The 122,758-nt window shown below is 57.8% G+C and overlaps 7 protein-coding genes and 1 long non-coding RNA gene across 29 annotated transcripts in view; 2 read left to right on the plus strand and 6 right to left on the minus strand.

The window, feature by feature from the left end:
- The window catches only part of ECH1 (enoyl-CoA hydratase 1), a 12,145-nt gene extending 11,007 nt beyond the window's left edge, over nt 1-1,138 (minus strand). The window contains exon 1 of one of the 2 annotated variants that reach the window (XM_037884538.1): nt 1,001-1,138. In XM_037884538.1, the coding sequence (XP_037740466.1) occupies nt 1,001-1,052 (52 nt within the window). In that variant the 5' untranslated portion in view covers nt 1,053-1,138. Of the gene's footprint in view, nt 1-876 lie in introns of both variants that reach the window. The other variant, XM_037884539.1, reaches the window with a different exon arrangement.
- A 2,455-nt stretch (nt 1,139-3,593) lies between these two features.
- On the minus strand, nt 3,594-16,713 carry HNRNPL (heterogeneous nuclear ribonucleoprotein L). Of its 2 annotated transcripts, none has more exons than XM_037884381.2 (13): nt 16,483-16,713; nt 14,653-14,771; nt 14,217-14,454; nt 13,360-13,445; nt 12,635-12,731; nt 11,989-12,061; nt 8,398-8,469; nt 8,022-8,302; nt 7,076-7,197; nt 6,756-6,957; nt 5,779-5,836; nt 4,570-4,677; nt 3,594-3,916 (listed from the first exon to the last, which is right to left on the minus strand). In XM_037884381.2, the coding sequence occupies exons 1-13, from the start codon at nt 16,522-16,524 to the stop codon at nt 3,858-3,860; spliced, it is 1,557 nt and encodes a 518-aa protein (XP_037740309.1). In that variant the 5' UTR covers nt 16,525-16,713; the 3' UTR covers nt 3,594-3,857. The 2 variants fall into 2 exon arrangements, with proteins under 2 accessions (XP_037740309.1, XP_037740310.1); XM_037884382.2 differs by having other exon boundaries at nt 4,570-4,665; nt 16,483-16,709.
- Nucleotides 16,714-29,637: 12,924 nt separating this feature from the next.
- On the minus strand, nt 29,638-38,071 carry LOC102947926 (ADP-ribosylation factor 6). 2 transcript variants are annotated; one of them, XM_037884485.2, is made up of 3 exons: nt 37,736-38,071; nt 33,595-34,072; nt 29,638-30,145 (listed from the first exon to the last, which is right to left on the minus strand). In XM_037884485.2, coding segments are annotated over exons 2-3 (447 nt in total). In that variant the 5' UTR covers nt 34,041-34,072; nt 37,736-38,071; the 3' UTR covers nt 29,638-30,144. The 2 variants fall into 2 exon arrangements, with proteins under 2 accessions (XP_037740413.1, XP_037740412.1); XM_037884484.2 differs by having other exon boundaries at nt 29,638-34,072.
- Nucleotides 38,072-43,173: 5,102 nt separating this feature from the next.
- LOC122463679 lies at nt 43,174-46,325 on the plus strand. Its single transcript, XR_006287262.1, has 3 exons — nt 43,174-43,244; nt 44,921-45,176; nt 46,198-46,325. It is a non-coding gene; the product is annotated as an uncharacterized LOC122463679 (long non-coding RNA).
- On the minus strand, nt 45,144-75,204 carry LOC114021380 (SPARC-related modular calcium-binding protein 1). The gene is made up of 12 exons (XM_043534812.1): nt 75,074-75,204; nt 56,542-56,734; nt 56,202-56,308; nt 55,501-55,600; nt 54,473-54,523; nt 53,700-53,753; nt 52,971-53,048; nt 52,138-52,330; nt 50,693-50,775; nt 49,508-49,607; nt 48,047-48,281; nt 45,144-46,488 (listed from the first exon to the last, which is right to left on the minus strand). The coding sequence occupies exons 1-11, from the start codon at nt 75,152-75,154 to the stop codon at nt 48,053-48,055; spliced, it is 1,269 nt and encodes a 422-aa protein (XP_043390747.1). The 5' UTR covers nt 75,155-75,204; the 3' UTR covers nt 45,144-46,488; nt 48,047-48,052.
- Nucleotides 75,205-78,113: 2,909 nt separating this feature from the next.
- RINL (Ras and Rab interactor like) lies at nt 78,114-100,136 on the minus strand. 14 transcript variants are annotated; one of them, XM_037884684.2, is made up of 13 exons: nt 99,093-100,136; nt 96,787-96,918; nt 94,986-95,139; nt 92,973-93,138; nt 91,304-91,421; nt 87,939-88,011; nt 87,211-87,299; nt 86,425-86,784; nt 85,346-85,972; nt 83,682-83,996; nt 82,927-83,055; nt 82,298-82,461; nt 78,114-79,392 (listed from the first exon to the last, which is right to left on the minus strand). In XM_037884684.2, the coding sequence occupies exons 3-13, from the start codon at nt 95,045-95,047 to the stop codon at nt 79,075-79,077; spliced, it is 2,421 nt and encodes an 806-aa protein (XP_037740612.1). In that variant the 5' UTR covers nt 95,048-95,139; nt 96,787-96,918; nt 99,093-100,136; the 3' UTR covers nt 78,114-79,074. The 14 variants fall into 14 exon arrangements, with proteins under 14 accessions (XP_037740612.1, XP_043390756.1, XP_043390758.1 ...); XM_043534821.1 differs by having other exon boundaries at nt 85,346-85,969; nt 99,093-99,259; XM_043534823.1 differs by lacking the exon at nt 99,093-100,136 and adding an exon at nt 95,969-96,107 and having other exon boundaries at nt 85,346-85,969; nt 96,787-97,253.
- On the minus strand, nt 89,927-113,174 carry SIRT2 (sirtuin 2). Of its 5 annotated transcripts, XM_037884689.2 has the most exons (17): nt 112,764-112,923; nt 112,273-112,319; nt 111,507-111,555; nt 111,070-111,154; nt 110,189-110,305; nt 109,308-109,349; nt 108,074-108,180; nt 107,296-107,352; nt 106,399-106,467; nt 105,835-105,964; nt 104,969-105,028; nt 103,503-103,558; nt 103,013-103,089; nt 102,878-102,929; nt 102,419-102,486; nt 101,669-101,735; nt 100,267-101,015 (listed from the first exon to the last, which is right to left on the minus strand). In XM_037884689.2, the coding sequence occupies exons 2-17, from the start codon at nt 112,299-112,301 to the stop codon at nt 100,830-100,832; spliced, it is 1,251 nt and encodes a 416-aa protein (XP_037740617.1). In that variant the 5' UTR covers nt 112,302-112,319; nt 112,764-112,923; the 3' UTR covers nt 100,267-100,829. The 5 variants fall into 5 exon arrangements, with proteins under 5 accessions (XP_043390764.1, XP_037740617.1, XP_037740619.2 ...); XM_043534829.1 differs by lacking the exons at nt 100,267-101,015; nt 101,669-101,735 and adding an exon at nt 89,927-89,937 and having other exon boundaries at nt 102,363-102,486; XM_037884691.2 differs by lacking the exon at nt 111,070-111,154 and having other exon boundaries at nt 112,764-113,174.
- A 285-nt stretch (nt 113,175-113,459) lies between these two features.
- NFKBIB (NFKB inhibitor beta) lies at nt 113,460-121,592 on the plus strand. Of its 2 annotated transcripts, XR_005223167.2 has the most exons (7): nt 113,460-114,030; nt 114,791-114,896; nt 115,811-116,039; nt 116,676-116,764; nt 116,879-117,112; nt 118,247-118,713; nt 121,130-121,592. XR_005223167.2 is itself a non-coding variant. In XM_037884696.2 (6 exons), exons 1-6 carry the CDS (start codon nt 113,609-113,611, stop codon nt 118,292-118,294), a joined length of 1,128 nt encoding a protein of 375 aa, XP_037740624.1. In that variant the 5' UTR covers nt 113,460-113,608; the 3' UTR covers nt 118,295-121,592. The 2 variants fall into 2 exon arrangements, 1 of the variants encoding a protein (XP_037740624.1); XM_037884696.2 differs by having other exon boundaries at nt 118,247-121,592.
- Nucleotides 121,593-122,758: the final 1,166 nt, after the last annotated feature.

The following is a 122,758-nucleotide window of genomic DNA, read 5'->3' on the forward strand; positions in this document are numbered from 1 at the left end:
TACAACTGGGAAAACCGAGGGCTTGTCGACTCTTGAAACGCTTCGGGGCACAGCCGCAGCGCTTCGGCGTAGACACGACCGACGGCAGAGGTTCTCCCGTAGGCAGCCCACCTTCCCGAGAGGTGGCAGCTAGGTCAGCTGGCGAATTATCTACATATGGGGAGTGGGGGGGTTAGGATGGTGTAACTGCATGGCTCGGGGAGTGGGGATTTTTCACACCGCTGCGCAACACAGCTGGGGGTCAACCTAAGTTTTTAGCGTCAGGCCAGGCCCGAGAAACGGTGCGAATAAGGGACTTGCCCCAGATCACACAGGGGGACCGGAGCGGGGTGGGAGGGGAGACCCTGAGCCGAGGGTCAAGGCCCGGCCCAGCACCTTAACCGCTGGTTCGTCCTTCCTCTCGAGGGCCCAGACCCGCCCGCCGATCCACGCAGACACCCGCCGACTTATTTCGAAGCGAGTCCGCCCGGGCCGCTTACAGCTCCCGCTGCCGGGCGCGGGTAGAACGGCGCCCAGCTCGCCGCCTCCGCAGGCCGCAAGAAGCAGGCCGAGGGCCTCGTGCCCGCTTTACAGGCGGGGAAACCGAGGCAGGGAGCGGGGTTGCCCAGGCCTGGGCTCCACCCCACCGGCTCCCCACTGCCTCGGTCAGACGCACCTACCTGTTCACCGGGGGGAGTGGGGGGGGCACATACACCCCCAGGGCGCCTCGAGCCCCCGGGGACCGGCAGCTGGGGGGGGGGCTACATGAAATCGGGGGGGGGGGGCAGCAGGAGAGAACAAGATGCCCAGGAGGGGGGGCAGGCCCCATGCCACGCCCAGGAGGGGGGCGACCCTGGGCCCCCCCCAGGCTGAGAAGTGTGTGGGGGGGCTCCTAACCTGGGGGGGGCTGGACATGAGGGGGATTCGCCCCCCATGACTGACACGCCGAGGGGGGGTCAGAGGTCAGGGTGCGAGGGGGGGTCAGAGGTCAGGGAGGGGTCAGAGCGTCCCGGTCCCTCACGTCTCCTCAGCAGCCCCCTCAGGACGGAGCCAGCAACCGCCGCCGCCGCCATCGAAGGCTCCGGCGCTCCGGCCTCGCGCTGCGACCGCTACCAGCCGCGTCAGGGGCAGCGCAGCAGCCGAGCCCCGCCCCCGCCCTGCGTCAGCTGACGCGAAGCCCCGCCCCCGCCGCCATTTTAACTAATGGCACACCGAAGGAAAGATGGCGGCCCGTTCTCAGCCCCTCCCCCTTCTGCCCTGATACCCAGCGAGGCGGAAGTGCCCAGTCCGCCATGACACCTACAGAGGCGGAAGGGCGCCAGTCCGCCATGACACCCAGCGAGGCGGAAGTGGCACCCAACAACTGCTGCAGAGGCCCATGGGGGAGCTGCAGGAGGCTCCCCAGGGGAGGGGAAGGGAGGTGGCGGTGCCATACAGCCCCTGCAGCATGGGAGGCCCAGGCCTCACCTCTCCCATTCCCCCCCCCGCACCCCAGAGGGGGCCCAGCCACTGCTCCAGGTCGACCCCCCCCCCCCCCCCCCCCCGTGCCGCATCCCACTCAGCCCAAAAGAACCCAGCCTTTGGCAGCCCCCCATAAACCTCCCCGCTCGTCCGGGCGGGAGGGACGGGGCCTCTGTCCCCCTCCCAGCCCCTTTCTGGCAAGGGCGGGGGACAGCTTGTTTAATTAAAGGGCACAATATTAGACAGGTGTTATTGGGCCCAGACAGTTGGGGCAGTTTAATTTAAACCTGTTCCTAATGGTCTTAAATTAAACATCCCCAGCAGACATTTAAAGTTAAAGGTGCAACTCTTGTTAAAAAGCATTTAATGAGGCAGAATTTTCTTGCATTGGCAAAGCTTTTACAGTGCCTGATAAAGCATCTCGATTCATGGTTCTGTTCTAAAATGGCAATAATGCACATTGGAAAACATAATCCCAACCACACATACACAATGATGGGATCTAAACTAGCTGTTCCCACTCAAGAAAGGTCTTGGAATCATTGTGGATAGTTCTCTGCAAACATCCACTCAACATGCAGGCGTCCGTCAAAAAAGCTCACAGTGTTATGAACAATTAGGAAAAGAATAGAAAAGACAAAAATCTATTACTACGGTATAAATCTCGCACCTTGAATATTGCATGCAGTTCTGGTCACTCCATCTCAAAAAAAAGAAAAAAGAAAAGATGATAGAATTGGAAAAAAGTACAGAGAAGAGTAACAAAAAATGATTTAGGGAGAGGGGTAGCTCAGTGGTTTGAGCATTGGCCTGCTAAACCCAGGGTTGCGAGTTCAATCCTTGAGGGGGCCATTTAGGGATCTGGGGCAAAAACTGGAGATCGAAGTTGGACTAGATGACCTCCTGAGGTCCCTTCCAACCCTGATAGTCTATGATTAAGGGGGATGAATCAGCTTCCATCTGAGGAGAGATTAAAAAGGCCGGGACTGAGGGGGGATACGGCAGGAGTCTATAAAACCATGAATGGTATCACAAAAATGAATTATTTATCCTGTCACATATTCCAAGAACCAGGACTCATCTAATAAAAATAAGAGAAGGAAGTGTTTTCCCCACACAACACACAGTCAATCTGTAGAACCTGTTGCCAGGGGATGCTGTGAAGGGCCAAAAGGATAAATGGGTTAAAAAAAAAAAATCAGAGAAGTTAATGGAGGATACATCCATCAATGGCTGTTAGCCAAGATGTTCAGGGACACAACCACTGTTCCCTCTAATTTTTCCCACCCATCTGCGGAATGAATTGTGTTATGTGCACCAACATGGAGGTGGTGTGTGACACATCACCTCCACATTGGTGCACATAAAATTCATGCAGTCGGCGTGGGGCAGAGGGGTTTGGAGTGTGGAAGGGGGCTCAGGGCTGGGGCAGCGGGTTGGGGTGCAGGCTCTGTTTAACACCAGATCTGTTTAAGTTGTTGTCTGTAAAATCCCGAAAAATAATCATCCCAACCTCCTCAATGAATTAACATTTCAAAGCGTTCATTATGCACTCTAAATCTGTCTCAGGAATTCTTTTAGAAGACAGATTCCAGTTTTCTTTTAATTGGCAAGCATGTGGCTGCGGTTTGTAGTCTGTGTTACTCTATCATACAGGCTCAGAAAGGGACATTGTCTTACCATTAGTATGCATCGTGCTTTTAGATGTTATACAAATTAAAAGGTAAGGTTTCCACCTAAAGCACCATGCATAGTTATGGCATAAGGTTTCCATCTAATGGCAAACAAATCTCCATTTCCCACTCACGGTGAATTCTCTTTGAAAACGAGCTTTATTTAGCAGTACAGTTCTCAGTAATAGCACTTCAAAAATTGAAAAAACAAAGTGAGGAACAACAAGAACATGCAAGTGGTGCTCTGGATATTAACACCTTACCTCGGGAGAAGGTTTGGGCTAGTTTCAAACTAACAAAGTCTCACGTCAAACCTACACGGATGAGTGATGTCACAAATTGAAGCTCTCAGTTATGACTTGCTTTGTTCCCTACAATGAACGGCAAAGCCGCAGACCATTCTCGGTTTACTAACCGCAAGAGCCTAAGGGAACATACTCTTGATGCCACTCTGATATTTAGGATCAAACACCGGTAACATTTATTTTCCAAACTGTTTTATTGAAATGTGCCAGTAACACAGGCAGCACAAAATAGGAACGGGAAAACAAATCACATGTACAATAATTTTAAAAACTGAAGGTATCTGGGAGACAGACCACTTCACTTCTCCCACTTGACAGGTCTTCGCTATGGGTAGCCTCTACTAAACTGGAGCATTAAAAAAAGGAATACAAGAACTTTTTGAAAGGCAGCAGAAAGAACGGAAGGAATCCCCTGCTCCTGGCCCAACCTGGGCAGCGCTTATGAGGCATGCTGAGCAGTTGAGAAGCAGAGTTTCAGCGTGTATGGGTACGGCCCATCTAAGACAGAACAAAACAGGATAAAGGTTTATTTTTTTGCCCCAGAGATTTACGTTTTCATGTCTAGCACCTTTTGGTAAGAAGGCTCTAAAAGCTCTTTATATGCATTAAGGCCCATCCCGCCCTCAGGGAGGTTAGAAGTATTATCTCCTTTTTGCAGATGGGTGGACAGATTAAGCACGTTGTTCAAGGACACTTAGCAAGTCAATGACAGTGCAGAGAATAAAACCCTTGAGAGTCCCAGCTCCCTCCTAGGCAGCAGGACCATGCACCCTCCCACTCACACTGTCTGTTAAGTGCAGCATGCTGAATTTCAGTTCAAACAGAGGCGTGAAGTGGGGAAGATGGGAACTCCCTCTGACAGAAGCCATGGCAATTTCAGATGACAACGAACCACAGTATTTATTGGACCAGGCTTCTGACCACATCCTGTTAAGACTCTCGGCTGATGCTTACAGTTGTTCGTATGGGAAGCTGCGATAAGCATCAGCAATCGTAACTCTAGTTTAACCAAGTCTGGCGGTGGACAGAATTACAGATGACTGTCAAAGAGAACAGGAAAGCATATGCTCCATCACTGTCCCCTGTTCCTGAACCCAGACTCACAGATTAAGACAAGAGGCCCCCAAAGCTTGAGTGCATGCACAGCTTACTTGGATTTTTCATCTGGTAATGGTTCAGGAATGACAGGGTCTCTAGCGCATCGCTTTTTGAATCCCATTCCAACAAACCAGAGGAGCTTCTTTCACCTGGACGGAACACTGGAGGTTACAAGTGTGCGTACATCACTATACAAGCAGGACAAGGTAGAACAGCACATGCTAATGCTCCACATTGCTATACAAGAGCTCTGGGCCCCATTCTCATCGGCCTCTGACACCTGGACCGGGAACACTGCAGAGGACGCTTCATGCAATGCAACAGCAGCTCAGAGGGAGCAGTTACACCCCCATTAAATGCATATTATTGCATTTACTCCTAAGGAGGGAGGCGTTAATTGTCAGAGTTTAAGGCCAGAAGGGATCACCAGATCATCTAAACAGCCATACTGGGTCAGACCAAAGGTCCATCTAGCCCAGTCTCCTGTCTTCCGACCGTGGCCAATGCCAGGTGCCCCAGAGGGAATGAACAGAACAGGGCATCACCAAGTGATCCATCCCCTGTCGCCCATTCCCAGCTTCTGGCAAACAGAGGCTAGGGATACCATCTAGTCTGACCTCCTATCACAGACCACCAACACCACCCAGCCACCCACACACCAAACCCAGTAAAAATCTGTTGGGTTGAATCTAGCAGTCTAACGGGATTGGTTCCACTCAAGCCATTTCCTGACCCACCCCCCATTTTTATATGCTCAGGTCCAAATCATGCACACAGGGGTCCGTTCACAGGTACTCATTCGTCTTCCCATCCCCTAATCCAGTCCTCTGATGGAAAGGCAGTGTAATACGGGGAAATCATGGGGAGCCACGCTTGCTCAGCAGAATAATTCAACTTCTGCTAATGCATGTTCATTCTCATCTCCCTGTATCTGTGGACAGCTTGCTAAATAAAGGATTGCTGGCTAAGGCTCTAAACCGCAGTTCAAGACTGCAACTCTTAATGACTAAAGCTGGGTGTGCCACTCAAACACAGCAGTACCACGCTATTTATCACCTGTGCCCCAACCTTACTGGCAGGAGGAGTAAGAGTGCACTGAAACCTGCATTCTGGACCTGACCGTCAAACAGCCACTCTCAAGCATCCCCAAGGGTTCCCAATACAATTTTGTTGCCCCCTTAGTTAGAAGCTCACCTCTGACTAAGCAACCATTTTTCCCTAGCCCCTAAGGGAAGTTTCACCATGTTTAAAGGCTTACTTACTTTTTCCTGAAAACACCTTGACAGAAGCTGGCCTCTTCGCTCCCAGCTCATCACAGATCTAATGGGAAGACAGACAAGTATTCAGAGATAGCAACACAACAGCTTTGAGAATCAAAGCGTAAATACAGCTCAATCATCTATAAGCCAAACTTCATCAAGGCCAATAGATTACAAATTTATCACTCGCTTAGCACAATGGGATCCAGATCCATGAGCAGGCTCCTCAGTGCTATGCTAATACAAATAATTAACACCCTTCCATGTACTCCAACTAATTAGACACTTTGGTTGCTCATTACAGTACCTATATCAGAATGCTCCAGTTAAAAAGTTGCAAGAGTTTTTCCAGTTCAGAAAGATACCACTGAATAGTTTGGGCATCATATCAAAACAGCTATTGTATGAGAATTTTACCTTTGCTTTTTTTTCAAACCACACACGCTATGGGTCACTGGAAACGTTCACAATTTACAGCATAACCCCGCATGCTGTGCCTTATGAAAGAACACCACTTACACAGAGCAAAACTCACTAAGACACAACATGGAAGGCTTCTGCTTTGTGCGTACACGTGCTCGTTGAGTGACAATCCCCTCAAGTTCTCAAAGTAGTTCATCAAATTAAGCCTCGACCACCATTTGAGGTCAAAATTCTTGTTTGGCAAGACAAGAGATGGGAAGTGACCCTGAGCAAGTCATAATGATTCAGTGGAAAAGGGTTACCCAGGAAAACTGGGTCCCATCTCATGTTCTAGCCACACAGGAACAATATCTACATCTAAGCTCATTATTACTGAATGTATCCTTTCCACTAGAACCCAGGAGAGTCCATCAGGATGGAGCTCCACACCAAACTAGGAACTGTACGCAAAAACAAGGTATGAGACTTAAATCTGAGACTGTACCATGAAGAAGAGGGAAGAATGTTAATCAGACAGTGAAGAGCTGAGGGCAACTGTACAGTCTAATAAAGTTTACCTCATAAAAGTTGTCTTCTGTCACCTCCAGAGGAGCATTGAAGAAGTGAAGCACGTTGCTGGGATGTTGGATCCTGTTCTTTGCTGCCTGCTCTGGGGTCGAAAACCTGTTATTTCGAGAGCCACTGAAGTCCTTGTAGCTGCACGAGCCATCCTCAAGCCCGTACGACTGACCAGGCATGATGGCTTGCTGCTTGGATACACTACAAGCAGAGAAAGGCACAGCTTGTCACTATATGCATAGCTTTCTGCTCGGGATCAAGCTCCCCACTAAGATCTCACCAGACATCAAGACCACAAAGCATCTGGAAAGAGACCCACCACACGTTCAGCTTCTGTCCAAACATGAAGTTGTTGTTGAGGTGGGTGATTGCTCGATCCACAGCATAGCCATCTGCCATCTCCACCATGGCTGCGCCTGGCTTGCTCTTCATGAACTTCACCTAAGATACAACACACTCTTGATGTGAGCACAGGATGTTTACATTCATTAGAGGGGAAATTTAGAAAGATCACATGGGTTTGAGAGAAAAGGTGGGTGAGGCAATATCTTTAATTGAACCAACTTCTGTTGGTGAAAGACAAGCTTTTGAACTTACACAGTTCTTCAGGTCTGTGTAACCTCAAAAGCTTGTCTCTTTCACCAACAGAAGTTCGTCCAGTAAAAGATATGTCACCCACTTTGTCTCTGCAATATCCTGCGATCAACACGGCTACAACGCTGCAAACAACCTGGGTTCTACACATTTAAACTAAACTGCTTCAGACTGATCCATTTCAGAGCCAGCTTTCAAGCTCTGCTTCTTAATTCACTTGAGTTTAGTGGATTGCTCCACCCATTCCTTAACCCCCATGTCCCACCACTTTGAAGACACAAACTCTTCCATGATCACTGCACTCTTCCAGTCAACCTTATGTCTCCAGAGACCGGGGATATTTTCAATTAGCCCGCTAGAGACTGTTTGCGAACAAGGAGCTATCCCATAGCCCCAGCATAACAGATTTATGCTTCTGGCTTATTTGAGCCCTGTTTGCTCAAACAGAGATCACAGGACACTGTAAAGGAGTTTGGTTTCACAGCCAAACTGCACAACACCAATTTCAAAGCCAAGCCCAACAGAATTGGTGGGAAGCAAGTAAGGCTACCTAGAAACAGAAATCACAAGCCCGAGCACAGGAACCAAAACTCTGCCAGACACGTGTAAAGGATCAAAGATATCAGTCTACACAAGGCCACGAGAACAAGCCATTAATTTCCCCCTCTCACCTTTTCTACATTCCCATAGAGGCAGAAGACATTGAAGACCCTATCACAGTTCATCTTGGACTGGTCTAAGCCGTACACCATTAGCACAGGGCTGTCAGCATGAGGGCCGTACTCTGGGGGCGGAGGAGGGGGAGGAGGATGTCCATACTGAGGGCCATAGCGGCTTGGTCCCCTGCGGTGGCCACCAACAGGAGGGCCCATCCTTCTCCCTTCATAGTGAGGTGGCGGAGGACCGTAACCCTCATCGTGATAATGACTGTGGTATCCACCATGAGGTCCTCCTGTGGAGACACCGGGAGTAGAGGCAACACGTGAGAGCCATTAACATTAGAGCAAGACACTCCCACTGAAGCTGGCTTGCACACCAGATCCATACCATATTCTGCAGGGTGGTCCCCAAGGAGAGGGGGCTGTCTCTGACGCTTGTTAGGGTTACCACCAGGATCCCCTAGAGAAAGAAGGATGGGTTAAAAATGTAACCAGAGAGGAACAATACTTCACTCGGTTGTACACCTGGGGTTTACCTGTATGCTACCAGAGTCATTTAAGTCCCTAGCTTCTTTTAAATCACAGTGTGACCCCTGCTGCCCAGGAGGTTTAAACCATTTTCTAGCCAACAACTCCCTCCAACATTTTAAGGGTCGTCTGGTAGGGGGAGATTAAACTCCTCTCTCCCACAGGGCCTCCACTTCACCTAAGGCCTGGTATTATGAGGCTTGACTCTCCTCAAAAGCCAAGGAGGGTTGGATCCAGTTCCCTCCAGTTTTCCAACCCTGCTCCAAGCACAGACTACAGACCCCTCTGGCTGGGGCAGCGCCGTCTCTGCTGAGATCCCAGCCACGGATCTACAACATGACACTGCCCTAGGCTAATGGGCCAGACTGGCCTATTTTAACAAGAGATTAGTTTGTAGGACACACATTTGCAGTTTCATTTGTTAGAACTACCGCCACACAGTCATGACTACAACTCCTATTTCTGAACCTACACAGACAAGTTACAGCATCTTGTAACGCAATCTGTGTCTGAGTTAAATGCTTAGAACAAATTCAGGACTTCCCAGCTTCACCTGACTAGAGAGCTGGGCGCGTTTCAAAGCGGATTACAAGTAAGGATGACTGACAAGGGAAAAAAAACAAAAGGAAGAGTGTCCCAGTTGATTTCGTGATTGAAACAATACTGAAGTACACCGGCCTCCAGGACACTGCTAGTTCTTTATAGCAATGGAAAAAAAAATAAGGCAAAATATCTCCCCACCCAAACACAGGAAGGGGGAGTAAGTGAGAGACTTATACAAGCATGGTAGCAAAGCAACAGTAGTAATAAGTTAAAATGAGCCATCATATACAATGCGTAACATTCATGTAACCGTACAGTTTCTTTGTTTTTTTAAAACACAACTGAGTTTCATACAGGTTTATTCCAACAATCAGTCATTACAAAGATTGAAAAGGGCTACTTACAGCAGGAGTACACAGTACAATGTCCATTGTCACATAAAAATTCTGTATTTCTCTTACCATTGGACGCTTCAACAGTGAGTTAGCACAGTTCTGAAAGATGGCGTCCCATCAAACATACACTGCGACCCTGCATCACATGGTTTCAGAGTCATAAATACAAGTCAAAGGCACAAAACTGCTACAAATTTTTTTTTAAAGTAAAATCTTTAAAAGGTCTCACAGATGTTTTGTCCTCAGAAGATATCAAGAAAGAGGACATAAAGGTGTATAAATGAGAGTGTTCCTTCCATGTTTCATCTCCTGAATTTGTGTGGTGCTGTAACAAAATGGTGCTTCTGGCTCTGTGTAGTTCTCCAGTGTGCGTGTCTCCTCTGTAATGGAATGTGCCTTGGGTCAAATGCCCCCGTTATGCACGCATGCACCAGACTGCACACCCCAGCTACAGCCTCTTAGGTATCTGTGTGCCTTTGGTTTGTTTTTGGTTTTTTTGTCTCCACTTGGCGCTGATATGTTGGCAGCTGAGGACTGCAGGAAAGCAGTATAACAAAAAAACTGCCCTCCCAAACCAAACCATGTTGATATGGAGAGCATCCTATGTCTTGGATGGCCACTGAGATCTATTCCATTCTCCGAAATGCGCTGGTGGACTTGTTTTGAGAACCCTCTGTTCTGTGTTTCCTAGTTCTGTGTACATTCTTGGGTTCAGAGTTTTGTTTGGTTTTGATTAGTAAGAATAATGTCTGCTGTGGCATGGTGCGCCTCTTTCTCTCTCTCTCTCTCTGTGCTTGTAGATGTTTCTTGGACCACGGTGTTGTGTTCTTGATGTAATGAGCTCAATCTGCTGCTGTTTCTGGTACGTAAGGATGATGCATGTTTTCTCCAAGAAGAGCTAGTGAGATTTCTACACTGTGTGGTGTGAGGAATGTGCAGAGGCAGGCCACAGCCAATTCGGGACGTCCACTGTAGTACGGTCCCCCAGGGTTATATGTAATAACTGCTCAGAGCTGGGAAAGGCCAGGATAATACACCACCCTCGTTTCCCAGCCTCATGTCAAGAAAGCCAAGATGCATCTAAATAAATGCACAGCCCTGCAACTAGCCCCTGCGGCTCTGCACATCTTCTAGTTATGTACCTTGGAGGAGAAATTTGTTTATGTTTTTGTTAAGTCATGTAATGCCATTGCTTGCTTCAGTATCTTAGTAAGTTTTCATCTTTTAAAAACAGGGGTGTCCACCACGTGGGAGTTACTCCAGCCTGCCAGGCACTTACTCAGCACCTTGGGCCACACTGCGCAGGGGCCCTTGGAGGCTGCACGTCTCATCATGAAATGAGTAGGAAGAACTGCCTTTTGAGGCAATAATACAGCATGGTAGGGACTGGCAGGAGTCCTAAGTAGCCTTCCCAAGATTCCTTAGAGGGGACAAAAGCAACCTCTCTGAAGGGAAAACACCCAATTTTGGAGGGACCCTCTCAACTCGTATCAGCTGGGACCACAAATAGCTCCACACCCTGGTTTTAAAACACGAAGCAAGACAATACTGCCAAGCAGATTGTACCATTTTTAAAAAAAAAAAAAAAATACAGGGAAACATAAAAGATGCAACCACTTCAACTGATGCGAGAGCTGCTCAAACAGTAACTCAACACCAGCTGCTTATTTCACACTCCTCCACACAGTATGCATAAGTTTCAAAAACCCAAGCAAGGGGTTTCTAGATAAGCTTTGACCATAATTGTAACAGTATGAAGTAGAGATCTATGGCTGCAATCTGAATAATACATATCACTTTCGGCATCACACAGATTCTGTGTAACTAATTTGCAGCACTCAGTTTGGAAAGGAAAGGGATCTGTTCCTCAATGCTTCCAAAGATGGGAGCAGACAGTCTTTTACAGATTTTTGCATTTCCCTCCATGTTCAAGTTACATTTGTATAAAATGTTCACCCACCCACCTGTGAATTATAACCCAGCCCCACATTCCACTATCCTTTAGCTGTGTGATAACTATCCAACAGCTCAAGGAGAATTTTCTTGTTACTTTCCAGCATAATGAAAAGACTAGCAATAGTAACAGAGCTCAGTTTTGAAAGTGAGGCACAAACAGCCTGTAGCTGCATCAGCTGACAAGCTGTAAATCTCCCATGTAAGAAAGCAGTGGCACTAAGCCCTTGCTTGCCCCTGAAGACTACCCTTGCCCAGAAACTCCTTAAGCCACTTATGCATAGGGTTCCTTAATTCCTAACATTTAACTGATGAAGTTAGGCAGCAAATACATAGCATAAGCCACCTGTGAGACTCCCTGGTGACAAATGTTTGATTTTAAGATAAACTGAACAAGCACTCTTCCCCGTTTTGCATTGGCTTACATCATGTTTGAATTTAGGTACCTGAAGTTAGGAGGCAGGCCAATGGCATTACATAACATGAGTCAGATATGAAGTGCGCGAGTCAACTGACAAGCAAAGTTTGTGTATAGTTACAAAGCAGTCCATCAAGGTTACCTTGTCCACTGAGATTAGGGTTTGTGTAATCCCAGGTGTCCTGGTCATTCTTGAACACATTCAAACGTGTGGGCTGCAAAAACAACCACCCCTACCATTACTCAATTTTGCATGGTGAGAGTTCTAGGCAGGACAGAACAATTTAAAAAGCTACAGGAGATGGCCATGCTACTGCATCTTTCACTCAAGGATCTCAAAGCAATCTTCACACTAAATAAGCCTTACAGCTTCCTCAAAAGTTAGATAATTATTCCCATTTTTTTTTTTAAAAAAAAAGAGAAGTGACTTGCTCAAGCTCACATGGGAAGTTAGTGGTAGAACCACGTACAGAACCCACGAGTCCTGGATCCCATTCTCTTGATCTAACCACTAGAAGAAAACTCTTCCTCCCAAGGATGTAAGGAGAAAGCAGGAGTCCAAAGTTTCCTGCTCTAACGTCGTCTCCCTGTTTATTTTTACATCCACACAGAGGTACAGGTCTGTATTTTCGATGAGGACAAAATTGTGAAAAAAGTTGGAGCTCGAGAGAGTTAAGCTAGCTTTTCCACAACTCTGCTATATAATTGTGCACATGCTCTGCATTCAATCCAACATACTGACAGGTGCAACTCATCAAGTACCTATCCATGTTTTCAGTTACACTTACCTTGGCATATTCAATCTTTAGAGTGCAACACCCAGAGTAAATATCAGCACCATTCAGAGATGCCTTGGCTCTCTGCGCACTCTGCACAGAGTCAAACGTTTAGTACATTAAGGAAATCTTTAGAATACTTAGCATATTTAGTACAGACATGCGTAGCAATTCTTTAGGAGCAGGATAATTGATCCAATCATGAGGAGATCCTCACATATGCAGGTTGCTAATGTCTGCTGCCTGCTTTTTTCTGCTGTTAAAAGGGCTCCATACACCATTTTGTGCTTGCATAACACTTTACAAACCATACACCCCCCCCGAGTATAATCATCATCTCTCTTTTGTTGCTGGAGATTTAAAGGCAGAGGGATCAAAGTACTCTTGTCCAGAGTAAATAGTCAATAGTAGAAGCGAGTACAGAACATTGTTGCTCTCAGCTGCTTGCTGTAGTCACTAAGGGACACCCACAATAAGAGTAGTGAATTTTCATATTATTTCTAAATTAAGCATCTTTTGTTAAGGACATACAAGATGCAAGTCCCCTGTGCCTACATTCAAAATAACTTCTCACTTGAAGTATAAGCATCCTGACAAGAAAGCACTGGAGTGAGAGGGTTTCTAATCTGCTAGAATCTGCACACTTCAACAGTTCAGTCTGAACTCAACACTAAGTTAGGATCAACTTTAGTCGGGAAAATATGGACAAACATTGAAGAGCACGTGAAAAAGGATATTCCACCATGGCCTGGACCCCATTCTTCCTGAAGATAACAATCCTTTGCACAGGACCACATGGGTTGCAGATGGTATACAGCACGTCCTGTGGAAGGGAAAGAGACAAGATAATATAGGAAACACTTTAAGAAGAAAAGGAGTACTTGTGGCACCTTAGAGACTAACGAGTTTATTTGAGCATGAGCTTTCGTGAGCTACAGCTCACTTCATCGGATGCACGAAAGCTCATGCTCAAATAAACTGGTTAGTCTCTAAGGTGCCACAAGTACTCCTTTTCTTTTTACGAATACAGACTAACACGGCTGTTACTCTGAAACCTGACTTTAAGAAGAGTTTAAGAAATGACATTGCAACAACAGCCTAGCTTTTCAGCTCTAGAAAGCAGACTGCAGCAGACCTTTCCTGCAGCATCATCACAAGATGTGGCTACAACTGACAGTCTGCATTCAAAAGCACTGGGATAGCAAGATCACTGCAACTGAGGATTGAGGTTTTATAGCTACAAAATTTGCACAGCATGCATAGATATTCTACATGGCTAGCTAGTAATTTTTCTTCATCCAAATCTGCAATATACACTCTCATTTTGATTCAGTGTAATCATTATTCCCTTGCATTTACCTTAGAATATCCCATTTCTAAGTTAGGCGGGCTTGCACAAACTAATTCAGATACTTAAAGCAAGACCACAAACAGATGTGGGTTAATTCTCCAACATGTCTCAAACTTCCTCTTGCATTGGTATATGCAATCAAGTACTTGGGCTATGATGCATTCTGCAAGGATGGACTCAGATTGCCCAGGGTTAGAGAGGTCTGTCACGCTAAGGGAACCTGGAATTAGAACCACCACGCACCGTTGTAATCGAATAGATGGGGTTTAGGATAGTGAAGAGCAGCACATTGTTGACTCCTCTTGAATCATCTGTGTCTCCAGGGCGGGATATTTTCTGACTGGTGGAATAGTTGACAAATGCGGGGTGCCCTGCTATGTAGATCTGGTTGTCTGCTGCGTAGTTCACAGCATTGCAAGCACCGAGAATATCCTCAAATTCCACCAGGGCCTGTCTCTTCTTAGGCATCACCACCACATAACTAGGGAGGAGAGAACTTAAGTTAGCTTTCAAACATACAGCAAATGGAGAGCTGGCTAATTAACATTTAACTGTACTAACTACTATTGTTTTCAGTGTCCAGCTAAAATTAATGCAAGAAGAAATGTGAAGGCTGAAATTAGTACAGAATCATACATGGATCCAAATTTCCCGCTTGATGAATATGTGTTTTCCTTACCTGATGGGCCCAAACTCCTGCAGGGCCTCCACAAGATCAGCTTCCACAACACCATCAATCAGCCCCCTGATGTGGACAACTGGAGAAGCAGGAGTTTTGTGGGGATCATCATAGTTTTCCTAAAGGCACAAGGCAAATAAGTATTTTAAAAGATGTTTTATGCTGTCTGACTCAAGCTCACATTTTATAGCCTTAATATGTAAGCACCTGCATTAGTCTGCACCTTAAGCACGAAGAGGGGTTTTTGAGAACTTTAAGCTAACGTGACTGAAACAAGAAAACACACACATATCCTTTTTGACTGCCAAGAGAGACCTTGAGGATTCAGGGATGATAACCCTGCAGAGACCAGACTGCTGGAGGCGTGTAGACTGAGACACTCTCCATCTGCCAGCTCCACTTGAGGCCCTGCTTTAGGGTCAGTGAAGATACTCCAGAATGCGGAGGGACAGCCCCGTGAATCCCTACGTGGCAGGGAAGCGTCATGCCTTCACCCTAGAGATGATGCCAGGCACTGAGCCCCCAATGCATTGGACAAACGATCTTTTTATTTCCCTCTACCTAACGCTACAGAAAGACCTGCAAAGTGTATATGGGGGGGGGGGGGGGAGGAGCCTGTGTGCTGCCAGACACCACCATCCCCACAAGCTTCCCCTGCAGGCCTTGGCCTATGGGCAGGTCTCGTCTTTGGCCTATGGGCGGGTCTGGTCTCTGGCCTATGGGCACTGCCAAGAACAGCAGGTACCAAGATGCCCAGATCCTCCCCCCACCCCTCCATTTCTCCCTTGGGTTTGGATGGTGACAAAGTCCCCCTCTGGGCCCTGAACTCGCCCCATACCCCACTGTCCCCCATCTGCCCACCTACCATCTCCCTGCCCACCTTCCCCCCCACTGGCCCCACCACCTCTCCACCATCACCCCCCCCCATTCTCCTCTTATCCAGCCCTCTCCCACTTCCCTGCCCTTCTGCCCCCCCCCCGGCCCAGGACCCATCTGGGTCCCATTCCCAGCAGCCCCACCCTTTGGCTGCTCAGCCCCCCTTCCTTCCCCCTCAGAGCCCCCCCCCTTGGCTGCTCAGCCCCCCTTCCTTCCCCCTCAGAGCCCCCCCCTTGGCTGCTCAGCCCCCCTTCCCCCCCCTCAGAGCCCCCCCCCCTTGGCTGCTCAGCCCCCCTCAGAGCCCCCCCCCTTGGCTGCTCAGCCCCCCTCAGAGCCCCCCCCCCCTTGGCTGCTCAGCCCCCCTCAGAGCCCCCCCCCCCTTGGCTGCTCAGCCCCCCTCAGAGCCCCCCCCCCCTTGGCTGCTCAGCCCCCCTCAGAGCCCCCCCCCCCCTTGGCTGCTCAGCCCCCCTCAGAGCCCCCCCCCCCCTTGGCTGCTCAGCCCCCCTCAGAGCCCCCCCCCCCCCTTGGCTGCTCAGCCCCCCTCAGAGCCCCCCCCCCCCCTTGGCTGCTCAGCCCCCCTCAGAGCCCCCCCCCCCCCGTGGCTGCTCAGCCCCCCTCAGAGCCCCCCCCCCCCTTGGCTGCTCAGCCCCCCTCAGAGCCCCCCCCTTGGCTGCTCAGTCCCCCTCAGAGCCCCCCCCTTGGCTGCTCAGCCCCCCTCAGAGCCCCCCCCTTGGCTGCTCAGCCCCCCTCAGAGCCCCCCCCTTGGCTGCTCAGCCCCCCTCAGAGCCCCCCCCTTGGCTGCTCAGTCCCCCTTCCCCCTCAGAGCCCCCCCCATTCTCGGGCCCCCGCCCCTCCCCCATCCATGAAGCCCCGCCCCTCAGGGGCCTCCCCACTCACCCCCCAGTCCCCGCCCCGGGGACTTATCCCCCTGGCCAGCCCCCTCGCTGCCCTCACCCCTCCGGCCGCTCCGGGGCCGCCGCCCCCCCCCCGGGCCATGCTGCTGCTGCTGCTGCTCCGCGTTCTCCGTCTTCTGGCGCTTCGGGGCCCGGCCGCCCTCGGCGCCCCCGCCGCCGCCGTAATACCGGCCCGAGCCGCCGCCCCCGGCCGCCGCCATCTTCACCATCTCCCCACCCCGGCCGCTGCCCTCCGCGCTCTGCGGACCCCGCCACCGCCGCCGCGACATGGCGCCTGAATCGGAGCCTGTGCCCGGACACGCCCCTATTGGGCCGGCCCCACGCCACTCAGAGCCCCCTCGACGCTCATTGGCCAGTCCTTTCGCTTGGCCAACTGCCACCCCGCCCTCCGTCGCCATTGGCTCAGCCATCTCCTGCCCGCCGCGCTGTTTCGGCCGCTCTCCTGCCTATCATAGCCCTCACCACGCTCCATTGGCTGCAAATCTCGTCTGTCCTCCCGCCCACCGAGCTGATTGGCTAAGCTTGCTGTCTATCTAAGCGGCTTCCCGCCCATCTTCACTGTCTTTCACAGACTCCGCCTTCTTCTACAGAAAGCCATTGGCTCGCTTCAGCCGCTTCCGACACTCCATTGGTTAATCAGAACGTCACTCAAAACACCCTTGATCCTGATTGGTTTATCTGCTCAACGCTTATGCCGCTTCAGACACTTGATTGGTTAGTCTGCACGTCAGTCAATAAACTCTGGGCGTTGATTGGCCTGACCGTGTAGCTCTTCTGCTGCTTCCGACACTCCATTGGTTAAGATCAACGTCATTCAACAAATTCTTCACTACGATTGGCTCGTATTCCTGCCTGTTAATCCTATTAGCTATTCGCTCACCAGCGAATCCGTGCCCTGGCCATGCTCACTGGCTCATCCGACTGCCTGTCAACTCCTTGGCGCGCCGTCCTGCTCCAACCTGTCTGCTTCTGGGCTCTGATTGGAGGTCAGCCTCGACCCCTGCGTTTCATTGGTGTCTCCTGCTGGCTTGGGGCGGGCTGACCAAGAGCGGGGCCGTTTCGCTCGAGGCCTTGGCGGAGCCCTCATTGGTGGGAGGAGTTAGGGGGAGGGGCTCAGTCAGGAGGGGGGATTGAGGGGGAGGGGCTCACGGGGGGGGGGGGGGGGCTGGCTTGAGGGGGAGGGGCTTAGCCAGGAGGGGGGATTGAGGGGGAGGGGCTCACGGGGGGGGGCTGGCTTGAGGGGGAGGGGCTTAGCCAGGAGGGGGGATTGATGGGGAGGGGCTCAGTCAGGGGGGAGGGAGGTTTTAGCCAGGAGGGGGGATTGAGGGGGAGGGGCTCAGTCAGGGGGGAGGGAGGTTTTAGCCAGGAGGGGGGATTGAGGGGGAGGGGCTCAGTCGGGGGGGGGGGGGGCTGGCTTGAGGGGGAGGGGCTTAGCTAGGAGAGGGGGTTGAGGGGGAGGGGCTTAGTCAGGGGGGAGGGAGGTTTTAGCCAGGAGGGGGGATTGAGGGGGAGGGGCTCACTCAGGCGGGGAGGGAGGTTTTATCCTGGAGGGGGGATTGAGGGGGAGGGGCTCAGCCAAGAGGTTGGAGCCTTGTGAGACCCCAGGGCCAACGGGGGCCTGGGGTTGCATCAAGCCCTGGGGAGGCATGGACTCTGGGCCGCCCCAAGGCCATCACGGCCATGGGCTCCAGACAGGGGCGAGGGTTGCCTCAGGCCCCAGGAAGCCAGAGCTGGGGGGGGGTCACCTCAAGCCCCAGGGGCCCATGGGCTTCGGCCTAGGGGTCTCCTCAAGGCCCAGCCTGGTTACGGTGACCAGATGTCCCATTTTTAAAGGGACAGTCCTGTTTTTTGGGACTTTTTCTTACATAGGCGCCTATTACCCCCCGTCCCGTTTTTTCACAGTTGCCATCTGGTAACCCTAAGCATGGTGAGGTTTTGGCGTTGTGGCGACATTTCACCTCTCATCAGCTTATCCCCGAGAAGCTCAGCTCATTCATGGTTCAGGCTCCCTCTCTCCTTCCATAGGATCTTTGAGGCCATGAGGCAGATCTGAGCCTGGATCCCTTACCACGGCAAGAGCTGTTCTACTGCGATGTTTAGCAAACCCGGCAGGATCGTTTTGGTTTGGTGCTTTTCCTTTTACAAATCAAAAACCTCGAAAATTTGATACAAAAACCTGTGTGAAAACCACTTCATGGAACCTCAGCTCTGCCCATTTTGATCTATACACTGAGACCGTCTTTAATTGCATCAGTACATTCCATTTTTTTTCTCAAGCCTCCTGCCTCACTCAGTGCACATGCTGGACAATGAGAAGGGGATGTCTCCATCTGATGTCTTGAGCTTAAATTGTAAACTCTTTGGGGCATGCACGGCAGTCGCCTCACTGCATGATGGGAGTCCCTGGCCCTGGTACACCATGGGCGATGTTGTCTTACTGGGGAGGCCAGCCCCTAGCAGAGAATAATGACATGAGGCACCCGGGCTACAAAACCCATGAAGGACTGCAGCGGTATTTCCGAATCAAAATATTTCCTGGGTTGGCTGAAAAACTTTCTGGTTTGGGGGCATTTGTTTTATGTTTTAAAAAACTGAAATTTACCAAGGGAAGGAGACACTGTTCATGAAAAAAATCATTTAATCAAAAACCCAATTTTCCACCAAAATAACCTGTCAGCAGCAAACTTTTGACCTGCCCTAATCACGCAATGCACAAGTACTCCTTTTCTTTTTGCGAATACAGACTAACACGGCTGTTACTCTGAAACCATAGATATGGACAGAGTTTTACAGGCAACCTTCTCTTTGGCATTTCCTGACTTTCAAGAGCTTGACTTTGCAACTTTAACATTATTTTAATGTAGTTTTTGGTATGGAATTTGCAAAACAAAGAAATGGCAGCTTGGGGCACCATTTTCCAGACAGCCACAGAACACTGTCTCAAAGGGGCCAAGGCAGAGTTAAGGAGATACAGGCAATCTTTGGCATTCATTGATTTGTAAATTTTAAAACTCTTTTTAATGTAGCTTTTTCAGGCTGGGAATTTATTAGTGTAATGCCAAGGTCCTGCTGGGTGGGAAGGTTTAAAGACAAGGATCCCGCTCTAATTAATTTACAACTATGCTGATGAGATTCATTTTCCAATCCTGTAAGCCAGTCATCACTTTTACAAAATAACTTCTAGTTGGAGAGCAAGGTCCCTGTACAGTTCTTGCCTATTTCTCCTCTGCTTTCCACAAACCCCACATTATTATATCTCTGCAGCTGGTGGTTTCTTTCATATGCCAAGAGAACATCTTTACCCAATTAAGGAGGTTAAAAAAAAAATGCTTTCTTGTGGGAAGCATTTTTTCCCCAACAGAAAGGGACATATTTAAAACAGCTCATCCCAGCTGACGCATCCTGCCTACAGCGCTTCAGAGATGGCGAGGTTTCTACAGAGGGGTAAGACACGAGCAATTATGCTGATGCGGGAACAATAAAAGCCATTTGTAGGGAGTTATGGGGTTGGGAAGGGTTCTTGCTGAGAGGCGACAGGCTGCTTCCCTGCTGCAGATAAGGAGGAAATGTATTGCAGGGATGATCAAAAGGAGGATTAAACCTAGCAAGGCCCTTTAAATGTCAAATTCTCCTTTATGCTTTTAAGTGCTGGGTTAATGACCCTGGATTACCGTATTTATCCTCAGGATAGAGACAGCATGTGTGTTATTTGTGGCATCTATTGTGGTAAGTGCTGGACATACAGTTTTTAGGCCACGTCTACACTACACAGCTGACGCTGGCATAGTGTAGATACAGCATGTGCTGACAGAAGGAGTTCTGCTAGCTTAGCAATGCCAGCTCCCTAAACGACATCAGCTGAGCCAACAGACGCTCTGGTCTGTCAGCACAGTTGTGTCTACACTGGAGACTTTGCTGGCATAGCTAAATCAGCTGGCGGGGGCAGGGGGGTGTGATTTAGGTCTAGCCTACCCTAAAAAAGGTTTAGTGGTACCCTCAAGCCATCCTAGAGCAGACGCAGCGTCTACAAACAGCAGTGCGCTTTTGCCGGTATAGTTTATACCAGTTCCTTGAAACAAAATTAGCTACCCTAGTAAAAGGACTTTTTCTCAGTATAACTTTGTCCATACTAGGGCTTTTGCGGATATAAAATGGTCCTTAAAAACAAATCACACCCCAGCCGACATTATCATACCAGCCAAAGTAGACCTGGTCTAAGAGACAGTCCCTGCGCCAGCGAGCTTCCAGTCTAAATAGACAAGACTGCGAGGGGGTGGGGGGCATGGAGAGGGAAAGTGATTGGCTCAAGGTCAGAGATTTCATAGATTTTGGCCAGAAGGGACCCTTAGATCATCGAGTCTGACCTCCTGAACCACACAGGCCGGAGAATTTCACCTAGTTATCCCTGTATCAAGCCCCACAACTAGTGGTTGGTTAAAGCGTCTCGGCCAGAAAGGCAGCCAGTGTTGATCTGAAGCCATCAAAAGACAGAGACTCCATGACCTACCTTCCCTAGGGAGTTGGTTCCCCATGGTTGATTACCCGCACTGTTAAATCAAATCGGTGCTGTATTTCTCAGCTGAATTTGTCCGGCTTGGACTTCCATTCTGCCTTTCTCCAGGAGACGAAAGGTCTTCCAGCAATAGGCCGGCCATTTGTCCCGTGGTAAGCTGGGCGGCCCTATTTGTCTCTGGCTTGTCCCGTGTCCAGTCGTGAGACAAAAACCAGGTGTGGCTTTGTCCGGTCTCACCTGCGCCACTTGAGATCATACCTGGATGGATGGGATCACACAGGTGCGGGTGGGCCCCGGCGGTTCCCAGAAGTACCAGAATGTCCAGTATGCCGGGGCTGCATCAGCAGCTGAGGCAGGATTCTCCTGACTCTAAGCCTAGTGCCTTATCCAAGAGATCACTGCCTAAAAGCTTGAGAGGGGAGTCATGTGTCCACGATCCAGTCCAGCCTTGGCCTCTCTGCTGAGGCTGCCAGGGAAGTGGTCTAGTGTCAGCTTTGAGGGTGGGGGTTGTAAAGCAGACACAGTCCTGTTAGGAAATGCATTGAGACACCCCGCACTGGCCCAGTCACTCACTAGGATTCAGGCTGGTGCTTTAGAGGTTAAAGGCTCTGTGGGAGGCGTTGGGTTTTAAACCTGTGGGAGCTGCAGGAAGTGGTCAGCTCTGCTGCTGTCTGGATGGAGAGATGCTGGACTGGAGTCATGGGGATCATTCAGCAAAATGAGGCAGCGGGACACAACCTCCCGCTATGGGTATTTCCAGTGTCCTCACCAACCCAGCCCACCTGGGAATGGCTGGGGGGGACGGACAGCTGCTCCCTCCCGCTTTTCTTCTTGACTGGAGGGGATCAGTAGCTGCAGCTGGCATGGGAGGAGCCCGGGGCTGGCAGCAGCATTGTGGGGAGCTGAGGATGGAAACAGCAGGGGACTGTGGGTCTGGGCTAAGGTGCTTTCATAGTACCTGACTCTAGCAAGCTCTCTAAACTGCCTGGGGTTTAAATCCAACCCACAATTCAAGCAGGAACACAAGTGAGAGGAGATCGGGTGACAGTTGCCTCTCCTCCCTGCCCGCCTGTGTGAGCCCCTCACAGCTGCGGCGCGGCTCTCCCGGACCCTCCCTTCTGAGCAAGTTCTCCCTGGGGTGCAGCTAATCCCTCCCAGATGCTCTGCTCACGGATGGGCTGAGCTCCCTGCTGGTCCACATGCAGCCCTCAAAACTGACAGCATGCGTCAGGCTCCTGGAAAATGCCCACCCTCACCCCCCACCCTCAGGTGGATGTGCAGCAATCCCCAGGGATGGGCCCATGCTCCCATCCCCTTCCCCTGCTCCCAGAGGCACAGTCAAGAGGCTGATGGCTAGAAGCAGCTCCTTGAAGCTGGAAGGGGGAGAGGGGGAGGGGAAGGCGCCTGTGGGCTCCCCTGGCTTGCCAGGTTCATGTTCAGGCATGTGGCCAGGCAGCAAGTGCTGAATCACTTGTGGCTGACGCGCCCGTGAATCTGACCCGGCAGCTGCAGTTGTACTAACTACACAAACCATTGCCATGGCACTGAAAAGGGCAGCAAATCAGTGACATTCCCACCCCCACCACTTTCTAGTCTCCGGATGTGCTGGGGGCACGGGGGATCTGGCACGGGCAGGGTACAGAATCCCTGGGGCAAGGAGTCCTCTGGCCCCACGCCCCCTTCTGAGAAGATCAGCCACACATGCCTCTTTCTGTGGGCAGGGGTGTGCCCCCTTTGCAATAGGCCCAGAGCCCTGGCATGCCAAGCTGAAACAGAGCTGGGATGTACCGAGAGCACCCAGAGCATCTCCAATACCCCCTGTTTCTGCGGTACCACGCCAGACCTTGGGTGCTCATCCCTCAGGCCTGATTCTCCATCACCAGGGCCCAGGGTTACCCATCCAACTGGGAAGCGTTTCATCTCCACTTGGCCCAGGTGAGTGGCCATCCCAGGAGCAGATCAGCCTTCGCCCAGCCAGCCCACTGCTCTGGGTAACCCCGCTGCTCCATCGAATGGCATATCCCGCCTCTAGCTTATGCTTCTAAAGGGGTGTTAGCTCAATTGTTCCCAGGGGGGTTTTGCCATCCCCACCAGGGGACGGGGGGGGGGGGGGGGGGGGGAGCTACAGGACATCTGAGAACCAGCATGGGTTTAACGAGATCAGAACCTTTTCCTGTTCTTTTCGAAAGACTCCCGGCTGCTCCCCTCCCCGCAACCACCCAGCTCGTCCACCACCGATTTCTGGCACAAGACTGGCTAGGTTCGAAGACTGCCCGGGCAGGCGTGTTCCTGGAAAACAGGGCCGGTTCACGGGCAGGGGCTTGGATTGCTGGGTTTAAACCGTCACTGCAGAGGTAGGCTAGCAGGTCATCTCCCTGATCAGCGGTGCTAGGCCAAGCGATTCCAACCAAGTGCTGGCCTTTTATTCTGCAGGTGGCTCTTTCCTAAATGACGGGCTCCGTTACAAAACATTGCGAATGACTTTGAATCCCCCTCCTCCCCACCCACCCCTCAAACCTCCATCCAGAGCGATGAGGTGCAGTCTACAGTTTGGCTTATCCCCTCATGCCCGGGTCTTTCCAGTCTTGCATTATCTCCACTCAAGTCCCCAGCAAAATACAACCGCCCCGCAACTCCAAGAGCTTTACAAACATTAAAGGAATAGACTGCAAGCAGGGATGGTGGGGCAGGGTGCGTGGGGAGCGCTGGGGGTGTGTGTCGAGAGCATCAGCAGGGAGGGGTGTAAAGGGAACCCAGGCAGGGCTGTGGGGCGGGCTGGTGGCACATCTGCAGAGCTGGCTGGGGTGGGGAATCCTGGGCTGGAAGAACACAGGGAGTTGCAAGTCAGGAGCGAGAGGCCGCAGGGGCCCCGAATGGGAACAGCAGGACACACAGGGGCGTCGTTGCCCTCAGAGATCAGTGCCTTTCCGTCACTGGATTCAGCACCCTACAGCTGAGATCAGCATCTCCCATGACTGATCCCCCTCTCCTCCAGCCCCCGCCCCCACCCCCCTTGCTGCCTCCCCTCAGAGATTTCATCTGCCTTTTGCAAACGCTGCTCTGACCTTTCACTTCACCCTAGCCTTGCTGAACAAGTGGAATCAGCTGTTCTGTAGGACAAAGGACAGTTCAGGGACTGAGATTTCCCCACCCCCCGCCACACACACCTAATATTTGAGTTGGATCCACCCCAGCGGGACCAGAGCACACAGCTGGCCGAGCAAACACCTTTCACATGGCTGCCAGCCCTGCTCCGGGGCCCTGCAATCTCAGAGCTCTTCAGCCAGCTGTCAGGCTACTGCTGCCCGGCTAGGGACTAGCAACTCTGCAGGGGGACACAGGGTCACCCCGACCAGCTGAAACGATTGTATCTCGCAAGCCAAAGAACCGATTCAATAGGGCTTGTCCAGAAAGGCAGAACAGACACTTAAACACCCGCCAGGATCTGGTCCTAAGCACCTAACTCCATTGATTTCAGCAGATTGCAGGATCTGTGCCTTAGCACTCTACTCCTGTTGCCAACGCATTACCGTTGGCTCACGTGTGAGATGAGTGGGGCCGGTTTCAGCTCACACCCTGGCACAAGTGCCCCCCCCGATTCCCTCCCCTCCCCGTTGGTGCTCGGCAGCCCCTTGACTGGCAACTTCGGCACGATGGCCAAGAAGCAAACGAGCCTGCCTCCTGGGTAGGAGCTGCCCATTCTGCATCTGGCCGTACAGCTTTCCACCTGCTGGGATCATCTATACTGCAACATAAGCCCCAGGTTCAAACTCGGGCTCAAGCTTCACCCCACTTCTGCCTACACACAAATTGCACTGGTCCCAGGACCCCATGGGGCCAGAGCGTCTGAGCCGGAGTCAAGCCCGAACCCAGGGCTCAAGCCCTATTGCTTTGCAGTGTAGACGCAGCCCCCCTCCCCGGACTCTGGTAGGCCCTCTGGCTAGTCAAGGTTTCCCACCCTGCACCACGAACACAGGAGGTTTGGGATTCAGCTGGTTGGACTCAGGCTGGCGTAATGCAGTGTGGACGCTGGCACCTCAGGGTTCAACACTTCCTAACCTAGTCACAAACACGGGCAAGACGCTCAAGCCCTAGGTTAACACATCCAGAAGTTGCTAACTTGAATTCGACTAACCCTGGGCTTAATTTGCAGGGGAGATGTTTCTAACGCGGGGCCAGAAAAGCAGGCTAGGGGAGCGTGGCGGGTAGGCCAGCGGGAAGCTTCGAGCACTCGGTCCTACAAAGCCCAGGGTCCCACGGCGAGGAAGGACGCCCCCGCGCTGCTTCCCAAACCCGCCCTGCTTGGTGGCGTGCGGCGAGAGGACTTTCCAAGCCTTGCCCAGCATCTGAAAAGGCAGCGGTGGGGGTGCGGGCGGGGGGCAGGCAAACCCAGCGGAGACGATTCTGCTAATGGGGGGTGCGAACTCACGCTTCCCCTGCAGAAGCCGGCTCCGGGGCATGGGGCACTGGCGGGTTTAAACGAGCATAAATGGCAGATTCTCGGTCACTCGAGGACGTCCGAAACTCAGCCAGAGGTCAGGGCTCTGTTACAGGAGTGGGTGGGGGAGGTTCTGTGGCCTGCAAGGGGCAGGAGGTCAGACCAGATGATCACAATGGCCCCTTCTGACCAAGAGGGCCTGAGGGACCAGAGCCATTCCCCAAACTGAGCCTACGTAATCGGTCGCCCCCTCAGCCCTAGATCTTCTGGGAATAGAAGCTGGGGCCAGAGCGAACGTGATAACCGCACGAGTGGCCGTGGGGAAGGGTGGCCCCTATTCACCTGTCGGTCCTGGAGCAGCCTCCACTTGGGAGGGCGTCCTGCAGACACGGCAAAGAGCGTCGGCCCTCGCGGCAGGCGGCCGCAAGCTGGCTCCTCCGCAATCCGAGAATGCTTGAAAGACAAAAGGGGGAAGGAGGATCGCTGGAGGGGGCCTGCCAGGCTGTCGTTTAAACTGGAGCAAAACAAAAACAAAAAGGGGGGAGGGCTGTTACAAATAGGGAACAAAAGGGGGACTGGGGGTCAAGGAATGGGATATGGGGCCTTTCCCCTTTAGGGGGCACTGGTTCGAATCCCGCCCCAGATCAGGGGGGACTGGTGAGCTCAGGAAGGTCAAGGAATGGGGTACAAGGCTTTTCCCCTCTAGGGGGTGCCACCTCCAATCCAGGCCCAGGTAGGGGGGACTGGCAGGCTTGGGGGACTAGGAAACAGGATAGGGGGCCTTCCCCCCAAGGGACTGGCTCTAATCTAACCTATATTAGCAAAGTCGATGACTATCCAACATCCAGTGATCCGTGTGGAGCAGGCTGCTAGGTCTGAGTCTCGTTCCCGGTGGAGCAGCCCCCCCAGCACCCCACACATCCCAGCAGGGAGGGCCAGGAGTAACCAGGACCCCGAGACCGAGCCTGCTGGGTAACTGGCTGGGGGTAATGACTTGGGGGGGCAGACCTGTGCTGTACCTATGTGGGGGGGTATACAGAGCCCCTCGTTCTCCAGGGCTGTTCGTGCAGCAGAACCCAAGTGCGTGAAGAACGGGAGGCACAAGTGAAACGAGTTGTCCGGTCTCAGTTCAGCGACTGCAGCTTGGCGGCTTTAACAGACCACAGTCCCTGCCCCCAGATGTGCCGTTTGGATCCAAAGACGCGAACACAATAGACAGAGGGCTCCTCCGGGGAGAGCGCCCCGGCTGGCTAACCGCAGAGACAGGAAGCGGATGAGCGCAGAGGTACCGGCTGGCTCAGCCCAGGAAACGCAGCAGCTCGCTCAGCCCAGGCTGCTGCAACTCACTTCCAGCGAGCGGGGGCCTTGGCTTACCCCTCCCACCTGCCAGCTTTCCCCTTTCCACCGTCTCCCAGTGGGGCACCCTGCCCACAGCCCCCTGTGCAGCTCCGAGCTGCACCCATCCCAGGCATGCAAAGCACACAGTGCCCGCCTTGGCGCCTGTAGAGAGGATCGCGGTCAAGTGGCAAGGGGATGGCAGGCGGGAGGCTGAGAGGTGGGGCAGCGGGTTACAGAACCTTCTCCGGTTCAAATCCCACTCCGGGCTAGGAGGGACCAAACATTCTTACCTGAGGCCGTTTGGTCTCCCACATGGAGTGAGTTGGAAGGTCTCAGCCTTGGTCCTGGTGGAGGAACGTCTCCCTCCCAAAAGCCGCCCCCTTTGCTGACTGCCTCAGAGCGGTCACTGGGCAGCAGCTTCAGAGATGTTAAGGGCAGACCCGCTGTGGGCATGAGGCATCCCCTCCTGCAGCACCCAGGCCAGAATTCGAGAGGGGAGGAAGGACAGTCGAAAGCCCCCAAGACGGGGAGTGGGAACAGCTGGGTTCCCAATTCCCAGCTCAGCCCCAAACTTCCTGTGTGAACCTGGGCCCCTTGCTGATCCCTGGGGCCTCCCTTCTCCGGCCTTAAGAGGGATGATGGAGCAGGGACTCAAGTACCTTCCCAGGGGGAACGCAGCAGCTACTAAAGACCTCCTTAATCTAGCAGAGAAAGACCCAAAGCCAGACCCAACAAGGCACTGGTTTTGAAGAGCGCGGGCAATTAACCCCGGGAACCAACCCCCAAAGGGAGAGCCGGATGCTCTGTCTCTTGACATCTTCAGATCCAGAGTGGTGTGTCTGGAAGAGCATGGGCCTGGCCCAGAGAAACCAGGGTGAAATTCTCCAGTTGCACATAGGCTGAAGATGCCCTTATGCTGCCTTCTGGCCTTAGACATGCCCGTAGACTTCTACGCTGCCATAAAAAAACCCCATGGCTCCCAATCCCAGCGCCTGGGCCAGCCATGGGTCTTTGATTGCAGACATTCCCTACTTCCGGGGGACATCTGTCCATTGTGAGGCACTCCCTACCTTGGGCAGCTCAGACTCAGACTGCCTCCAATGGAGGGAAGCGGGGGGGAGGGGGGGGTGTCCAATGCAGGGCTCTGCTCCCCGGCACTGGCAAAGCCTGTCCCGTCAGCAAGCTGAAGGCTTTTGCCAATGCTGAGACCTGCCTCTCTCCTTCATGGACCTGTGTGGTGGGGTGCAGGGTGGAAGGGGGCAGGGGAGTTTGGGTCTAAAAGGTTTGATCTCTCATTGGCCAGGAACAGCATGGCCTCAAGCGGCTCCCCTGCACTGGCCTTCCCCCATTCAGCCCAGGATAACGCTCCCTACTGCTGCATAACCCCACGCATGGAGATATGAGGGGTGCGGATGAGAGGCATTCAAGAAACAACCTAAATATTTATACTCAGGTTGGGCCCAAAACCAGGGCAGGGTTACAATGCTAAAAAATGGGGGAAATGGAGTCTAATGGATAGAGCAGGGGGCTGATAGCCAGGACTCCTGGGTTCTATTCCCAGCTTTGGGAAGGCAGTGGGGTCTAGTGGTTAGAGGAGGGGGCTGGGAGCTAGGACTCCTGGGTTGTTCCCAGCCCTTCCATGGACTCTCTCACTTTAGGCAAGTCACTTGACCTCAGTTTCCCCATTTTCAAAACAACCCCCAAGGATTGGCTTAGATTTCTGTCCCACTCCTTATGCACAGAGGGAGCAGTTCCCCTCTTCCCCCACCCCCTCTAGAGCACAGAGGAGCCCACCTAGCAAAGAGGGAAAGTATAGCTTGGTTTTCAAAAGGGCCCAAGCCTGCTTTTGAGAATTTCTTGAGCCCCTCCCCCAGGTTGGGTTGGCAGCGAGAGGGGCTGCAAACTCCAAGATCAAACCCGCACTCGAGAGCTGAGCCTGGAACCCAGGAGTCCTGACTGCTAGGTCCCTGCTCAGTAGTTCTGCAGGAAACAAGCGAGGCGGTGAAAAGCAGAAGGACCCGCTGTACAGAGAGGAGGTGGTTGGCTTAGTGGGTTAGGTGCTGGGGGGGGAGGGGTGTCATATGCGTGCCCAGACGTTGGAGGCAGCTGATCTCATTGCCGGCTCGCTGCACCAAGACCTCCTGCGCCTGCTTCCACTCCCAAGTCACAGCCAAGCTTCGCCTCTCAAAAGAGGAACCGAAATGCTCAGTAAGACACCACCCACTCAGTGCTTCCTACTGGCCCCCCACAGCACATTGTGAGAACCTCAGCCCAGGCTCAGCAAACCGAGCCAGAGAAGGGGGAGCCATGCAGGGACAGAACTGCGACCAGAGCCTACCTTTCGGGGGCCTGCTTGACCCCACAGCCCCTGTAGGTAGCCAGGGGTCCCGTCATCTTAAAAATAAGGGATGCTTAACCAACCATGCTTGCACTGAAACCTTGGGCCCGGTTCACTGATGCTTTGCACCAGCTGCACCCTTGCAAAATCACCCCCATTCTGAGGCCGTCATTTTGTACCCCCAACTCCACCCAGGTGCCAGCCTCTCCGCAAGGCATAGGACATTGGGCTCAGGCCTTCGTTTGAGAACCACCGAGCGCTGCTAGGGCAGCGTTGGGCTTAGCTGTGACACGGCCCTTTTCAGCCCCCGGATCCCACCGTGCTTTGCAAGAGACGGGTCACAGCCCCCTTTTAAACAGGTGAAGAAACTGGCGGCAAGCGGGGAAAGTGGTCAAAGTGACAGAGCCGGAAATAGAACCTGAACTGCCGTGGCCCTGTCCAGAGCTCTAACCACTGTCCCATGCTGCCTTGCTAGAGACACTTGTGGGGAGGGAATAAAAAACCAGGCCCTTTTATAGAGGGAAATCTCTGCATGAAAGTGAGAAATAAAGCACAGGACGGCAGCCAATACGATTTTTAAAAAAAGATTTTCATTTGCATAAAGATTAGAAAGAAAAAAAAACACCTTAAAAAAAAACCCTCACACAGTTTGAATGTCATGAGCCCTTTGAAACAGACTGCACTTGCAGCCTCTCCGGCTGCAGGGAGAAATTTACCAACGAAAAATGGGAGATGCTAAATCTTCCCAGGTTACAGGTACAGTAGAGAATACTTCCCCGGTGTAGCATCTCCCCAAGCAGATTACAGCCCCCAGGGGTTTCCAGCACATCTTACAGCTGGCTCTTAAAGTACCTTCGTTTTCCTTTTCACAACAGTGGCACTCCAGTAAAGGCACAAGAGTCTCCAATTCTCTCCCCTTCAGGAGGAAGGTTTTGGACAGCCCCACTTCACACAGGGAAGGTAAACGCTCCACCAGCTCTGGATCAGAACCAAACCCGACGCAGGATTACGGAGGCAGCCACCCACCGCACAGCAGGATCAGCTTCCACACCAGCGTACGCTCTTGAGATGAACATCTGTGTAACGAGGAGACGCTTATTTCACAGCCCCAGCTCAGCCCGCTCCAGGGAGCGGAAACAGCCCTACGACGCCCCCTTGCAGCGGCAGCTTCTGCTAAAGCCGTATGGCCGGTGCGGCCCCCCCGGTGCAGCGAGGGTTGCGTCTCGGGAATGCAGGCTGGGACAGCCGGCACGCACTGTTAACATGGCCGATCAGCTGAGTTTGGAGGAAGAATACATGGGACTCATGCTCTGCAGCCACCCCTACGGTAGAAGCTGCTTGTGCCAGACGCACGCCCAGACTTAAGTGCTTTGGCCTGCTCACCCTGTATGAGATGCAGGAGCAGGGGGGGGTGGGAGGGGGGGAAAAAAACCCGAGCCCGTTTCTATTTTCTGCAGGAAGAGGAGCCTGCCCAAAGAATCACAGCTGTCCCGCAGTAAACAAACAAGAGCCACAGTCTCATCAATTCCAGCTTCATTTCAGCAGGGAGCAGGAGCAAACTGGGCCCCCTGTGCCAGAGGGGGAATTTTGGAAGCGAGGGGGGAGCAAAAGGAAAGACATGTACTAAACTGGAATGTTAGAGGAAATCTGCTCCTAAATCTGCCCATCACACACTCGCCTCTAGCCCTGTGGTGGAACTGGCACTGCCATGTGCCTCGCTTCTACTGCATCATGGGGCTTCTTGCCAGCCAAAACGTGCATCAGAGGGGGGGGAACTGGCACACCTGCACCTTTGAGTGCTCCCGCCAAGGAAGGTAATGCTGGAAGCCTTAAGGACAGAGGCAGCATCAGGACACCGGCTAGTCTCCCCTCGGAGTCAAGGCACGTCCTGCGCCCTGCTCCGCATGGCCGAGCCGGGTTCGAGCGAGAGGCAGGGACAAAGTTTACAAGGCCAAGCCTTGGGGAGAGGCGGCATTTGCAGAGTGGGTGGCACCGGGGCTGCCAGGAGCCGGCTTGCAAGAAAAAGGGGCCGGCCGGCTGGCGTTGACTCCTCAGTAATTAGACACTCAGACACCTGAGGGGGGAAGGCACTGCCCCTTTTCCTAGTTATGATTCATTCTCTCCCAGGGGGGCACGCCCAGGGAGTAGGTTGGGAGCCCGGCTGCAGGGATGGGAGTGTGGGATTTCCCTCAAGCGTTGCCCCCAGGACTCAGAGATAAGGAGGGGATGTGGGGACATGGCTCTAGGGAGACTCCTTCCCAGACCAGTCCCTGCTCAAAGCCACAGCAGCTGGATCCTGGCAGGATGGGATGGCACATCTTAGTGGATGTGTGTGGCAGGTGGAAACAGGGGGAGGTGGGTGCGAACAGGCCTTGGGCGGGGCAGGCAGAGGCCAGGCAAAACTCATTCCAGCACTGGGTTCGGTTGGAGCAGCACCCACGCAGTGGAGGAAAAAGAGTTTAATCCACTCCCTCGTCTAGCAGGTTTCGCAAGGTGGCGGCTTTGCCTCCCCGAAGAGCGAGAAAAAGGCCCACGAACCAGGGGGCTGGGCGCGAGCCGCCTGAAATCAGAGGGGGCAGGGGGCCCCAAGGGGGAAGCGCTGCGTGTGTGAGGGTTAAGAGGGAAGGGGAACAGCTCCAGTTTGGCATGGCCGCTTCGCACCCTCCCTCCAAGGAAGGACAGGGCTCCCACCAAACGGTGCTACCCCCCCATCCCGTTGCTCCTCCCCTTCCACCAGGATCATCAGCCTCTGCTGGATGCAGTTTCCTTGGCAACAGCCCCTGCCACCTTGTGGGCATTGGAGGAGGATGCTAAGAGGACAGAGCGGGGAGGAGCTGGGGGGCAGAGCCTGTCACCCCATAGGAAGAGGGGCCGGGCCAACAGCTGCAAGCAAATGCCACTTCTGCTCCTCCCACTGGAAACTGGGAACATGACTTTCCCTAGCCATGGGGCCCCCCCAATGTGGTGGGGTCCTCTCTCTACACACACTGGCCCCTCCTCCCTTTGCCCTGGGGATACCTCACCAATAGGAAGCGAAGTCATATCCCAGAGACTAAAGGGGTCCCTTCCCCCAAACATTCCCATCAGGACCCCCTTGCTTGGCTTCAGCAGATCCCTGGGGTATTGGCAGCCCATGCCTGGGATGGTCACAGACTGGGAGGGCTCTATGGGCAGATGGCCTGGAGCCCATGCAGGGGGAAACCTGTACCCCAATTGATAAGCTGGGGGGGGAGGAGATGGATGCGAGGCATTTACCAGGGAACCCCCTGCCCCGCCCCACCCAGGTCCCAGCCTGCAGCGCAGCAAAGGACAGAGCTTTGGAGGAGTCCCAGGGAAGGGGTGCAGCCACACCCACGGGTTAACTACGATCCCAGCTGGGCCTGATCCAAGGCCCACTGACATCCCATGAGACGGACGCCCCCTGGATTTCCACCAGCCCCGTGGCCGCATTCCCCACGAACAGGAATGTAAGCCGGCAAGGACAGGTAGCCCCAGGATTCGGGCGAGAGCCACTCCTCTAAGGCGGCTCTGATGAATGGGCTCTTTGATTCCCCCCGCCCACATGCTGGGGAAACTGGTTTGGGCGGAGACATGTGGGCGTGTCTGCGTCTCCCCAGGACACCAGCTCTCCTCCCGCCAGGGTAAGCTAGTCACCAAGGCGTGCACGGCCCAGTCCCCTCCCACACATGGGACAGCCCTCACACCTCACCCGCGCTGGGTCAGTGGCAGAGAAGAACGGCAGGGCAGGGGGATAAATAAGGATCATCCGAGATTGAGTTTGATCGGGGCACGCAGCTGTCACTCCCAACAGGCAAGGACATTCTTATATTCGTGGGTTATTGGGCAGCTGGACGGGGGACCCCCATAAGCTGCTCCCATGAACCTGCCACTCCAATGCAAAAATCTTAAGTGCCTAGTATGAGAGATCTCCAACGCTCCCGCCGCCCCCCAGTTGGTTCTGCAGACCACCAGGACATAAGGAACGGGATGGATTCCGTGAACCACAGGTGAGAAGGGCTGCTGTCGAGGGCACCCCAATAGCACCAGATGATCTGCCCCTGTGAACATAGCTGCAGGGGAGGAGAAGGAGAGAGAGTCTACACCCATCCCCTGCTTCCCAAGTTAATTAAATAATAAAACTCTACAGGATTTACAATCAGAAACAAGAAAAAAAACTGGCTTGCATTCAGATCTAAAGAGCCACCCCCCGCTGCCCCCGCCCAAGCCCGCAGCATTCACGACACCCCAGGCCCCCCCATTTTAGAGGGCGAGTGCCAAGGTACCATAGCAGGGATCCAATCCCACCCCACCAGCAATTCTGAGACAGAGAGAGAGAAAGAGAAACAGACGAGTGGGGGAGGATGGGGCTATAGGGTGGGGATGGGGAAATAAAGTTTCATTGGTTAGAGACTCGTGCGCGGGCTCGGGTACAAAAAGCCAGGATTAGGATTTGTAATTGGACGTCAGCCACATCAGACCTTCGCAGAGTCCTTCCCCGGACGTCGCGCACGAGGGCTGGACATACCAATTCCTGTCCCTAATACGCGTCAGTCCCAATTTCTCCTGGATTTCGTGGGGCTTCATGGCGTCGGGCAGGTCCTGCTTGTTGGCGAAGATGAGGATGATGGCGTCACGCATCTCCCGGTCGTTGATGATGCGGTGCAGCTCCTGCCGGCCTTCGTCGATCCGGTCGCGATCGGCGCAGTCCACCACGAAGATGAGCCCCTGGGTACCTGTGTAGTAGTGTCTCCAGAGGGGCCGTATCTTGTCCTGGCCCCCCACATCCCAGACGTTGAACTTGACGTTCTTGTAGGTCACCGTCTCCACGTTGAAGCCCACGGTGGGGATGGTGGTGACCGACTGGCCCAGCTTCAGCTTGTAAAGGATGGTGGTCTTGCCGGCTGCGTCCAGCCCTAGCATCAGAATCCGCATCTCCTTATTGCCGAAAATCTTGGACAGCATTTTCCCCATGGCTGCAGGCAAGCAGCAAAGTCCATACAAGGCTGGAGAAGGAACACAGAGATGAAGTCAAGTGCAAGGCAAGGGCCTGCGATCTGCCTAGCCTTGGGTCCCCTTCCTGCACTCCACCCCACCCCACCCCGAGCCAGGTCACTGCAAGGCACCAGTACTCAGGGGGTGGATGGGCCGGGATGCAGGAGATCTGGGCTCATATCCCAGCCCTGCCACCAATTCCCACTTGAGCTCTCGAGGCCTCAGTCTTGCCCATCTGTAAAATGGGGAAAACACTGTCTCCCCACCCTTTGTCTGCTTAAATGGGAAGCTCCTTGGGGCAGAGGAAGAAGCAGGCCAACACGTCACAGCACCTAGGTGTTACTGGTAGCCATGAATCTAACACTGAAACCGAGGCCCTCCAAAGCATTCAGGCTCGGTCTAGCATAGCAACATTTCGCCCACCTAGATCACAGAGGATCTCAAAGCTCTTTCACTCCTCCCCCATTTCACAGGTGGGCAAAACCAGAGGCAGAGAGGACACAGCAGGTCACACAACAATCAAGGTCTTGTTCCTACAGTCCCACCTCTCAGTCCCCTGTTCCAACCTCTAGCCCTCACTCCCCTCCCAAAGCTGGGAATAAAAGCCAGGAGTCCTGACTCCCGATCCCTCCCCTCCTAGGAGCGGAACCCAGGAGTCCTGAGCCACCCCCATCCTCACCACCACTCCTCATAAGGAGCCAGATATTAACAGCAAACCAGGAATGGATCCCACACCTCTGAGGACAGAAGCAGACCTGTAACTAGTTTAGCCAAACGCAAAAGCTTGGGGAAATGTCACACCATTACTGGGGTCTCTGGCCCAGATCCTCAAGAGGTATTTAAGCATTTAGCCCACACTGAAATCAGCGGCGGTTTGGCCTTGCTGCAAAGAAGCCAGGATTACCCCAGAAGTACAGGCGGGGCAGCTCCTAACACCAGCTGTTTATTGCTACCCTAGGGGAAGGGGCCGGGAAGGGGCCAATTTCTCCACAAAGTCCCTGGGGAGCAGAGTCCCCCTCCCCCCATGGGATCCTGCTAAGCCAGCATCTGATTAGACAGAGAACAAGCCCAGAGCAGCCTTGAAGGTCAAACTCGAGGGGAAGTTTCCAGGAGATGGAAAATACCCATCATCTGGGCTGGGCTGCCTCGCCCCCAGGGCACAGCGGCTCCAGCCGGCATCTGCCCCCCTTTGTCCCACCCCGAACAGTTCTTCTCCTCGTCCGTCTGTCCTTCCCAAGCTATGGGAGGTGAAAGACTCCTTTCGCCAAAAAGGAACCGGGGGAGGAAGGCAACAAACTCTGAGCCCAATTACCTCCAGAGCGTCAGAACACACAGTAGCAATCTCAGTGTCTCAAAATTCCACCGTGGGAATTGGCTCCTTGACACCACACCAATCTGCACCCTTTTCGTTAAACTGGTTTAACGGGACACCCCCCACCCCCTCACCTCCCATGTGGGCGACTCTCACAACACTTTAAGAGCATCTTATTTTGGTTTAGCGGGCCCCTGTCCCTTGTTTGCCTTGATCCGAAATCAGGCCACCAGAAACAGCTTTAGGCAGGCCCCCAACTAAGCTACTACTCTGCACCTGAAATCCAAGCACCTGCCCAGGGGGCTGCCCCCAATTTAACTGGCTTCGTGAAACCGAGGCAAGTTCGTGGAGATCCCCCAGCATGGCCCCTCTGAGCCCCCTCCTCCCCGCATGGGGACCCGTAGGGACCCAGACAAGAAAGGCACTGAGTCCCTTTCCCGGCTTACTGTCGGTCGCCCCATCACAGAATCCCACCCATAAACGGCTCAAATTCCAGCCGAAAGCCAGTTAGGTTGTTTGTCCCCACAGCCCTGCTGGGGTGCTCTTCCAAAGCACCCCCCCTCACTCTGACTGGTAGAAACCTTCCGACTTCCAGCCTCGGATTTCCTCCCAGCCAGTTTATCCCCATTTGTTCTTGTACCAACTCTGTCCTTGAGCTTTAGCTGCTCCTTCCCCCCCCAGCCCCCTCCCTCCGACGTATTCCTGGCTCTGCCTCAGGCCTGCTGAGTTGCCGTCCCCTCTGTGCCTCAGTTTCCCCAGCTTGACAAAGGGATAATGATACCGTCCTCTTTCAGAAAGGGCTTTGAAATGGGCTGACGAAAAGCTCTAGATCGATAAAAGCTATAGATCATCATACCGGCATGTAGAATGCATGCCAGTCCCCTGAACAAAAGTCATACCAACCACAGGATGGGGGGGGAGGGGTGCAGCGTAACTGTGTCTACACTAGGGCTTTTGCTGGTCTAAAAAAGTCCTTCAAACCCCGCTAGCTGATCTTGCTGCACTGGCAAAAATTTCGAGCGCAGACCTGACCTTTGAGCCACAGAAATTGCTCCATGAGGGTCCAACTCTCCAGCAACTGTCCCACCCCCAGCGTGGTACAGCAGAAGGGACCTGCTTTGCGAGCTCCAAAATGGCCCCCACAAGGAGCCAGAGGGAATCCCGACCCACCCGTCAAGCCAGACCCAACCCAACTTTTATAGGTTCCCTGGCTCAAGCAAGCTCTTCCCCCCTGCAAAGCGAGCTCAAAAGGCTGGCTGCCCGGTTCTGCACGTGTGGCTTCCCCCCCACCCCAGAAGCTTCTGTCCCCATCAGGCGGGACAGCTGGGCCGAGGGTTGGAGGAAGACTGGATTTAATTTTTTTTAAACCTCCAGTAAGACACTGGAGAGAACTGGGGACAGGTGCGCCGTGCTGCCGGCAAACTCAGACAAACCACTGATTCTAGCAGGAGTCTCTCCAGGACCACATTTTAAACCCAGGCCGCGGAAACAGACTCATAACCCCCCCCCCCCCGAATCTGGTTGGAAAAGGGAAAAAAACGTATCCCCTCCCCAATCAGCAGAGCAGCTGGTTGCTACCGGCACCCAAGTCAGCACTGGAAGAAAAAAAAAAATTGACCACTTCCCCTTTCTTCCTGCCCCCACCCACAGCAAGCAAGGTTGGGTTTTTTCCGGGGGGGTGGAGGGGTGCATGTGCTGCTGTTTCCGGACAGGGAGTCGTTTCTAGGGCTCTTCCTGGCCGTTTTAATTCAAACCCCGCAGATCCACCCAAGCAGTTTCAACCCTTGGGCACACACACGCCTGTTCCTCCTCCGGGATGCGCTGGGAAAATATTTCACACCAAAGGGGGGACGGGAGGCGGAGGGGCGGAAGAAGAGACCAGGACACCCCTTTAATCGGATCACTTCCCCCTCCCCTTCCAAACTTGAATTCAACCCCCCTCCCCAGCCCCTCCCGTGAGAAGTTTCAAGCCTTCCCCCGCCAGACTGGAGTTCAAATCCTCCCCCTCCCCCGACCACATGCGCCCATCAGAAGTTCACACTCGCCTCTACACTCCCCCGTCTCACCCCTTAATGGGGGGGGGGGGTATTTTCAAAGCAAGAAGCCGGGGGGGGGAGAGGAAGGAAACCCTTTAATTTGACCGTTTTCTCCCCCCCCCATTGAAGGGCTGGTATTTAGGTTTTCACTGAGCGATCAATGCATATTCCCCCCCCCGCCCCCCCATTGCACTGTATATGGGGGGCGGGGGGGTCCACCCCCTCGGTATGCGAAGCGGAAGGGGTTTTCCAGGGGGTTTCAAGGGGGTACCCCCCCCCGGCTCCAAGCCCCACTCCGGTTCCCGGCCGCGCCCAGCCCCACTCACCCGAGCGGGGCGGAGGTCAGCGGCACCCCAGCGGCTCCCCGCGGCGGGCTCCGCCGCGCCCCGGCGTCGCGGCCGCTTCCAACTTCCGAACGCGATGTAACAATTTTCAGCGTCTCGACGTTCCAACGCGGGGCTGCCCGGCCGCGGCCGCCCGCGGGCTGCTCGGCATCGCCCCGGCCCCGAGGCGCGGCGGATCCGGGGGGGCGCTGCAGGGAGGCCCCGGCTGCAGGATCCACCGGCCGGCGTGCGGCCCCGCTCCGGTCCCGGCCCTGGCCCGCCTGTCTCCAGCCGGCGCCGCGCTCTGCCCGCCTGGGCGTCCCGGAATGGAAAGGGCGCGGACTGGGGAGGGGGGGGGGGCGCCCCGCCCTTTTGACAGCCGTGCGCATGCTCCGGAGCTCTTAAAGGGACCCGACCTCCCCCCCCCCCCGCCTTCCCGGTGCCACCACCCAGCCGAGGGTGGTTAATGGGGGGGCGTTTTTCTGGTCAGTTTCCCTGTAGAGAACTGGGAGCATCGGGGATTTGCTGGGCTGCTAGGTGAATACACGCTGTGTGTGTGTGTGTGTGTGTGTGTGTGTGTGTGTGTGTGTAGGGCTGCTAAGTGAATACGTGTGTGTCTGTGCGTGCATAGGGCTGCTGGGTTAATGCACACACGTGTGTGTGTGTAGGGCTGCTAGGTGAATATGTGTGTGTCTGTGCGTGCATAGGGCTGCTGGGTTAATGCACACACGTGTGTGTGTAGGGCTGCTAGGTGAATATGTGTGTGTCTGTGCGTGCATAGGGCTGCTGGGTTAATGCACACACGTGTGTGTGTGTAGGGCTGCTAGGTGAATACGTGTGTGTCTGTGCGTGCATAGGGCTGCTGGGTTAATGCACACACACGTGTGTGTGTAGGGCTGCTAGGTGAATACGTGTGTGTCTGTGCGTGCATAGGGCTGCTGGGTTAATGCACACACGTGTGTGTGTGTAGGGCTGCTAGGTGAATACGTGTGTGTCTGTGCGTGCATAGGGCTGCTGGGTTAATGCACACACGTGTGTGTGTGTAGGGCTGCTGTGTGACATGACGTGTGTGTGTGTGTGTGTGTGTGTAGCAGTGAGCAGAAGCAGCTGAAGCCAATAAGCAATTGATTAAGACTCCGAGCAGCTCATAGGGCCCTGATTTTGTTGTACCCACAAACCACCCATCTTACTGACCATGGCCATTGCAAGGAGAGTCTTGGCATGTGTTGGGCTGGGATATTGTTTGGTTTGTGGCAATAATGCAGTGAGTATTTTTAGGGGATTGGTGAGGGATTGGGGGGAGCCCAAACCATCCCTGCTCAGCCCCCACCCCTCCGGGGTAGCCCCCCCTGCGTGTGTGTTGCATTGTCCTTTAAGCTGTATTTCCCTTGATTAAAAAGAATGACCGAAAGAAAGAAAGGACCCATGAGAGGCTGGGGCTTTGCATGAATGAAAGTTGAATGTGACATGCACAAGGACGAGTTACACACCAGGGTGGGGCTCAGGCTCCAGCCACTTACAGAGCAAGTGTGTGACACGAACATTGAGACTCGTCATACACCAGAGGTAGGGTGAGGGGGTGAGTCAGCTACAAGCCAGCTACCCTGTGACGGGTGTGTGACTCCAGCCTTTGGACGAGTTATACACTAGGGACAGGGTGTGTCGTGGTGTGACACTAGCATTTGGAATAGTTCTCCCCTGGCAGCGGGACTAGCTCTTGAACTAGTTGCAGACTCTTGGTCGAGTTACTTGTGCATGACACTAGCGCTTGGGCGGTGCACTGCATTGCCCTGTGCCTCAGTTTCCCCACTTGTAAAATGAGGATAGTGATTCTTCCTTTACCTCATTTCTCTAGGCTGTAAAATGTTGGGGGCAAAGATTGTTTCTCACGATGAGTCTGTGCAGCATCCGGCACAATGAGGCCCTGATCTCGGTCAGGGTCTGTGCAGCGCCCGGCACGATCGGGCTCTGATCTCAATTGGGCCTGTCTCTGGGTGCTATGATAATAACAACACAGGTAACAAGACAACTCTGAAGAGAAACTCAGATTCTCAAGGTGGGGGCAGGAGGATTCCCCTCCACATGCCCCCCTCTCAGTTTCTCACACACACATGCACTGAGCTGGGGAGCTTGAAAGCAAATTCTCCAAGCCATGAGGCTGCAGTAACCAAAGGGCTGTTCGCGGAGGGTGGGGTGGCGAGGAGAAAAGGGAAGTAGAAGAGGCAGGTGCTGGTCTTGCATTTGCACATATTTCCTTCCACCACGCCCAAACAAAACCGAGACGATCTTGCTGATGTCACTTCATTTTGCATCCGGAGGAAAGGCGGGGGGGGGGGGAAGGTCCAATAAGACCAGCCAAGTGAGCTGAAGATTGTTTTAAAACTAAAAGGAGATAAGACCACGCACTAGGTACTGAATCTGGGTGCCAGGATGAGATAGATTAGATAGACGATTAGATTAGATAGAGGGGGTGTGTGGGGACAGGTAGGTAGAGGGGTTGTATGCGGTGAGATAGAGGGGTGGATGGGGATGGATAGATAGATATAGATGATGGTGTATATGGGGATAGATAGATAGATAAGCTCCAGATGTACAGATGGGGATAGACAGCCTCAGCCGTATCATCCTTCTATGCAATGGCTGGGAGTTGAAGCCAGACAAATTCAGACTGGAAGGAAGGCATGTGCACCATTTTAACGGTGAGAGTAATTGAGCATAGGAACAATTGACCAAGGGGCATGGTGGATTTTCCCTCACTGGCTGTTTTTCAATCAAGCTGGGATGTTTTTCTAACAGATCTGCTCTAGGAATTATTCAGGGGCAGGTCTCTGGCCAGTGCTGTTCCGGCCTTGGAACCTACGAATCTGTGATGGATTCTGCTTGTCCATTGCACCATGAAGTCCGTATGTAATTGGCTTATTCGCCATTCCATTTGGAGGCCTCCTCCCGTCAGCACCCCTCCCTGGGCCCAGAACTAGCCAGACTTGTTTTTACTCTCCTGCCACTTCAGATTGGTCAGCCAGAGGTTGGCAGCTGGATTAGAGGAAGGCATCCAGCTGGTTGGTGTCTCTTCCCAGAGATCCGGCGCTCCTGCCGTTCAGGGCCAGCAAGTTAACCAGCCTCTGTGCTGAGTTGTATGATGTCACTCCCACGACATACCATTGAGGATCTGGGCCAAGCTGGGTATAGCTTAGTCCCCGTCTCACGCGGGAATAGGTAGGCCAGCAGAGAGCGTGTATAATGCTGGCTTGCAATGAATGGGAATTAAATACCCACACACCTTTAAAAATCTGGCCCTATGTCCACACGCAGGGGAGTTGTGTCATGACTTTCTAGTGTAGACAAGACCTTCGATTGGAAGCACTTTGGGGCGGGGGCCAACTCTTTGTTCTGTGTTTGTGCAGTGCCCGAAGGGCCTGACCCATGACTGGGACACCGGGGTGCTACCGTATGACCCATAATAGCAATAAAAACATACCATACCTGGCACAATGGGGGCCTGGGCCATGAGCAGGGCTCTTAGGCACTGCCATAATACACCTAATAAATGACAATAGTAACTACAAGATTTGTTCAGGTTATGAAATCCCAGCAGCTCAGATCTCACTCTGGTAAATGACAAGGCACAACCCTCCTGGGATTTGCGGGCTAGGGCAGTGGGATTGGGGAGCGGCACGCTGGAGGGATCCCAAGATAACCCCGCTGGGCTCAGTCCCTCCCTTTGTACCTGGGTCTGCGGCTCAGTGTAAAAGGGGCAGCATTGATAAGGGTGCTGCGACCATGGGTTGACCCAGCCAGGCCAGCGTATGTGAACGGGAGGTCAGGCTCCTGCTCTCTGCTAGTTCCCCCGAAGTAACAATCCCCCACCTCCTGGGCCAGGAATAGAACCCAGGAGTCCTGGTTCCCAGCCCTGCCCTGCTCGAACCACTACATCCCACTCCTTTTCCTGAGCAAACTTTACAAAATAAAAGACACAAACAGGCTGAACTGGAAAGTTTCTCTCCAAGTGGGGACAACAAATAATATTTTTGTAGAACACAAGCCCCACTGGTGCCCGTGTGAAGGAAACAGCTCAGCTCCTTGGCTAGGCAAGCCTTGGGGACGTGGAATAGCCATTGTGCGAGGCCCTGGGGTTTGCCTTCTCCGTTAGCAGAGGGTCACTGTGCCCACTCCAACACATGCACGCCTCAGACCTCACACGCACACTCCAAGTCCCACCATGCATCACCCCGTCGCCATGCGTCTCTGTCTCACACATACACATACATCACAAACACACACAGAGACTTACCATGCATGACAGACGCACTCACATGTACCATGCAACACACACACATACCAGCTGTGCATAACACACATACCCACACACCCGCCATGCATCTCTCTCTCTTACACATGCTCATACACGCACACAACCCTGCCACGCAAATGTGTGTATAACTTTTTACCTTCCCCTGCTCACTGTGGCTCGGCTCCCCACCTGTCTCTCTGGCTGCAGCAGGCGTCGCCAGGCAGCACTGTCACACACACGCTGACCGAATCTTTACTCAGCAGATGGGCAGATGTTTCATCTCTGAACAAACACTGCGGCTGGGATGAATTTAGCTGGTGCCGCCTGGTTGTGGGGGGAGCTGTTGCAAGCAGCAGGAGCCTTTCCATTCTGCTTTCCTCCATTTTTGATGCAAAGTCGCCCCCTGGGAATGGCGCACAGATGTCGGGCTCCGATCCCTGCCGGAGGGGACTGGGCGCGTGTCGTTTGCGACCGCCTCTGCTCCAGGACTGGTGCATACAGTGTCAATGAACAAACAGCATTAAGAAGGTACCCAGACTGCACGGCACTTTTTTCTCCTTCCTCAGGACCTGCCAAGCCCTGAAATCAGTGATTGTGCAGCGGGGGTGGGTGGGTGCAGAACTGCTCTGCTGTGTGTCCTAGACCCCTACATTGCTTACAGCTGAGGGTGATCCCCTTTAGCGCTAGGCCCATGTTTAGGCCCGAGAGGGGCTAAGCCACTGCTGCTGCGAGGTAGCAAAGCACCGGCTGGTTACAGCTTTGCTGGCTTGGTGCTGTACGTGACTCAGAGGGAGCCACAACCCCCTGCCCCTCCAATCTGCAGATTGCACCCCCCCCCTATGGCTGTACTGAGATCTCCCCCTGCCACCCCTGAACTCAGCCTCGTGTGGGAAGGAGTGCTGGGAACTGGGTCCCCCTTTAGGAGGGGAACGTGGCAGGGCTGCCAGGACCTAGGGCCCAGCTGGGGGTGCTGGGCAAATGCCCCTCCCTGTGTCATTGATGCTGGCAGCCCTCACTTTCCAGCCCCTTTGCCTACCAGCACATCCCAACCTCGCCCCAGGTTAAGTAGCTGCCCTTTAAAAACTACCCAGCTGGACACCGTCAGGCGGCAGCAATGGGGTTAATGAGGCAACTTTCAACACACACAATTCTCCCCCCGCCCCAAGGAATCCTTTGTGGACATGCTGGCAAGGAAGCTCCCGCAATGAGAGCTGCTTTGGAGTAAGTGAGAGAGGAGGGTGTAGTGGTTAGAGCAGGGGGCTGGGAGCCAGGACTCCTGGGTTCTAACCCCAGCTCTGGGAGGGGAGTGGGGTCTAGTGGTTAGAGCGGGGGCGGGGGGGGGGCTGGGAGCCAGGACTCCTGGGTTCTAACCCCAGCTCTGGGAGGGGAGTGGGGTCTAGTGGTTAGAGCGGGGGCGGGGGGGGGGGCTGGAAGCCAGGACTCCTGGGTTCTAACTCCAGCTCTGGGAGGGGAGTGGGGTCTAGTGGTTAGAGCGGGGGCGGGGGGGGGCTGGGAGCCAGGACTCCTGGGTTCTAACCCCAGCTCTGGGAGGGGAGTGGGGTCTAGTGGTTAGAGGGGGGGGGGTGGCTGGGAGCCAGGACTCCTGGGTTCTATTTCCAGTCCTAGTCAGAGGCGTGCACAAGCAGGTACAGCGCTACGCTGTTGAAAGTGGCAGAGCAGGTGTTTTATTTGGGGCCGGGGGCCGGGGAGCGCCCGGGGCGGGGGGCGGGTGACGAGGCCAAAAGCAGATTTTTGCAGCGGCTCTAGGGTAAAACGTCCCCGCTTTGTTAAGGCGCCGCGGGCTCGGTTAATACCGCAGTCAGACAGCAGAGGGCGCCCTTCTCCTGGGAATGAGAGGCCCAGGCAGGCTGTATATGGCAATTCAGGACCAGCTGGCAGGCCCCGGAGTTGTTTGGCAAACACAGAGAATAGAGGGCAAGGGGCCCTGGCTGCGGGTCGGGAGTGAGGGGCACCGGCAGAGGTTGGGGGAGGGGGGAGCCCAGGGCTGGGCTAGCAGGGGGCTGCAGGTCGGGAGTGGGGGCACTGGCAGAGCTGGACAGGGGTCAGGGGGTGGGTGAAGACCTGGAATAGCAGGACTGACCGCAAGCCAGGACTCGGAGAGCTTAAGGCCATAAGGGACCATCCAGTCTGCCCCTCCCCGCCCCCCGACCTGGGAGCAGAGAGCTGGAAGTGGGGGTCGCTCAGAGACCAGAGCATCCCAGCCCAGGCTGCCCTCCAAGCAGAGGGAGACTGGGGGAGGGTGACACACCCCATGTCTCAGCCCAGAGCAGGTGCCCGCAGCCCCCTCAGCCACCACTCCCCACGCCCTGCTCTGCCTGAGAAACGTGTGCTCTAGGTGTGGGGATTCAGGAACCCCAGCATCTCCCCCGGCAGCCTAGAGAGGGGCAGGGCAGGCCCGGGACACCTGCACGCATCCCCTGTGCTGAAAGCAACGCAGCCACCCAGTGCCGCGACTCCGCTCCAAGGACAACCCCGAGCTGGCAGGTGGCTTAGGGGGCACAGGGCGGCTAGGAACAGGGCGGCAGCGTGGGACTCTGCAATTCATCAGAGGTGCAGGAAACAGGATTTGGAAGCAGGCCGCCACCGGCTGCAGCAGGGGCCAAGGGCACCACAGAGCTGTAGTTAGCCCTCCCAAGGGCTCTGTCGGGCAGGGGGCCCTCTGAAGCCATCAGAGACTGGGCTCCTACAGTTGCTCAGCTCCGGGCCTGGAACCGGTTGTGGGACCCCCCCCCGTCATCGGAGGTTGCTAAGAACAGGTTGGACAAACCTGGGTCAGGGCTGGGTTAGGGTTACGTGGCCCTGCCTCGGCGCAGGGGGCTGGGCTCAGACACCTCCCGAGGTTCCTTCCAGCCTGACGCATCTCTCTTTTACGCAAGAGATCATTTGGCCAGGGTCCCTGCGCTGCCACCAATCTAGCGCACCAAGCGAGGAATTCCAGAGACAAGGGATGTTCGTCGTTTTCAGAGGCTACAGCACCTGCCCGCGGGATCGGAGCCTATCTGGCTACACAGAGCCATGCCCCACGCAGAGGAAGCCGCCCCCCCCACATATCACCACCCGGGAAGGGCAGACTGAGAACCAGTCATGGCCCTAGGGGATGGATCCCTTCAGCACCAGAGCTTTACAAGCCAGGTATAAGGGGGCTTCAGCCCCTCAGAAGAACACCCTCCCTCCTATAATTACACATGCAGGACTCCTGGGTTCCATCCCCAGCTCTGGGAGGGGAGTAGGGTCCAGTGGTTAGAGCAGGGGAGGGCTGGGAGTCAGGACTCCTGGGTTCTATCCCTAGCACCAGATGGGGGGTGTAGCATAGGGGATAAGCACTCCTGTTACAGTAATCGAGGCCGTACAGTTCTCTAGATAGGGGGCTAGGCATCAGGACTCCTGGGTTCTAGGCTCAGATCTTCCCCAGACTTGTCCCCGGATTTTAGGCAATTGGCTTCTCCTCCCTTTGCCTAGTTTCCCCGTCGGTAGGGACTGAGGCGGGTCCCCACTTTAAGCTCCAGCTATTACGGGCCAGGATTGTGAGCGAGAGAGAAGGGGAGCCCAGCTGGCATGGACACAGGGTGCCTGGATCTTCCCTTAGGCCAAGCAGAACAAAACACCCAGGGCTTCACGCCACCAGGTAGCAACCGCATTATAGCTGCAGGGGGACCCAGCGGACAGACTCAGGAGATGCCACCTCTGGCCTGCTGGATGACTCTGGGCAAACCACATCCCTGGGTCTCTATCCCCATTCGCAAAGCTGGGAAGGGAACCCAGGAGTCCCCCCTGCCCCCCGCCCAGCAAGCTGCCCTGCTCCGACCACTAGACCCCGCTGTTCAGAGAATTACACTTTTAAAAGGGAGAGGAACCTTTTAAGAATGCACAGAGATCTCCAGGTAGAAAAGAAAGCAGTGGGTAGTTACTCTGTGGGCGAAAAACCGAGGCATCACCAGGATACTTCTATAATTGATTGATTCAGGACACAGATTACAGGACTGTTGGGTTGTTTTTTTTCCTGCCCGTTTTCTGCTTTATAAGGAAGTGGAGGGATTATAAAGTAGTTGGAGCCAATTTTAACCCCCTCTCCGATAGTAAACAGTAAAAATAAGCAAAGATTAGGGGGGGTTAAATAAAATAATAACCCCTAACGGCACTTTACATTTTGCAGGATTCTCTTTTCTACAGAAGAGAGGAAAACCAGGACTCAACTGCAGCGGAGTTGCCCAGATGCAAATAAATGGCCCGACACGTCCACATCCCTTAGATCGACCAACCCCCTTCTTTCTCAAAAGGTCCGTCCGACTTTCTTCAGCGCCAGGGAAATAAAAATAAAATCCACATTCTACAGTTCACAGTGCAAATCGTCTGCCATCAGAGGTGGGAATGCAGTGCTGGGCGAGGCAGCGCCCCCTGGGGGTGGGAAGGGCGAAGCAGGGCGCGCCCCTCTTCAAGGAGACGCCTGGGGAAAGAGAAATGCCGATTAGATGCAGGTGTTTGCCGTGGTAGCAGCGTGGGGCCCCAGGGTGCTGGGCGCACAGTGAGAGAGGGTCCCTGCCCCAGAGTTTGCACAGCAGAGGAGGGGCAGGAGTGGAACTGAGGTACGGAGACTGACCCAAGGCCGTGCAAAGCTGGGGATAGAACCCAGGAGTCCTGGCTCTCAGCCCCCCTGCTCTAACCAGCAGATCAAGCTTCCTCCGACCCACCAAAGCCAGAACTTTGAAAGGCGGCTTCGTACACAGCCCTGCCGGTGACCTTCAAGGTTGATCAGTTGCAGAGGGCTCGGAGAAGAGCCCCAGGAATGATCAAGGGCTGGAAAACCTGCCTTAGAGTGAGAGACTCCAGGAGCTCAGTAAAGAGAAGGTGAAGTGGTGATATGATCCCAGGCTACCCGTGCCTACAGGGAGGGGCAGGGTAAATATTTAATACTGGGCTTTTCATTCTAGAAGACCAAGGTCTAACATGATCCAATGGCTGCAAGTTGAAGCTGGGCCCATTCAGGCTGGAAATAAGGGATACATTTTTAATGAGTGGAACAACTTACCCAGGGGTCGTGGTGGATTCTCCATCCCGGAGGATTTTTTTTTAACCAAGCCGGGATGTTTTTCTAACAGATCTGCTCTAGGGATTGTTTCGGGAGCAGTTCTCTGGCCTGGGCTATCCAGATGAGATGAACACAATGGTTCCTTCTGGCCTTGAAATGAGCAACCTGCAGCCCCTGCCATCCCAGCCCCAGCCTGCTCCCTATCCATCCGGCTCTCCGCAGCGCTACCAGGCTGAGCTGCAGCTCTCTCACCTGGGCAGTGGTGGTGTAGCCATGTGGGTCCCAGGATATTCGAGACACAAGGTGGGGGAGGTGATACCTTTCATCGGGCTGTCTTCTCTCTCAACACAGAGCTTGGGCCACGAGAAGACAATACCTCCGCCTTGGCTCTGTCTAACGTAGGGTGGCCAGCCGGGAAAGGCCAGCTCTGCCGTGGAGAGGCGGCAAGCTCAGGACTTGCCCTGCTGTCCCAGTTTGGAGGGACAGGACCATCCCCTGGCCAATGACCGCTGGAGACAAGAGAGATGCTCTGCCCTGAGTTACTGCTCAGGTGTTCTGGGTAAATCAGCTCTTAGCTGCAGGGGGCGACACTTGAAAGGCCCTTTTCTAAGACACACTGATGCCTGGGAAGGGGATTTTTTTCCCCCCTGTCCCATGCAAGAGAACTGGGCTCTTCCCTCCCTTGCTTTCTGTGATAGCTTGCAGCCCCTGGCAAATCCGGGTCCCCCAGATACAGGAGGGGAGTGGGTCCGGGGGGGTGGGAGCCAGGCTGCCCGATTTCCAGTCCCAGATTGGCCCGGAGTAAGTGGCTTTGCTGCCACACAATTCCCCCCAGCCTGCCCGCCCGAGAGCACCGGGAACTGGGTTCCACACCGGCCGACCTCCCCATCCATCCTCCCCGGGCTGGATTTGAACTCTCAACCCAGGGGCTCTGCTGCCACCTAATCGAAAGCCAGCTGCCAGCCCTCTCGCTCACCCAGCGCTAGCTGAGCCCCAGGCAGCCCCTGAGCTCCTGCAGGGAGACGAGCCGGTTGGCGTCCAGGTCGCAGTACTCCAGGAACTTGCGGGCGCAGCGTTTGGGCCGCGTGCGCTGCTTCACGTAGAGCTTGAGGGGCCGCAGCTCCCGCTCGCTCAGCCCGTCGCTGAAGTCCTTGTCCAGGCGCACGAAATGCCAGCGCGCCGCCCGCTCCTCCAGGCTGCGATCCGACAGCCTGCGGGGGGCAGAGACACGGTCACCTGCCGGGGCTCGAAGGCCCAGCCCCAGCGCGCAAGCCCCCCCCCCGCCCCGCCCCCGCCGCCAGTGAGCCGTGAGGTTGTCGGGGCCGCGGCAGGGCGACGGGGACGCCTGCTGCACCCCACCACCCTGCGGGGACTTTGGGACGCCAGCCGGGAAGCGCCCCAAAGCGCCGGGCTAGGGCAGAGGACTCTGGCAAGAACAGCTGTCAGGGGATTGCAAAGAGAGCGGGCGTCTACACCCTCCTCCCCGTGGGAGCACCCAGCCCTCGAGAATCGATGGCCCATCTAACTCAGCCCAGGGCAATTTTGGAAAGATCCACCCCTGTCTTCCAGCAGCCGGGGGTTTAGGGTCCCCCCGAGCTAGGCTGACCAGATAGAAAGTGTGAAAAATCGGGACGGGGTGGGGGGTAATAGGTGCCTATGTGAGAAAAAGACCCCAAAATCAGGACTGTCCCTATAAAATCGGGACATCTGGTCACCCTACCCTGAGCCCGGTGTTACGTCCCTGACCAGCTTGGCTAATAGCCACTGATGGATCTATCTGTCCTCCAGGACCTCATCTAGTTCTTTTTTGAACCCAGTTGTATGGGGAGAATGGGGGGGGGCACACGCTGGCTCAGGAAGGAGAGGCCTGGGGCCTTTTAGGCTTCTCCCAACTCCCTGTGGGGCAGAGCTTGGCCATTATCTCCATTGTACAGATGGGGAAACCGAGGCACGTAGCGACTCAGTAACTTGCTCACCCAGCAAGTCAGTGGCAGAGCTAGGCCTTGAACCCAAGTCTCCTGAGCCCGGGAGCAGTAGCCTAGCCACTGTACCCCCCTCCCTGTCTTGGGGGAAGCAGAGTGGGAGGGAGTCTAGACTCATCAGATGAGCCCATCCACCTCCCAGCCACGGCCAGCCCCACGGCTCTGGGCTGAATGGCTACCGCACCACCGTGGTCCCCCTGTAAAACAGATGCCCTGGGGCCCTGTAGCCTCCCGGCCGGTCACAAAACTAAGAAGTTGATGAACCTTTGCACAGCGTCAATAGCGCCGGCCCCGCCCCGCTTCTTCTTGGCCGCCCCGGGGGGATGGTTAGCCCTCCATCAGCCAGGGTCGCTACAGAGCAACAGGCCAGCCCCCAGTGTCGGGGGAGAGCCCGCCAGAGAGTCCTCGGCTCGCCCTTCAGCATTCACCGGGCCCCCTGCTCCAGCCCGGCTCACCTCCTATACGTGATGAGCATCAGCCGGGACTCGATCATGTCGGATGCCAAGGCCTTCATCAGACTGGACAGGAACTCCGCCTTCTTGGGACCCGGGCAGCCTGGAAGGGGGGTGGGGGGGTTATGTGGGGCTCTGGGGAGCTGCCCACCCATGACTCATCCCCACTGCAGGCCACTCGCGGGGCCTCTCTCCGTCACCCACACCAGGAGGGAGAGACCCCGGCACGATGCTCGGGGGGAGGCGGCAGCCAGCTGGATTTAGAGTCCTTTGGCCTGGGGGTGGCCACGGTCCCCCCGGCCAACGTCAGCGGGGAGCTCGGAGCAAAGGGACACCCCGCTGCTCCTACAGTTACAAGCCCCTGTCGCCAGGAGGGCAGCATGGGGGACTGGCCGGCTGGCTCAAGGAATGGGGCACAGGGCCTTTCCCCTGTAGGGGGTGCTAGCTGTTGTCTGGCCCGATGGCGGGGACTGGCTGGCTCACGGGGGCAGGGAATGGGGCACGGGGCCTTTCCCCTGTAGGGGGCACTGGCTCCTGTCTGGCCCCATGGCAGGGGACTGACTGGCTCAGGGGGGTGGGGAATGGGTCATGGGGCGTTTCCCCTATAGGGGGCGCTGACTCTCATCTGGCCCCAGGGAAGGGAACTGGCTGGCTAGGGGAGTGGGGAATGGGACACGGGGCCTTTTCCCTCTAGGGGGAGCCGGCTCCCATCCGGCCCGAGGGTGGGGAACTGGCTGGGAATGAGGCATGGGGCCTTTCCCCTGTAGGGGGCACTGGTGATCTGGCCCACGGCGGGGGACTGGCTGGCTTGGGGGGGGCGGGGATTGGGGCACAGGGCCTTTCCTCTCTCAGCCCCAGGGTGGGGGACTGGCTGGCTCAGGGGGGCGGGGAATGGGGCCTTTCCTCTCTAGGGGGCGCCAGCTCCAACATCAGGGGGGGCTGTGAGCTCTCACCCCCACACCCACTCGGGGAGCTCTGCCCAGCCAGCGACAGGCTCAGCCAGCTCCCTCGTGAGCAGCCTCAGGAGAGAGGCCAAGAGGACCAGACTCCCCGCTGCATGGGGGCCACTCATTGGCAGGACACTGGGGGTAGCCGAGTGCCACATGGCCGGAGAACCCGAGCCGCCCAGGCTACCCATGGAAGTTAGGGTGCCAAGGACATTGGTTGTCCCCCGCGCCGCCTCCCCACCTGGCAGCACCCTGTCCCGGAAGAGAGAGCTCATCTCTGCGCTCTTGGCTGCGGCATCGGACTCACAGTCTGGCGGGAAGTTCCTGGGTGGAAGAGAGACGGGTCAACGCCTGGACTTTCACAATTGGGGCGTGGCACTCACAGCTCCCAGCGCTGGGGCAGAGGAGTCGGGGTGGAAAGAGGCTGCGCTTTGCAGGACTTTTGGTGCTTCCAACCCCTCTCCACACATACCCCATAGGCAACCTCTCCCCCGCGTTTGCAGGAGGGGAAACTGAGGCACAGAGGGGGTGGGTGGGAGGAAGGATTTGGCCCAGGCCACATGGTCAGCCAGGAATAGAATTAGAGAGTCTCAACTCCCCCCCCTCCCCTTAACCACTAGACCCCACTCCCCTCCTAGAGCTGGGGACAGAACCCAGGAGTCCTGGTTCCCAGCCCCATCTGGCCACTTGTCCCCCATTATGACCACATAAGCTAGCATTAGCATTAGCCATAAACCGGGTGTTAGCTACTGAGCGATTCAGTAGTTCACACATTAAATCCACTCCCAGTGTTCTTCTCCGCACACGTTTATGGGTTCGCTAGACCGACGGCCAATAACTCAACAAGGACTCTGCCTCCTCCCCTCGGCCTTCGTTCCTTGGGACCCCTCGCCAGCCCCCACGTGGACGCCCGGGGTCTGCCCAGTGCCATGCACCAGCATTCACCTGGGGTGACTCCGGTGAAGACCGTAATCCTAGAGTTGGCTCCAACCATCAGAGTCCTGACTCGGGCAAACATTTTCCTTTGAAAAACAGAATTTCCCCCACAAAAGTGTGTCTGTTTCCAGCTGAAAAATTGGAGTTTTCATCCAAAAAGAGGAAGGCCTCAGTATTTCAATCCAGAGAGGCTGCCACGGTGCCTCATGGGAGCTGTAGTTTAGGTGTTTCATGCTTCCCTGTTCCTCTATGGGCTAGGCTCCCTGACTGGACTACATCTCCCATGATGCACTGGGGCCAGAAACTCCCTTGCAGTAATTGCATCTTCAAGAGGGGAGGCTGTGGTGCATCTTGGGAGCTGTAGTTTGGGTGCCTCAGGATCCCATTCTCCTCTATGGGCTAGGCTCCCGGACTGGACTACACCTCCGATGATGCACCACGCCCATCCCCCTTTCTTGGAGGGGCAGTTGCATCATGGGACTCCCTGGCCCTGGTGCATCATGGGAGATGTAGTCCAACCAAAAGCCCCCCAACATTTCCCATGGAAAATTCAAATAAAAATGATTCCCCCCCCCATTTTCAAAATTTCCAATGGGTCCAAAAAAATGGATTTTTTTCCCCTAGCTCTAGCCCCGCTCCCGGCTTTTAACCCCTTCCATTCCCAGCTGGCAGGAGACAGTCAAGGCTTATGCCAACCTACAGCCACGCGTGCAGCAAGCTGCTCTGCTGTCTCGGGCGCTGGATGCTGACCTGGTGGAGGTGCCGGGGACGGGCAGGCCGGTGTCGGCCTGCACACACCAGCAGTAGCCCGTGGCCTGGTGGCACTGCACGGGTTTGTAGGTGCCATCCCCCTCGCACTCCGGGACGAAGGTCCCCTCCTGCTGGTGCTGCTGAATTTCCTCGAGGGCCTCCAGCCGCTCCTGCTCGCAGGACGGAGGGAAATCTGCAGGATGCGGGGGACAGGGGGGATTATGGGAGTGCTTTTTACCTTTTAACTCTCCGGGCACCCAATCCCCACCTGCCCCCCCTCCACCAGCTGGGATCAGAACCCAGGTGTCCGGGCACCCAGTCCCTCCTGCCCGCCCTCCATCCCTCCCCACCCCACAGGTGGGAGTGGAACCCAGGCATCCTGAATCCCAGCCCCAACTGAAGGGTAACTAGATCAGCCTTCTCACTCCCTTTCCCTTCCTCGCCCCACTTTGGGGTCAACGCCCTTGCCGAAATCCCAGACATCGTCCCCACCCCATTTGGTTTCGGTGGCATCAACGTGTCTTACAGTGGATCCCAGAGCTGGTTTTCTGGGGCTTTTATTTGTGGGGCATTGGCGCCAGACCCTGCCCAGGGCCCCATGGCACCCAGCGCTGTACGAAAGAAAGTCTCCAGTCTAGAGAGACCCAAAGGAAAATGATCCCTCACTGAAAACAGGCCCCCTCTCCAATTCTCTGCACCGCAGGGCAACGCCGGGGATCAGAGAAGGGTCTGTGAACGAGACCCCAAAGAATTCAGCCCTGGTGGCAGCCGGAGAGCCAGGAGGCAAAGCTGGGAACTGAACCCCAGGTTCTCTGCCCCCCACCCTGAGTTACCTTGAATCCGTTTCACCGTGTGGTTGGGCTTGAAGTCGGGGAGGATGATGGGTATGAGGAACGGCAGCGAGGTCCCCTCTGAAAGCGGCGGAGAGAGATTCGGGGGTGGCGGGGGGAAGGAAACCCCCCAAGCTCCTCCTCCCACCCTTTCCACCCACCCCACCCCCTGCCTTCTCTGGACACACGCCCCAGCCCCTCCACCAGGGGGCAGCAGGCACCCCCCCCTTTCCTCCCAGCTTGCCTGGGCAGAGATGCCAAGGCTAAAACCGTGCCGGGGGGGGGGGGGGGCACAGACCTCTGATGCCTCTGACCAATTTGGGGCTCTTCCCTTCATAGGCACCGGGTGGGACCCAGGGGGCAAAGCCCCCAGGGGAGGTATGAGGGGAAGAGCCCCTTATATTTGGGGGGGAACCATCCCCCCCAGATAGGAATGGCATGAGGGAGGGGTGGCTGAGCCAACTGTGGGATGGACAAAGGGGGCAGGAGATCACACGGGGTTAACAGCAGAGCAGCAGCCTTGCCCAGGGGAGCAAAGGGGACCCAGGAATGCCCCAGGTGAGGGGGGGTTCAGATGGCACCCCTGGGAGCGGTTTGAGAGCCACCTGGGGCGGTGAAAGCTCCCCCTCCCTCCCTGGCACGAGTGCAAAGTGGCAGACGTGCATGCCCTCAGCCGGGTACGTGCCCCCCCGATGAATGGGAGTCGGGGGGGGCGGGGAGAGAGTTGCTTACCTTCCTGCTTGTGGGGCGGGGGGCTTGCCGGGGTGGGCCTGGGTCTCCCGCCTTCTGCGTTCAGGGAGGAAAAGAGTTCGAAGGCCACTATTACAGAGGTCTTAGTGCCATCTATTCTGCCCAAAGAGTGGAGTTCACAGCACAGACCCCAGCACCAGCAGCCCTGCTGGGGAGAAGCGAGGTGGGGTGGGGGGAATAAGGGCTCCCCCCCATTATCACGGTCGCCTGGACACCGGGCACACACCACCTTGGCCCCCCCGCCCTTCGGGGCACTTTCCTGATGTCCTTTCAGCCTTGTTCTCCCTGTAACCACCTGTGACCCCCTCCCCAGCAAAGAGAGGGAAACTGAGGCACAGGGAAGGGGCAGTGACTCAGAAACGGGACTAGAACCCAGGCATCCTGGCTCCCAGTTCTAAGGAGCTGGTGGGCAGCTGGCCAGTCCCAGGTTATAGGGCTAGAGTCTGGGACAGGGACCCCCAAAGACCCATTAGGAAGCAGGCTGCAGTACCTGGGTCTCCCTCTAGAGGGTGCCCACTCGCTGCTCCCCACTCGCTGCTCAGCTGGCTGGGGAATTCTGTGGGGCGCAGCAACCGCCAGTGGGGGACACCCCCTCGCTGCCCTGCCGGGGTGCTAGGCTATGCAGACGGGCATGGCAGAGGATGGAGCAGGGGTATGGTGAGACAGGCAGGAGTCATGGCACTGCAGTGGGGCAAGGGGGGAGATATAGCATTCATGGGGGAGGGGGGGCTGGGATGAGTGCTGGGGGGGGTTACCTCTCCGTGAAGAGTTAGGGTCCTGCCAGGACGGTCGCACCACGTAGGAGCCTGGGGATGAGCGAGAGACAATTCAACCCCATCGCCCAGGTGTCCTGACTCCCAGCCCCCCATGCCCTAACCCCTAGGCCCCACTCCCCTCCCAGAGCTGGGAATAGAACCCAGGTGTCCTGACGCCCAGCCCCCTGTGCCCTAACCCCTAGGCCCCACTCCCCTCCCAGAGCTGGGAATAGAACCCAGGTGTCCTGACGCCCAGCCCCCCATGCCCGAACCCCTAGGCCCCACTCGACTCCCAGAGCTGGGAATAGAACCCAGGTGTCCTGATGCCCAGCCCCCCGGCTATCTCTGACCTCTTCCTCCACATAAGACTTCCCAGGTCCCTAAATATGAACTCCTTCGGTGGGGAGGGCTCAGACCAGACCCCTCGCCCCATGGCAGGATGCTGCCCTACAGGGGGCAATTTCACCTCCTCCCCGCCCTAGGAATACAACCCCTGCGTGCCCAGACCAGGCCCAGACGCAGCTGGGGGCTCAGGAGGACACAGGGTCCGTCCCAGATGTGTGGGGCCCAGGAAGATGCTGGGCCCAGCACACGGCAGGAGGCGGGGTGTATGTGTGTGTGGGGGGGTGCACTGCCGAGGTGGGGGGTGGGGGACCTGGATCACAACCTGGGGGCAGTGGTCGATTAGCCACCGGGCCGACCGTGCCCGTGCCCAGGGGGCCCTGGCCAGTCGGGGGCCCCTGGAAAAAAATCCACCATGGGGTGGCGGAAGCCCGGAGCAAACAAGTTGCAGGGCCACAGTGCGTGTGTTGGGGGGGCATGACCGTGAGTGGAACAGGGGTGGGGCCGCGGAGGGAGGGGCACAATGGGGGTGGGATCATGGGCGGGGCCTCAGGCAGAAGGGGCGGGGCTGCAGGCAGAAGGGGCGGGGCCGCAGGCAGAAGGGGCAGGGAGGGGCCCCCCACTCACTCCGGCCCGGAGCCCCACGAAACCTTAACCTGCCTCAGCCTGGGGGGGCTGCCGGGTACCTGTGCAGTTGGGCGTCTGGTTGAGCACGGACGTCCCGCTGACGGGTTTGCCCTCGGCGGTGGCACACCAGCAGTACCCCGTCTGCTTGTGGCACTGCACCTGGGCGGGGAGGGACGCACAAGGCAGGTGACCCCCGAACGGGAGCTTGGGGATTTTCAGGGGGGGGAGGTTTGGACTTTTGGGGCCGGATTCGGGACGGGGCAAGTCTCTCAGAAATTCTCGGGGGGTGGTGGCGGGGGAGAAACGATCCCCTCGCGAAGCCCTGGCTGCAGGGAGCTGACAACGTGCCCCATTGCCAGGATCTGCCCCCCCCGGGGTCCCCTGAAGGGAGGCCGCACCCCAGGCACATGGCCCTGCAGGTTGGTTGCCCAGTTTCCACACAGGGGCTCTATGGAAGGGCATTCATGCCACCCCCCCCCCGCACTAGAGGGTGCTGCATGGCAGGGGCCCCCCATGCCCAAACCCCACACACATTGATACAAGGGGGGGCAGAGATCTGGGGTGAACAGCGGGGGGGGGTCCCCTCTGGGCAGGGGCGGTGACAGCCGGCGCGTTGCACATCCACCCTTTGCAGCCGACGAGGGCTGGGATGAGGGGGGTTCTCCAAGAAGGCTGTGGGGCGCAGAGGGACCCTGCTGTTCTCCCCCAGAGGAGGTGGGGGGGAAGGGGAGAAGCATGTGCCCCCCACCCCCACCAGTACCTGCAAGAAGGAGCCATCCTCGTTGCACTCAGGGACATAGATGGAGTCCGCCTGGTGCCGGGCCAGCGCCGCTGCGCGGTCCTCTTGGCACCGGGTGAGGTTCACGCCTGCAGGGGGAAAGGTGAGGGTTAGAGGGGGCTACGGAGGGGCGGGGGGGGGGGGCTGCTGGATCCCACAGGGCTGCCCAGGCTCTAGGGGCAAGGGACACATGCCCATGGCCCTGGCATCACAAGCCGGGGGACAGGGAATTCCCCACCTGACCCACGCGGACGGTCAGAGTGGGGAGCGGGAACCAGCTCCAAGGGCATCTTAGCCGCTCCCCGGCCAGGGCTCTACCTACTGGTGGGGTCCCGGTGGGCGCCCCCACAGCGGAAGCGGGGCAGCGCCTCGAGGAGGGGCTCCTGGCACTGGGCGCGCTGGAAGACACAGTGGGATTTGTAGAGCTTGCCGTTGGAGGCACAGACGGGGCGGTGGCGCTCTTGGGGGCATTCGGCCGGGCACGGCAGCCCCCGCTCGCTCTCCGAGATGATGAACTGCAAGGAGAAAAGGGGCAGAGAGAGATGTGAGACGTCAGCATCCCTGCCCCCCACCAGATCCACCCTGCACTGAACCCGGTCCCCCCAGATCCACCCTTCATGGCCCCTTGCACCCCCAAAATCCACCCTGCATGGCCCCTCCTTATCCCCCCAGATCCACCCTGCATGGCCCCTTGCACCCCCAAAATCCACCCTGCATGGCCTCCTTGTCCCCCCAGATCCACCCTGCATGGCCCCTTGTTCCCCCCCAAAATCCACCCTGCACAGCCTCCTTGCACTCCCCAAAATCCAACCTGCACTCCCCCAAATCCACCCCCATGGCAGCCCTGACCCCTCACTCCACCCCACACAGCTCCCCCTTGCTTCTCCCCAAATCCGTCCTGCGCATCAGCCCCCGCCTGCTCCAACCCAACACCCCCATCCCACCCCCACCAGGCTGCAGGCTCCACTGAGACAAGGCTGCTGGACCCCCAGTGGACCAGGTGCGTCTCTCCGGCACCTAACTCCTGGCCAGCAGCCCCCCAGAAGGGATCGGGGTGAACGCAGCACGCAGCCCTGGGGGCTGAAGCGTTGGCTCAGAGAGGCACTGCTATTTGGGGATGTGGCAGGAAGGCACAGAAATACCCTCCCCCCACCACATCCAAGGATGCCCTCGTGCTAGGGGATGGCAGAGCCCCACACCCCGATTCTCAGGCTCCCTCCTTGTCTCAGCCCATAGCCGCCCCCCCACCCCGAATTCAGGATGACTAGAGAGTGCCCCCTGCAGGGGGGAAGGGGCACATGAGTAGGAGCCTAGCCATATGGATGAATAAGGCCTCTCAGTTCATCGGTAGCTCTCCCAGCACGTGGTCAGTATCAGTCACACCATTTAACAGATGGGGAAACTGAGGCATGGGGGGGCATGATTTGCACGAAGCTTCCCAGCTGGCAGGGCCAGGAATAGCAGCACCGTCTCCGGCACCCCTGTTCAGCGTGATAACCACTAGGCCACCGCGGAAAAAGCACAGATCCCTGTAGCTTGGACCCAGGCAGGTGGTGACGGGAGGCCAAGGTGTTTGCTAGACTACCAACACTGGAGGTGCCCCCATGGAGAGGAAATGGGGGAGCCCCGCCCTGGGGTTCTCCATAGATCCAAGCTGAAATTCACACACACACACACACACCCCGGGCATTGCTCAGCCATCCCCCCTGCCCGGGGGGAGCCGAGCTCCCTGTGTGACTTGGCAGGGGGACAGGAGTTGGTTTAACTAATTGCACAGTAAATAAACGCCAGGCGAAAGGGGGGCCCATTAAAAGCCACTAAGTTTTCAGACTTCGGTTGCTTCAAGCCGGTGTTTTTTCCAGAGCGAGCGCGCGCTGGGCTGGCAGGGAACGGGACAAGCCCGTCACTTAAAGCAGCTGGCGTAACCCTTTAGGTGCCCAGCAGGCACATGCCGCTCTCTCCCCCTTTGGGGGTTTTAAAACCGTTGGATCTGCCTGGACGCCTGGGTTCCTCCAGCTCCTTTCCGACAAAGGCCCCCAATGCACGGAGGTCAATCAAGCCACGCTTGGCAGGTGGGGGGAAGGACGGATTTGCCCCTCTTTTATTGGGGGGTGGAATCTTGAGGTGCAAGGGAAAGGAAGCACTTGCAAGAGGTCACATAGGGGAGCCAAGAATAGGACCCAGGTGTCCTGGCTCCCCCCCCTACCAGCTGTCAATTCACGGGGACAGGGGAATCCCCCTCCGAATTAAAGAGCCACTTCCCAGGTCCGCTCCCATCCCTCCTGGGGCCAGGTTCTCAAGCCAGCAGTTCGCCTTGGCCAAGGGGAGCGGGCGCCTTGTGTTAACAGAGGAGAGTTTGAAAGAGGAGCCACTCCTCCCCCGCCAGTGGGAAGCAGCGACCCCGGGAGCGGGCCTTGGCACACCAGCCCAGGGGGGCCTGGGCCCCTCTGCCAGTCTCCGGTGGCCGGGCACAGGTAACATGGTAGCTGGGCTGGAGAGAGAGAGAGAGAGAAAGAGAGAGAGAGGCAGTCAACCAAAGGCCTTGCCCCAAACAAGAATTTCCTTTTTGCTCCCCGCACGCCAGGGGCACCATGCCAACGAGAGGGTGATTGGCAGCTGGCGGCTTGGACTCAGGGGAACCCTGCCACCCCTCCAGTGCTCCGGTGCCAGGCTGGAAGTGGGAGGAGGCGGGCAACGTTTCAGGTCCGCAGGCGGATTAATGGGCAGGTTGTTGTTTGCGCTTGTAAACCGGGAGAGCGTCTGTCTGGTGCCCCGGCCCACCCATGTCCCCGGGGCAGAACCGCGGCTCCCTTCCCAGGCTTGGCTCAGCTGGGGTCCCCGGGCAGCCGCCCCGCCAGGAGCGCTCTAGGTCGGTGGTTACGGGGGCTGAGTCCTGGGGTGATGGTAAAGGGCTCATGTGTAAGGGAGAAAGGGGGAATGCATCACATCCCCAACTATCCCAGTCCTGCCCCCTCGCGCTTCTGATGCCCCTCAACCTGACCCACAGCCCCGCTATCCCAGCCCTGGGTGCCCCACCGATGTCCCTCAACCCGACCCACAGCATATCCCAGCCCTGAGCATCCCCCTGCCCCACTGATGCCCCACAAGCCCCGACTTGAGACACAGCACCCAGATTTCAAGAGCCAGGCTCTGCAGGACGTTCCACGGTAGGAAACGGGTCCATGCCACGATCCCCTGTCTTGGGGTGCACCAGACCAGGGGTTGGTGGGGCAGAGCCCCCTGCTCACCGGGCACAGAGCCAGGTAACCTTTGATCCCCGCCCCATCAGCTCACACTCTGCTCTGGCCCGCGGGAACGGACACCGTCACTGGCAGAGCAACGCGGGATCTTGAGACAGGACAGAGAGAAAATCTAGGATTTGGGGACGGGGGTGGGGGGGAAGAGGGGCTGATCATCCCCACTCTCAATCCTTGATACCCAGCCCCAAGGGTTTGTACAGCAGCGAGCACGTGGGGGCCCAGTCCCTGACTGGGGCGCCTAGGTGCTACCATAATACAGCTAATAGCAATAAAAATGGACAGCGCCTGGCACAACGGGAGACCCGGGACCCCCCTAGGGGTCCCGCTAGGTGGTGTGCATTTAGGTGTATTACGGTAGCACCTAGGAATCCAGTCAGAGGTCAGGCCCCCAGGTGCTACCGTAATACACCTAATAGCAATAAACTTGTGCAGCCCCTAGCAGGGGATTGAGGTGAAGAGGGGAGGGACCGTGGGTGGGTGTCCTGCCATCCTATCACCCCACCTCAGGGGGCAAGGGCAGCTGTCACTGGGGAGGGGGGGTCACCCAAGAAGCTCTGAGGTACCTGTCCGGCCCCCATTATTGAAGTATTTGAGCCCCTCCCAGGGCTGTTGTCCCTGTTGTACAGAGGGGGAAACTGAGGCACAGAGCGGCTAAGAGACCTGCCCAAGCTCACACAGGGAGCCTGTGGCAGAGCAGAGGTGTGATCCCAGGCGGGTGTCCCAGCCCCTGCAATTCCACCGCCCGGCGTCCCCCCTCCCCCAGCTCTGCTGGTGCCCCTCAGTCCTGACCCGCAGCTCCCTGCAATTCCACCCCTGGCTTTGCTGCGCCCCGACCCAAGCCCTCCTGTCGCCCAGAAGCAGATAAGAGGCACTTGAGGGGGTTTTGGGGTGGGGGGTGGGGGCAGGAGCAGGGAGCCTTGCATGGGAATGGGGCCACTTGGAAATACAGAGGCCTGCACTTCCCGGCTGCCTGTCTGATCCGCTGCTCAGCAGCCCCGGTGGAGCAAGGGGGCTGGTTCTGAGCCCAGTTCCCAGCCCCCTGCAACACCCAGCGCTGTCCACGCGAAAGGGGGCTGCCGGCGGAGAGGCTGAATTCTGCCCTCCGGCCCTGGCAAGCGCCGGGCGCCACACCTGCACCCCGGCAGACCAGCAGCCTCCATCCTCCCGGGCCACTATCCCCACCCTGCCCAGCCAGGTCCTCCCGCTGGCGCCAAGGGGCTGGGATCCCGCAGGGCCGCGAGCATTGGCATGGGAAGCGGGCGGCGGGCCCCGAGGCCAGGAGCTGCCCTGGCTGCCGTGCAAAGGGCAAAGCTGTTGACAGAATGACGGGACGGTGACATAAACTGGCGGGGGCGGGTGGGCGCGAACTGGCCGAAGCTCCCAAACCCTCACGCGGAGAAGAGCCCTAGACGCACACGGTGCTTTTCAAAACAACAGCCCCGGGCCAGCGGCACCCCCCAGCCCGCTGCAAACAGGACACCAACTGAGGCCCCCCCCCTTAATAAATACACCCGACGCCTCTTTCCATCAAAGGCGTCTCTTAGCCGCACAGACGTGACATCACTCCTCCCGCCTCTCCATGAGACGGGTCCCCCACCCCGCGAGGAGCAGGGACAGCTGGCACGGACTAGCCCCCCCTCCCCACCGAGCCGCCTCCCCTCCCCCAGCTGCGAGTCCATCCCTGGCTGAGTCTCCGCTCCCCTCCAGCTCTCCCACGGCAGACGCTAGTCACCTGAGGCTGCTGGTGGACGTGGCGCTGGGAGCAGCTCAGAGACCGTGGGGACGGGCATGCTAGAAGAACCCGGCTATAGGCCGCGACCCCCTCCCCCGCGCTTAGACACTGTTCATGGACCAGGCCTCCTGATCCCAGTTCGACCCCCTGCCACCCACCCCTCTCTGAGAATTCACTTCCTCTTTGCGTCCCTCCCAAATATGCCACAGAGGGTCTGAGGCTGCTGGCTCCAGCCACTAGAGGGGACATGACACACACACACATAGCCAGCGTGGTAGCAAAGTCACTGGGAGGGGGAGGGCGCCTCATTAATGAGGGAAGCTCCCCACCCCCACTATACTGCTGCTCGCAGGCAGGCCCCCCCCACTCTTCAGGCCGCTGGTCCAAGCTGTGTATCACTGGCCACCAGCCCCCACAGGCCGAAGCCAGCTACCCCACTGAGACCAAAATATCCCAGCCCATAGCAGACACGACTGCCATGGACCCCAGGCAGAGAACAAGAGGGACTGAGGGGTGCCAGCGCCCGAGACCCCCCAACCCCCACAGTGGCAGGGAAGTGAGATGGACCCAGGTAATCCCGGCAAGTGACCCGCACTCCCGGCTGCAGAGGAAGACGACACCCCATCAGGGTCCCTGCCGATCTGAGCAGGGGGTGGGGGGAAATTCCTTCCTCTGGCCATCAGTTAGACCCTGAGCCAGAACCAGCCAGGCAAGCGCCTGCGAGAGACAGGACAACCGGTGCCATCTCAGGCACCGGCTCACCCAGTCTAGTGCCCCTTCCCCAGCCGGGGCCATCCCTGCTGGTTAAGAGGAAGGGGATTTAAAAACAAAACAAGCCCCCCCAGAACACATGGGGGGGGGACATCCCTTCCTGACCCTGGCCAGCAGAAGCCCTGAAGCATGAGATTTAGGAACAGAAGAAAGAAACTGGAAGTGAGCCCCAAGGCTACCGGGGCCTGCCCCCCCTTCACAAGCAATCAGCAGAGGGAGTTGGGGGGGTGAAGACATCAGCTCAGCCCACCCACCCCCACTCCCACCAGAAGGGCAGTTTGTGACTTCCTCCAGGCATGCAGTCTCGCTGCTTTGTGGGGGGGAAGGTATCAGGGGTTTTCTACAGCAGGGGAAGGGAAGGAGAGCTCCTGGCTCTGCCACTCACCAGGGAACCCAGGAGTCCTGACTCCCACTACCCCACACTCCCACACTGTAGGGGGTTGATGCAGGAACAGCTGCGCCACCCCAGAGGCAGCTGCATCTCAGGATCTCCGTACAAACAGCTGCCCCACCCCAGAGGCAGCTGCATTGGGCGCAGCCGGCCCACATGCACACAGAGGGGAATACAGCCCTGCAGGCTGCTCCTCAGAGGGACACGGGCTCCCCGCATGGGAGCCGAGGCCAGAGAGCTGGCCTGACGGCTCCCGTCGCAGCTCGGGGCCTGTGCTTTTCCTGGCCGCTGCTCTGCGGTTACCGAGCCAAGCTCAGAATCTCTTTGCCCCCCAGGGTTTATTTATTCCACCCCAGCCTGCGGCTCCAGTGACCCCTGATAGGCAGGATGAAGGTAGCGGCCACTGGCAATCCCCACCCCCACTGACCCAGCCAGGCCTGGGGACGGGAGGGCTGCAGGGGGGATGCTGTATATCCCAGCCTGGGGTGGGGTCCCTTCCCCCCCCGGTCTTTCCCTACCTAGCCACCTGCACCTCTCCACACCCAGCCCGACGGCCCACGCGTGGGAGACCCCAGCTCTGCCTCAGATCACACGGGCCCTTCTAGCTCCGCATCCAACCCCTCCTCAACCGCACCAGCCCCATGGAACTGGATCCAAGCTATCCTAGCAGCTGCTCCCTATTACACCTGTGGGTCCCTCCAGCCCCACATTCCCACCCCCAGCCCCCACGCAGTGTTGCCAACTCATGATTTGGTCACAAGTCTCCTGCTAATTATCGTGTTCCTTAAAGCCCCAGCTCCTGGAGGCAGGTGAATGTGTGATGACCTCAGCCTTCGTTCCGAGTGGACCACCGCTGCCCTCACCCTCTGGTACATCCTCTCCTCCTTAGCCTTGGGGAGGGGGCGGGAAGGAAACTCATGAATGAATGGCAAGCCCTGGAGCGCCCACCTTGCCCGCCAGCTGGGGGACTGGCTGCCCGCTCAGTGGTTTGTGGAGATGGCCTCAAGACAGGCACATTTAGTGAAAGAACTGGAGTCAAAGTGCCCAATATCAGGCTTCGTGGCTTCCTCTGTGGCCCATGGGTTGGGATCCAGGAGAGCCAGAATCCAGGCCCAGCTCTGTGCCTCAGTTTCCCCAGCTGTAATATGGGGATAACGATCCTGCCTTCGTCTAGTTAGACCGAGTTGTTGGGGGCAGCCCCCTGACACAATGGGGGAGCCCCCCCCCACCTCTCAGGCAGGGGTCCAGCCCTGATCATAACCCCTACAAATAAGCCAGGCTCCAAACGGTTTATTAATAATCGGCCGTTGGGCTTCGTTACCGTTTAGCTGGGAAACCAGCTCCGCTGAGTTGTTGTCTTTTCATCAAGGGTCGCTCAGGCCGGTTCTCATCTGGAGGTTAATTCTGGCAGCCGGAGCCAGAGACCACACCCCGTCCCCACCAGCCTCAGCTGCATCAACACCCCGCAGCCATGGCCGGGAGACAGCACGGCCGCCCTGACGGGCCGGTCCAACCCCCGGGGGACCGTGGAGCCCGGCCCGAGAGAGCAATGCCTTTAAACGCCAATATTTGGTTAGATTCCTCTTCCCACCTCCACTCCATCCCTGGAGCGGGCGGCAGGGGGGGAACGCCCCCAGGGAGCGTGTCCCCTCCCTCATGTGTGTCTGGCCAGCTCTTGGCAGACACCCGCTGCATGCTCAGGGCCCTGGCAAGCCAGCCGCATCCATCTCAGGGCCGTGTCCGTCCCCACCACGACTCCCGCTGATTCCCCCCCCCGCGCCTGCCTCCTGGCTGCCAGCGCTTGCCAAGGCACACAGACGGGCCCATACAGCTGTCAGCCGAGGGTAATTTGTTAGGGCCTCTGGTGGCCCTGCCACCGAGTCAAAGGGCCATTGTGTACCAGCCACACGCCGCGCCGGCCCTGCCTGTCGGCCCCCCCGCTCCCTCCCCCCTTCAGACAACAAGAGCCCTCGCTGTATAAGGCCAGCGTTGAGGCCTGGCCGCGAGCGACCGGGCCAGGCGGATGAAGGGGGCCTTAGTCTGAGAAGGGAAAAGAGGGGGAAAAAAGATAATCCGTGGGGCTGAAATTGACTCAGTCTTGAAGATGAGATCAGAGACCCCTTCCCTCCCCTGCCCCCCTCAGGATTTCTGTTCAAAAGAGGCTTTTAAGCAACAAAGGGGAGGAAAGATTATTAATAACCAGGTGCTTGACAGCCGAATCTCCAGCCCTGCCTTCCCCGCTGCAACAGGGACAGCTGCGGGAAGGGGATGCTTCCGAGTTGGAGGGGGGAATCGCAAGGCTGGGCTAGCAGGGGGGCCCCATCAGCAGAGGCTGAATAGCGACCTGTGCTTTCACCTAGTTACCAATCCACGCGCTCCTGCCTCATCAGGCTACTCCAAAACCCCACGAAATGTGACAGGTGGAAGAGGAGGGGTCCCTTCCTGCTAGGCTACCCCTCTCCCAGGCTGCATTTCCAGCTCCCAAGCCCATGCACCCTATTCCCCCATGCAGTGACCACCGGATCCGATTCTTCCCAGGCCCAGGGAGGCTGCCCTGATCAGAAGAATGCCCCTGTGATCAGGGACACTGCCAAAGACCTGGGCCGGCTGGTGTTGACCCGCAGAGGCGCTGAGCGGCCGCAAAGGCACTGGGGCTGCCTGCAGACTCAGGCAGACGGGGCTGCACCCCGGGAGACATTTGGAAGCGTCTCTGGTGCCGCGAGGGCCAGAAACCGGCTGCTCAAAGATCTGTCTCTTTCGCCAGGACTAGGTTCAGCAGGATCAGAGCAGGAGGTTGGGGATGGAAGGTGTCCTCTCGGCTCCAGAGAAATGGGACTCTGGCCAGAGAGATTTTCCCCTTACCATGTCCTCAGCCCAACCCCTCCCAATTCAGGAAGGATGGAGGGAGGGGAACGAAAAGACCAGGCCTGCCTTCCCCCCACCCTGATTTCCCTGGCACAAGCGGCCTCTTAAATCAATTAATGGCCCTCCCACACCTGAGGAGAGCGAGCCCGTGGGCGGCTAGCTGTCTGTCTGACGTTCCCCCTTCGCATGCCGCTGTTGCTCCTTGGCCTGGGTCCTGGGACAGCGCGTTCATTGCCCATGGGCAGCGGCACCTGGGTGGGTTCCCGCAGCCTGTACTGAGCTGGATTCTGCCTGGAAACGGGCCGGGGGAGGGTAGGGGAAAATCCCTGCTAATTTCCTGATTCCACCCCCACCCTGAGCTCGTCCTGCCCTGGCCTACAGAGGCAGCGGGATCTGCATTGCATTGGCATGCGGGGGCGGGGAATTGAGCAAGCCAGAGGGTGGGGGGGCCCAGATCTGTGATGTCACCTCTGCTGCTACCTGGGGGGGGAGGAGACACGGAGTAGCGGTGGAGGGCAGAAAGCTTCCACCCACCTAGCCCGGGGGCAAGGCCGGCCTAGCCACAGCCCTGGGGGGAGGGATGAACCTGACGGTGGTGCGGAGACTAGGTCTGAGCCGATGCTACCATGAGCTCAGCTGGAAGCTTTCAGGGCCTGGTACCTAAGAGTCCGCACCAGATGCACAAGATGAGGGGGCGGGAGGAGACCTTGGAGGGGTGGACGTGTTGCACGCCTACAATAGCGCCTCCGCCCTGGGCACACACCACTCTCCCCTCCCCGCCAGTCGGACCTGGGTTCTATTCCTGGCTCTGCTGTGGCGTGAATCCCTGTCCAGCTCCATGCCTCAGTTTCCCCGCTCTGTAAAAGGGGGAGAATGCTGCCTGCCTTTGTAAAACACCCTGAGATCAACAGACAAAAATGCCAGATAAAAGCTAAGGATCATAGCTCAGGGGTGGGTAATAGATTAAGAAACCAGGCAGATTGTTATCTTGGTTCTGTTCCCCCAATCCCCTCAATTGCATTTGGTCATTAGCCAAGACCATAAGTCCTTTGGGCTAGGGACTGTCCCCCTACACACGTGTCCGTACAGCACCTACCACCATGCCTGCCTTGCATGCTCCCCCCCAGCGGCCATATAAACGGCCCCTCTGAGTTGCTTGTAGACCATCTCCCCCAGCCCCGCATGGTTCTCATGTGCAGCAAATCCCCAGGCCAGACCTAATCCAAGAGGGAATCTCCTCCCAGGAACCCACAGCCCCAGGCAACCCCAAAACAAACAGCTCCCTGCTGCCAAAGCAAACCGGAGATGTGAGGACACCGCTGGAGGGGACTTGATCCCAATTCAAGTTCCTATCAAGAGGAGACAAGGCCCCAGGCCGCACACCTGGCTCTGGCTCCTGCTATGGGAGGGACGGGGGGAGGAACCAAGCCCAGAGATCAGAACGTCTGGAGTTCTCTGCTGTGGGGACCCAGTGTGGCCTCAGTTCCCCCTCCCACCCCCACCTTTCCGATCCCCACACATGGAGAAGCGGAGATGCAGTGGGAGAGACTTTCAGGAAGAGGAGCCTAGAGACAGAGGCCCAGGTGAAGTGTTAGGAGGAGAAAAACAGCTTGACGGTCAAACTTGTTCTGTAGGAGCCTAAATATCGACTTGTGCACACGGATTGAGGTAGAGCTGGGAAGGAAAGGAAAGGAAATTCGATGAAAACGTGATATTTTGCGGGCGGGGGGGGGGAAATCAAATTAACACAAAAAACAAACAAACAAAAATGTGACCGACAAACCAAAACAAAAGATTTCAGTTCGAGTCAGAGTTGAGGTCAATCAAAACGTTTCTCTAACTCCTGAAACGTTTTGATTTTGGCCCTTTTAGTGTAAACCAAAGTTGAATTTCAAAACACAAAGTTGTTTGGAACTAAAACACAAACCTTGAAACTTCTGAAATTTCAAAATTCTCAATGTCGAGTCAGGAAACCCATCAGGACCGACCCTTTCCCCTGGAACAGTCCCGCTCCCAACAAAGCTGCTTTTGGGGGGGCTTTTTGCCCCAAAATTTTCATTGAAACATTCCCCAGCCAGATCTAGTTTTTGGAACCCAGGTTTTGGACTCCTTTAGCCATATAATTAAAATCCCTCCCCCATTACTGAGGGAGCCTCCTATTATTAAGGTTGGAAGCCAACTCACTTTTCATCCGTGGTGATCTCTTATGTAAAAATAAGAGTGAGGAAGAGAAGACTGAGGCTCGGGACCTGAGAACAGTTCTCATGTACATAAAAGGTTGTTACAGGGAGGAAGGGTGGAAATTATTCTCCTCAACCTCCGAGGACAGGACAAGAAGCAATGGGCTTAAACTGCAGTAAGGGAGGTTTAGGTTGGACATTAGAGAAAACTTCCTAACTGTCAGGGTGGTGAAGCACAGGAATAAATTGCCCAGGGAGGTTGTGGCATCTCCCTTTTAAGAGCAGGCTGGACAAACCCCTGTCAGGGATGGTCGAGATAATACTGAGTCCCGCCATGAGGGCAGGGGACTGGACTCGAGACCTCTCGAGGTCCCTTCCCGTCCTAGGATTCTATGACTGATGCTACCTGCAGCAGCCTGACATGGGTTTGGGGGTGACATCCCCCCGCCCCCGTATCTTGGAGAGGTCAGTGGTAGCCAGGTGGGGACCTCAGTAACAGCTGGGTAGAAATTTGATTTTCCCTTTCCCAGGGAACGCCGGGATTTCAAATCGTTCTGTTTTGAGACAGAGAAGAAGGGAAAAAAGTTCCTCTGAACCAAAAAAAAAGCTGGGGGGGGGAGGGAGAAAAACAACCCACCCCAGTTGGTTCGGGGTCAAAGTGTTTTGTTCCAGTTTTGACGTTTAAACAGTCTTTTAAAAATATATTTTAAAAAGTGAATTTTGTTTGGAAAGGGCAAAAATTTAAAATGTTCAGTCTCAAAATGGCCAAAACAGGATGTTCTGAGATTATTGGAACATTCATTTTGTCCTCCCCGCCCCCCCCCACCCAAAGATGAAACTGACAGGATCAGAAAGACGTCAGTTTCCATGAAAGTGGCACTTTCTTCTACAAGGATGCTGATGAAGAGTTTCCAGCCAGCACTGCTCAGCCCCTCCTCCGAGCCCCGCAGCTCGCGGCACAGGATCTGGCCAGACAACATGAGCTTTTGGTGTGTTGTAGCAGCCGCACTGAAGAACATTTGTCCCCAGTGGCCTGAGAGGTGCAAAAGGCGGCTGGCACGCAGGCCCCGACTCCACATGCAGAGAGCTGCAGAGAGGGCCCGGTGGCTAAGCCAGTCTCTTGGGAGTCAGGTCTCCGTCCTCGGCTTTCCAGCCCCTTCCGCCAGCCCCCCATGCAGCCGGCAGGGAGCTCTCCGGCCCGCCCCGGGCAGCGCTGATATTCTAGCATGGGTAAAGCCGGGCCACCTGTTGCATCAGGGAGTCAAGGTCACATGCCAGCCAGCGAACCCAGCCCGTATTGATCACTTTCCAGGGCACGCGCTGGCCGGGCCTGCAGCTGACTAAGGCCGATATATATAAGGCCCAAGAAGGGATGACGGCAGCATGGGGCTGCGATTAAAATTAGAAGGTGCATCAGCACCCAGACAGGCTGGGTCAGGCACTAAATACAGACGCTGCCCGTAGCTTGCACCACAGCCAGATCGGAGCTAAGCAACACCCCTGAAGCTATGTGATGCAGCTTATCTTCCTGTCCAATGACCCCGCTACAGTTCTGGGGGAACCTCCACTCTGTTACAAATCATGCTTATTTTGCATGCTGGTTGCTTATAAACCGCGGTTTCCTCGTTAAGCCACCCCACTCTAATTCCACTGGGAGCTTGCCTTGTTGATGCGCCCAACTGGTGCCCGTCCCTGCGTCTTGGTCTGAGATCCAACCAACTCATGCCACCCGCCAGCCTCGCTTACCAGCCAGTTCGGCTTTCACCAACCTGGATGCTAGAGGCTCTGGGTCTTGCTAGATGCTCACCAGAACCATGCAATTGTAACCCACTCCACGGGGTCTTTTCTACACCCCCCTCCCCCGCCCCCCCGCCTGTGCTGGGGATGGAACAGGCTCTCATTCTGAGCCTCGCTTTCTGCTCTGCAGTCCCCCCATCCGATCCCCAGTCTGGGGCGTCACCCAGCCTCGAGAGTCACCCTGTGGTGTACATTGGTGGACAGACACAAAGCAAAAAAAACAGACCCATCTCATTGTAGCCGATCCCACCAGGCTGTCCCCCGCACAGAGTTAATACACCCCTCATGCTGCCAACCCTGCAAAATTCGATACACTCCCAGAACAGGAAGGTGATGTGGAACCAAGGGGGTGGTGGGCCAAGTCTATAGTTCTCCCCGCCCCCCGTCAATGCAGCTGAGAACAAGCTAATGGCTCCCTCCCATACTCAGCCCAGAAAAGGTTTTAGGTGACCACCCTCAAAGGGCTTCCCACATTTAGCCACAATGCCTCAGTTCTCAAGGATCATCCCAAGGGAGCAAGTCAGTCCCCCACCGACAGCTGCCGTGGAATAGAACAAGGGCTTGATGTTAACATGCCACACAACTGCCATCTACCATGGGCGGAGAGCAGGATTTGAACCTAGGATCTTCAGCTCATGTAGTAGAGAACCGAGCTGGTGCTGCTTGAAGAGTGACTCCCCTAACCAGGCACAGCAGTAGGCTTTTATCCACTGTGGACTAGCTGCTAGAGGGAAACACTGCCCCAAATCTCTCTCACACTCTGCCCCCCCTCCCCCCCGCGTCAGACAGATCTGTTAAGCAATGGAGATTCACTACCTTAAAGCAGTATGGTCTACTGGTTAGTGCCTTGGCCTGGGAAGTCTGGGGTCTGAGTTCCAGCTCTGCAACTGACCTGCCGGGCGACCTGGGTCAAATCACTTTCCAGCTCTGTGCCTCAGTTTCCCAGCCTACTCTTCATCTTGTCTAGCTGGGCTGTGAGCGCTTTGGGGCAGGGACGCTGACTAGCAGTTCGTGCAGCACCCTGCACAACAGGGGCTCCCGTGCACGGCTTGAGCCAGAATTGGAACCCAGCAGAGCCAAACGGGGCTCTAAGGGGAGCTGGACTCACGCACTGGACAGCAAGAGAATCGGGCACTGGAGCTCCAGTATCCAGCCAGAACAGACCCAGCTTAACTCTCAGCTCCCACAGGCAAAACAAGAGAATACTTTTTTATACAGGGCCCCTTCTCCCCCTCGAGCTGCAGTTTAAGAGTTGGAAGACCCTGCCTTTCCTGCACCCCCATTTCCACAGATCCAATCTCAATTATTCCCATTCCAGCAGCACCTACAGATCACCCTGCCCTCGCTGTATCACACCAGGTGCTACGCAGACCCCGACCAAGATCGGCCGCCCTCCCCCCCCAGGCGCTGCACAGACATGGAGCAAGACTCTCCCTGCCCTGAAGGTCTTTCCATCTAAACAGCAAGGGCAGCCCTCGTTTGCCAGGTGGGGAAATCGAGGCACAAAGACTAAATGACTCCCCCGCCAGGCCACAGAGAGCCGACGGTGGAACCAAGACTTGAACCCAGATCTCGAATCCCTTTTGCTCAAGTGAGGGGGACACTTACTAGATCCTTCAAACTGTGGATTTAACAGCATTGAATCCCACCAGGGTTCACTCCCCGGGCTGGGGGTTTGGCTCTGGTCTTAAAAGCAGCGTGCTCAAGAGGCCAGGCTAGTGAAATCAGCTCCCCAGGGGTGGCACAAGCAGCTAGATAAGGGGTCTCCCAATGGGAAAGATCAGGGAGATTTGCGCCCAAGGGCGGTTGCTTGCTCTGTGCTGGGGGAGTTTCCTAGCTTCTCCTTCCAGCCTGCGAGATGGACTCGAACCAAAAACCAGAGGGGGCAAAACACAGCCAGCGTCTCACCCAACACGCCTTACGCGAGGCCAGTTCAGAAGTCAATTACTTCAAGGCCTCGTTGGCCCTCTCCAGTCACGTCCAGCCACTTAGCCTCAGCACATGGCGCATGGCAGGAGCTCCCGGGTCACGGCTGCAATCAAGTGCCAACAGCCAGCCCCTTCTGCTCGGGGATCTCAAAGCCCTTTGAGGAGCGGTAAGGCTTGCACCTGTTCTCTTCCCAGAGGGTAGGTAAAAAACATACCCTATTTTGTAGAAAGGGAAACTGAGGCACAGAGAGCAGAAGCTACTTGCCCTATGTCACAGAGCTGGTAGAGAACCCAGGAATCCACAAAAACAACGAGGAGTCCGGTGGCACCTTAAAGACAAACAGATTTATTTGGCCATGAGCTTTCGTGGGTAAAAAACCCACTTCTTCAGATGCATGGAGTGAACATTACAGACACCGGAGATAGTGTTTCCATGGAACCCTCTGCACCCCACAAGCTGCAAACACAGAGCTCGCCCAGAGCCCCAAAAGGGAAAGCCCCTCCTTGGCAGCTCTAACCTTGCAAAACTCAGGGACCTATAGGAGGAGCTGAATTTGGGGGAGATCCGCTGGGGTTGCTTTTGCAGCCAATCAGGGTGATGTTCGGGGGCAGGGAGCTGGGCTATTGAGGAGTGAGGCGATCAGATTTGTTTTTCCCTTTAAAGCCCCCCAGGAAGAGGCCGCCCCTGCCCCACAGAGGTGGAAGCTCTACGCGCCTCCGGGCAGTGTCCTCCGGTTTGAAGCAAAAGCAGCAACCCGCCACCTGCAGGCTTCCATCGTCCCCGAGGGTCACAGGTGCATTCACCGGCTTTCGGCACCCCCACGAGCAAGGCTGGCCCAGGCCTCCGGGCGTCTCAGCGCCCCCCTCCAGGCCGATCCCCCTCCAGTGCCATTCTCTTGGGAGCTTCGATCCTTTTCCGCCAGGGTCTGCTCGGCCCTGCATATGGGACACGGCCCCAGCTCGACCCTCTCGCCGCGCCAACCCACGAGGCAAAGGGAGTTTCTGCCACAGGCCTTGCCAGCCGGGGCTGATCCCCCACCCCACAGATAACCCACCCCAAAAAGCCTGGAGGGGAGCCCCCAGCAGACCCCTCCCCTCCATAGCAGACAGCAAAGCAGCCCTCAAGACTAAATGCTAGTCCTTAAAGCACAGGGCACCCACAGCTACGCCCAGCCCCTCACCCCGCTCCCTATAGCCCTCCCCTGTTCCCTCCTCCCATAGCCAGAACCCACCTCTAGACTCACAACCATACTCCCCCATAGCTAGCCCCAGCCCCCTACCTGTAGCCCCACAACAATTACACTCCCCCCATGGCTAGTCCCTAGCCCCCCACCATGCTCCCTACTGCCAACCCCTACTCTCTCCACACCCCATGAGCCTTCCCATACTCCTCTCCCCGCATAGCGCCAGCCCCTCATCCCATGCCCTCTCCCACACTCTCTGCCCCCCCGAGCCAGCCCCTCCCCCATATCCTTTCCCCACTCTCCTCCCACCACCCCCGTGTCCTTACCCCATTCTCTTCTCCCCCCCAGAGCCATCCCTGTGTCCTTACCGCACTCTCCTCTCCCCCACAGAACCATCCCTGTGTCCTTATCCCACTCTCCTCTCCCCCCCAGAGCCAGCCCCTCGTCCCATGTCCTTACCCCACTCTCCTCTCCCCCCAGAGCCAGCCCTTCCCCCATGTCCTTTCCCCACTCTCCTCCCACCATCCCCGTGTCCTTACCCCACTCTCCTCTCCCCCCAGAGCCATCCCCGTGTCCTTACCGCACTCTCCTCTCCCCCCCAGAGCCAGCCCCTCGTCCCATGTCCTTACCCCACTCTCCTCTCCCCCCAGAGCCAGCCCTTCCCCCATGTCCTTTCCCCACTCTCCTCCCACCATCCCCGTGTCCTTACCCCACTCTCCTCTCCCCCCCCAGAGCCATCCCCGTGTCCTTACCCCACTCTCCTCTCCCCCCCAGAGCCATCCCCGTGTCCTTACCCCACTCTCCTCTCCCCCCAGAGCCAGCCCTTCCCCCATGTCCTTACCCCACTCTCCTCTCCCCCCCCCAGAGCCATCCCCGTGTCCTTACCCCACTCTCCTCTCCCCCCCCAGAGCCAGCCCCTCGTCCCATGTCCTTACCCCACTCTCCTCTCCCCGCAGAGCCAGCCCTTCCCCCATGTCCTTTCCCCATTCTCCCCTCACCATCCCAGTGTCCTTACCCCACTCTCCTCTCCCCCCAGAGCCAGCCCTTCCCCCATGTCCTTTCCCCACTCTCCTCCCACTATCCCCGTGTCCTTACCCCACTCTCCTCTCCCCCCCAGAGCCAGCCCCTCATCCCATGTCCTTACCCCACTCTCCTCTCCCCCCCCAGAGCCATCCCCGTGTCCTTACCCCACTCTCCTCTCCCCCCCCAGAGCCATCCCCGTGTCCTTACCCCACTCTCCTCTCCCCCCCCAGAGCCATCCCCGTGTCCTTACCCCACTCTCCTCTCCCCCCCAGAGCCATCCCCGTGTCCTTACCCCACTCTCCTCTCCCCCGCCAGAGCCATCCCCGTGTCCTTACCCCACTCTCCTCTCCCCCGCCAGAGCCATCCCTTCCCCCATGTCCTTACCCCACTCTCCTCTCCCCCCCCGAGCCAGCCCCGTGTCCTTACCCCACTCTCCTCTCCCCCCCCAGAGCCAGCCCCGTGTCCTTACCCCACTCTCCTCTCCCCCCCAGAGCCATCCCCGTGTCCTTACCCCACTCTCCTCTCCCCCCCCAGAGCCAGCCCTTCCCCCATGTCCTTTCCCCACTCTCCTCTCCCACCCCCGAGCCAGCCCCGTGTCCTTACCCCACTCTCCTCTCCCCCCCCAGAGCCATCCCCGTGTCCTTACCCCACTCTCCTCTCCCCCCCCAGAGCCAGCCCCTCATCCCATGTCCTTACCCCACTCTCCTCTCCCCCCGCAGAGCCAGCCCTTCCCCCATGTCCTTTCCCCACTCTCCTCCTACCATCCCCGTGTCCTTACCCCACTCTTCTCTCCCCCCCCAGAGCCAGCCCCGTGTCCTTACCCCACTCTCCTCTCCCCCCCCCAGCCAGCCCCGTGTCCTTACCCCACTCTCCTCTCCCCCCCAGAGCCATCCCCGTGTCCTTACCCCACTCTCCTCTCCCCCCCCAGAGCCATCCCCGTGTCCTTACCCCACTCTCCTCTCCCCCCCCAGCCAGCCCCGTGTCCTTACCCCACTCTCCTCTCCCCCCCGAGCCAGCCCCGTGTCCTTACCCCACTCTCCTCTCCCCCCCCAGAGCCATCCCCGTGTCCTTACCCCACTCTCCTCTCCCCCGCAGAGCCAGCCCTTCCCCCATGTCCTTTCCCCACTCTCCTCCTACCATCCCCGTGTCCTTACCCCACTCTCCTCTCTCCCCCCCAGAGCCAGCCCCGTGTCCTTACCCCACTCTCCTCTCCCCCCCAGAGCCATCCCCGTGTCCTTACCCAACTCTCCTCTCCCCCCCCAGCCAGCCCCGTGTCCTTACCCCACTCTCCTCTCCCCCCAGAGCCATCCCCGTGTCCTTACCCCACTCTCCTCTCCCCCCCCAGAGCCAGCCCCGTGTCCTTACCCCACTCTCCTCTCCCCCCCCAGCCAGCCCCGTGTCCTTACCCCACTCTCCTCTCCCCCCCCAGCCAGCCCCGTGTCCTTACCCCACTCTCCTCTCCCCCCCCAGCCAGCCCCGTGTCCTTACCCCACTCTCCTCTCCCCCCAGAGCCAGCCCCGTGTCCTTACCCCACTCTCCTCTCCCCCCAGAGCCAGCCCCGTGTCCTTACCCCACTCTCCTCTCTCCCCCCCAGAGCCAGCCCCATGTCCTTTCCCCACTCTCCTCCCACCATCCCCGTGTCCTTACCCCACTCTCCTCTCCCCCCGAGCCAGCCCCTCCCCACTCCTCTCCCCCGATCCCCGCCGCCCTCGGGTCACCTTACCGGGGACCGGTCCCACCGCAGCGGGGCGGCCAGCGCGGGGCCGCCCAGGAGCAGGAGCAGCCCCCAGCGCAGGCAGGACATGGCTCGGGGCGAGGCGACTCCCAGAGGCAGCTCCCCGGCGCCGGGCTCCCGGGTTATAAAGCCGGAGCGACCCCCCCCCCCCTCCCCGCCCCGCATGTCAGGGCTCTCCAGCCGCTCCGCCAGCCACGTGGAGTCATCGGGCAACAACAGCTGGGGGGAGGAGCCACGCCCCCTTTTGTACAAGCCACGCCCACCCCAAAACTTACCCCCCCCCCGCAGGCCTGATCCCCTGGGGAGTCTAATGCCCCTCACAGCAGGGGACGGTGACCTGCAGTGGCGGGTATTTGGCTTGCAGCGGGGTCGGTCCCAGGACGTTAGCGAGCCCAGGCGGGCGAGGCGATCTCTTGTACCCCCCACAACTTCTGTGGGTGCGAGGCGCTTGCCCGCTGCCCCAGGGCTCTTCTTCCAGAACCCCAGCTCCAAAGACGGGCTCCCTGTGGCGGGCAAGCTCACCTCTTCCCCCAGCAGAAGCTGGGCCCGTGCAAGATAGCGCCTCGCCTGCCTTGGGGCCGTGTAGATGGGCTCTGGCTACAGCGCCGTGGTGTAGACGCAGCCTCCAGCGCTGGAAGTTAATCCTCCTCTTTGAGAGGCAGGCAGCAGGTTGACGGATGACGGAGTCCTGTCTACACCAGGGCGTTAGATTGGGTGACCCTTGTGGTCGCTTCTATCCCTATGATTCTCTCCCCAGCGCTCAGGGGACAATGTTCTTCTCAGCCCTGAGCGCCGTGGTGAGGTTGGTGTAATTTTTAAATGTAGACCAGGCTCTAGGTTAGACAGGCAGGGGGTAGGCAGGGTGGCAGGTTGGAGGGGGATGGCACAGCTGGGTCCTGGGCCAGGACTCGGGCTCCTATGCGCGGCTGCGATACAAATAAATGTGACTAATAAGGGACTGGAGGATTGCTAAACTAGATTAGACCAGCCAGCTAGCCCAGCTGCCCATCCTCAAGAGGGCTTATCCTGAGATGACCCAGGCCAGGACTTGGCAGCCTTTCCACACCTCTTGGAGGAACTGGTCTAACGCCAGGCGTTCACCTTGTCCGTGTGAAGTCTCGTCTACACCTAAAAATTAGATCGGCTCTGAGTTTTGTAGCTAGGCCGTGAAAGATTTTGTTGTTCGGTCAACCTCATCGCCATTGTAGATGCAGTTAGGTCAACCGAAAAATTCTTCCATCCACCTTGCTACTGCCTCTGAGGTAGGTGGGTGAGCTACAGCGATGGACAAACGGTCTGTTGACGTAGGAAGAGTCTAGACTACGGCTCCCCAGGGTGCAGCTACTGGGCCGGAGCTGTTCTCCCGTAGCCACTGTAGATGAGTGGATACAGGGATAGATAGAGGGTGTGAATGAGGCTAGATAGATAGATAGATGAGATGTATGGGGATAGCTAGATAGATTGTGTGTATAGTGAAGGACAGAAATTCTGTCACAAATAGATAGATAATCCCCAATAGATTTGAAAGGGTTTCTTATCCTACACCTCTGTTTTGTGCCTGGTTTTAAACAAAACTTCCTGCCATGGGAAGACAGTTAAAACACACTTTCCCCCTTTTCCAGATCCTTTTAAGAGCCTCCAAGCAGTCTACAAATGGAGTACATCAAACCTCACCACTGCCTGCTTAGAGCTACTCAGCATCTCTCCCATTTTATGGAAAGGTAAAAGTGAGGCACGGAGAAATGAAGGTATTCGCCCCAGGACACAGGGTCCGAGCCAGAGCTGAGAATAGAACCCAGGAGTCCTGACACTCAATTCCGCCCCGACACCACTCCCCTCCCAGAGGTGGGCTTAGAACCCAGGAGTTGCCCGTGGTACCCAGCAAACCACAGGCCCCACCCTGCCCCCATGACTCAGGCCTAGCACACTGACAGACAGGCACTGAAGAGCAGACCTGGGCCCAGATCCTGAAAGCAATCGAGGTGCCCAACCTTGGATTGCTTCCATTGGCTGTTAGGAGACAGAGGGGCCGGGCCCCAGGCTAGCTGTCCATTTTAAGGGCGGGGGGGGGCATTAAGCTATGGTCCAGGAGCTCCCCACTATTCATGCCTTGTGGGAGGAGAGTGGTGTGAGCTCCTCCCCCCCTCCATGCACCAGCCCCCCACCACAACTGCAGGCCACAGGGACTGAATGGAGAGCGCCCCTTACTGGGCCCCCCACTTTGCTCCCTGCAGCGCAGTGGCCCCTAGCATTGCACTGGGGCCAGCACACATGCTAGGGGAGCCTCCCCCTGCACAGAAGTAGCCCAGCTTTGGAGAGCATCGAGGAAGATGAGCAGGCAAGAGGCTAAAAGACAGCAGGCTGTTGCATTGAGACCCGCTGAAATGCCCCAGTGCAAAAACATATGCCAGGTGACTGTGACCCTTTTCTTACCCCCTCTCAGCCAAGCTGCAGGCAACTGCCCGCTGCCATAAACCGTTACAGGAGGTGACAGCTAATTTATATGCATCTGTCCTTTTAAAATGGACATATACATATAAAATGATGGGGTCTAAATTAGCTGTTACCACTCAAGAAAGAGACCTTGGAGTCACTGCGGAGAGTTCCCTGAGATCATCCACTCAATGTGCAGCGGCCCTCGAAAAAGCCAACAGGATGCTGGGAATCATTAAGAAAGGGAGAGAGAAGAGGATGGAAAATGATGGGAGTGCTGTGCTCCGCCCCAGGGGCGGCTGCATTTCAGCTGCAGAAAAACTCATTGAGGCAAGGCAGGGCAGCGTGCGGGGAGGCAGGACGCCTGGGTTCTATTCCTGGCTGGTCACGCCCCCATTTTGTGCCTCAGTTTCCCCTCCCCTCCTTTGTCCATTTAGGCCCAGCTCCTCAAAAAGAACTTGGATGCTTAATTTGCATTGCCAGGGGCTGGGCCTAAGCTCTTGGGGGCCGGGGCTCTCCCTCACCCTGCCTATGTATTGTAATACACCGAACAGCAACCACAAACCCTCCCGCCCACAGTCTGCCAGGCCTTGAGTTTTCAGAGGTTCTCTCTTTTTATTTAAAGAAAGAGTAACCAAGCGGGCCAAAGTCCTCCCTTTACAGGGGGGAAGGTCATATAAATATATAGTCCCTGACGTAGGCAGAAGGTTGAGGAGTTTAAGGTCACTTCCCCTTTAAGCAGGGATTCCCATGAGTTGGGTTCCTGGCCCTAGAGAGAAGTGGTAAAGCTCACAGCACATTTGAACAGCCTCGAACTGTGGGGGGAACCAAAGGGCTGGTTAGTTACAGTCATCTGGATTTGGGGTGTGGGGAGGTCAGGTGCAGCCCTTGGGACAGAAGCTGATGCAGGGACATCAGGGCAAGCTGCTCCCCCACCGCTGTGCCCCTTGGGCGATACATGCCAGCCCTGCCACGGAGAGGAAATTGGACTTGGTTTTCCCCTGCCCCTTTCCCACTGGGCTGCAACCTCCCAAACCCGTACAGCACGGGACCACCCCGCCCCTGCTCAGGCAGCTGGCTAGAGCAGAACGGTTCCTGTGCTCCGGACCGCAGCATCCCGAGCCATCCACGTCCCGGCCCTGGGCTGCAGCTGGGAGCCTAAATGACCAACACGGCCCCAAGGCTGGTAGCATTCCAACACAGGGAAAGGCCATCCCAGCTTGGGACATCTACTCCCCCAAGCTGTGCCCTGCAGAGATGAGGGACGCCCCGTCCGCCCCAGCAGGACTGTCCCCTCCAGTCAGCTCCTCTGGGCTTTGGCCGTTCCTAGTTATAAGTCAATGGGGCTTCCACGCTTTCTGCTGGCCGCTCCAGCGCCCGTTTGCTCCGACCCTTGGGAAGTTTGGGTTTGTTTTTTCCCCAGGTGGCCTGAGATATTAGGACCCGGGAGGCTCTGGGGAGAGTCCGGCATCAGTCCTGAGGTCACTGGGCTTTGGCTGCACAGACTGGACGCTCCCATCCGGCCAGCCTCTGATTGCATCGTCTCTCCCCCAGCCTTATATTGGTTCCTGAGCAGGAGCCGGGCCGTCGCCCTCAGATGGGGCTTCCTGCTCCTCTCTTTTCAGCTTGTAAACAAAGCAGCTGGAGGCGCTGTGGGATTTGAGGGATGCTGAGCGGATCTGCTGGGGGTGGCTGTCCTCCGCCAGGAGCCGGGAGGTGCTGTCCGTCACCAGGAAAAGACCATAGGCCTCTGGGTTGGGGACGCCATATTTCTTGCCGCAGACCACACACACTGAGGCCGCTGTCATGTGGGCGGGGACGGGGATGGCCTTCTGGTTCGCGAAGGGCTCTTGGAAGGAGACGTAGAGGATGTCCTGAGAGAAGGAGAGGGGGAAAAATAATAAATCAAGCAGTCCAGAGGCTATGGTGATGGGCACCCTCTACATACCATAGACAGATCAGATTACAGAGAGAGTGGGTAGGGCACTGAACTGGGACTCTCAAGATCTGGGCTCTATTCCTGCTGAGTGATCTTGGACAAGTCCTGTCCCCGCTCTGTGCCTCAGTTTCCCCGCCCACCCTTTGTCTAGGTCGGAGGCGCAAAGGAGCACTCAAGGACGATAAGGCCATTGCGGAGAAACTAAATGAATTCTTTGCATCGGTCTTCACGGCTGAGGATGTGAGGGAGATTCCCAAACCTGAGCCATTCTTTTTAGGTGACAGATCTGAGGAACTGTCCCAGATTGAGACGTCATGAGAGGAACAAACTGATAAATTAAACAGCAATAAGTCACCGGGACCAGACGGTATCACCCAAGAGTTCTGAAGGAACTCAAATGTGAAATTGCAGAACTACTAATTGTCGTCTGTAACCGATCATTTAAATCCGCTTCTGTACCAGATGACTGGAGGGTAGCTAATGTGACACAATTTTTAAAAAGGGCTCCAGAGGTGACCAAGGGCGATCCAGTGGACACAGAGTACTTAGATTTTCAGAAAGCCTTTGACAAGGTCCCTCACCAAAGGCTCTTACGCAAAGTAAGCTGCCACGGGATAAGAGGCCAGGTGCTCTCATGGATCGGTAACTGGTTAAAAGATAGGAAACAAAGGGTAGGTATAAATGGTCAGTTTTCAGAACGGAGAGAGGTAAATAGTGGTGTCCCCCAGGGGTCTGTACTGGGACAAATGCTGTTCAACATATTCATAAATGATCTGGGACAAGGGGTAAACAGTGAGGTGGCAAAATTTGCAGACGATACAAAATTACTGAAGATAGTTAAGACCCAGGCAGAGTGCGAAGAGCTACAAAAGGATCTCTCAAAACTGGGGGACTGGGCAACAAAATGGCAGATGAAATTTAATGTTGATAAATGCAAAGTAACGCACACTGGAAAGTGTAATCCCAACTCTACATATACAATGATGGGGTCTAAATGAGCTGTTACCACTCCAGAGAGAGATCTCGGAGTCAGTGTGGAGAGTTCTCTGAAAACATCCACTCAATGTGCAGCGGCCGTCGAAAAAGCCAACAGAATGTTGCGAATAATTAAGAAAGGGAGAGAGAATAGGACAGAAAATATCATGTTGCCTCTATATAAATCCATGGTATGCCCACAGCTTGAATACTGCCATATGTATACGCCCACTGCCATATGTATATGCCCACAGCTTGAATACTGTGCAGATGTGGCCGTCCCATCTCAAAAAAGATATATTGGAATTGGAAAAGGTTCAGAAAAGGGCAACAAAAATGATTAGGGGTATAGAACGGCTTCCGTATGAGGAGAAATTAATAAGACTGGGACTTTTCAGCTTGGAAAAAGAGATGGCTAAGGGGGGATATGATTGAGGTCTATAAAATCATGACTGGTGTAGAGAAAGTCAATAAGGAAGTGTTGTTTACTACTCATAACACAAGAACTAGGGGGTCACCAAATGAAATTAATAGGCACCAGGTTTAAAACAAACAAAAGGAAGTACTTCTTCACACAACGCACAGTCAACCTGTGGAACTCCTTGCTAGAGGATGTTGTGAAGGCCAAGACCATAACAGGGTTAAAAAAAGAGCTAGATAAATTCATGGAGGATAGGTCCATCAGTGGCGATTAGCCAGGCTGGGCAGGGATGGTGTCCCTAGCCTCTGTTTGCCAGAAGCTGGGAATGGGTGACTGGGGATGGATCACTCGATGATTCCCTGTTCTGTTCATTCCCTCTGGGGCACCTGGCATTGGCCACTGTCAGAGGACAGGATACTGGCCTAGACGGACCCTTGGTCTGACCCAGTAGGGCCGTTCTTATGTCTATTTAGAGTGTCAGCTCTTTGGAGCAGGAGCTGCCTCTGACTGTGCAGCACCTGGCACAACAGGGGCCCCCCATCTCAACTGAGGCCTCCAGGTGCTATGTGTATATACGCAAGGGAAGACACATGGCTGGTAGCTACACTCAAATTCAGCTCTTCGGGGCTTGCCTCTAGGTGGGTTGCTCATATAAACGGGATGGCGGGAGAGGCTAAAACTCAGACCCCTCTGTTCCAAAAGCACTGGCGATGAAGGAGAATCTCCCTTCACTTTTAGCGTTGGGTCTATGACACACACACAGCGGAGCAATTCCATCTCCGTGCGGAGGGGGGAAGAGGAATGCCGCAGAAACATCCGCGACAGCTCATTGTAACACCCAGAAGCTTGTTAGTCCTTCCAGCCCAAGGGACTTCTCCAAAATATGGGTCAGTAGCACGCTTGACCCTGGACTTGTCACTCCGGTTTATGGGCAAGCATGTGGTGCTGATCAGCCCCTGAGGTAGGGGGCACCCATCCGGAGTGCACAGCTATTCGCTAGCTTATCTACATGTTCTGCAACACACTGAGAACCCACCTCTCCATAGTATTAAGCACTTTGGGATTGGTTCATTGGCATCCCAGATTCCCAGTTCACGCACCTGTTGCACGCAGCTCGCTCTCCCTCCTGTCTTTTTTCCTACTCGCTACGCATTTGACACGTTTACAAGGCGACCGGGAATTCATGCTTTCGTTCGCTGCTGCGGGTCCTTGCTCAGAATAAACTGACGATCCCATTTTTCACGGATGGGGAAACTGAGTCACGGAGAGGCGAAGGGACGGACCCCAAAGGTCACCCAGCACGTCAGGGCCAAAGAACCCAGGAACCCTGGCTCCCTGTCCCGCCCTGTTGTAATCAGTAGACCACGCCAGAGGCCGGTATAGAACCCAGCAGCCCCCTGAGCCCCCCGTTAGAGCCGTGACCTCCCAGAGCAGCCGGCCCTACCTGGGAGCGGCACCGGCTGTGTTGGTTGTGGTGGATGGTACGCCGACGTTGCCACTGGTGGATGGAGTCCTGCGCTTCTAGGCTGATTTGCCGGGTCACCATGGCCGACTGGAAGTTGCTGATGTGGTAAAGAGCCCCGAACCAGGTGGTGAGGTAGTAGCCGCCTGCAGGAGGGGTGGGGAGGAATGCGGGGCTCAGACGTCAGGGGCCCGGGGGCATGCCCGTCACCGCTAGGGGCTGGCGCGCAGAGAGGATAAAGGGACTACGACTGGTGCCGGTGAAGGGAGACCTGCCCCCCTACAGTCTCCGTGGCCTGTTTGCTTCTCACGCGCTGTCCTGAGCTGCAAGGCAGCCGGGTGGCGCCAGCTTCCCCCCTGAGCCCCGCGAGGCCCCACCAGCTCAGCTCAGCCAAGGAGCCATCGGGGGGCTGCGGGTGTGTGCCACCCAGGCACTGCTGACCAGGGCACGGCTCGACTGGGGAGAGCGGGAAAACGCTCAGCACCCGCTTTCCAACCCCACGAGCCACTGGGTCGGCCAGCCCGGCTGCAGGCTCACCCCTAGCGGGGGCATCCACAGACAGCCTGCGGGTCCCCAGCCCGGCTGGGGAAGGACGGGGTCAGGGCTCTGACCTTCTCCCTGCAGCTGGCTGGGGTCCAGCAGCTCCATCATGTACTCGACGTCCAGCTGCACCGAGACGATGTCGCACTTCACCAGGACGTAGGTCAGGACAGGCAGGAAGTCGTCCGCCCCGTAGACCTCTGAGCAGAGAGAGACAGGCGGTGAGAACGCCCCCCTTGGGGCCAGTCCCAATTCCCCGGGGTTGGGAGGGTTCGATCCCACCCCCTGCAGGGGCAAGTCCCAATACCCACGGGGGGGAAGGGAGGGGGCGGGGAGACTGATTCCATCCACCCTGGAGTGGCCAGTTCCAATACCCTGTGTGTGTGGGGGGGGGGGGGGGGGGGGGGGGGGGGCTCGATCCCACCCCTTGCGGGGCCAGTCCCAATACCCCTGGTGGGGGGAGGGTTTGATTCCCCGCCACCCCCAGCGGCCAGTCCCAGTACCCTGGGGAGGGGCTCGAGCCCACCTCCTGCAGGGGCCAGTCCCAATACCCCAAGTTACGGGATGTCCACAGTACCCCACACAATCCCCCCCCAAAACAGAGACCCATCAAGGCTGGGGGGCAGAGATGGCAGCTCAGGAACACTTCACAGGGGCAGGGGGAGACAGGGCTGTCTCAGGGAGGGTGTAGGATGCCATCTTTGGGGGCTGGGGGGCAGCTAAGTGGGGTCCCATGCGGTAGCAGGGGTTCCCCAGGACCTGGGTGCAGGTTTCCCTGGCAGCCTCGTGCCGCCCCCGCCCCCCCACCCCAGCCAGCCTCCCCTACCCTTGCCACCCGTGCCGTGGTTCATGGCCTCGTAGATCAGCTTGCAGGCCTTGAGCAGCTGGGCCTCCTTCTTCTTGGGCGAGTAGGCCTGGTGCATCTGGACCAGCTTGGCCTGGATGCGCTCGAGGGCCGGGGCGTCGGGGACGTTGGCCGTCACCCCCAGCTCCGCCAGGCTCTGGCGGCCCATGGTCAGCTGGTGGTCGCGCAGCTTCTGCAGACTCCCATCCCGGCTGTGAAACTCCAGGAGCTGGCCGTAGATGCAGTCCCGCAGCGGCTTCAGGACACACTTGTACAGGGCCGTCTCCACCAGGGAGCCTGTGGGGGGGGGACGGGGACGGAGAGAGGGGGTCAAGCCGGGGGGCGTCTGGCACAGGGCAAGAGCTCGGGGGCCCCGGATCAGGAACCTCGTCTCCATTGGGCCTGCTACATGGGGTCAGGCAACTGGGGCTGGGGCCCTGGAGGGCAGAGGAAGCTGCACAAGTGACGAGGGAAGGGGAGTTCAGTGGTTAGGGCAGGGGGGGCTGGGAGCCAGGACTCTTGGGTTCTCTCCCAGCTCGGGGAGGGGAGTGGGGTCGAGTGGTTAGAGCAGGGGAGGCTGGGAGCCTGGACTCCTGGGTTCTCTCCCCAGCTCGGGGAGGGGAGTGTGATACCACACACACCAACCCCAGAGCACTTTGTTCTCTCCCTTAAAGCATCGCTAACCCTGCACCCTGCCCTGCCCCGTCTGGTGGAGCTGGGACCCGTTATCCGCTGCCCCGCCCGAGCCGCCCCCCTTCCCTGCCTGGCTCCCCGGCCCTGGCACCAAGCTGTCCTCCCCCAGGAGCGAGGGGAGCCTCTGGGCCCCCCCCCCCAGCACCAAGGGGCCAGGCCCGGTTCCCCTTTAAGAGCTGTCCTCTGGCCCCCCCCAGTCCCCCCCCAGCTTCCTGCTCAGGCGTTCACTGACACCCCGGAGCCAGGGCGGATGCTGCAGCGGGTTGGGGGGCGGTTTGACCACAGTGGCCTTTCCGGCTGCATTTACAGACAGCGCTTCCTGGAGGGGCTATTTATAACCCTGGGGCGGGGGGGGGGGTCCCCCGCTACTAGCTTACCCGTGACAGCCTCCATCTTGGGGGGGCGGGGGAAATCTAGTCGGGGCCCTTCCCCCCACCAATTGCCTGAGCCAACCCTGCCCCTGCCCCAAGATCGGGGGGGGAGTCTGGGCAACCTCCCCCCCCGGGCCCCAGCGCGTCTCACCCCCACCCCAGGGATGGAAGCATGTGGGGGGTGGTAAATGACTGGGGGTGGGAAATGACGGGGAGCAGGCTGGACCAAAGCGGTGACCTTAAGGTGGGATCCACTGAGCCAGCCCCCCACCTCCCCCACCGCCTTGAGAATTCCTCACATGGGGGAGGACGTCTCTCTTCTTCTGTATCCCGTACCCAGCCCCCAGCCCGCCCCCATCCTGCCGCCCCCCCCATACCCAGCCACCCCCATCCTACTGCCCCCCCGTACCCAGCCCCCAGCCACTGCCCCCCACATCTTGAACCCAAAACCCAGCTCCCAGATGCCTCCCCTCCCCCAGCTCACAGACGACCCTACCCCCTTGAGCCCAATGCCCAGTTCCCAGCTGACGCCCCTCACCCCTTTGAGTCCCCCCTAGCCAGCGGACGCCCCCCGCCCCGTACCCAGGTCCACGTCCTCGAGGTCCCCGTACTCCCAGGCGTCCTGCAGCTCCGAGCTCTCGCACAGGTAGCCCTTGAGGCTGCTCATCGTCTGGCGGATCTCCTGCAGCAGGTCGGTGCTGGTGGGGTGCCGGGCCGCCCCGCCCCGCAGCACGTGCCCCACGAAGTTCTGCACCAGGCCCCCGACGTAGGAGGCCGGCTCCTGCGTCAGCTCCTGGACCCGCTTGGCCAGCCGGCGCTCGGCCGAGAGGAAGCTGGTCAGGGCGCTGCCCACGGCCGACAGCCGGTGCAGGACCCGGCCTGACAGCGCGGCTGACTGGTGCTTCTTGCGGGGCGTGGCCGGGTGGGCGTCGGGCTCCTCTTCCACGCTGCTGACCGACAGCGAGTCCAGCTCGGGGATGGGCGGCAGGAGCAGGCTGTCCCGGGCGCCCAGCAGCGAGGACTCCGAGTGGGACTTCTTCAGCGCCCAGGGGGCGTCCAAGGCCCCCTCGATCCAAGAGACCCGGTGCGGGGAGGCCGGGCCCTCCTGCCTCTCGGTCGGCGGCGGGGACACCTGGTCCTCCGACATGTTCCAGGCCGGACGGCGTAGTAGCAGTTTCCGTTTCACCGAGGCCGGTGGGGCATCGCCTGCTAGGGGGGAGACGGGGGGAGGGCGCTGAGGGGTTGGCGTCTTGCTCACCCAGTGGCAGCCCCCTAGAGCGCGGCTCACGCCCTTTGCACCACGCAGAGCCCCCCCCCGGAGCGTTATCCCAGGATAACAACCTACTACAAGGCTCGGCGCAAAAGGGAGCAACTCCTTTGTGTCTAGCTGGCCACTAGGGGCTATGGGGTGAGGAATTTACACCCCCTCCCTACCCCTGATCCTGAGTGCAGGGCAATTCCGCCCCCCAGGAGCCTGCAATTTGGGGGGTGGGGGACGACCCCTGTGGGAGAGGAGAAAGGGAGCGGCCTAGGCATGAAGTCTGAGCCAGGATGGGCGTGTTACACAGATGCCCCAACGCCATTGAGTCCCAGCACACACTCGCCCCCCAAGCCCGATCCCAACACCTCCACCCCCAAACTGGTAGGCCACTGGCGCTTACCTTTGCCCGGCTCCCCCTCCTTCCCGGGCTCCAGGGCTCCCAACTGGCCCATCTCGGCGTCGGCAGGCGCCGGCGGCTTGTCCAACAGGCCAGGGCCCTGCCCGTTTTTCAGCCGGATGGTGCCCCCTCTCTCGGGCAGGTGGAACGGGGGCGGCACCCCAGCGGGGAGCCAGCCCTCGCTGCTGTGCTCCGACAGGAAGAGAGGGTTGATGATGAAGAGCGCCCCGTCCTCTGACGTCACCCGGATGCAGCAGGCCGGGCCGCTCATCTCCGGGGCGTTGGGGGACTCGGGGCTGGACCCCATGTTCTCTTCCTCCTCCTCGCCTGTGGCCGACGGCTTAAAGGGAGGACTCCAGAACCCTGCCGGGGACACCGGGCAGCAGGAGACAGACATGAGTGCCTGGGCAGATGTAACCCAGCTTGGGGGCGGGGGGGTCAGCGCTGTGTGCTGAGGGTAGGACACAGGTACCTTTCCTGCCCCACTGTCATGCTCTGGGGCTTACTAGTTAAAGTGGGGTGGGGTGGGGTGGGGAGGGCTGGGAACCAGGACTCCTGGGTTCTATCCCCAGCTCTGGAAGAGGAGTGGGGTCCAGTGGTTAGAGCAGGGGGGCTGGGAGCCAGGATTCCTGGGTTCTCTCATCCGGCTGCATACAGAGGTCGAACATTGAGCGCCTCTACCCACGAGGCGACCTGACCCCATTCCTCCCTCGCCCCCGAGTGAGGGTGTCTGGCTTCCTCGCGGAGGCCCTGGCTGGGGGTGAAATTGCCCGCGGGCGGAGCACTCACTCATGCCCAGGGCCGCACAGCTGTTCAGCTCGGCCCTGCCGAGGTGTTGCAAGGCGGCCGGGAGCCGCAGCGGGAGGGGCAGCACGTCCCTGCAAGCAAGAGAGACCAGGAGCCAGTTAGCGGAGGGCTGTAGGGAGAAGGGGCAGTGCAGGAAGGACCCTCCCGATGCCCGCACTGGCCAGGGTCCTGCCCTCCTGGCACCATCCAGCCCCCCGCACCAGACGCCCGCACTGGCCAGGGCCCTGGAGTGGAAGAAGCAGGGGTGCTGCAGGGGAGGGGCATGCCCCATGCTGGGTGGCTGCAGGAGGAAGTCACCGTGGCCACCCTGCCCCCACCCCCGCAGCTTCCTCAAACCCAGGCAAGCACCCATAAATTGCACTTCCCGGAATGCTGGGCTAGGGGTCGGGGAATGCCCCCACCCCTGAAGAGTGCCCCCATCACACACTCACATCCCCTCTGCGAGGGGGCTTTTCACCTGATGAGTGGGGTGGGGGCAGGTTATTGGGTCTTTAAAAGGGAGTGGAGTGGGGAATCAGGAATCCTGGCTCCCAGACTCCCTTCTGTAACCACTAGACCCCACTCCCTTCCCAGAGCTGGGGTAGAACCCAGGAGTCCTGGCTCCCAGCCCATAACTGATAGAGGCAAAGGCCTAGCCCTGGAGACAGGAGAGCAGAGACTCAGGGAAAGTGTCACCTGCACGTTCCCACCCCTGACCCAGCCCCGCTCACCTGCTCACGGAGAGGAAGGCGACCAGTTCCAGGAGCCCCAGGAAACGCAGTTGGGACCCTTCCAGGGAAACAGCTGGAAGAGAGAGAGATGGGGTCTGAGAGACAGAGCGGGGCCCCAGTGCAGCCTAGGTGCTGGGGGCGGTGGAGAAGGGGAGGGCTGGGAGGTTGCAGGGGGCTTGCCCAGTAGCAGAAACTGGCTGGAAGTTTTCCTCAGTCAGGAGATTCTCTTGAGCTCTTAAGAAGTGGCTTGTTCTGGGGTGGGGCACGTCCCAGGCCAGGCCAGTTCCAAAGGTTGAGTGTGTGTATGTGTGGGTGGATCTGAGTGACAGGGCCTCCAGTGCCAGACCCCCCTCCCCAGTCTGTGCTCCCCATAGCACCAGACTGCCAGAAACACTCCCCGATCCCATGTCCCCGATGGGGAATCAGAGGCTCCAAGAAATGAAGAAACAAGGTGATGCAGAGAGTCCATGGCAGAGCAGGAAAGGAACCCAGGAGTCCTGGCTCCCAGCCTCCTGCTCTACTCACTAGACCCCACTCCCCTCCCAGAGCTGGGGAGGGGACCCAGGAGTCCTGACACCAAGCCACCTCCCCACTCTAACCACTAGACAGTGGTTCTCAAACTTTTTTTTTCCCACGTACCACTTGAAAATCCTGAAGGTCTCGGCGGACCACTTAATGATCTTTCCAAATGTTGTTTGTACCGTTAGCTAACTATTGCAACGCGCTTTGGATAAAAGCGCTATATTAAAAAAAAACTTAATAATAACTAACTATTTTTGTTCTACAAATAAAAGCCCACGACTCATATTTTCATATCAATAGTTTTACCTTTCTAATGCGAGCTGGGGCTGGGAAGGAGGGGGAGGGGTGTCTCACCCTCTCTCCCCTGCCGCGGCAGCCCCCGAGCTGGGGCTGGGAAGGAGCGGGGCTCTCACCCTCTCTCCCCTGCCGCAGCAGCCCCCGAGCTGGGGCTGGGAAGGGAGGGGGTCTCACACTCTCTCCCCTGCCGCGGCAGCCCCCGAGCTGGGGCTGGGAAGGAGCGGGGCTCTCACACTCTCTCCCCTGCCGCAGCAGCCCCCGAGCTGGGGCTGGGAAGGGAGGGGGTCTCTCCCTCTCTCCCCTGCCGTGGCAGCCCCCGAGCTGGGGCTGGGAAAGGGCGGGGGGGAGGGGGGTCTCTTCCCAGCAGCCACAGCCCTGGAGCTGGGGAAAGTTGCCTCTTTCTCTGGCCGCTGCAGCCTTGCATGTCCCAAATTCCCCCCACCCCCTCTTCTCACCCCACTGCTCCCTCCGACCTACCCCCTATCCTCCCCAAGGCCACCACCTCACCTTACATGTGCGTCTGCGCAGCTCCACTAATTCGGTGGGTGGCCCGTCAGTCTCTCGTGTGCGGCCGCCCAGGGAATAGGGGCCCAGGGCAGTCCTTAGAGGGAACTATCCGTGGACCGCCTGAATGGAGTTCGCGGACCACTGGTGGTCCATGGACCACAGTTTGAGAACCTCTGCACTAGACCCCACTCCCCTCCCTGAGCTGGGAAGAGAGCCCAGGACTCCTGACACCCAGCCACCTCCCTGCTCTAACCACTAGACCCCATTCCCCTCCCAGAGCTGGGGAGAGAACCCAGGAGTCCTGGCTCCCAGCCCCCCCCTGCTCTAACCACTATCTGGCACTGTTCGGCACTCATTTAAATCAGGTACAAGCCTGGGCTATTTCCTGACTCTCCCAGCTCTGGTCTGCACTGACGCCTCAGGGGCAAGACCGAGGCCCTGGCTGGCTCCAGGGTGGCCGTACCGCGATCTGTTCCCTTCAGGACTGCCCTGAGTAACCCCATCGCCCCCCCCGCCCCCGCCGCACCAGGCACAGAACACGTCTGCAGCAGAGATCAGCAGAGATAAGCCGCCCCGGTTCTTCCCAGAAGCAAGGAGGAAGCTACGACAGGCTGCCCTGATGCCAGCGCAGGGTGGGGGTGCGGGCACGGCTGGGGCCTTCACATCACTGACCCTGGGGCTGATGGAGTTTCTGGCTGGGGATAGAACCCAAGAGCCCGGGGGCGGGGGGGATTTTTCTATCCACCTGCTTGACCTTGGGCCCAGACTTGCCATCACTCCGTGTCTCAGTTTCCCCCCAGTCAGCTCTGCACCAAGCTAAGCTCTGCCCCTTCTCCACCTCCAGCAGCTGCCTCCTCTCCCCATCACAGCCCCCCACCCTTCCAACACCCCCAGCCACGAGGATCTGTCCACAACCTGCAACCCCCCCTGGACTGCCAAGCCAGATGCACCTTTGAGAGAAACCTGGCAGGAGCACCGGACAGGGAGCTCGGACACCTGGGTTCCATCCATCCTCGGCTCCTTCACCAGGAAGAAGGAAAGGGGTTGATGGAGGAAAAGGAGTTCCTTGCTGGGAATGGGAATCCAGGAGTCCTGGGTTCAATCCCCTCCCTTCCGCTCTCCATCTGAGCTTGGGCCAAGAGCTGTCATCTTCCTGTGCCTCAGTTTACGCCATCTATCCTAAAAATGGAGATGATTTAACCTCCCCACTAAGATGTCTTAAATGGGGGAAACTGAGGCACAGAAAGGGGAACAGAGTTGCTCAAGGCTACATAGTGAGTTAGGAGAAAGAGGGCCAGGAGTCCTGACTCCCAGCCCACGCCCTGGTCTAACCACTAGACCTCACTCCTCTCCCAGCACCGGGGATAGAACCCAGGAGTCCTGGCTCCCAGCCCCCCCTGCTCTAACCACTAGACCCCACTCCCCTCCCAGAGCTGGGGAGAGAACCCAGGAGTCCTGGCTCCCAGCCCCCTTGCTCTAATCACTTGACTGAACTCCTCCCTAGCTGGGAGCTGCCCTTTCCTGCCCCACATACCTCACCAAGGAAGCATGAGCTGGGCAGGGGCGAAGCTCAGAGCCTGGTGCTGAAACCCAGAGCAGCATTACTATTGGGAGCAGCCGGCTGCGTCCTGGGGGGGTGGGTGGGTCTAGCCCCTCCCCGGGGTCCCCGGCATGGCATCAGATCCTTCCCCCTCCAGGCTTTTGCGATAGCTGGGGCCCTTCCCTTTTCTTGTTTAGCAGGAGGAAACGACATCACCGACCTCAGAACTTTATGGGCTGGTTGTATCATCCAGCTGTTGTCAAGGCAGTGGGGACTAGAGGTTAGAGCAGGAAAAACTGATGTCCGGACTCCTGGGTTCCACCCCCAGCTCGGGGAGGGAAGCGGGGTCTACTGGTCAGAGCAGGGGGCTGGGCGTCAGGACTCCCGGGTTCCATCCCTGGCTCCGCTGACGTGCTGCGAGAGCCCAGACAGGTGGCTCCCGGGGGCTGGGGCGCCGGCTGACCCCTCTGCAATGAGCCCAGCCGCTGCCCCGACCTACCCGAGCCGCTCTCCTTGATGTGGAAACGGCAGACGGCTCCGGCTTGGTGCCCCTCTCCGCTGCTCTGCACCGACAGCACCTTGAGCTCCCCGCTCCCCGCGCCGGTCACCAGGAACGTCTGGGGAGGGGAGAGAGTTCGGCAGGTTTGGAAGGGAGCCGGCTGGTGGGTCTGGGTGAGGGCCCCAGGGCCTGTCTCTGGAGGCCGGTTTGTGGGGTCCCAAGCGGAGACGGGGGTGGGGGGGGGCAGTCTGGCTCTCTCCATGCCCCACAGGGCCTTGGTTTGTCCCCGAAGCTTGCAGTCTGACCCCTGCCTGCCAGGAACGGTGCTAATGGCAGCCCCAGGGCGTTAGCCACCTCAGTGCCAGCCCTCCCCGGGGCCGGAGGGAGGAAAAGGGGATGGTGTAGCCCCTAGCCCCCCAGCCGTCTCCTTACAGCCCCGCCCACCTTCCAGCTTCACCCCTGCACACCTTACGGCCCCGCCCACCTTACAGCTCCACCCCCCGGTCCACCTTAAAGCCCTGCCCACCTTCCAGCCCCACCCAGCCACCTCCTTACAGCCCCGCCTACCTTCCAGCTTCACCCCCACCCACCTTACAGCTCCACCCCTGTCCACCTTAAAGCCCTGCCCACCTTCCAGCTTCACCCCCGCCCACCTTCCAGCCCCAGCCCCGCCCACCTTCCAGCCCCGCCCCGCCCACCTTCCACACCCGCCCCCCTTCCAGCCCCGCCCCCGCCCACCTTCCAGCCCCGCCCCCGCCCACCTTCCAGCCCCGCCCACCTTCCAGCCCCACCCCTGCCCACCTTCCAGCCCCGCCCACCTTCCAGCCCCACCCCTGCCCACCTTCCAGCCCCGCCCACCTTCCAGCTCCAGCCCCGCCCACCTTCCAGCTCCAGCCCCGCCCACCTTCCAGCCCCGCCCCCGCCCACCTTCCAGCCCCGCCCACCTTCCAGCTCCACCCCGCCCACCTTCCAGCCCCACCCCGCCCACCTTCCAGCCCCGCCCACCTTCCAGCCCCGCCCCCGCCCACCTTCCAGCCCCGCCCCCGCCCACCTTCCAGCTCCGCCCACCTTCCAGCTCCAGCCCCGCCCACCTTCCAGCCCCGCCCACCTTCCAGCTCCACCCCCGCCCACCTTCCAACCCCGCCCACCTTCCAGCTCCAGCCCCGCCCACCTTCCAGTCCCGCCCACCTTCCAGCTCCACCCTGCCCACCTTCCAGCCCCACCCACCTTCCAGCTCCACCCCGCCCACCTTCCAGCTCCACCCCGCCCACCTTCCAGCCCCATTACCTCCTTACAGCCCCTCCCACCTTCCAGCTCCACCCCCCATCCACCTTACAGCACGGCCCACCTTCCAGCTCCACCCCCATCCACCTTACAGCCCCGCCCATTTTATAGCTCCCCACACCCACCTTACGGCCCCACCCACCTTACAGCTCCATCCTGCCCACCTTATGGCTCCACCCACCTTACAGCTCCACCCCCACCCACCTTATGGCCCTGCCCACCTTACAGCTCCACCCACCCACCTTATGGCCCCGCCCACCTTCCAGCCCCGCCCCACCCACCCACCTCCTTACTGCCCTGCCCACCTTAGAGCTCCACCCGGCCACCCCCTTATAGCCCTGCACGGTCCCACACCCACTGCCTGCCTCACCGGCCAGCCACTTACCCCAGGCGGCTGCATCCTCAGCAGCTCCGTGGCTTGCTCCGGGCCCAGGCTGAGCAGCTGCCAGAGCCCCTGGGTCAGCAGGAGCCTGTCCAGGATCGTCAGGGGGGGCGAGGGCGGGTCTCCCGCCGGGGCCTGGCACTGGCCATTCTGCAGCAGACGCTGGAGGCTGCGCACAAACACACGAGAGGCTCTGAAGTGTGGGTGGGCATCAGCCACGCCTTGGGGGTACGTCCAACCAATGAGAGGGTGTGGCGGAGCCTCTGGCTAGCCTCCCATTGGCCGATGCGGCAGCGCTGTCCCGGCTCCTGCTCGTGGAGTTGAATTTAGCGGGGCATGAAAAGCCGTGGCTGGGTGTCCCGGATGCCTAGGTTCTAGCTGGTGGCAGGAGGTCCCAGCCCAGCCCCACAGCTCCTCAGAGCAGGGGGAGGAAGGGTGGTTCTCTACCCCTCTGCCCAAGACACAGACCTCTCTGCACCCATATCTCTGCCTAAGGATCTTAGCAACCACTGGGCCGTCGCTTCAAATACACACGCGTCTAGCATTGAAGGCGCTGGATGGCACTCAGGGCATGTTGGGTCAATCCCCAGCTCCCTGGGTGAGTCACGGCACCCTGCTGTGCCTCAGTTTCCCCACTTGTAAATGAGTGTCACGCCCCTTCTCCTTTGTCTAGTTAGATGGCAAACTCATTGGGGGCAGGAACTGTCTCTTACTATGCGTCTGTGCAGGGCCGGGCACAATGGGGGACCCCTGATATCTGGCGGGGGGGGGCGGGGAGGGGGTGCTGCTGCACTGGCATGACAGGGGGATCCTGATCTTTGTTGGGAAGGGTCTGGGCAGTGCCCAGCACAATGAGGGCCCCAAACTTGGTCAGGGAGGTTGGTGCAGCTCCCAGGATAACAGGATCCCCCCAACCTAAGAGGGATCAGTCCAGGTCCTGGCATCATGCGGGGGCAATCTTGGTTGGGGGGGGGGTTCTGTGCAGCGTCGCCCCCTTTCCCAGGGCTGCTCTGCCCCCAACTTGGATCCGAAACGTTGCCAAATGGATCCAGACGCTACAGAGAATTGCTTCTCCTGGCGCCAAGCTGCGTGTGGGACGGACAGATGTGCACGCAACTCCCCGTCCTCCTGCGAGTGACGCCTACCCAACCCCACTGGGGAAGGAACTCAGCTCCGCCATGGGCTGGCTCCCTCCCTCCACCCACACACCCTTTGTAACGGCTGAAAAAGCCACCCAACCAGGCTTTCTTTCCCCCGCCCCCCATGGCTGATTTCCAGGCCTCTAGGAGCTGGGGGAGGTGAAGGCCCTGCCCTGGGGGGCTCCCCGAAGCCAAGGGTGGGGGGGTTAGAAACTTGCAATGGCCTGAACATGCGTTCAAAGGGCTCCCTGCAAAGTGTATAAACTAGGAAGGGGGGGTCCACACACACTCCACCCCCGGCACTCCAGCCTACACCTCTCCCCCCTGCCCCCCAGACCCTGCATACCCATAAACCTTGAAATCCCATCAAACCCACTCCCAGCTCGACCTGGGAAGCACCCAGACTTGTGCATGGGGAAAAAGCAGAACCACGAATGACTGCTTCCTCCAGGAAGGGAACATATCCTTAGCACTGCCCCTGGGCCTCAGTTTCCCCCATCCACCCCGTCTGGCCCTGGCCTCACTGTCCCCAAACACCCTTTCTTGGGGCCCCCAAAGGAAAAGTTTTGCCATTGGATGTCCTGGACAGCAGAGCGAGGACTGGGACAAGCTGCAAAGCTCAGCACAACCCCACACAGGGGCTGACCAATCCCCCATCCCTCCCACCAAGGGGGCTAGAACCCAGTTCCCTTTGCCCCAAGGGCTCAAACCCCCCTGACTCTCGAGTTACAGGCGAATCCCCATTGACTGGGGGCAGTATAGGGCATATGACACGCAGGAGCAGCCCTGGTGCCATCCAGCAGAGGGCAGTGGTTGCACATGCACTGTCCGAAGCTTGGCTGGATACAGACTCAGTCCCGCCTCAAGGTTTGTTTACCGGCTATCATTGTCCCCAGCCCCCGAAGGATCGACATCTTCTTCAGCAGACAAGTGAGGCATCCTTTATAGCCCGGCAGCTGTAACTAACCCATCAGCAGAGGCGGCTTGCTCAGAAACCCGTGTCCCAGGATTCATTTAGGCGCCAGATCCCTCTGCAAGGGGAGTAAGCAGGAGACAACTTTGTAACGGGGGGGGGGGGGGGCGCATTGTGAGGGGGGTGTTGCCCCCCCTGCCTGCTGCAGTGTTACTCTCACTCGCATTACCCCTTTCAGCCTCTAGGTGTCTCTGCAAAGCAGGGGCCTGTCCCCTGGTTAACAAGAGAGACACAGCGGGCGCGCGAGCTGTGTTGGGGTACATCGCTGCGGGGCGGTTTTCCTCAACGCACCTCTCCTGCTTCCGGAGGACAGTGATTCCATGTGGTGCTACCACTGCCCACGGGCGGGATAACGGGCTCGTAGGATCGGACCCAGCCTGACCCTCTCCGGTCCTAGGCATTGGCTATTCAGCCTGGGAGCGCCTCAGGGCGGGGCCTAGCTCTTCCTGGGGTGCCATGGGCCTTGAGGCACAAACATCAAATAGGGGATGGACGTCTCTGGAGACCGGAGTCCTTTGTTGGTCGTTGGAGCGGGAGCTCCCCCCGACACAGAGCCAACGCCCCTCAGCCTTGCCCTGGACAGGACCCCAGCTGAGTCCTGGCTCCATGGCCCGTGTATCCCTGAGAGCCACCTTCTCCGCTGAAACTCCCTGGCGTCCCCCTTGGCGCATCAGTCTCTAAAGAGCGCTTGGAGAGGGTTAACGGCCCCCTCCTGACCCCTCCATGGGCCTAGCTCCGGGGCGCTTGCTCCCCAGCCGAGCCCGAGGGAGCCTTTCCAATGGGTGCTTGGATCAGGGCCCAGGAGCCCCACTGGGTTTAACACCCCTCCACCCCTCCCACCTGCAAGCCCATATTTCCAAACGGGGCTGCCGGTCTTCAAAACAAACCCAGCGCTGGTTTCAATCCGCTCAGCGAGTCATCCGGGGAGGCAGAATCATCCCCAGGCTTAGTCACTGAGCAATGGCAACCCGCATTTCAGGTCCTCTGCTCTCTCTGGCATCTGGGCACGTTCCAGCATCGCCTCCCCTGCAAGCGGGAGCCCAGAAAGACTCTGGGAATGTACGTGAGATCAGGCTCACAAATCGGTTTGCAATTTAAAAAGCGTATTATGGTAGCAACAAAAGGCCCCAGACAGAGACCGGGGCCCCCCGTCGGGCCGGGCGCTGCCCAGACCCCGACTGAGATCACAGTCCCATTGCATTGGCTTCTGCACAGTCCCAGGGCGAGAGATATCCCCTTGACCCAAAGAGCTTCCACACTCAATGGACAAAGGGTGGGAGGGGAAACTGAGGCATGGAGCAACGACTTGCTGGGGGTCACGCAGCAGAGCTGAGGCCAGAACCTAGCTCTCCTGAACCCCAGCCCCCTGGGCCACGCTGCCTCTTAGCCTGAACCACACGGAGGGAGCTGACAGGTGTCTGACCCCACAGATTGGGCTGTGTGTTGCTGCGGTGGGCTTTACCTTGGATGAAGGGCCCTGCCGGCTGGTAGGCACCCGACAGAACGGGCTGGAGATACTTCAGCTTCTCCCTGATGCCCGAGGGCTCAGCGGAGCAACTGGGAGCCCAGTGGGCTGCGAATCAGGCCCTCTTGCCCCTGGGCCCCAGCCCAATCCACCCCCCTTCACCCAGATCTCCCCGGTCCAGGCCCTTTGCCGGGAGCAAGCCAGGGAAGGAAGAAAGCAGCAAAGCCAGGGGGCTCTTACCTGGGGAGGGAGAAGCGGCGGCAGGGAGATCTCTGGCGAGGACGAGGGTGAGTGGGAAGGCGATGACGAAGGAGCCAAGGCTGCGATACCGGGGCTGTGGTTGTTATACCTCCGGCAGCCTTCACGTGGTCTCTGGGCCGTGCCGGGCGGAGGGGAAAGGCCACGGGGCGCGGTGTGAAGGAGAGAGAGGAGGGGGAGGGACCAGTGTGTTGGGGTGTCACACTTCTGGCGCCCGCTGGGACCCGGGAGCGCCAGTGACTCGGATGGGTGCCCTCAGGCGACTCCCCCCAGGACAGCGGAGGCAAAGGGGGCAGGTTCATCGCCATCCATAGCTCAGGATGGGTCCTGGGCTGGGCTGGCAGGGGGCTGCGGGTCGGGAGTGAGGGGCACCGGCAAGGCTGTTGGGGGCGGGAGCCCGGGGCTGGGCTGGCAGGGGGCTGCAGTCGGGAGTGAGGGGCACCGGCAAGGCTGTGGGGGGCGGGAGCCCGGGGCTGGGCTGGCAGGGGGCTGCAGTCGGGAGTGAGGGGCACCGGCAAGGCTGTGGGGGGCAGGAGCCCGGGGCTGGGTTGGCAGGGGGCTGCGGTCGGGATTGAGGTGCACCGGCAAGGCTGTGGGGGGCGGGAGCCCGGGACTGGGCTGGCAGGGGGCTGCAGTCGGGAGTGAGGGGCACCGGCAAGGCTGTGGAGGGCAGGAGCCCGGGACTGGGCTGGCAGGGGGCTGCAGTCGGGAGTGAGGGGCACCGGCAAGGCTGTGGGGGGCGGGAGCCCGGGGCTGGGCTGGCAGGGGGCTGCGGGTCGGGACTGAGGGGCACCGGCAGGGCTGGGGGGGGGGGGGAGGGCACGGGAGGGAGCCCGGGGCCGTACCGACAGGTGCACAGCCCTGCAGGGATGCTGGGAGAAGGGGCCCAGCCCAAGAGGCCCGCGCAGGGTGCACGTTTCGCATTTCCTCTCGCGCCTCCTTTATCTGAGCTCAGATCTACGCAGCGAAGCTCAGGTGGGGGCCGGCCCGGGGCGTGCTGGTTCTTGCGCTCGAGAGCGGGGGCCTGCGCGGGATGGAGGACTGGGGGTGGCGGGGAAGGAAGGAGCTCCTGGAGCAATTCCCCCAGACCTTCCATCGCTCCCCTTCCCCCCCGCCCCACATCAGAGCCATGGGCCCATCTAGCCTGGTATCCCGGCTGTCTGCCCGCACTGGGCTCTTTGGCCCAGCTGATCCAAACCCTCCCCCCAGCCCCCAGTGCTCCTGCGCGTTCTCCCCTCGCTCAGCATCTCTGTAACTTTCCGTCTCCTCCCACCCTCGGCCTGCGACAGGAAAGCACGTAGCCACTTCGCATCCCCAGCTAAAAACGCCACGGGCCTCCGGCCGCGGGCTGGGCCGTGGGTGAAGAGCGGGAACCGCTCCCCCCCCCGCCCACTCCTAGGACTATCCCAGCAGGGCCGAGTGGTCCTTCCCCGTCACCTCCACCAGGGGGAATCGCTCGGTTACCCAGGCAGGGGGCAAAGCTGGGCACCGGGGACAGCCAGGGAAAGGCAGAGCTGCAAATCACAGCTGCCCCGCAGCAGGGAATTCGGCCTGTCTTAGGGGCAGCCATCTGTGCAGCAGCCGACGCAGGGTGAGATCGGCTCGCTGGGCGAGGCCGAGGCCGTAAGTGGGGCTGGGGGTGCAGTGGGGTGGGGTCTTCCTTCCAAGCAGCAGGAAGGGATGGCTCAGAAGTAAAGCAGAGCTCCCCCGCCCCGGTCTGACCACTGCAGATGCTCACAAAAGCCAGACGGCTAATACCACGGTCAACTAGACTTGGAGTGTCTGAGGTCTGCTCCAACCCATAGCCCCCCCCTCACCTCCCAGAGCTGGGGGCAGAACCCAGGAGTCCTGGCTCCCAGCCCCAGCCCTGCTCCAACCCATAGCCCCCCCCCCCCCCAACCTCCCAGAGCTGGGGGCAGAACCCAGGAGTCCTGGCTCCCAGCCCCAGCCCTGCTCCAACCCATAGCCGCCCCCCCGCCCCACCTCCCAGAGCTGGGGGCGGAACCCAGGAGTCCTGGCTCCCAGTCCCAGCCCTGCTCCAACCCATAGACCTCATCCCCACTCCCAAAGCCAGGGGAAGAACCCAGCAGTCCTGACCCCCATCGCCCTCCCAGAACCAGGCAGGGAACCCAGGGGTCCTGACCCCCATCGCCCTCCCAGAACCAGGGGCAGAACCCAGGGGTCCTGCCTCCCCCGACTCCCCCTGGTTCTAACCACTAGCCCCTATCTGCCGATAACAGCTTTACTTCCCTTCTGCGGCTCAGGGTGGTCCCCGGCCCAGCACGTACCTGCTCCCTCCCTCCACAGCTCAGCCAGGGGCACTGGAGCCGTTTTGACGCCCGCTCTGTCCCTGCGTGGCTGGGAAGGGACGCCACAGCCCCCGGCCCCTCCCTGCAGGCCGAGCCGGGAGGCTGTTTGGTTTGCGTCTGTTCCGGTCTTGGAGTCAAAGGGGTTTCGTAACCCGGCCGCTCGCTTGGACCTACCGCCTCTGACAGGAGCTCGCCCGGCCTGCTCCAGCATTGGCATCCTGGGCGGAGGAGAGGCAGGGCAGCTGGCGCTTGCCCCAGCTCTGGGAGGAGAGTGGGGTTTAGTGGTTACAGCAGGGGAGGGTGGGAGCTGAGACTTCTGGGTTCTCATCTTAAGCGTGCCACTGAATCTCTCTTTGGCCTGGGGCCAGTCACTCCTCCCGCTCTCTGCGTGCCTCAATTTCCCCATCTGTGGAATGGGGATAGAAATACAGAGCTGCCCTCCTAAAGTGACACACACCAAGCGCAGAGGGCCACGGTCTCGCCTGCCAGCGTGTAACCTCTGACTCGGGCCCTGATCCTGCAGCCTGTCCGCACTGCTGCCAGCGGGACGAGTGCCACAAGGGGAAGGAAACTCGGATTCTGATCTCGGCTAAATCCGCTCCCAGTCACACCGGCGCTTCTATTTCTTCTCTACCGCTTGTCATTACCAGATCTCAACCCGCCTCACTCTCTTTAACGGACTTATCCTTCCTGTGAGGCAGGGCAGCTTTACCATCCCCCTTTCACAGATGGGGAAACAGGCAGGGAGCAGCTCAGGGCCACTTCCTGTGGCCACAGCCACACAGGAAGTCCACAGCAGAGATGGGAATTGAACCCGGGTCTCATTCGTAAGCCACTGCCTAACACTGGCCCCCCCATCCCCTCTAGGATGCACGGAGATGACACCACCCCAGGGTAGATTGTGACAACTCTTTATACAAGGATCCCTCACTCAGCACTGAAATGCAGCCACCTCTGCGGCAGGACCGTTGTTTATACGAGGATCCTTTGAAGTCAAGAGAGTCACTCCGGATTTACACCAGACCGACAGAATATGGGCCAATAGCTCCGCAGCACCAGGACCATCTACAGCTCTGTATGAAATTCGATTTCCCTTTATAAACGGGAATTCATTTCAGAGGGAGAGAGACCCAAAAGCGAACACAAGCCTACCTCCAAGATGCTAAAATTTAATAGCCAAGTGATACTTAATACACTGCAATAACTAATCCAAAGTAAACACCAAGCTGGGGTGGGGGGGAGACTGCGTAAGGTGCCAGTATTCGGTTTTCAGCCCCAATGCACCTAACGGACTTGGCGACGCTTGTCGGAAAGCCTTGGGCCTGCTATTAATTAGCGAGATGGGTCTCTGAGGGAAACTGAATCCCAGCTGGGGAAACAGATTAGAAAGGAAATGCAATTCTATCTTGCGGTGCGCTCCTTGAGCCCTGGATTTCAGTTAGTTTAGCTCGGGGGGGAAATAACGAAACATGCGGTCAGCGCGAAATGACTCAAAGAAGCCCCAGCTCACCCGGGATAGGTGGTTCCAGAGTCAAACTCCCCTGAATCTCAACCCTCAGACCCCCCCCGGCAAGCTGCAAACTTGGGGTGACCCTAGCTCCCAGCCCTCTTTAGATCAGAGACGGCTCTCGCCCCTCGTCGGGGAAGACTGCCCAGGCAGTGGCGAGTTCAAATCCACTCCAATGAACGGCCCTCGCCAGCCCCAGCTGGGCTCCATCATTCCGCCTTGTTTCCGGCGTCGCTTTCCTTCTCGGGCGATGACCCCGGCTTCGCTGGGGGAGAGGAGGGGCTTGCCGTGGCCCCAGCCGGGGGAAGGGAGGGGCTTGCCCCGGCCTCGCCGGCCTGCCCCGATTTGGCATCGATGGCAGAGTGCTCCTTCTTCACCAGCGCCTCCAGCTCGTTCTGCACAAAACCACAGGGCAGTGGGGCTGGTGAGCAAGGGGCAGAGCAGGGGAGAAGTTGGCTGCCCTGGGAAGGGGGCTAAAACAAAGATCTCTGGTGGCACCTTTTCTACCACCTTTGCCTTGAGAGAGGCGCTTTCCTCCTCCAGGATCTCAGCTTGCTCTGCCGTACCATGTGTACGGAGACCCCTCACCCGGCGCGGAGACGCAGCCACCTCTGGGGTGGGGCGTGGCAGCTGTTTGTACAGGGATCCTTCATCCAGCACTGGCATGCAGCCACCTCTGGGGCAGGGCAGCTGTTTACACAGGGGTCCCTCCTCCAACGTGGAGGTGGAGCAGAGCAGGGCAGCTGTTTGTATAGGGATCGCATACTCCCCCTATGAAATGCAGCCACCTCTGGGGAGGGGCAGGGCAACTGTGTGTCTGTGAATTGCTCACCCAGTGCTGTAACACAGCGTCTTCTGGGGCGCAACGTGGCAAGTTCTTATGCAGGCCCAGAGCAAAGGCAGCTCCACGCAAATGGGGTCACCAGAGCTCGGATTCTGGCCAGGACACCGAGCTTGACGCCCGGGACTCTTAAGAAGAGCTTGAATGGGACTTTGGGATGGTGCGTAGATGCAGGGAGGCAGGAATACACGGGAGAGGAGTAAATACCTTCCATCCCAGCAGCTCGGCCAGTGCTGTGCAGCCTTGGTCGCACTCCCCGAGCCATGCCACATCCCTGGGGCAGGGAGGGAGAGCCCCGCAGGGGAAGAAGGCAACAAGCAGGTGTTAATGCAACTGCTTTGTGACCAGGGAGAATCTCACTCCACCCCCAGATGACCTGCCCTGGAGGCGGAAGAGCCCAGTGCCCATCTCTAGCACCTATCAGCTACGGATCTGAAAGGGCTCTCTCAGCATCTGCAATTTCCCCCCTTGTGAAGGATCGCTGGCCCTGTTTTACAGAGGGGAAACTGAGGCACATAGAGATTTGGCGACTTGCTCAAGATCTCAGCAACTCAGTGGCAAAGCCAGGGCAGGAAGCCAAAAGGCGTAGCTCTCACCATACCCGGTTCTAAACACTAGCCCCTCCCCCTCACCCCCCCGAACCAAGGACAGAACCCAGGAGTCCTGGCTCCCAGCCCCCTCTCTTGTAACCACTAGACCCCACTCCCCGCCCAGAGCTGGGGATAGAACCCAGGAGTCCTGGCTCCCAGCCCCCCTGCTCTAACCACTAGACCCCACTCCTCACCCAGAGCTGGGAAGAAAACCCAGGCGTCCTGGCCCCCCATCCCCTGCTCTAAACATTAGTCCATTTCCTGTCCCTCCACCCCAGGAGCCGGGCACACCCAGCCTGCCCCCCAGCAACGTCACCCCTCTCTCAGGGTGGGCCGTGCGCTGGCCCCTCGTCCCCAGGGAACTTGCCTGTAGGCCTTTTCTGAGTCGAAGTCCATGCCGGTGCTGAGGCCCATAAGGGACATAAAGGGATCGCTCTGCAGACAAGACAGACCGCCGGTGAGGACAAACAGGCTCCCAGGCGGCTGCGGGGAAGGGGGGGCAAGGGGGTGGAGGGCTCCTGGGGGCCATCAGGAGATCATACGAGCCCCCTGGAGAACCCTGAATCATGTCCCGCCCCACTCCACTCCTGGGGCTTGCTAGGTGGACGCCCAAGATTTTGGGGCATGGGTGGGGGAAAAAAAGGAGGGGGGGAATCACAACTGCCTCCCTCCCACCCCCAACAGTGCTAATTTCACCCCCTTCCCCTGGTTGGGTGCAGCCAAGCACGGCAGGCCGGCATCGTCCCGGCTGGCGCGGGAGCCTGCCAGTCGGTACCCGCTCGAGCAGTCCATCCCCACAGCTCCCGGGCACCGAGAAAGGCCTCACCTGCCCCGTCTTCTCCTTGTTAATCAGCAGCCTTGGGGTGTTTGTGGGCACCCTGCGTCAGACAAGGAGAGGGGAGGTCAGGAGGCGGCAACCCACAGCGAGGGGCCTTGCGGGCGGCCCCGGAGCACCACCCACCTGCTGACGAGGGAGGCGAAGGGCTGCACCTGCAGCGACGTGCCCATGATGATGAGCAGATCCACCTTCTGGAAATCCTGCAGGGAGCACACGGTGGGGGGCAGGGGGTTAGTGCCGTGCTGCCAGCCGCCACCATGGGGCTGGTAATCCCCCCCGCCCCGCCACTACTGCCCCGATGATCGGACCTATGGGTCCCCCCGGTGTGTCCCCCTCATGTCAGTCCAATGGGCCCACCCAGCCCTGTATTCCCCCCCAACCCAAATTAGACCAAGGGGCCCATCCAGCCCCATATATCTGCCCTGTCCCCAATCAGACCAACTGACCAACCCAGGATCCCGCCCTGCCACTGTCCCAGCTCAGAGCAACAGGCCCATCTATCCTGGTATCCCGCCTGCATCGAAGACAGATACCCGCTGCTTCAGGACATGGGGGTGGGGCAGGTGTTTATTGGGAAGCCGATGCTGGGAGCGCGTCTGGCTGGGGCACTTACCGACTGCATGAGTGTGAAGAAGCGGGGGGGCAAGTTCTCCCCAAAGAACACAATATCTAGGGAAAAGAGAAGCTGTCACACTCAACACCTTGGCCGTGCCCTTCCCTGGGCGGGCAGCTCCCTGAAGGGCCGAGGAGAAGCCAAGGCGCTGGGTACGAGTAACGGCAGGCCGGCAGCCTCCTGGGGCCAGATCCTCAGCTAGGGTGGGTCAGCAACACTCCAGTGAAGTCAGCAGCGCTCCGGCTGATTTACACCAGTCACGGGTCTGGCCCCACTGATTCCCATGGAGCGACATCAGCTCACGCCAGTTGGGGATGTGGCCCCACAGACTTCAGACACCCCTTAGAAACCTCCCAGCTCCTCTCTGCTCTATGTGAATATAGCTCTTTGGGGCAAGGACCATGTGTTTGCTCTGTGCTTGTACAGCCCCTAACAAGTCCACGGCCTAGGACCCCAAGGCGTTATCATAATACATCTAATAGCAACAAAAATGTACAGCGCCTAGGGCAAAGGAGCCGCAGGCATGGACCGAGGACCCCAGGTGTGACCCCTACACAAATAATTAAAATACCGTCCCTGGGGAATTGATCCCGAAAGCAGGCGATTACTCTAGCGTCCTTAGCCAAAACTGGCTTTCCCGTCACTGTACTGTGGGTGGTTTTCAACAGCGGCTGCCCTCCGTTCCAGGGGTGGCTGCATTTCAGCCATGCTCTGCACCTATGTTTGTAAATCACTTTTGGAAAAAAGGGCCCCGGAAACATACAAGGGGAATTTCATTCCACCTCCCTAAAAATCACTTTCCTCTCCTTGCCCTCCCACTGCCACCATTTCAATTGGATACAGGATTCTTCACTTCCTGTCCTCAACCGTTGATGCCCGCTGTTAAACAGTTGTTGCGCTCTGCCCTAGAGATGGCTGCATTTTCAGAGGTGGAGACCGAATGCTCCTCACTGTTTTTCAGGGGAGCCGTGAGGCTTAATTCAGGTTTGCTGAACCCTCCGAGCTCTCTGGAGCCGAAGGAAGATCAGAAGAGAAGAGCATTGTTATTACCAGTTTCTGCTAAGCTGCTCTTCCAGACTACACTGCTGAAGCAGAGACATGCACAAAGACAGATATGAGGAGAGATCCATGCTCCAATTCTTAGGATACGTCTACACTCAAAGCGCTACAGTGGTGCAGCTACACCATTTCAGTGTGGACACAACTTACGCTGATGGGAGGGGTTCTCCCATTGGCACAGGTAATCCACCTCCCTGAGAGATGGTAGCTAAATCAACGGAAGAATTCTTCCGTCATCCCAGCGCTGTCTACACCAGGGGTTAGGTCAGTATAGCTATGTTGCTCAGGGGTGTGGATTTTTCACACCCCTGAGAGAGGAAGCTAGACCAATGTACGTTCCTAGGGTAGACCAGGTTAGATTCATCCCCCATGAACGAATCACCAGCGGGCGAGAACTAGACACTCACCTGGCTTCACCAGACTCTGACATTTGTCGCACTTGGGGGTGACAGTCGAGAAAATCTTTTCTGAAAGAGGGAAAAGGAATGAAAGTCGGCGGCCGGATTCTCAGCTCAGCTTTGGAGGAGGCGGGAACAGACTGCTCTGATGGGAACCAATTGCAAGTTATGAACATTAGCAATTCTAACGGATTTTGGAAAAGATCTAAAACCTTTGAGCAGATTCCTAACACTCAAGAGATCAGGAAACCAGCCAACGTGACAGCAGATCACACCACATCCGGACCTTCCTCTGCAGCTTTGGGCCACCGTCAGAGACGGAATACCAAGCTAGATGGGCCTCCGGTCTGATCCAGGCGGGCAATTCCTGAGGTCCCAACTTTGTGCAGAGACCCAAGGGAACATGAATGACAGCCTCGTCCTCTTGAGCGCTAAGCAGACCTAGAGATCGCTAACCTCAAACGCCCAAGCGCTGCCTCGCCATCGAGCGTGCAGGAGTCTGTCAAAGAGATCGGCTACCACCCTGGCGAGTCCCAAGGTTTTTGCTCCCCAACATTAACCTGAGCTCCTAGCTCAGGCGCAAGCCTGTGCGTGACAGACTCTCCCCCAGCCTCTCACCCCGCACGGGCCACGCATTCACTGGGGAAGAACCCGGCAGGAGTCTTTGCTTCGCTCCTGTCACATCCTCAGGCTGATTTGTCTCCCCATGCCCCTTCTCTTACTGGCGGGGTGGGAGCACCCGGAACAGACAGAGATTAACCGGGGCTCATGGATTACGTGCCCATCTCGATCGGTGACGGACTGGGGCCCCACGGGGACTCTGAACGGTGCGGCCATTGATGGAGGTAGCTAAGGCGAGCCGGGGGAAGAGGTACCTTTCATCCAGTCCAGGGTGTATTTCTTCTTGCAGGAGGAGCCGAGACAATGAGAGGTGAAGAAGGTGCCGTGGGCTTCCACCAGATCTTCCTGGTCCAAGCCGGCCACCCGCTCCAACGTGTCAATGTTCTGCAAGGTACAGACATGCCCACCTGCCCCTTGTAACGCCGCGGGGCTGGGTAGGGGCCGAGACCCAGGTAGCGAAACTGAGCAGGCCTGAACTGCCCTCAGGCTGAGCTGATGCCCCTGAATGCCCCACGTAGATCCCCCTCTGCCCCAAATCACAGTGTGGCTGGCCCTTTAAAGGGGGCGGGGCCCAACCTCACCTGGGACTGATCAGCTGGAGAGCAGGAAGTCAGCAAGTAGCTCAGCTGGGCTGGAGAGTAGCAGGAAGGCTCCTGGAGCATGGGGAGGGGTGTCCCTTGGTCGGGAGGCAGGGCGTTGCTGGAATGAAGAGGGGCCATGCTCCCTCCCATGGGCTGGGAGCCCCAGCCTGTTAAGTGTATTAAGCCCACGCCCATGCCCCCCACCACACCTCGCTGGGCCTTCCAGGGGTCACCCACCTGCGTGTAACAGCGCAGCAGCAAACCCTTCTCCTTCAGCAGCCGGATGAAATAGTGGCAAACGGTGGGCTGGAACGGAGCAGGGGAACGTTTGAGGATTCCCTTGTAGGTCAAAAGCAGCTGTCCCTGCCTTTTATTTACACCAGCTGATCCCCAGCTTGCGAGGGGAGGAGGAAATCCCCCCCATACCCCAGTTTAGGACTGCCCGGGAAGGCTCATTAAGGGGGGGGTTCTACACCTTACAGCGGGGCAGCAGCTGGAGGCCGGACATCTTCAGACTGGCTGGTTCGTGTGACCCAATGGGGAAAGAGAGAGGGGATACCAGACCAGCTGGGTCCATCTGTCTGATGGCTATGCCAGGCTAGGATCCGTGGATCTAAGTGGGGAGGGATAGCTCAGTGGTTTGAGCACTGGCCTGCTAAACCCAGGGTTGTGAGTTCAATCCTTGAGGGGGCCATTTAGGGATCTGGGGCAAAAACTGGGGATTCGTCCTGCTTTGAGCAGGGGGTTGGACTAGATGACCTCCTGAGGTCCCTTCCAACCCTGATATTCTATGATCTGGTCCAACGCAACCCAGGGGCGGGTAGCACTGTGATCTGGAGCGAGGTGCGTGTCTGGCTGTGCACGGATACCAAGACAGCTGGGCCTTTTCGTCTGATCCACGATAGCGTCACATCTATTCCCCAATACCCTGCCATCCCAGTGCCAGGATCGGAGAGCCCAGGAGTCCCGGCTCCCAGTCCCCTGCTCTAGCCACCAGACCCCTTCCCTTTCCTGGAACAAGGAATAAACCCAGGAGCTCTGGTGCTCAGTCTCTGGGTCACAGCGCTACACAACACCTCTGTATTAAGATGCTGTAGAAAGCAAAGAGCATCCGACAGCTCAGGCTGAATGTACCTTAAACTGGCCTGGATACAGCTCCCTGGCAAGGGCAAAGAACGGCTCCGGGTGTTGCTGTGTGGAGGGAAATAGACAAACGTTTTGGGGATGGGGTTAAGTTTGGTTTACCGATTAAGAACAAATCCTGTATGTCCCCCAAGATGATGCCTCACTGATCGGTCCCCCCAGTTTTGGGGTTTGGCAAACTGGTCTCAGGATCAGGCCCTCAAGCGGGGGTGGGGGAGTTCTTTGGCCACCCCCAGTTCTCCCTGTGCCCCAGTATTTGAACTCCATGCCCACCTCTGTGCAAAACGAGCGCAGCTCCCCATCACTGGCGCTCCGGACGCCCCCATCCTCGCGTTACGGCCCGGTGCTGAGCTCCCATCGGCTCTAGCGGGGGGCTACTGGTGCTCGGCCCTCCCTTGTGCCAGGCTGCCTGCGTCTTAGAGAGACAGGGGTTTGGTTTGGCCAGTCGGCTAGAGACGGGAGGCAGCGGGTGCGAGTTTGTATCCCCGAGATCTTCAGGAGTTTGAACTGGGACAGTTTCCCCTAATGAGACTAGAAACATGAGCAGTTTGGGGAGTCCCAGTCGTGTTTTTAACCTCAATCCGTCCTCGTTCAGGGATCAAACAAGAATACGACGCGTCTGCAAGTGCTGACGATGGAGGGGAATTCTTTAGGACGTGGGTGGGTGTGTGTGTGAGACGCATCAAAGGAACTGTTTAGGTGGCCCACCGGGCAATGATCAATCATTATGGAAGGAGATCTCCAAGGTAGGAGGAACCCTGGGTGCTACCTTGAAGTAGTTGATTTCGAAGATGGCTTCAGGGTACGGCAGGTTGTAGCTCTGCAGATTGGCGTAGAGCCCCGTGCCGGGCGACCGGAAGTCCGGGATCCCCGCAGCTGAGGGACACAAGGGGAGCCTGTTAGAAAACCCACCCAAATGCCAAGCGGTGTCGGTCAATGGGATGAGATGGAGAAGGGATGCCTCAATGTGGGGGCGGGGGGGAGCCCTCTAGCCAGGGGATCGTCACCTCCTTGTCGCTCAGCCTAGCAGGGGAGCAGTTTTCTAGTAACACTCATTTTCTGGGGTGCCACCAGCATAGTTTAGATCAGCAGTGGACACAGCTATTAGGTCCTAGGGATTCCGGATTCTTCACCAGGACGTGGGAACAGCCAAAGTCCCCCAACTCCCCACAGAATCCATCCCAGGATTTACAGGGAGCCCACTCCAGGTGCAGACAGGCCTTCTGCGAGTCTGACCAGTGCTAGGTGGATGCCCACCTGGCACAGGCCCATCACAAAGCTCCTGGCCACACACCTCAGGGCTGGGTCTTAGTGCCCAGGAGCCAGGTGCTTTGGTTGTGAAACTCGGCCGATGTGCAATAGAACCCCACTGACTGCTCTGCCACGGCCCAACAGGGGGCGCTGTGATGCCAGAGGCGCTGTCTTTCAAACAAGACTTAAATGAAAGTCCTGAACGTTCCTGATCGTTCAAAGTCCCACAGCACCTTTCCCTCCCTTCTGCCCAGTAACACCCTGGCATTAGACACAGCGTTCCGGTCAAATTCCAGCCAGCCCCTTTCCATCCTGCCTCCCTACCACCCTCCTGCAGCTTCAATCAGATACAGGGTTCATCTTCGCTTCCTCTCCTAACTGCTGTGCAGCTGTCACGCTCCACTCCAACTCGGTGCTAGATGCGTGATCCCTGCATAAACAGCTACTGTGCCCCAAACCCAGAACTGGCTGGGTCTCAGCACTGGAGGAGGGACCAGGACAAACAGCTGCCAACCTCAAGCGTCGTCTGCATTGCCGTGGAAGGGTGAGCGATCCCCGTACAAACAGCTGCCGCGTTCCACCCCAGAGGTGGCTGTATTTCAGCAGTGGCTTGTAGACAGCTTTGGGATGGAAAGTGCTACAGAAACACTAGGCAGAACCGAGTCGTATCAGAACCCCCCCGTTTATTGCTATGCGCTGGTTTCTTTTCAACGTGATTGATCTACCGCCACCGCGCCCGCTGCTGTACTCACAGGTCGAGATCCCAGCGCCCACTATGCAGACGACGTTCCTGCCTGCAAGGTAACAGAGGGAGGCGTCAAACCTGACTCTGGAAAGCTACCCGGAAAACAGCCCCACGCTCTCGGCGCTTCGGGGGGGGGGGGGAGGGGGCGGCGTCGGCAGACATCATGGCAGCCACGTGGCCCAATTTGCAAACCTCCAGGCTCTCGTCAGCGCTAGTCCATCTAAGAACTAGATCAAAACCGGGGTGCTCCCCGCACTCCTGACCTCTGCTGGACCAGGTCCTGATCTGCAGTTACAACCAGGCCCCTCTGTGCCGCTCCGGAGAGGGACAGCCCTCTAAGAGCGTCCCTAGGGGCCTCCCCAGCTAGCATGGAGCTCACATCAAGGCCCCGCTCCCAGCATGGGGGACCAGCCCGGCCAGAGCACACGGCAATATGGCAATTCTCTGCTTCACAGGGGCCATGGGAAGCAGAGACTCAGCAGAGACTCAGCAGAGCAGCCCTGAGGCAGCTCTAACTTATGCTAGGACCAGAATACGAGCAGCGCAAGGGAGGTTTAAAGACACCTCCACCAATCCTGTCCCAAGTGCCGAGAGGGAGTAACTGCGAATCAGGCCCACAGGGGCTTGATCTCTCCCAGCAGCACGGAAGGAGAACCAATACACATAGGAATGTGTAAGTCAGACTTGTCCCGCAGCTTGTAAATTACACCAACACGGAGTCCTTGCCACATCCATGGTCGGCTCCATGCCTCCCCCTCTGGCCCTCGGTCTCTCCCAGGCAGTTACCCCCAAGCACCTTCCCCTTCCCGTTTGGGGGATCAGAACGAGGGTTGGCTCCCTGGCTTGGTCTCAGGGAAGCTTCCTCCCAAGAAGGGAGAGTCAGCTTACACTTCTCGCTCTGCATGAAGCGGCTCACTCCGTCCAGCGTCAGCTCATCCAGCACCTTCTCCGGCTTCTCGCTGCCCAGGCCCAGCGTCCGGGACAGGAGGTTTCGCAGGAAATCCACTGAAAGGGAGAGAACAAACAACGTTCACCGCTGTGGACCCCTAGGAGCCAGGACTCCTGGGTTCTGTTCCCAGCTCTGGGAAGAGAGTGGGGGACTAGTGGCCAGAGCAGCAGGGGGCTGGAAGCCAGAACTCCTGGGTTCTATCACTGGCTTTGGGTGGGGAGTGGGGTTTAGTGGTTAGAGCAGGGGGCTGGGAGACAGGACTCCTGGATTCTGTTCCCAACTGTAGGCAAGAAGCAGGGTCTAGTGGGTTAGAACAGGAGGCTGGGAGTCAGGACTCCTGGGTTCTGTTCCCAGCTCTGGAAAGCGAATGGGGGTTAGTGGTTAGTGCAGGAGGGGCCGGGGGCCAGGACTCCTGGGTTCTAATCCCAGCTCCTCCACGGATTTGCCGAGCAGCCTTGGGCAAGGTAGTGCCCCTCCCTGTGCTTCAGTTTCCCCCTCAGGAACCTATTTATTCCCTTTTCCCAATCTCACAGAGGGGGATTATTGTGAAGATTAGTTGATGTTTGGAAAGCGCCTTGAAGATGCTACGTAAGAGGGGAAGGAGGGCTCAGTGGTTAGGGTTCAAGTCACAGCTCTGCAACTGACTCCTTGTGCAATGCTGGACAAGTCACCCAGGCCCGGCGTACGCTGCAAAGTTCTCCCCACATAGGTCTGTGGGCTAGGAGTGTTCACGCCCACTAGGTGACCCAGCCGTGCCAGCAGACCCCGCAGTGCCAATGCAGCGAAGCCAGCAGAAGAGGACGCCTGTCAGTTTAGTTACCGTCTTTTGTGGCGGTGGTGTCGCTGGACTGGCAGGCTCCAAGCCTCAGTTTCCCCATCTGTACACTGGGGATAATGGCGCTGCCCTGCCTCCCAGGGAGTTATGAGGACAGATATGTTAGAAACCATGAGGCGTTTAGGGGCCCGACAAGCACAATCGACACAGATTATTCAATCCCAATTCCCACCAAAGACCAGGTTTTGCCTCGAAGCCCGGACAGAAAAAGATGGCCTAAGTGCATTCACCCAACGCTATTCACCCAACGCACTCCCAAGAGGAAAGAAGAGCTATAGATTAATAGACCCAGCTGGCTCTCACAGGCTCTCTCTAGCTGGCTACGCCCAGTCCATCCCCACGGTATGACAAAAGAAAGCCCAGGCAGCTTGGCCTTCCCATGCGCCCCATCCCGCCCCTGCAATAACGCACAAGGCACCTACTTTCAGACTCTCCAGAGGCACCACCGTTTTCGGAGTCAGAATCAGAGTCCTGAAGAACAAAATATAAAAAGATCTGTCGGTGAAGTAAGCCAGTGCGAACACAGAACTGTTTTCTACCTTTAGTGGCTACTGTTAGAAGCATCTCAGTCTGGGGTAGAATCGTCTGGGGAATTGGAACCAAGGAGAGTCAGGACTCCTGGGTTCTAGCCCCAGCTGGGGGAGGGAAGAGGGGTCTAAATGATTGGAGTAGGAGCTTGAGGGATCAGGACACCTGGGTTCTATTCCCAGCTTTGGGAGGGGAGTGGGGCTGAGCAAGTTAGAGCAGGGAGTTCGGGGGGGTCAGGACTCCTGGGTTCTATTCCTGGCTCCAAGAGAGAGCGTGCTTTGGTGGTTCATCACCAGAGAAGGGTTTGGAGATCAGGACCAAACGCCGCCTCTCTAAGGACTTTCACGCCAGACACAGAAGGGACAATTTGCACAACTGTCGGGTGAGACTCTCACCGTGGTCCAGTGTCACTGCTGCAGGATATGAAAGCCACACGGGGCTGAGCCCTGAGGAACAGACTGCAGGGATGAGTGCAATTGGGGGACAGGGAGGGAAAGGGTCAGCTAGGACCTGATGGGGTTTCCCCTTGTCCCTTGGTTGCAATGGGTTAGCTCAGAACAACTACATGCCCCGCTCCGAGCTTGCTGGGCCTCGCCACAAAGGGGAACCCTGGCTTCTTACCTAAAAGGGCTTCCACACACCGCACCCCCCAATACTCACAGGAGAGTCCAAGCCCCTCTCTGCCTCATTTCCTCCGGCACCAGCCGCTGTGACACAGAAAGGAAGAAATCCAAGTTGCTATCCGAAGCCTGGGTGGAAAGGGGACCCCGCTGGGTCAGGGGGCACGGGGGGGATGGACACTGGTGACTTGGTGGACACGGGGGGGATGGACACTTGGGGGGCAGGGGGACACTGGTGACTTGGGGGGCAGGGGGAAGGAGCCCCCCAGGAAAGGGGGGACCCCAGTGACTCAGGGGGGACAGGAGGGGAAGGGGGGTGCCTGTGACGGGGGGGGAAGTCATCCCCGGGCGGGGGGGGTGGTGGGACTGTGGGGCACAAGGGGAGGAGCCCCAGACGGAAGCGGGGGACCCCGGGTGACTCAGGGGTGCGGAGCGGAGGCCCGTAACTCGGGAGGGGTGCGGGGGGAGGAACCCCAGGATGGGGGGACCCCAGTGACGCGGGAGGCGGGGGGGGGTGTCCCCGCTTCCTACCGTCCCGCTCGGCCATAGATCCCGGCGCGGGGCTGCCCGGCTCCGCCACCGGCTCGGGAACGGGAACGGGTCCGCCCGCCGCGACAGAACTACAGCTCCCAGCAGGCCCCGCGCGCCCCCGCCCCCTTTTCCCAGGGGGCCCCGCGCCCAGAACGACAACTCCCAGCGTGCCCCCGCCCCCTTTTCCCAGAGTGCCCCGCGCCATAGGACTACAGCTCCCAGCGTGCCCCGCGCCCCGCCCCCTTTTCCCAGCGCGCCCCGCGCCCAGGACGACAAATTCCCAGCGCGCCCCGCCCCTCGCCCCCTTTTCCCAGCGTGCCCCGCGCCACAGGACTACAGCTCCCAGCGCGCCCCGCTCCCCGCCCCTTTTCCCAGCGTGCCCCGCGCCACAGGACTACAGCTCCCAGCGGGCCCCGCGCCCCCGCCCCCTTTTCCCAGGGCGCCCCGCGCCACAGGACTACAGCTTCCAGCGGGCCCTGCGCCCCCGCCCCCTTTTCCCAGCGCGCCCCGCGACCCAGGACGACAACTCCCAGCGTGCCCCGCCCCCTTTCCCAGCGTGCCCCGCGCCATAGGACTACAGCTCCCAGCGCGCCCCGCGGCCCAGGACCACAGCTCCCAGCGCGCTCCGCGTCATAGGACTACAGCTCCCAGCGCGCCCCGCGGCCCAGGACCACAGCTCCCAGCGCGCCCCGCGGCCCCCAGTCGCCCGGCGGGGATTGGCTGGGGCGCGGGGAATTCCCCGGGCCCCGAAATCCCCTGCCTGGGCGCAGCCTGAGCCAGCGGCGCCGGGCCGGGCATGGCGGCGGCGCCCCGCGAGCCGCAGGGTTAGCGCGGGTCCGGGAGCCATGGCGGCGCCGCAGCCGCCGGCCGCGCTCGGGGAGGCCAAGCGGCCGGAGGCGGGCGAGGACTGGTGCGACAGCGGCCTGGGCTCGCTGAGCGAGGGGCAGCTCAGCCAGATCCAGGACGGCCTGGGGGCCCCGCCGGAGAAGCCCCCGCCGCCCGCCCCCCCGGGCCCGGCCGCGGCCGCCGGCGCCCCCGAGGCCTGCGGGTCGGCCTCCGAGCCGGCCTCCGAGCGCCTGGACTCTGCGCTGGGCGAGGAGGAGGCCGGCTGGGGGGCGGCCGCGGGGCCGGAGCTGGGGGCGCTCGCCCGGGGCGTGGAGGCCGTGCGGCTCGGGGACCCCGCGGCCGGGGCCGGGGAGGCGCCCGCGGTGGCCCCCGGGGCCTGGCTGCGCCACGTCCTGGGCTTCGTGACCGAGGACGGGGATACGTAAGTGTCCGGGCGCCCGCTTTGTCCCCCCCTCCCCCCGCCCGGGCTTGGGGGGCGTGAACCCCCCCCCCGGGGGCCGCCCCCCGGCTTCGGTGCCGTCCCCACACCGGCCAGGCCCCCTCTCGCGGCGGCCCCCTTCTCGGATGCCGGGGGCCCTCTCCGGGGAACGGCCCTGGCTGGGGCCTCGTGGTCCCCGGCCCCGTCTCCAAAGCGGGTCCCCGGCCTGGGGGCGACGTTAAGGGGGAAGCCAGCTCCGGGAGAGCCGCTGGGCTCCAGCCCGGCTCGACGGGCCGTGAAAGCGCAGCGTTGCGGGGGGGTCCGAGTCGTTGGCCCCTCCGGGTGCGCCTCGGTCCTGGCCCACGGCCAGCTCCCTGCTCTAGTTTCGGACTTCGGACAGGCAGCTTTGTTGATGTGCTTCAGCCCTAAACCACAGACCCCCCCCCTCCCCCTGCTATTTCAGTGCTGTCTCCACTGACCCTGGCCCTCAATCCCTGGCCTCTCGGTCCCGGGACGCTTTAGACGGCAAAACTCGGTCACCACTGGGAGCTTTTTCCATTGCCCACGCTCCTACCAAGATTTGCCCTATGGCCTCCCTGCTATATCCCCAGCTCCTTGGTACGTGCTCTCTCTCTTGGCTGGCTAAATCAATTCCTCTGCTTGCTAATCGCTTTGCTTCCCTTTCAGGTGCAGTATTTTCAGCCAGTTGCGCGGTACCGCTTTTTCATTCTGCTGGGAGTGGTATCTGTTCTTCTCTCCCCAGAGCTCTCCACCTGGCTGTGATTCACGAACATGAGGCCTTTCTGGATTCTATCTTGCAGTACACGGCTGGGACGGAATACTTGGATCTGCAGAACGACCTGGGCCAGGTTGGGCCGAGACTGGAGCATTTTCTGTCTGTATCATCCTCCATTTTCCAGTGGGGAAACTGAGGCACGAGGGGGGGCAAATTGGCTTGCCTGAAGATTGCACAGCAAGTCGGGGGGCAGAACTCAGGAGTACTGGCTCCCAGTCTGGTCCCTGCATGTTGCCACCTCCTTTATGGAATGCTTGGGGTGCTGGTTAGAAAATGAAACACAACCCCATGTTAAAAAAAAACCCCTCAGCATCATAAATGACTTGTGGGAGCAGGGAAGAGTGTTACAGAGCGTTACAGAGCACAACAATCTCTTTGGGGCAGGGACTGTTCCTAGCTTTGTGTTTGTACTGTACCTAGCAGGATAGAGTCCCAACCTGATGGAGATGCTACTGCAAAATAAGTGTTAACAGGGGCTGACATCAAAACACATCTGCCCCTTTTGTGGCAGGGGGATGGGGAGCAAGTGTGGGGGTTTGACAGCAATGGACCAAAGCAGATACGGGGTCAGGGAAGGCTTTGTTTCAGGACATAAGCTGATCTGCACTCATCCTGGGGTCTTCGCTCATCCCAGGCAGATAAACTGACTTCCGTGCAGCTCCTCGTGCATAGGGAGGATATAACCTTGTCCACTGCTGCGCCCGAGTATTACAGGCAGCTTTTGTGAGAATAGTGGATTTACCCTGGCGTCCTTGGCTAAAATTCCTGACCCTCTTGTGCAATTGGCTGCTGCCCTCCTGCCCAGAGGTGGCTGCATTTCAGCACTGTTCCTGGGTTATAGGGTGCAAAGCTGTTTGGGAGAAGTTGGGGTGAAAACCACTGGAAGAAGTGATCTCTAGTGCTGTTGATGACGGTAGGCCAGGCCCCTTTTAGGGGAGATCTACCTTGAGCTTTCTCACCCCCCTCTCTCTCGCTGCCCTTCTCCAGACGGCACTGCACATCGCAGTCATTCTCGGCGCCTCCAACTTTGTCCGCAAGCTGATGGCAGCCGGGGCGGGGCTCTGCGTGCAGGAGAAAGCTGGCCACACCGCGCTGCACCTGGCGTGCCGGGAGGGCTGCCAGGACTGCGCACGGTGGCTTCTGACATCGCTGAGCGGGCACAGGCCCTGCGAGGGGAATGATGCCTGCGCTCAGTTGGACTGCACCAATTATGATGGTATGGAGACTCTCGTCACCCACCTGGGAAATACACTGGGCCTGTTACACGTGGGACCTTTGTCATGAGCATTCTCACCCTCCTTCCCTTCCCCAGCCAATATGGAGCTGGCATAACAGCCTGGCACCAGCCCAGCTCCCGTGGCCAGAGCATGTTGCGCTCTAGCTATGCTCCGCTCCCTCCGAGCCTGTGGAGGGCCAAACGTAAGTTAGAGCAGTCCTGAGGCTTCTCTAACATACCCAAGAAAACACCAGAATTTGGCCATCACCAAAATGACTTCCATGCCCGTTTTCCCCAAGTGCAGAAGTGGCTTAACAGAGAGAGAGGCCTGCCACTTTGGGGGTGACAAAAACCAAAAGACAGCGTGCTGGATGGATACATAGTCTGTTGTATAGCCTATAGTTAACCTGTGGAACTGCCTGCTGCTGGACATGACTGGAGCGAAGAAATCAATGAGACTGCTCCATAAAAGATCCCTCTAGTCTTGGTTCCTTCCCCCCCCCAGCAGAGCAAACAATCCTCTCGTGCTGCCATGACAGCAGCCAGCTGGTCCACCAATAGGTTGCTAGGTGGCCTGAGGGAGACGGAAATCAACTTGTAGGGTTGACCAAAATTGTCCGCTCTTGGTTTCCACAGGTTACACGCCGCTGCACGTGGCTGTCCTGCGGAAGGACCTTGAAGTGGTCAAGCTCCTTGTGGGTGCCGGAGCCGATCTCAACAAGGCAGTTAGTACTGGGCGCTGGGGCGGATCGTCTACGGGGAGGGGTGGGAAGAGATCGGAAGGCTTTTACCGTGTACTCCATGGCAGCCTCGCTGACTTGTCTGTCCACCGCTGGCAGGAGCTGAGCTGTGGCCGGAGTCCCCTCCACTTGGCAGTGGAGTCGCAGAGCCCGGAAGTGGTGGAGTGTCTGCTGCGTGCCGGAGCGGACCCGAGGGCCCGGATGTACGTCGGTTACACCCCCATCTATAGCGCCGTACACAGGCCCAACCAAAAGGTCTTGCAGCTGCTCCGGGAGTTCGGCTCGGAGGAGCCCGACTGGGATTCGGAGGAGAGCCTGGCTGAGAGCAGCGACGTGAGTGGGGTGGGGGTGCTGAATTAACACCAGGCCAAGCTTCACCCCTTGCAAGTGTGGCTCATCTCTGTCCTAGAGCAACCCTTCCACCTGTAGGAGCGACGGGGGACTTGAGGCCTAGACAGCAGTACTGGAAAGCCATTCCCATTCTCTAGCCATGTAGCATCCCCCATGTGGAACGAATTGGCAGGTCTCAGCCTGGTTCCTAGTTCGCTCTGCCACTAACCAGCCCCCTCCTGGGTAAGCCTAGTGGACGCTGAAGATCAAACGGGACCCACAGAGACTGAACCCCCCTGCTTAGAGTGGGTCCCTCTAAAACACAGTGGGTGGGGAAGCTGGCATTGTGATTGGCAGCAGTGCAGACCAAAGGGGTCTTTCACCAGCAGGGGATTCTCTTTTCTAAGGGATTGAGTTCCTCGAGTCTCTGGTCTAGTTGGATTAACACAGACCAGGTTAAGGGGTGATTGTATCGGTTTGTAAGTACGTACATCGCAGTGCTTAATTTGTAGTAAAAGAGGTGCGATTTTTTTTTTTTTAAACATTCATGACTGACCTGGCAAGCCCCGAGATGCCGGTGCTATGAATTGCCAAGCCTAAAGGTGCCAGGACTCGGCCCTAGCACAAATTAAGCACTGCTATGTGGGTATAAGAAATTTGACAGTAGATGATCCAGCGGATGGAAATTGAAGCATTCAGACTTCTCTCCTGAATATCCTGAAGCTAGACAAGGGCAAATTTTTAACAGAGTAATTAGTCCTTAATTTGCCTAGAGCTGTGATGGATTCTCCATCGCTGACAATGTTTTTAAATCAAAATTGGAGGTCCGTGTCTCTTCTCCCCCCCCACCCCCATCTGCTGTTGTTCAAACAGCAATTAATTCAGGGCGGCTCCAGGGCCTGCGTTTTACAGGAAGTCAGACTTGATCACAGTCGTCCCTTCTGGCCTTAGGATCTATGAGCCTACAAGAAGGGAAGAAACCTGAACACGGGGCATCGGCAGCAACAGCCGACTTTGTGTGTAGTTGTTTTAATCTGGCCCTCCCCACCTGCTGCATAACAGTCTCTAAACACGCCCACGCCCCTTTCGATCCCGCCATACCTCTACGGTCATCAGTGAAGCTCTCCCGTTTTTCAGGAGGAATACGACGACATCGTCATCAACAGTGGACACTATAAGAACTGACGGGGCCGGGCCGGCATCCCCTGCAGCGTGAGCCGTTACCCATCGTGGCAGCGAACCTCTCCGTAAAAGACTCGCGTCCTGCTCTGCCGCTCTGGGAAGAAGTTTGGCAGTGGCTCAATCTCTCCATTCCCAGCTAGTTCCGACTATTTATCCAAAAGCTGCGGTTTCTGGCAACGCTCAGTATAAAGCTCCCGCTACTTGGAACCGGTAGCCAAAGTTCACCAGAGCCTTGATCTAATCCGTTTATTCCCCCCCCCCCCCCCCCCCCCCCCGTTCGTTTTCTTCTGTGTTTCTTAGCTCAGTCAGTTTATATCGAGTTATTTTGATTACGTTAAAATAAAAAAAAATGGTATTTCGGCACCTGCTGCTCTTTGCAGTCGCAGCTGGGATGGACTGTCGGCAGGATTTCTCTGCTCGCTGTATCCTTTGCCCTGTCGAGCCACTTGTCGTTTGCTTTCGAAGCGGGAGCGTCATCCCTACCCATGCAAGGGGTCCTGCTGGAGTCCACAGATGCTGTTCGCATAACCAAGCAATTCGGGTCAGTGGGGAGCTGCACAGCACCTGTTGCATTTCCGGCTGGGGTTTAGCTGCCTTTCAAACGCCCTGGGCCTGTTTGCTTTTATCTTGAGCAGCACTGAGCACCGCCCAACTCCAGCTGGATTTAGTACTTGGGAACAGCTAAAAAGAATCCGGCCCCATCTAAGCACCTAAATGAGGTGGATGGATTTTCACGAGCGCCGTGCAGCCCTGGTCTCCTCCTGCAGCCGTAAGGCCGAGGGTCGGTGAGTGCTCTTGAAAATCTGAGCCCCTGCTAGCGTTTAGGATCTATGGGCCAAGACAGGGCAAGAGCTCCGGTGCAGAGCAGGTGGATTGAAACAGGCAGGGCGGGGGAGGAATTCACAGGAGGAGCAGATGAGAGATGAGGCTGGTGGAAAGAATGGGGGTGGGGTCTGTTATGAGCAGAGGGAGTGACCGAGTGAGGAAGAGGAGGGAAGAGAGGCTAAGGAGCGAGACCTTTTAGATCTCAATGGCGGGGGCGAGAGGTTGGAAAGAGTCCAGGTGTGTTTGGAGCTGTCTGATTTGGGTCAGACATGGAGAGGGAGGGACTGCGCCTGTGCCCTGTCTGGTGTAGGAACCGCGCATCTCTTGTACCTGTGCATAGGGTCCGAGATGCATCTGTGTCCATAAGGACCAATCTTGGCTTCTTAGCAGCTCAGCCAGTACTGCAGGGTGGGACCATCTTCATTCCTTTCCCTGAGGAGTCGGTTTTCTTCCTCGGTGCCCGCTGATTGGCTGTAAAGCCTTGTTCGTGCTATCCTCGGCTCTGGGTGTCAATGGGGTCTCTTGGAGCTGTGTGAGAAGCGGTTTTCCCATCCCGTAACGTTTTTAGAGATCAACAAATTTGCCTGCTCCAAATTTGAGCTGAAAACTCCCACCTCGGCCTTTTAGGAGCGGAATGGCTGAAAATAATTTCAGTTGCGTTGTTAGATTTTGATCGTTTTGTCGTCTGAATTTATTCATTTCAAAACCAAAAGTTGTTTTGATGACAAAACTGGAAACTTTCCTTGTTAAAACAGGACGTTTCACCGGTTTTAAACCCCCAACCGCCCCCCAATGTTTTGAATTGAGCAAGTCAGCCAAAGCGGCCCTGTTCACAAGTAGCTTTGGCTCTGACAAATTGATGTGGGTTTTTTTCCGGGGCGGGGGGAACCGGTTTGTCAAATTCCCAACTAGCTCTGATCTTTTTGTCTAACGTGATGGAGATGGGACCGCTGGGTGCTGTGCTGTCTGAAATTGCTTCTGTTTGCCGGGGGGGAAAGCGGGGGGTAATTTTGGAAGAGCTGCCCTAGGCAGACCTGGGACTTGATTTCGAAACTGGCTGCATGAGTTACAGATGGTTTATTAGTAAGATCTAACCCCTTCCCCCCCCCCCCCCCCCCCATTCCATTTGTGGTTTGGAAAGGTGCGGGGAGAAAGGATCTAATTCTAAACAAAATCCTCCTCCTTCAACGAGGCTGCTGTTTTCTCCTTTACATTCTCATACATCTTGTAAATGAAAACACTGGCCAAAATGTAAGGGGAGATTGGGGCTCTCTGTTTTTTAGGGGGCGGAGGTTAATTCTCAAGCTCTGAGCACCTTAGCTGACATCAATGTGATCTCAGTACCAGGAGGTGGGGGTGGGATAATGAGGTTCTGGATGTGTCTTGGGGGGGGCCCTAGAATCAGTAGCCTCCCTAGGAAGTGGGGTTGGATTTTTAGTTCACTTGCCCCAGTGCGAAGGACTGAGGGACCTGACTGTTGAGAGTCAATAATACTTTTCCCAGCTCGCAAGTGGACCAGGATCGAGCCCTCTAGGCCTCCGCACTTATTACTAAAGGGCTTGTCTAACAAACAAGTTGTAGCACGTCAACACCTGGCTCTGTGCAGCAGGAGATAACCACGGAGGTCAGTCTCATCGTCCCCATTTTACAGATGGGGAAACAGATGCACAATGAGTTGGCCACGGTCACCCAACAGGCCCGTGGCCAAATTGGGAGTAGAACCCAGGTTCACCAAGTCCTCTGTGCACTAGATCACACTGCCTCTTTGTGTCTTTCTAGTTAAAGTTGTACAATCCCATCTGTGGGCATGCAGTTATATTGTCACAAAGGTGCTTTATTCCGCTCTGGGAAGGGGAATAGGCTGTACCAATATAAGGCACCTTTAGACCAGTCTAACTGTCCACACTAGCGGTTGTACTGTCTTGCTATCAGTGTAAAAAAAAACAAAAAAACAAACCCGTCACCCCGCAAATGACCTAGTTCTACCTTTACAAACATTGCTGCGTGGATCAGGCCTCAAACCTGGCATTCTTGGAATGGACAGACTGATGCCCAGCCCCACAGATGGGTTTTGATCCATTGGATGAGGGACACTTTTGTTCACGAGGCTCCTCCCAGGTTAGCTCCCGAAAGCAACCTGGTCCCTGGCTCATTCTTCTCGAACAGCACACTGAAGAGGCTGGCTGAAGAAACTCGGCAGAAGGGAAATGGCTTTTTCTATGTAAGCGTTGTCTCTTCATTTCCCCAGCTGGCTCTGTGTCTAAAGACCCAGATACCACATCACTCTCATCCAGTGCTTGTGGGTTTTAAGCTATGTTGTGAGTTTTGTGTGAGCTGTCGTTCAGCTTTATACGGTTCTGTGTCTGTGTGTTCTTTCTCCCTACCAGTCTTTGCTTTTGCTGGATCCTGCTCTCTGTATCGTGTATGTTCTTGACCAGTGATGGGGGATGAGATTAAAGCTGCTGCTTGAACTATACAGCGTGTCCGGTGTTCATGTGGAGGGCAGGGCGTTTGGACAGCGGACTGGACTCGCTGCATCACCGCCATAGTCCATCTCTAATTATACCCGGTTCTTACATAGCACATCCCATCCATAGAGCCCAAAGTGCCGCACAAAGGAGGTAAGCAGCATTTTATCCCCATTTTACAGACAGGAAAACTGAGGCACAGAAAGGGGAAGTGACTTGCCCGAGGTCATGCACCAGGCCGGTGGCAGAGCTGGGCCTGGAACCCCTGGCTCCTGAGGTCCAGCCCAGCGGTCTACCCACTAGGCCATGCGTGCCTGATCGAGCCCTGCATGCTGCCGCCCACACAGTGCGTGCTTCCCTCTCCGGAGTTCTGACTTTTTCTACCTTTTCAGTTTCCTCAAATGCTTCCTTTGTTCTTGTGTTGGGAGAAGAGATGCTCCCGATCTCTGTCTCCAGGACTCTCACTGGTAGCATTGTGCCCTACTTTGGCCCTGTCTACACCAGGGGCACTCCAGCTCCTGCAGGGGAGATGCTTTATGCGTAGCCAGAAGCAGTTTTTCTGCGGCTGTAATTAATCTGGCTGGTGGTCGCTGTGTCAACAGAAGAATTCTTCCAGCCACTTAGCTGTGTCTGGGCCAGGCACTCAATTTTTCACACCCCTGCACATGTGACCCAGTGGAAGCGTAGACCACACTTGGCATTGACGGGCAGAGCTATTGTAGCCGAAGCTAGTCTGGTATCGTTTGACTTTGCGGGTGGAGTAACTATTCTGGAGTAGAGCCACTCATTCCAGGATCGAGTATCCAAAATGGGCTGTGATATTGAAATAGCTACGCCAGCCTGTTTTTACCTCCTAAATCCTTCAAAGCCCCTGGAATGTATCTAACAACTAGGCTTTATGCTGGCTCTGCCTAGGATGACGTCAGCTTATTAGCTCTTACAGAGCGCTGTGTTTTCCAAGCACGCAGAATCCGAGACGTGTCGGGCTGGAAGGGACCTTGGGTGGTCGTCTAGTCCAGTCCCCGGCCCGGAGGCAGGAGCAAGTCCAACCTGTCCTTAAAACCCTCCACTGATGGGGATCCCACAACCTCCCTGGGACTCCTGTTCCGGAGCTTCACTCTCCGGAGCATTGGAAAGTTTGTCCTGATATCTCACCTCAATCTCCCTCGCTGCG

This window comes from Chelonia mydas, chromosome 23 (genome assembly GCF_015237465.2).
Source record: "Chelonia mydas isolate rCheMyd1 chromosome 23, rCheMyd1.pri.v2, whole genome shotgun sequence".
In the NCBI taxonomy this organism is placed as follows: domain Eukaryota; kingdom Metazoa; phylum Chordata; order Testudines; family Cheloniidae; genus Chelonia; species Chelonia mydas.

Excerpts from the sequence above, each read along its gene's own strand:
- SIRT2 (XM_037884691.2), bottom strand. The coding sequence starts at position 112,968 with ATGGCGCGGGGCACTCTGGGAAAAGGGGGCGGGGGCACGCTGGGAGTT. Across the intron at positions 111,556-112,272 it reads AGAGGGGCTTGGACTCTCCT|GACTCTGATTCTGACTCCGA; the intron begins GTGAGTATTGGG and ends TTTGTTCTTCAG. Across the intron at positions 108,181-109,307 it reads GGGCGCTGGGATCTCGACCT|CTGCGGGGATCCCGGACTTC; the intron begins GTGAGTACAGCA and ends TGTGTCCCTCAG.
- LOC102947926 (XM_037884484.2), bottom strand. The coding sequence starts at position 34,040 with ATGGGGAAAATGCTGTCCAAGATTTTCGGCAATAAGGAGATGCGGATT.
- NFKBIB (XM_037884696.2), top strand. The coding sequence starts at position 113,609 with ATGGCGGCGCCGCAGCCGCCGGCCGCGCTCGGGGAGGCCAAGCGGCCG. Across the intron at positions 116,765-116,878 it reads GAGCCGATCTCAACAAGGCA|GAGCTGAGCTGTGGCCGGAG; the intron begins GTTAGTACTGGG and ends CACCGCTGGCAG. Across the intron at positions 117,113-118,246 it reads GCCTGGCTGAGAGCAGCGAC|GAGGAATACGACGACATCGT; the intron begins GTGAGTGGGGTG and ends CCCGTTTTTCAG.
- LOC114021380 (XM_043534812.1), bottom strand. The coding sequence starts at position 75,154 with ATGTCCTGCCTGCGCTGGGGGCTGCTCCTGCTCCTGGGCGGCCCCGCG. Across the intron at positions 56,309-56,541 it reads CGCCCACCGGGACCCCACCA|GCGTGAACCTCACCCGGTGC; the intron begins GTAGGTAGAGCC and ends TTCCCCCTGCAG. Across the intron at positions 53,049-53,699 it reads CCCGCCCCACAAGCAGGAAG|AGGGGACCTCGCTGCCGTTC; the intron begins GTAAGCAACTCT and ends CGCCGCTTTCAG.
- RINL (XM_043534818.1), bottom strand. The coding sequence starts at position 95,047 with ATGCCTCACTTGTCTGCTGAAGAAGATGTCGATCCTTCGGGGGCTGGG. Across the intron at positions 88,012-91,303 it reads CATCAAGGAGAGCGGCTCGG|CTGTTTCCCTGGAAGGGTCC; the intron begins GTAGGTCGGGGC and ends TCTCTCTTCCAG. Across the intron at positions 85,973-86,424 it reads GGAGGGGGAGCCGGGCAAAG|CAGGCGATGCCCCACCGGCC; the intron begins GTAAGCGCCAGT and ends TCTCCCCCCTAG.
- HNRNPL (XM_037884381.2), bottom strand. The coding sequence starts at position 16,524 with ATGGCCCGGGGGGGGGGCGGCGGCCCCGGAGCGGCCGGAGGG. Across the intron at positions 7,198-8,021 it reads TCTATGGGAATGTAGAAAAG|GTGAAGTTCATGAAGAGCAA; the intron begins GTGAGAGGGGGA and ends GTTGTATCTTAG. Across the intron at positions 5,837-6,755 it reads CAGAAGACAACTTTTATGAG|ATCTGTGATGAGCTGGGAGC; the intron begins GTAAACTTTATT and ends TCTTCCCATTAG.